The following is a 138627-nucleotide window of genomic DNA, read 5'->3' on the forward strand; positions in this document are numbered from 1 at the left end:
GCCTCCCAAGTAGCCAGGACCACAGGTGCACACCACCACACCCAGCTAATTTTTGTTGTTTTTGCAGAGACTAGGACTTGCCATGTTTCCCAAGCTGGTCTTGAACTTCTGGATTCAAGTGCTTTGCCCACCTCGGCCTCCCAAAGTGCTGGGATTACAGGTGTGAGTGACCTGGGCTGGCCACCAGTTCTGTTCTTAAGGGCTTTCAACCAATTGGATCAGTCCCACCCAGGTTGTCTAGGATATTCTGTTGGGGTCCGCGTGTTTCCTAAACAAAGGAATGAACACACAAGACAACACAGGACAAGACATACATGGCGGCCGCGCCGAACGGCACACTCTGCTTTATTTTATACAGCCGTTTGTGGAATGTTACCAAGTCATGGGGCATGTGTTGCTTCTCTGACCTTTCCTTGACTCCCAAGATCAGTAAACATTGACCAGTTCCCAGAGCCCACTGTTTACAGCTGGGTCCTTTGTCCTTTCTGTTTGCAGAAAAGGACCGTCCTGCTTTGTCTGCAAGAGCAGGGCTTATCGGGAACGTCTCGTTTGCGAGCACGCAGTCCTCTACATATTCCCTTTTACATAAAATCAACTGATATAGAATGTTAATCACATCTACAGAATACTTTCACAGACCAACCTGGGCAACATAGCAAGACCCCATCTCTACAAAATTTTAAAAAATCAGCCGGGGGTGGTAATGAGTGCCTGGCAGGTGCAGCTACTCAGGAGGCTAAGGTAGGAGGATTGCTTGAACCCAGGAGGTTGAGGCTGCAATGAGCTATGATTGTACCACTGCACTCCAGCCTGGGCAACAGAGCAAGACCCTGTCTCTTAAAAAAAAAAAAAAATGTTTCACAGCAACACTTTGACTTGTGTTTGAGAAACCGGATACTACAGCCTAACCAAGTTAACACATACAACTGACCATTACAGTGAGCTCAGGTTAATTAGCTCACCTGAGGTCCCAGTCACCAGGCCTTTGCAGCTTTTCTTCCTTTTTTTTTTTTTTGAGACAGAATCTCGCTCTGTCACCCAGGCTGGAGTGCAATGGTGCAATCTCGGCTCACTGCAACCTCTGCCTCCCGGGTTCAAGCAATTCTCTTGCCTCAGCCTCCCGAGTAGCTGGGATTACAGGTGCCCGCCACCACGCCCGGCTAATTTTTTGTATTTTTAGTAGGGATGGGGTTTCACCATCTTGGCCAGGCTGGTCTTGATCTCCTGGCTTCGTGATCCACCTGCCTCGGCCTCCCAAAGTGGTGGGATTACAGGCATGAGCTACCGTGCTCCGCCCTTTGCAGCTTTTCAAACCTTCTCTCTGACAATGAGAGCGACATGGTTGGAAAAGCATCAGCCTTGGGACTAAGCAGCACTGGGTTCGAGTCACTGCCCTGTCACTCACTTTCTCAACAACCCTGGACAGATCACTTCTGCAAGGGTCCCCAGCTCCTCTGTAGAGTCGGGTGGGGCTGTGGGGGAAGGTCAGAGGGAGCCTGCATGGACCCTGGGTGCCCGCCCACAGGGGCCTCTGACTCCTCCTTCTTCCTGTGCTGAGTATCTCTGTCCCCAGTCCCACGATGATGGCTCTCTCTTGCCTCTGCCACCAGCAACATGAAGCTGCACTGCAAGAGGGAGAAGCCACTCCAGCCCGTGGCATGGTAAGGAGACTGGCATTTCCCCTTTTGTGGCCTTGAGGGTGGTGGCTCCCCTCCACCACTGGTCCTTCTTGGTTGCAGGTCACAGTACCCCCAGCCCAAGCTGCTGGAGCCCAGGTAGGTGTCATGGAGAGGCCTGAAGGGGGTGGGGGGAGGGGCCGAAAGAGCTCTGATTTATAAGTTGGGGTAGTGGAGGTGCCAATATCAGGGTGGCCTTGGGGCCCAGAGAGTTAGGGACTATGGACAGACACAGGGCTGGGAGTCAGGGACCTGGGCTGTGTGACCTTGGGCAGGGTACCCAACTGCTCTGAGCTTTTTCTGTGCAGGTGGATAATAGTACCTAGCTCCCTGGAGGTTGGAGGAGCAGATGAGAGGTACTGTAACATCTGCGGTGTCTGCACTCGGTGCTCAGGCCATTGTTCTTAACAATGTTGCCTTGCCCTTTTTAATGACCCTCACTTATTAGGGGCCCGGCACACATGGACAATGCCAGGCTCCTCCTTGGTGTGCGTTAACTCCTGCTCCTCCTAACCCTGCTGGGAGGTGACTGTCATTATTCCCCCTTTCCATGTGAGGAAAGGGAGGCCCAGAGATGGGGACGAAGCTGCCCTGGTCACACAGTGTGAGAGCCAGGGCCGGGAGGAGACTTAGGCTTTCACAGGGGAGGGTCTCAGTGCCCACGGCCCCCCTGCTGCCAGGCCCACACAGCTGCTGACACTCACACCCTGGTTAGCGCCCATCGTCTCCGAGGGGACCTTCAACCCAGAGCTTCTGCAGCACATCTACCAGCCACTGAACCTGACCATTGGGGTCACAGTGTTTGCCGTGGGGAAGTGAGTAGTGGGCTGGGGAAGGGGAGGGAGGTCTCCCTGAGCCACAGGAGTTTATAGTCAGGAAGAGCCCAGACGTGCACACAGGACCCTGCTGGGCACCCGGGGGGCTCGGAACCAGGTGCCGAGCAGACAGAAAGTGCAGAGTAGGGTGTGATAGTGGGATGGGGGCTTCCTGGGGTAGGGGGTCTGGCTCTAGCATAGACGGGAGGCAGAGTCCAGGTGAGGGGACAGCAGGAGCCTTTGTCAGGAGGTTCCATTGCCCCTCCCTGTTTCATCTGGACCCCTCCTCTGCCCTCGTCTCTCCCTGACCCCACCTGGCCTTCCTTAGGAGCTGCTGCTTGGCAGCCTCCCTTTGGGCCCCTGGGACTCCTTCCTGGAACTTCCTGGGGCCCCAAGCCCTAAAGCATGGCCAGATGATGAATGGCCCACCTAGGGTCAGGTGGCCCCTTGTCCAATGAGTTTTGGCCTGGGGGCAGGGCTGTGTCAACCACACTCCACTCCATGCCCCCAGCATCTAGCTCAAATGCTTTCCCTTAATTCGTCCACTTAATTCGTCCACTTAGCCGCTTCTTGGCTACTTTCTTCTCTGTGGTACTCAATGTTCCTGCCTGTATAATGGGCACGCTTTAAGGCAGCTTTTTTTTTTTTTTTTTTTTTCTTTTTTTTTTTTTGAGACGGAGTCTCGCTCTGTCGCCCGGGCTGGAGTGCAGTGGCCGGATCTCAGCTCATTGCAAGCTCCGCCTCCCAGGTTCACGCCATTCTCCTGCCTCAGCCTCTCGAGTAGCTGGGACTACAGGCGCCCGCCACCTCGCCCGGCTAGTTTTTTTGTATTTTTTAGTAGAGACGGGGTTTCACCGTGTTAGCCAGGATAGTCTCGATCTCCTGACTTCGTGATCCGCCCGTCTCGGCCTCCCAAAGTGCTGGGATTACAGGCTTGAGCCACCGCGCCCGGCCTTAAGGCAGCTTATGAAGATCAAAGATCATAAGAATTCTTAGAACGTTGCTGGGCACTTAGAAATTGCTCAATAAAACTTCACCTGGTCTAGGAGGATAAGAATCTCTACCAGGGCCGGGCACGGTGGCTCACGCCTGTAATCCCAGCACTTTGGGAGGCCGAGACGGGCGGATCACGAGGTCAGGAGATCGAGACCATCCTGGCTAACACGGTGAAACTCTGTCTCTACTAAAAATACATTTAAAAAATTAGCTGGGCGCGGTGGTGGGCGCCTGTAGTCCCAGCTACACGGGAGGCTGAGGCAGGAGAATGGCATGAACCTGGGAAGCGGAGCTTGCAGTGAGTGGAGATCGTGCCACTGCACTCCAGCCTGGGCGACAGAGTGAGACTCTGTCTCAAAAAAAAAAAAAAAAAGAATCTCTACCAGGAGGCCGGGCGCAGTGGCTCATGCCTGTAATCCTAGCACTTTGGGAGGCCGAGGCAGACAGATCACGAGGTCAGGAGATCGAGACCCTCCTGGCCACAAAAAAAATTAGCCAGGCGTGGTGGCAGGTGCCTGTAGTCCCAGCTACCTGGGAGGCTGAGGCAGGAGAATGGCATGAACTTGGGATGCGGAGCTTGCAGTAAGCCGAGATCACGCCACTGCACTCCAGCCTGGGCAACAGAGCGAGACTCCACCTCAAAAAAAAAAAAAAAATCTACCAGGAACATGCTTAAAACAGCCGTTAAGAGGCTGGTACTAGCGTTTTGGGAATTGGACAAATGAGGACCCGGAGGGTTGGAGCAGAGTGACATCTTGAGATGGGGAGCAGGTAAGTGGACCCCAGCCTGGCTGACCCCAGCACACAGTGGAGACCCAGGCAGGCTGCTGGGGTAGCGGTGGGTGACCAGGTGATCATCACTAGGTACACTGACTTCATCCAGTCCTTCCTGGAGTCAGCCGAGGAGTTCTTCATGCGTGGGTACCAGGTACACTACTACATCTTCACTGACAACCCTGCAGCCGTTCCCGGGGTCCCGCTGGGTCCCCGTCGGCTCCTCAGCACCATCCCCATTCAGGGTCACTCCAACTGGGAAGAGACATCCATGCGCCGGATGGAGACCATCAGCCAGCACATTGCTAAGAGGGCTCACCGGGAGGTGGACTACCTCTTTTGCCTTGATGTGGACATGGTGTTTCGGAACCCGTGGGGCCCTGAGACCTTGGGAGACCTGGTGGCTGCCATTCACCCAAGCTACTACGCCACACCCCACCAGCAGTTTCCCTACAAGCGCAGGCGTGTTTCCACTGCCTTTGTGGCAGACAGCGAAGGGGACTTCTATTATGGTGGGAAAGTCTTTGGGGGGCAGGTGGCCAGGGTATATGAGTTTACCAGGGGCTGTCACATGGCCATCCTGGCGGACAAGGCCAACGGCATCATGGCAGCCTGGCGGGAGGAAAGCCATCTGAATCGTCGCTTCATCTCAAACAAGCCGTCCAAGGTGCTGTCCCCCGAGTACCTCTGGGATGACAGGAAGCCCCAGCCGCCCAGCCTGAAGCTGATCCGCTTTTCTACACTGGACAAGGATATCAGCTCCTGAGGCGCTGACCATGGAGCTGGGGGTGCCACTGATGGGGATCCAAAGCCCTGCAGCCACCAGTGCTTCACTAGCGTGCAGACCAGCCCTGTCCCACCTCCCTCTGTCAGTCAGGCGAATTCAACTGGAAAAGGGATGTGAAAAGGCCACTGCGAACTGCAGAGGGCTGTGCACACAGTAGCATACAAGATCTCACAGTCATGTGGCACAGGAACGGTGAGACGGGGGAGGGGAGGCGCAGTTACAAAGGCAGGGCTCAGCAGGCTTGCCGTGTTCTGCAGCCGTGCCTTTGTGGGGCAGGCTCTGAAGCCTAAGCCCGACTCAGAGTGCCTGAACCCCGCAGCGCCAGCCTCCCGTTTATTGCATATTGCCCTTAACATAGCATTTCTAATACCCTAGTGTGAAGGCACCCGAGACCCCTTTTCTCTGGTCACAGGGGTCCTGTGTCCCTTGATGTCTCCCAACCACATGTAGCTAATTCCTCACTCAGGTCCCCAGAGCGAGCCTTTGAAATGGAGCAGGTCTAGGCTCCCTCTGGTTTCCTGCACCCCAAAGTGAGCCGCACTCTCAGGGGACTAGTCACCTCCTTCTTAAGAGGGTTTGGGGCAGTTTATAATAAAGGTGGTGTGTGCTCGACCCTAGCTAGGGTGATTTTTCGTTTGTTTTGCTTTTGTTTTTTTTGAGACTGAGTTTCGCTCTTGTCACCCAGGCTGGAGTTCAGTGGCGTGATCTCAGCTCACTGCAACCTCCGCCTCCCAGGTTCAAGCGATTCTCCTGCCTCAGCCTCCCAAGTAGCTGGGATTACAGGCACCCGCCACAGCCAGCTAATTTTTAAATTTTTAGTAGAAACGGGGTTTCACCATATTGGCCAGGTTGGTCTCAAACTCCTGACCTCGAGTGATCCACCTGCCTCGACTTCCCAAAGTGCTAGGATTACAGGTGTGAGCCACCGTGCCTGGCCACTAAGGTGGTTTTTACCTGCACATCCAGCCTGCCTGTGTCTCCAGTGCCTGTTCCATCAGGCAGACTGGATTTCAAACAGAATAGAATGGGGGTGGGGAGTAGGGGATATAGTTACTCCAGAAAATCTGAGCTAAAGCTAGAGGCTGCAACAGTAAGTATTTCATTCCAGTTCTCCAGGGAGACCGGGTGAAGTGGAGCGTGCTGGCAGACCTACCACACTCCTGACTGTGTAGAGGGATATGGAGCCCAGCAGCTGGACAACCCTGGGAGCTCCTGTATCCAGGGTCACTGCAGCCCTGTGAGGCCACCAGTGGGCATGGGGCTCTGTGCCAATGGTGCAGGCCAGGATTAGAGAGCTTAGGAAGATGACCTCTCCAGTCTGGACCCAGAAGGACTTCAGAGACCTACAGTGGTTGTCTGCCTGGCCACACAGAGATGGGGTGGGGTATGGGTTCAGGGCTTGGTGGCCTGGTGCTTACTGCCCTGGAGACAGTAGCATCTTTTTCGTGGAAGGAGAAGACAGAGAGGAGGGTGGGGTAGACTCTGGTCATACCAGAATGGGCAGGTACCCACCCACTTGGTCACCCGTAGAAAAGTTGGGGCCAGCCCTGAGTTCATTCTTCCTGCACCTGTGGTTTGGCCAGCGAGCAGAGACAGATCCCAAGAGTGTGGACAGATGGAGTGACTAGTTGGAGGAGACAGACTGGGCTGGAGAGGCCTGGAGTTTAGAAGGGGCTCTGAGTGCTTCCTGGGCAGAGGGGCAGGAATGGAACCATGGTCTCTGTGTCCCTCATAGGGAGCGCCTGCTCCAGGGGAGAGGGGGCTGTGCTGACGGAATACGCCCTGCCTCTGGGGAGCTTCTGTTGAAAGCACATAGAGGGCCATGGAAGTGCTGGACTCAGCTGGGTGGATGACTGGGAGATGGGGGACCCGAGGTGACAGCAGACCCTGAGGCTTGGGCAGCTCTGCCTAGCAGGGAAGAAACCCCCCACACCCCTCTCACCCCACTTATACCCAGCTTTACCCCTGGCACACCCTCCCGGATGGGAGTCCCTGAGCCATTTTCAGTAGAGGAAACTGAGACTCTGAGAGGTCCCCAGGAGCTTGCCTGTGATGTGGTCCAGCTGCAGGTTTGAACCCAGGTCGTCTGGGTTCAAGACTGTGCACTGCCTGGGGTGGGAGGAGTGCAGCTCTGAAGGTGAGTGCGTTGTGGAGGAGGATACAGGGAGGGACGGTGCTGGCAGGGGGCTCTGAGACAGGCAGGAGCTTGATGGGGTCCCTGAGTCAGGATGGCCCCAGGAGGTTAGAGTTGGGGTATAGGGACCAGGTCACACAGGGTTCTGAATGCCAGGCAAGGAGGCAGGGGTCACTGCCGGTCTGTCCCAGCAGGGGGATCAATATAAATGGGGCCCAAGTGCTGGACTCAGGGGAAACCTGGCCAGCGAGGCCCCAACACAGGATGAGGCCTCTGATGACCAGCTTGGGGATGAGCGACGGGGAAGAGCCATGAAGTGTGGGGGTCACCACACACAGCAGGGCCTGGCCAGTCAGAGCTGAGTGGCCTGCAGTGCTGGTGCCTTGGCTCTGGTGTAAAATTGAATGAGGCCGGGCATGGTGGCTCATGCCTGTAATTCTAGCACTTTGGGAGGCCAAGGCAGGAGGATTGCTGGAACCCAGGAGTTTCAAACCAGCCCGGGCAACATAGTGAGACTTCATCTCTACATAGTTGTTTTAAAAATAAAAAGGGCTGGGCACAGTGGCTCACACCTGTAATCCCAACACTTTGGGAAGCCGAGGCAGGTAGATCACCTGAGGTCAGGAGTTCGAGAACAGCCTGGCCAACATGGTGAAACCCAGTCTCTACTAAAATACGAAATCAGCTGGGCATCGTGGCAGGTGCCTGTAATCCCAGCTACTCAGGAGGCTGAGGCAGGAGAATTGCTTGAATCCAGGAGGCGGAGGTTGCAGTGAGCCGAGATCGCACGATTGCATTCCAGCCTGGGGGACAAGAGTGAGACTTCGTCTCAAAAAACAAACAAATGAGACTACATCTGAAAAACAAAAATAAATAAATAAAAAATAAAAAGGGACGAAATCAGTGAGCCCTAATAACACTGACTACCCCCAACACTCCCTCAACCCGTGTGAGGCCTCCTTCCCCCAGGCTCCCTCGAGCCCCATCTTACACCAGCTGAAGCTGCAGCTCGACGTCGTGGTCCCGGGTGCTGTCAGGGAAGACAAGGATGGAGGTGGGGAAGGGGTGACCTGACTTTCTCCCTGCCCAGGCTGAGTCCGCTGTCACCTTGGGTCCCCCAGCTCTCAGCCGTCCGCCGAGCCGAGTCCAGCAGGTGGCATCGGGGTGCTGGGCGACAGGGTGAGCGTGTATATTTGGTGACGCCTGCGCGCCGAGTCAGCAGCCCCCGCCTGACTGGGGCGAGGTTGGCCCTAGGTCCTAGCGGGGTGGGGAGTACTGAGCAGGCGGCTGGGGCGGAGGGACACGTGAGATCGGCTGCACACAGCGCTTGGCGCGTGGCGCGTGCGCGCGGCGAGGCGGAGTGACGTGCACGCGCTGTCTGCGGTCCCGCGCAGGCCCCGTGTGCGCGCCCGGACTTGGACTCCAGGCCCCGCTGCCCCGCGCTGGGAACACCCCCGTCGGCCCGCGGGAGGGAGGCCTGAGCGTGCCTCCGAGCGCGCTCCCGAGCTCGCGCGGCGGGGCGCGCCCCTCGCACCTGCGGGCGGGCTGGGGCGGGGCCGCAGCTGTCCCCGCCCACCCAGGCCCGAGCCCCGGGAGCCGGGGCGGAACCGAGTGGCGGGGCCCGAGCGGCCGGAGCGCGGCGCGGCGCAGACAATGGGAGAGGCGCTGGCGGCGGCTGGGGCGGCCCCGGGGGCCACAGAGTCCTGGGCCCGGCGGGGACCGGAGGCCGCGCCATGAGCCCCGCAGCCGGGCGCACCCCTGCGCCGCGCGCGGGCCGAGGGGAGCGGCCTCTGCGAGCCCCGGGCCCCGCCCTGGGGCCGGCGATGAGCCACCGAGGCTGAGGATGATGGTAGATTGCCAGGTGAGTGCGCGCTGGCCCCAGCCCCGCGTCGCGGGTGGAGGGAGGACCGCACGCCCCCGCCCACACCCACCCGGGGGAGGGAGGCCGGCGCGGCGTCCACGCTGAGCGTGCGCTTACGCAGCTCCGCGTCCAACCCCGACCGGGACAGTAGGGAAACTGAGGACAGGAGAGGGGCAGGGACTGGCCCGGGGCACACGAAGTGGGCGGAGTCCAGAGGTGAAGGGAGGGTTCCGACCTCTTAGGCCAGGAAGGGCTGGACTCACCCTTCCCATGGGGTTTGCTTTGGGAATGACAGCCTCTAAGATCCTGAGGACCCCTGCCCATCTCCCATGTGGGCTCTTTTGCCTGGGCTTCTCCGCGCACGCACAGGCGCAGGCCTGCTCACACATGCTCACACACACGCAGACACACACACCACACACTTCCTGGGAACGGGACGGGACGCTGGGGAAGTGACTGGGGGAAAGAAGAAAGAGGGCAGGGGGTGCTCTGTCATGGGCAGGGGCATCCAGTACCCAACAACATGCCCGGGGCCATGGCACGGGGTGGGGGGCAAGGGGAGGACACGCCAGCTTGATGGGCGGGGGTTCTCCAGGGTTCCCAGGATCTGTCTGGGCTTGGGCAGCCTGGAGAGGACAGATTGTGGGACTCTGTGTTCACCACTGTGATCACCTAGAAGCAGGAAGAGACCCCTTCAGTGTGGACGGGACGGTAGGAAAGGGAGCCTCAAATTCCTGCTCTACAAATTGGAATGTTCGGCCTGGGTGACCCCAGGGGTCCCACAGGCTCATAGACGTGTCTGTCGGCCTTAGGTCTCCACTGGGGGATGCTCCCACTACCCACCGAGGTCTGTGGAAAATGCCTTATTCTTGAAGGTCCTTCTGAGCAAGAGAAGCCTGGGGGGCTGAAGGGCTGAGGGCCTGGGGTGGTGCAGAGTGCGCCCAAGCACTGGACCACTCTTGTGGGGCAAGACTGTCCTTGTGGAAGCCTCAGGGTTCTTATTTGGAAGTGGGGCCAGAGCCGTTGCCCTGGTTGGAGTGGGGAGGCCTCACGAGTGAACTGGACACCCCAGGGCCAGCAGAGGGAAAGAGGGGAGCAAATGAAGCTTCCGAGGCTCCTTGAATTACCTCTGGAGCCTGCAGGTTCTGCTCCTTTGACCCTCTGGGACTCAGGAGAGCTGCTACCTTGACAACACCCAAACAAAGGTGTGTGTTTTGTTTTCTGGGTTTTCTGCCCGAGGCTGCTGCTGTGCTAGTGCCGGCCACCAGGGGGAGGCAGTGCCCACTGTGCTCCATGGAGCAACTGGAGTCAGGGAGAGCCCCGCAGGCTCCCTCTGGGTGACCCCGGCCTCCACCCAATGCACACCCCCCATTACTAGCATCCCTCTCCACAACGTTAGCTGCTCAGATGCGGGAGTGGGCTCCAAGAGCCTCCTCTATCCCTTCAGCAGGTGTGCCCAAGCACTCACCCTGGATAGAGGAGCAGCATTGGGCTTGGGCGTGGCTCTGAAAATGACCCAGGTGGGCCTGCCCTCTGGAGCTGGCAGTCTGGAGGGGGCGATGGACAGGGCACAAAAGCAAACAGGCAAAGAAAGGAAAAAGGAAGTGCTGCAGCGAAAATAATGCCAGTGCTGCCAGGGAGGGCTGGGGCCTGCTGGGTGGGGGTCTGGGAGGTCTTGCTAAGGGGACATCTGTGCTGTGACCAGAAGACAAAGCATGGGCCAGCCCTGCACGAGTCTGGACAGTGTGATGGAGAAGGCTCAGCAGACAGGGCTGGGAGGCACAAATGAGTTTGGCCAGAGAGGAGTGAGAAAACAGGCCAGTGTGGCCCAAGTGAGCTGGGGGCGGGAGGGGAAGCCCAGGGGCCTGGAGACAGCTGTGTGACAACACTACCCTAATGTACAGCTTTCAGCAACAGACACTGATCATCACACAGCTTCTGTGGACCCAGATCCAGGGCAGCTCAGCTGGGTGCCTCAGCCCCCAGGTCTCAAGGGAGGCTGGGACTGGGGTCTCAGCCGTGGCTGGACTGGGCAGGACCGGCCCTCAGGCCTTTCTCATGTTATTGGCAGGATTCAGTTTTGACTGAGGGTGTCAGTTCCTCTGTGACTGTTGGTGGGGACCCTCCCTTGGTTCACTGCCATGTGGGCCTCTCTGTAGGGCAGGCAGCTCACCGCATCAGAATTCACTTCTCCAGCGTGAGGGGTGAGGGTGGGGAGGAAAACAAGAGCAAACAAGCAAGACAGAAGTCATGGTTTTTTGTAAATCTTGGAAGTGACCTCATGTCACTTGTGCTGTATTCTGTGAGAAGCCAGTCACTAAATGCAGTCACCCTTGGAGGAAGGGGATCACTCAGCAACTTATGTATCAGGAGGCAGGGATCTCTGGAGCCAGTGTGGAGGCTGCCTGGGACAGTGGCTGAGAGGAGGCAGTCAGGCCTGATTCTAAACATAATGGAGTCCAGGTGCGGTGGCTCACACCTGTAATCTCAGCACTTCGGGAGGCCGAGGCGGGTGGATCACTTAAGGTCAGGAGTTCAACACCAACCTGGCCAACATGGTGAAACCCCATCTCCACACACACACAAAAAAAATACAAAAAGTAGTCGGGCGTCTTGGCAGGTGCCTATAATCCCAGCTACTTCAGAGGCTGAGGCAGGAGAATCACTTGAACCTGGGAGGTGGAGGTTGCAGTGAGCCAAGATCATGCCACTGCACTCCAGCCTGGGCAACAGAGCCAGACCTTGTCTCAATAAACAAACAAACAAACAAACATAATGGGAACCAGTAGAAGGTGTTCCCACTGGGAGATGCTTCCATATGCCACAGGGGGCCGACATCTGATGTTTGCTTAATTTTTAACCCGTTCAGGTGCAGACAAGGAAACCAGACTAAGAAGGGAGTGACTCCCTAGATACAGCACCAGTGCCCATCCTGTCCCACTTGTATTCCGGGCTGTGTCTCACCCCTGTGAGAAGTTTCTTTCCTCACAGTTGTAAAGGCCAAAGGCCCAAAATCCGGGGGTCAGCAGGGCCCTGCTGTCTCTGAAAACCCCTTCCCTTCCTAATCCTTCCATCTCAAAGTCTGTGCAGTAGCTAACAGGTTTGGTAGTATTGTCTCACATTAGCATGGTGATGTCCCCAGGAAGTAGGTGTTAGAACCATCCCCATTGTGCAGGTCAGGAGACTGGGGAGGCCCTGAAAGGCACAATGACTAGTTTGGGGTCACAGAACTGGCAAGAGGCAGGAGCTTGGTGACCCAGATGGCTTTCCCTCTCTGAGCCTCAGGGGCTGGGAGCATGAGAACACAGTGGTTGGCTGTCCCAGCTGCCAGAGTGACTGTGAGTACCTGGAAGTGCCCCTCGTCCCCCCTCACACACCTGTCATCGCTCTCCCCATTTCCTAAACCCCCAGCACTGCTGCCACTTGATTTTTATGAACATCTGAATATGACGAAGTAGCAAAGGTGGATATTCGCTCATTCATTTTGCATCTGTCTCCTGGGTCCAGGCCATGCCAGAGGAGGGGGTAACACAGTCCGGGGAGTTGCCAGGGAAAGAGGCAGTGCTCATCTGGGGAGTGAGTGGGCACAGAGAGATTCCAGAAGGAGGTGTCCTGTGGTCGTGGTTGATTCGCAGAGGGGAGGTGTGGTGATGGCGCAGAGGGCGATGACTGGGGCCAGTGTCTATCAGGTCAGTTTCCCGGGCTGCTGTCACAAAGTACTGGGTGGCTCAACACAACAGAAATTTATTCTCTCACAGTTCTAAAGGCCAGAAGTCCAAAATTCAGGGGTCAGCCAGGCCCTGCTATCTCTCAAGGCTCTAGGAGAGGATCCTTCCTTGCATCTTCCAAACTCTGGTGGCTGCCAGTTTCTTTGGCATTCGTTCCTGGTGTTGTAGACGTGTGACTCCAAACTGTGCCTTCATCATCACATGGCCGCCTGTGCGTGACTGTCCAGTTTTCCCTGTTATCATAACGATAGCAGTCACTGGATTAAGACCCACCCTAATCCAGTATGACCTCATCCGGATTCAATCCGCACAGACCCTATTTCCAAATAAAATCTCATTCACGGGTACCAGGGATCTTTTTGGGGGACACAGTTCAACCCGTAACAGGAGTATTGGGAATGACTCCCCTCCCACAGGCCGGATACCCGCGTGCCTACGGGGACTAGGGAAGCAGCGGGGAGTCAGAGGACATCCCAGGAACCCAGCCCCCAGCTAGGGGCTGTGGGGGCGTGAGCGGAGCCCGCCTGCTCCCTAGCTTGGCGTATTTTGGCGGCAGCACCAGCAGGTGGCGCTGTGCACTCCCGTGCGGCCGCCCAGCCCGGCGCGGAGCTGCCGCAGACAAAGGTCTCGCTTTCGGGTTGCGAGGAGCTTGCGCACAGCTGTAAACAGGCCAGGGGCACGGCCACCTCATGGGTGACACACACGGGAGGAAATCAAACCAGGCGGGGCTGAGGCGGGGTGACTGGGTGGCGACTTTGCGTCGGAGGCCGTTGGGGGGCCGAGGAGGAGGTGACGGGGTGGCAAGGAGGACCATGGTTTGCAGACCGTGGTGTCAGCGGGGCGGGAAGGAAGGCAGGGACGAGGGATAGGGGACCTGGGAGGCTGCAGGGGCCGGGCCCACAGGGGCCAGGAGTTTGCCTTTCGTTTGGTTCCTCACCTGCAAGCTGAGCCAGCCTTTCTGAGGCCTCTCCAGAGGCCCTGTGGCTGGTTACACCTGCAAATAGCTCTCCTGTTACTACTGCAGGGCCGTCTGGCCCAGGTCTGCGGGTGCTCAGAAGGCAGCCCTGGGCACGGAGGGGGCTGTCTGTGCAGATCGAGACTTGAGGGGTCCTTGCCCCCAGCCCCAGACCCTGTCTCCGGGAGCTGGGATGCCTGAGGTGGTCCTGCTGCTCCTGGTGGGGGTCAGCACGGCCCCTCAGGGGCCCCTTTGATATACAAAGGGGCGAGGCAGTGTGGGTCTGAGGAGCAGGGGTCAGGTCCCTGCCATGGAGCCGCTCACATGGCATTAGTGAAAGGGAGCGGAGTGCACAGCGAGCCGCTGGCCCAGGAGTGGAATGAGTGGAAGCCATTCCTTTTTTTTTTTTTTTTTTTTTTTTTTAAGACAAGGTCTTGCTCTGTGGCCCAGGCTACAGTGCAGGGGCGGGATCACAGCTCACTGCAGCCTCGACCTCCTGGGCTCAGGCCTCCAGAGTAGCTGGGGCGGCAGGCGCACCCCGACACTCCCAGCTAATTTTTGGATATTTTGTAGAGACAGTTTCCCCATGTTGCCCAGGCTGGTCTCAAACACCTGGGCTCAAGCGATCCCCCCGCCTCGGCCTCCCAAAGTGCTAGGATTACAGGCATGAGACACTGCATCCAGCCAGAGGCCATTTCTTACTGTCACCTCCCTACCTGCACAAGGCCCTCCCACCACCTCCTTGTTCATGGAGCTACCAGGCCCACCCCTGAGGCTGCTGGTCCTTGACAGTTGGTTCAGTGATTGATTCACATAGCAGATATTGGCCTCTGTACACCTGGCTGGCACTGGGTGCCTGGCCTGTGGGGAGCACCCTGGCTCCTGTGGAAGGGTCAGGGATATGGAGCAGACAGATCTTGTGGAGAAGGCATGGGCTGGGAGCCTGGTGACCTGGATTCAGTGGCTATTCTGCCATCAGCGGCGTGGTCAGTCACCATTGCATGCTAGCCACAGGATCATACTCCACAGAGTCCTTCCCAGGCCATCCCTGCACCTCTGTCCCATGCTGCAGAGGTGCCTGGTGGTAACAGCCAGCCCATAGTCCTTGTGCTAAGGTGTCCCTTGTATCTGCTCAGCACTCTGCAAGATAAGTGCCACTGCCATCCTCCCTTCCAGGTGGGGAAACCGAGGCACTGGGAGGGGAAGGGACTCCACAGCTAGGTAGTGGCAGTTTGGCAATGGCGCCTCCCTGTGTGCACACAAGCCTGGGAAGGGCCAGGTACCAGGACCACATTCCTTCCAATTACAGCGGCCTTCCAACGGTCAGGTCTGGGCCTGGCTGCTGGGCAGGGCGGGGCTGGTAGGCCCCAGGCCCCGAGTGGTGGTTAATGGCGGCAAGGAGACGTAAACAGAGCTAATGAGCCCCTTTCATCGTCTCCCTGCTCTAATGAAGGCCTTGGACTCTGGGCTCTGCATTTTGGGGGTTCTTGATTCTGGAGCCTCAAAGAGTCTTAGGGTCAGGGATATGTAGGCCCCCCACAGGGGTGAGGTGTGAGCTTATGGACTCCCAGTGTCCCCTCCCAGGGCAGCCAAGCCAGGGTGAGGAAGTGGAGAGGAAAGGGCATGGAAAGCATCGTGGCATCCCCCTAAAAATTACAAGCCCCAAGAAAAGGGAGTGTTCCCATGGCAACCCAGAGCAGTTGCTTGGCAACTGCTGGCCCCCAAAATACTTGCCTGCAGGAAGGCTCAGGACTGGGGCTTTCCGATGGCTCACCTCCAACCCCCGCCAGTGCACACCCACCCCTGACCCGAAGAGAAGACTGAGGCTGAAAGAGAAAATGCAGAGACCAGGGTCCAGGACCTTCATTAGAGCCTGGGGAGGAGGGGGCCTGACCTGCCGAGTTTCCTCAGATACTTCTCAAGGCCCACCGCCCTCCACCTCCACCCGGAGACAGGACCCAGCAGCCTCTGCCCCTGGATCCTTCCTGAGGGACACCCCAGTCCACTCCTCTCTCCCTATCTCCCCGCTCTGCCAGCCACCCGTCATCAAGCCAGTCCCCTAGCAACAGAGGCCACTTCCTGGATACCTGAGTGAGAGTTGACAGTGGCAGAATGTCAGAAAATGCAAGGTCAGAAGGCACAGCAATGGCTTGGTGCCAGCCAGAGTGTGTGGGACCATGGGGTACCATGTGTGGTACCATGTGCTTTGCAGCCGTGGGCTCCCTGGCCTGGGGCAGGCTGGCATGCCAGGGTGTGGTTGAGCTGGGTAGAGCCCCTGGAACAGGGGACTGTGGTTCTGGGCCAACTTTGATACCGACTGACTATGTGACCTTAGCGTGTCCCTTCTCACTGGCCTCAGTTTCCCCATTGGTGACCCATCTACCCCTCTGCCTGTGTGTTCACCGTTCAATGCAAAAACATTGCCCTGTGAATTATGTCACCTAATGGGGCCTTGGGGCAGGAGAGTGAGGGGACCAGGACCAGGCCAGCCACTGCCCTTCCTCCTCATCTGCCAGCATCCACCTCAGCTATCAGGCCCCTGGTCCTCAGGTGAAGCAGGTGGCTTTGGAGCAGGACACTTGGGTCGGAATTCCAGCTCAGCGCTTATTGCCGGGCATCCTAGAAGCAGCACAGGACCCCCTCCGAGCCTCGCTGTCTGCCCTGAGGCCCCCGCAGTTGCTGTGAGGGTGTAAGGAAGCCCTGCCCTCTGGGCTCCCATAGGGACTGCCTTAGTTTGTGGGCGCTCACCCTGCACCCAGACCTGGGCACTGCGGGAGCCGAGGTGAGAACGCAGATGAGGGGTGTCCAGCCTGGAAGGAGTGAGGTGGAGCCCCAGACCCTGGGAAAGGGTGGGGCAGCAGAATGGTGGGAGAAGGCAGGTGGGGCCACACTGCCCAGTGGGTTGGACTTTGGAGATGGGAAGGATGTGAGACCTGGTCGCCTCAGATGTTCTCTCTGGGGAAGGCAGTGAGGGTAGGACTGTTGGTGACCACCCCCCCGGGGCCTCCCGGTGCTCTGATGGAGCCAGGATGCCAGTCTGACCCTGATCATTTGCTCACTATGTGACCCTGGGTCATGACCTCACCCCTCTGAGTCTTCCTTGCCCCATCTGTCAAATGGATAAGGGGCGTGCCCACCCCCAGAGTTGGGTGCTGAACTCGTATGTTCACTTGGGGGTCATCGCCTGGGCTCAGGGTGATCCCGTGGGGACTCTGCCCGGCCGCCCCCAATTGGAGTGCCACATGAGGAGGGACAGGGCAGGGGGCAGCACAGACAGTGGCGGGGAACTGCTGGCCCACAGCCCAAGGTGCATGCAGCCCTGGCCCGGACGCCACACCAAGAAGGCGGGCGGACGAGGTGAGCCCCCAGCCTAGCACTGAAGAACAGGCGGCAGGAGGCTGCTTCAGCTAGTGGGAGGGAAGATTCAGGCATGCAGCCCCACCTACCCTGCCTGGGTGCTGTACCAAGGACCCTCCCCCGCCTCCCCTACATTGGCCTCCCCTCCCTGCACTGCCTGGTGGGCACATAAAAAACTGGGAGGGTGAGACCATGAGAGGGTGGGACCATGGGGAGGGTGAGACTGTGGGGAGGGTGGTGGAAGGTATTTAAGCCCTGGGGGCTGCCACCACCTGACCTGAATCCATTCCAGAGGGATTCCAGCTCCCACCCCACACCTGCTGGGCTGTGGCTGTGGGGAGGGAGAACCCCGGCCCTGAGCAGCACTTATCTGTCCCGATGATCAAGTGATTGGCTGATTAATCACCTGATGAGTGCTGTCATCTGTCATGATGATCACCAGGAACAGAAGCCCCAGGGAAGTTCGGGCTGTCTAGAGGTCAAGGGGAGAGAAGCCTGGGAGGCGGGATGGGAGCCCTGGCTTGGCCTCAGGGGACCCAGACAAGTGGGCTCCCTAACTCCTCTGCACCCCCATTGCCTCCTCTGCAGACCTACACATGTGGGGGAGTGTGAGATGCTCCTAAGGCCCCTGGCACGACATGGGCAGGCCCTCCACAGGTGGCAGCCAATGTCCGTTCCCCTTCACAGAAGGGAGATGGCCGATGGCCCACCAGCTCTGGCTGCCCTTGGGGAGCCAGGGTGTGGGCGGAGGGCAGGGACACTTGCAGGCCCTAAGTTGAATCCACAGGTCTTTTCAGGTAGGGGAACTACGGCCCAGAGGAGGCGAGTAAGTTGCCCAGGCCAAGCATTGCTTCTTCTCTGAGGCCAAGTTCCAGGTCCTGGCTGCCCAGTTGCTCAGGACTAGAGTTCAAGGGTGAAGCGGTCCACCTGGCCCCAGGCCCTGGGTGGCTGGGGAGGTGACAGCTGGGGGTAGTGTGCAGGTGGGTAGTGCCCCGTGTGGAAGGTCCCAGCTGGCAGCGCTGCCTGCCTGGCCCCCTACCCCCTTGAAACAGATGCTTGCCATTCTTCAGGACTCCATGAGGAGTTTCCTTCCCAGCTGCTGGGGCCAGGGAGTCCCTGCATGGAGCCCTGCCTCCTCCCCTCTACGCAGCCCTGAGGGAGTGTGCTCAGGGGTCTGGGGATGCTGGGGTACCCATTGCTGTCTGGCAGATATGCAGGGAGCAGGGTGTGTATCCGGGGCCTCTGGGCCTGCAGGGGCAGGGGCTGTGTGCTGTGGGATACCGTGGGGTACATGTGCATTCCTGCACGTGTGTTGGGGGCAGGGGCATCTCTCTGCCTTTGGGTGACCCCGTATGTCTGCAGCATGCATGTGCCCAGATGTGACAAGCTGGACAGTGGCTGAGGGAGCACATACATGAAGGGGTGCATGTGGCTGCGTGTGGGGACACATGGCTGGTGCCTGGGGAGGGAGAGCACATCGCCACAGTGAGTGTGGGAGGGAGTGGGGGTTTGCATTTTGCCTTTTTAAAGTACTACACCTGGCTCGGTGCGGTGGCTCATGCCTGTACTCCCAGCACTTTGGAAGCCAAGGCGGGTGGATCACCTGAGGTCAGGAGTTTGAGACCAGCCTGACCAACATGGTAAAACCCCATCTCTACTAAAAATACAAAAATTAGCCAGGCGTGGTGGCGCACACCTGTAATTCCAGCTACTCTGGAGGCTGAGGCAAGAGAATCGCTTGAACCTGGGAGACAGAGGTTGCAGCGAGCTGAGATCACGCCCCTTTACTCCAGCCTGGGTGACAGAGCAAGACTCTGTCACAAACAAACAAACAAACAAAGCACCAGGCCCATGCTGGAGCCGTGACCATGAGCAGGGCTGTCAGTTTTTTCATCCGTTACTGGGTTGACAACCAGGCCCAGCTCACAGGGTTGTGGTGGCTGGAAACTGCTCAGCCACTGCCTGGCACACCCAGCTGCCCACCGTGGTGCTGGCATGGAGACCTGAACAGCTCTCGGAGGGTCCCTGGGCAGGGGAGGGCAGCTGGTACCTTGCTCTCCTTTGTCAGGTGTCCCAGGTGAGGCAGAGAGGAGAGGCCCTTGAGTCTCACCTTCCAGGGGAGAAGCCAAGGAAGGAGCCAAGCCCAGGGGTTAACGGGACAGTGGGTGGCAGGAGGGTGGGACACAGCAGTGTCCCTCAGACCCAGGGCCCTAGATCCCCAAGGAATTACTCTTCTCTAGCTCTGGGGAACTTCTTGCAGGCCAAGGACTGTGAGAAAGAGGGCAGTGGGCACTAGCCCTGCCACCTCCTGGCAGCCAGCCAAGGCCCTGTGCCCTCTCCAGAGGCCAGGGCAGCTCAGGAGGTCCCCTTCGGAAAGGGTAGCCCCACTTCTCAGGCCCTCAGCCCCCTCAGGCAGGCGACAGGCTGGTGGCGGCACCGGGCACGCAGTGTCCCTGGCACGGCAGGCAGCCTCCCAACCACAAGGGCCCGTTTGTCCTGGTTCCCTTGGCCCCAGTGCACTGGGTGACCAGGGCCTGCTGGACACAGGGGCCTGCTGTGGGCCCAGCCCCCATCCCCCATCCTCACCAGCCACGGCTGTGTGGTGGGGAGGGGTCTCTGCCCACCCCAGAGCAACTTCTACTTACCTGTGAACAGAGACCCATTGCCCAAGAATTGTTCCTGGGCCAGGAATTTAGGAAGGGAAAATCCCCTAGTTAAACCAGGGCCAACCTGACCACCTACCACTGCCTCCACCGTCCCAGGGCAGGCTGGCTTCTGGGAAACTCCAGGGCCCTGCTTCTAAGGAAAAGGGCTCTTGCTTCCCAGAAAGCGTGGCCGCCTTCCTCCTCGCTCTTCCCCCGCCTGGACTTGCCTCTGCCTCTCTCCTCAGCCTGGTTCCCAGGAAAGCACTTTAATGGGAGGGAGCCAGGTGAGCAGAGGCAACCCCGCCCTTCCCTGGCCCTCCACCCCCCTGCCCTCCCTCAGGCTCCTCTTCAGTCTCATCACCTCCTCCAGGGAGCTCTCCTGGTGATCTTCGCACAAGAACCTCCGAATATTTTAGAGACTGGCCCATCGAGCTCACTTGTTCATCTAGGCATTTATGGAGAGCCTGCTGTGTGCTAGATGCTGTTCCAGGCATCAGGATCCTGGGGAACAGAGTCCCTGCTCTCAAGGAGCTTAGAAACTCCCTGCCAAGGGGGGCATGAAAGGACCTCATGGTAGATGAATTGTGTTGTTTTGTTTTGTTTTGTTTTGTTTTGAGACGAGTCTTGCTCTGTCGCCCAGGCTGGAGTGCAGTGGCACGATCTCACCTCACTGCAACCTTTACCTCCCGGGTTCAAGCAGTTCTCCCGCTTCAGCCTCCTGAGTAGCTGAGATTACAGGCACACCACCACACCCAGCTATTTTTTGTATTTTTAGTAGAGATGGGGTTTTACCGTGTTGGTCAGGCTGGTCTCGAACTCCTGAGCTCAAGTGATCCGCCCACCTCGGCCTCCGAAAGTGCTGGGATTATAGGCGTGAGCCACCACGCCCAGCCTTGTTTTGTTTTTTGAGATGGAGTCTTGCTCTCTCGCCTAGGCTGGAGTATGCAGTGGTGCTATCTCAGCTCACGGCAACCTCCACTTCCTGGATTTAAGTCATTTTCCTGCCTCAGCCTCCTGAGTAGCTGGGATTATAGGCACGCACCACCATGCCCAGCTAGTTTGTTTGTTTGTTTGTTTGTTTGTTTTTGCGATGGAGTCTTGCTCTGTTGCCCAGGCTGGAGTGCAGTGGCACCATCTTGGTCACTGCAGCCTCCACCTCCCAGGTTCAAGCGATTTTCCTGCCTCAGCCTCCCGAGTAGCTGGGGTTATAGGCGCCCGTCACCACACTCAGCTAATTTTTGTATTTTTAGTAGAGACAGGGTTTCACCATGTTGGCCAGGCTGGTCTTGAACTCCTGACCTTGTGATCCACCAGCCTCGGCCTCCCAAAGTGCTGGGATTACAGGCGTGAGCCACTGTGCCTGGCCTAGTTTTTTTGTATTTTTAGTAGATGCAGGGTTTCACCACGTTGACCAGGCTGGTCTCGAACTCCTGACCTCAAGTGATTCACTTGTCTTGGTCTCCCAAAGTGCTAGGATTATAGACGTGAGCCACTGCGCCTGGCCTAGGTGAAACGTTTTAATGTCCCTCCTTCCAGCCATACCCGTGCTGCCCCCTCAGCTCTCCTGGTCTCTCTGCAGTTGTAACACCTGCTCCTGCCCCACGGGCCCCATCAACCTTCTCTGTTGTTTTTGCCTTCTGGAACATTATTTTCAAACATGCATTTTACTTATTATGACCCAGGCCAAAGGTGATTTTTATGTTTTGTGTTTTTCCCTGGTCTATCGCTGGCACTTGAATAGTGCCTGGCACCTAGTAGGTGTTCAGTTAATTCGCGTGGTCTGGCTGTGTGAATATAGTCGTGCCCCGGGCCCTCTCTGTGGTCCACAGACAGTGCAGGCCACAAACTCTGTTACTGATCCTCATCTACTTCAGTAGAGAAATGGACATTGTTTAGAAACTCTATGGCAGTTGACATTGCTGCAACATCTCAGTTGCATTTTACAGAAGTATCAGCTGGCCTTGAATTCAAAATAAGAACTCTGGTTCTTCCCTGTAGAGGATGCCAGCTTGGCGTGCCATGTTTTGACACGGAGCATGTGCCAGGCCCTATCTTGAGTGCTTCCCATCCAGTGTTTCAGCATGCAATCTTTTAGAGGCAGAGGTGATCCCTGTTTATGGGCCAGAACCAAGGCCCAGCAAGGGAAAGGGACCTGCCTGGCTCACCCAGCTCTGAGGGCTTAGCCCCAGACTCCTGACACTGTAGGCCCCAGCTCCCAGCCGCTGCTCGGATCCTTACAGTTAGATGTTGGGTTCCTCCTGGAGCTGGACCTGGGGGCAGGCAGGTTGGGGGAGGGGAGCTGTGGTGCCCTTGGCAGGGCTGGGTCCTGGTGGGCTCCAAGCCAATGGGAGCGGCTGGGGCAGGGCCTGGATTCTTGGATCCTCAGTTTCTTGGCAACCTGCAACCTGCATGACTCAGTGGGCTGGTAATAGGGGCCGGCAGGCAGTCAGCCAGTGCAGGGGAGCCCTGCGGTGGGTGAATCAGCCAGTTGCTGAATTACTGTCCTGCCTGGGGTGGTGCCAAGCCCCAGCTGCCAAAATAAACACAGCCCCTCTTTGCCTTTCTGTCCCCGCTCCAGGGTGGCCCACCTTCCACATGCCTTGGCAGGTGTGTCCTGTGGAGGGAAAGGGCCTCCCCATTGGGGTGTGTAGCCTTCCACAAGTCATTCGGAGGCTCTGCCTCCCCATCACACACGGGCCCTCCCGTGAACCAGAGGCCATTGAGATACTGGCACCCTGGACCTAGAAGGGCACCGTGAGGATAAAATCACCTTTGACTCTTTTTCCCAGCACCCTGGACCTAGAAGGGCACCATGAGGATAAAATCACCTCTGACTCTTTTCCCAGCACTTTGGGAGGCCGAGGCGGGAGGATCACGAGGTCAGGAGATCGAGACCATCCTGGCTAACACGGTGAAACCCTGTCTCTACTAAAAATAGAAAAACTTAGCCAGGCGTGGTGGTGGGCACCTGTAGTCCCAGCTACTCGGGAGGCTGAGGCAGGAGAATGGCATGAACCTGGGAGGCGGAGCTTGCAGTGAGCCGAGATCCCGCCACTGCGCTCCAGCCTAGGCAACAGAGCAGACTCTGTCTCAAAAAAAAAAAAAAGAGTCTTCCCGCTAAGAGTTTGCAGGAGGGAGCGACTGGGAGCGCAGTCTCAGAGTCAGACAGGATTGGAAGCCCTGCTCTGCTGTGTGTCTTTGGATGAGTTTTGTGCCATCTCTGAGCTTCTGTCCTCAAACTCACCTGCAAAACCTGCTTTATGTATCATGATGGTGAAATGATACCCGCATTGGCATGGCAGTGAGTAGTAGAAATTATCAGGGGGTTGTGGACTCTGGTTTAGGCACCAGGGTGGAGGCAGCAGTGATCAGGAGAAATGGAAGTCAGAGTTCCCAGCCTGGGCCTCCTACAGGGGACAGACCACCCACCCCAGGGACAGGGACCCAGCAGTGTCAAGTCTGTGTGCTGCCTGGAACAAATCTACTTGTGATCCTTACTTTGGAACAGAGTAGAGGGAAAGCAAGGGGGCCAGACTTATACCCTACCTTGGCACTAACACGCTGTGTGACCTCAGGCAAGTTGTTCGCCCTCTCTGGGCCTCAGTTTTCTCAGTTTTACAACAGAGATGATGACTGTGGCTTCATCTTTCTGGCAGAGGCTGTGTGGAAAAGTGCTTTGTCCCCACTGAGGTATGCTAAAGGCAGCGCCAGACTAGGCTTTAGGGGATGAAGACATGTCAGGAGTTGATCCTGCCTCCCAGGCTTCTGAACATGGCAAGAATTTGCCTCTGGACTGCATGGTGACAGGTGTCAGTGGTGCCCCCATCCCTGGGAGTCTCCTAGTCAGATGCCAGACATAGGTGCAGGCTCCAGGGGCAGGATCCATCTCGTGCACGGCCACAGCACCATCGCTGCCTAGCAGAGCCGGCTGGGCCTGAATGTGTGTTGAGTGACTTGACGGGCCCTCAGGTTCCCAGAAGCCAGGGGGAGGGGAGCTGGAGTGTCCCCCCAGCTGGATACCAAGTCTGGTCAGCAGGTCCCTGAGTCAAGTTAGCAGCAGGAAAGAGGAGCAAAAGCCAGGCCTCAGCCTCTGCTATCTGCTTCCTGGACAGGATGTGGTGCTGAGTAAACAGCTTCGCGAGGAGTCACCGCTCTGGCTCTGAGTCACAGCTCCTAGCGACAGCTGCACGGTGTTTGTAAACAATGGGCCTCGCACCAGCCCGGCCCTGCCCCTACCTAGAAAGGTGCTTGTGGGTTGGGTTTTGCTAGCCTGGGCTTGTGTGTGTGGCCAGGTGCATTATCCCAGGCCACCTGGCCTGCTGGGCAGAGCGTCGTGGGACCGCTGGCAGGTCATGTGTCGTGGGAGAAGCCTGAGGTCAGGGCTGTCGTGAGCTTCACACACAGTAGCTGGAAATGTTTGTGTCGTGTATGGCCCTCACTAGGCCCAGCTCCTGAAGGCAGCCAGAGTTGGGGTGGTGGGGGGGCTGCAGGTGGAGCTCCTCCAACTGGCCTCACCCCCAGGCCCCAGCGCCTGGGCTCTCCATGGCGGTCTTCGCTCCAGGCAGTGACAGTGATGTGGTGCATCACGTGGCATCCTGGCCGGCAGGGAACAAAGACCCTGCTCTCCCCCAGGCTGACGGCAGAGGCAGGGCCAGGGACCACGTGGGTGGGAGGAGGGGTGCGTGGGCCTGCTGCTCCCCTCCCGCTGGCACCACCACCTCCTCCGGACGCCTGCATTTCTGAGTGGCAGCTGGTGCTGCTCCTCCTGCAGCCTGACTGTGTCACCAGCCCCTCGACCACCTTTTCAGCAAGCTCAGTGCCCACTGCCCTGGGTAGCCCTGCTCACCCTGGCTGCAAAAGGAGGAGCCCCAGGATTGGGCCCTGAGGCCAGGCTGACCTGTGCTGGAGGTGGGGGCAGGGGAGATATGGGGGTAATAGGCTTGGGAAGCTGGGCTGGAGTGGGCTATTCAAGAATAACACAGAAAGCTTGCGTGAGAGATGCGATGGCCTGCACAGGGCCTGGTACCCAGGAGCTGCTTGTCCAAGTAAAGGCATTAGCTCACAAACACACCTAGCAGGGTAGCCTGGTTCCCTGCCACTTCCCTACTGGTCCACCACCATGAAAGCTGAGCACTTCTGGCCGGGCGCAGTGGCTCTCGCCTGTAATCCCAGCACTTTGGGAGGCCAAGGCAGGTGGATCTCGAGGTCAGGAGTTTGAAACCATCCTGGTCAACGTGTGAAACCCCGTCTCTATTAAAAATACAAAAATCAGCCGGGCGTGGTGGCATGTGCCTGTAATCCCAGCTACTCGGGAGGCTGAGGCAGGAGACAAGCTTGAACCCGGGAGTTGGAGGTTACAGTGAGCTGAATTGGTGCCACTGCATTCCAGCCTGGGTGACAGAGTGAGACTCTGTCTCAAAAAAAAAAAAAAAAAACAAGGAAAAAAGGAAAAAAGAAAGTTGAGCGCTTCCTTCCAGGGCCTCTTTAAGCCTCCCACCCACCCAAACGCGCACACACTGTAGGAAACAGCTTCTCGCCCACTGAGCCCTTCTACGGGGCTGGGCTGAGAGGTCACACTTTACAGACAAGGAAACCAAGGCTCAGGGAAAGCCCTCCCCACCCTCCCAAACCACGTGCTGAGCTCCCTGTTAAACTTGGAGTGGCAGCCGAACCACACCACACAATGCCCACGGTCACATGGCCAGGCAGTTGGTGACACCGGAGTGAGAGGCCGAAGCTGGGGATAGTCTCGGATCCCTGCTTGGATACCAACCCCTGCCGCCTGCCTCACCCAGATCCTGCCTGTCTGCACAGGGCTTCTTTCCCGTTGAGTGTGTACCTAGCCAGGCGCGGTGGCTCAAGCCTGCATGCAATCCCAGCACTTTGGGAGGCCGAGACGGGCGGATCACGAGGTCAGGAGATCGAGACCATCCTGGCTAACACGGTAAAACCCCGTCTCTACTAAAAAATACAAAAAAACTAGCCAGGCGAGGTGGCAGCACCTGTAGTCCCAGCTACTCGGGAGGCTGAGCCAGGAGAATGGCGTAAACCCGGGAGGAGGAGCTTGCAGTGAGCTGAGATCCGGCCACCGCACTCCAGCCTTGGCGACAGAGCGAGACTCCGTCCCAAAAAAAAAAAAAAAGAAGAGTGTGTACCCAGACAGCATCCTCTTCGTTGGTCTCCTCTCCCGGGACCAGGCCTGCCTCGCAGTACCCATCTGTGTGTGCTTCTACATCGGCAAACATTTCCGAGCTGTCTGCTAGGATCCAGATACAAGCCACACTCTGAGCACTGGGCAGACCCTGGACTGCCATCTGGACCTTGCTCTCAGGGATGGAGTCAGGCTATGGCACTCCTGGCACAGGGGCAGCACTCACCAACATTGATCAAATATCTGTTATGTGCCTGGCACCGGAGCAGGCATGTGACCCTGTGGCACCTGAACTCCTCAAGTCCCCGTGGGAGATGATCATTGCACATCTGCCAAGCACGACCATGAGCCAAGCCCATGCTGAGTTATTGTGGAATCCTCCAGCCGCCTTTGTGCCCATTTTACAGAGGAGCAAACTGAGGCCCAGAGATGCTAAATCACTGGCCCAGGGTCCCAGAGTCCCTGGGGATCGGAAATTTCAATCCTGGGCTGACCAGTTCACAGCCTGGTTGGCTCTACTATTTCTCGAAGCTAAAGGTTGAGTCACTGTGTGCGAGAGAGGCCAGAGGTGATGCCTGACTTTCCCAGGGGACAGGGCCTTGGAGCCTGGCCCACAGGAGGAAGTGTACCAGATGGAAAAAGGACAGGGAATGGGGTGGCTGGGGCAGGGATAATCAGGGATGGTGTTGGTGCATTAAGACAGGGGCGTTGGAGAAGGCTGCTCTGAGTGGGGACCGAGTCCTGAGACCAACGGGGAAGAACATAGTTCCCAGCAGAGGACACTGGCAGCTGGAGTTAGTAGGAGGGGGCTGTGGGCAGGTGAAGACTTGAGATTCTCTTCTGGGTGGGACAGAAATGGTGGAGGGATTTTAGCAGAGGTGATTTGTTCTGGCCGCAGGGTGAGTCCAGGGAGGCAGGAAGGTGGCTGCTCCAGGGCCCCCCTGAAATGACCCTCTAGCTCCATTTCTCTGATGCCCCGCAGCCCAGTCTGGCCCCACCCCCAGATGTCCACCCACATCCCCTGAGAGTCCCCACCCCAAGGGTGGCAGAGCTCCCAGGCCCTGAACTGCCTGCTCAGCTGGGTCCCCTGAGGCCCACAAAGCCACCGGAAGAGGATGTGAGATGCTCAGAGGAGCCCGGTTGGGAGCGAGCTGCTGCTGGGGCAGTGTCTGGGCGGGACGCTGGGCCCCGGGGCCTGATGTGCCTGTGGGGGCCCTCCACAGCCCCTGCCCACACCCCCTCCTCCCTGCCTCTGCTGTCGTGCTCCCTGCCCTGTGCCCTCCACTTACAGCCAGGGACTGGGCATCCAACCAGCCAGGGTCCCAGGAAGGTAAGGAAGTAGCTGAGACCCTTGGCCTCTGACTTCACCGTGGCATCTCTGGGCTTTGGGGTTGGGGTTCTGAGTGTTCTTACCCCCAGGTCAGGATGGAGGGAGCGTCTGCAAGCTTTGCAGAGCAGCTGGACAGACGTGAGTCTCGGGTTTTCCTGTGAGATCTTGGGCAAGTCCCTGTTCTCTCTGGGGCTCATCTTTCCATTTGTCAGGTGGGTGTGTTGGATGCGTCCGATGGCTTCCAATGTCTGGTTTGAAGCAAAATGAGAAAAACAGAGATGGGGACAAGGTAGTAAGTTTTGTGTTGTGGTCGTGGTTTACAACTCCAGTGGTCACTCTAGTAAATTATTCTAAAAGCCAAATGTACTCATTTCATGGCTGCCCTTCTTTCTGATGGCAGCCCTTTCTTGTTACCTTTGGTGGTGGTTTTCTGAATGGTGGGAGTAGTGGTGGTGATATTATTATTTTTTACCATCCTACTTAATGAAACAAACAGCTGGCAACCCCCACCCCTGTGCCCAGTTAAAATGAAATCTTGTGGCTAGGTGCGGTGGCTCATGCCTGAAATCTTACCACTTTGGAAGGCCAAGGCAGATAGATCACCTGAGGTCAAGAGTTCAAGACCAGCCTAGCCAATATGGCGAAACCCCATCTCTAATAAAAATACAAAAAAATTAGCCAAGTGGCTGAGTGCAGTGGCTCACGCCTGTAATCCCAGCACTTTGGGAGACTGAGGCAGGCAGATCACGAGGTCAGGAGCTCGAGACCAGCCTGGCCAACATAGTGAAACCCTGTCTCTACTAAAAATACAAAAATTAGGCCGGGCGCGGTGGCTCAAGCCTGTAATCCCAGCACTTTGGGAGGCCGAGACGGGCGGATCACGAGGTCAGGAGATCGAGACTATCCTGGCTAACACGGTGAAACCCCGTCTCTACTAAAAAATACAAAAAACTAGCCGGGCGAGGTGGTGGGCGCCTGTAGTCCCAGCTACTGGGGAGGCTGAGGCAGGAGAATGGCGTGAACCCGGGAGGCGGAGCTTGCAGTGAGCTGAGATCCGGCCACTGCACTCCAGCCCGGGCGGCAGAGCGAGACTCCATCTCAAAAAAAAAAAACAAAAAACAAAAATTAGCCGGGTGTGGTGGCACGTGTCTGTAGTCCCAGCTACTCGGGAGGCTGAGGCAGGAGAATTGCTTGAACCCAGGAGGCGAAGGTGCAGTGAGCTGAGACCACACCATTGCACTCCAGCCTGGGTGACACAGTGAGACGATGTCTCAAAAAAAAAAAAAAAAAATTAGCTGAGCATGGTGGCATGTGCCTGTAATCCCAGATACTCGGGAGGCTGAGGCAGGAGAATCACTTGAACTGGGAGGCAGAGGTTATAGTGAGCCGAGATCGCACCACTGCACTCCAGCCTGGGCGACAGAGAGAGATTCCATTTCAGGAGGAAAAAAAAAAAAAGAGAGAAGAAAGGAAATCTCATGCCTGGGTGCCAGGGATAGAGGAGCTCAGGTCTAGGGGGCAGGGAAGCCTTCCAGAACAAGTGAGTAGTGGTCTCCTGCCTGCCTCCCAGTGGCTCTGGCTAGACTCACATCCACCTGGTAGCTCTGCTGACTGAGCCCTGTTTTGATTTGGTTACTTGTATCTGTCACCTTTCTGACTCTGTGTGGTGGTTTCCAGTCCCCTGACACAGGAGGAATGGGAGTGGGGGCTTGGAGAATTAAGGGAGAAAGCTGGGCTAGTTTGGGGCAGCCTCTCCACTCGTCCTCGGCTGGCCCATGGCCTGGTACAAGCGGGAATTCCTGGCCCTGCCTGTCACAAGAGCAGGTATGACAGCCACGCGGGTGACACCAGGCCTAGGCACTCGGGTGCTCCACTCCACTAAGGCACGTAGGCGACAAGCACACTGGCAGAGGGCCTCCCGCAGGGCCCACTTCCCACCTGGCTCTCGCCCCACCATGGCCCGGGAAGCAGGCCAGGTTTGTGCCAGGCCTGCTGTGCCCAGAGTAGGGAAGGGCTCTGTGTTCTTTGCCTGTGTCTCTGTGGTGACTGCCAGGAGGAGGGCCATCGCCCGCCGTGCCGCTCTCCAAAGCCCGACACCTTGGCTGGCACCTCTGCCACCACCGACCACCACTGAGGTGAGTTTCCAGGGCAGCCAGTGCCTCTGCCGGGGAGGGGCTGGGTGGGTCACCGCCGGGCCCCAGGCGCGGGAGTTGCTTTCCCAGGACTCCCCTTCTTCCCCGTCAGAACTGGTTGGAGGAGTTTGGAACTCGCAGTGGAGTCTTCATCTCCCGTCTCGGGTATGAGAGAGGAGACTGGGGGTCTGCTCTGCTGCTGGTGCCTGTGTGCACCCACTTGGCCTCCCCAGCTGCCCCCTGCTCCGCGGGTCGGTCCAGGGTGGCTGTGGGCTGTCCCAGCAGCTCTGTCCGGAGAGTGCTTCTTGGATTACCAAGGACTTCTATGCACTGCTTCACTGTCTGCTCTCTTGAGAAGCCTGAGAGCCTGGTGCTATGACGGTTACTGTCCTCATTTTACTGATGGAGAAATGGAGGCCCCGAGAGGTGAAACTAAGGCTAGGAAGACACAGGGCAGGCACTGGAACCTGAATCTGTGCTCCAGATCTTAGAAGAGTTCCCCAAACCCACAGGAAAGAATGGCCCCTTGGGGTGGGCTCATCCCAAGGCCCCCTGTGCTATGACATTTCCAGCTGGCACTTTGTGGAGCATTTCCAAGGAGTCCAGGGCCAGGCTGGCGGCTGACCACCCTGCAGGAGGGGAGACCATGGATGCTGGGACCCCTCGGGGTGTGATGTGCCCCACCTATCACAGCTGTGGGACAGACGTCGCTGCCTCCTGATCAGGGCCCCCGGGCTTGGGGACAGGTACTAGGCTGAGATTATGGGACCCTCTGGGCCTTCGGTCCCTTCCTCAGCCAGGTGTGCCCAGCGCCCCCGCAACCCCTCTGCCGCTCTCTCTCCTCACCTCCGTCTGCCTGCTGTCTCCCTCTCCCGCTGTGGTCCTCCAGCTCACTTTTGGCTCTTAGACTCAGTTTCTCTCTATGTCTTCCTCTCTCCTCTGCTTCCATCCACGTTGGGCTGTCACATGTTGAATTGGCAGCCCCTTGGGGGTGGCAGTGACTCCTCATGGTGCCAGGCAGTGAGCACCGCAGGAGTGGGGGACAGCTGTCCAAGCGGTCCCCGGTTTGCAGCCCATGGATGCATTTATCACGTTTGCTCCTCTGCGTGCCTACCCCTCAATATGCTGTGGGTGTACCCATTTTCAGAGGATGACAGCAGGGCCCCACAGCGAGTCCCAGGCTGATCCGGAGCCCTCTGCATCCCCATCCAGGGCCATTTCCGCTGCTCCCGGCATCGGCACACCTTGTTCCGGTTGTGCTGAGATAGCAGCGCCCTGTGAGGTCAGAGGGTTGCTGTCACCCCGCCACGCAGTGTGGTCTCCTGGAGATTTCAGTGGTTCAGTGCTTCGCTTCTCACCTGGCTAGCTCTGAGTTCAGCCTCTCGCCTGTGGGGACCCCTGCATCCTGGGGGTAGAAGGAGGAGGAAGAAGCTACCAGAGGGAGGTGGGGCTGAGCCAGGTCCGACCGCTGTGCCGGGAGTTCCCACGCGTGGTCCAGCTGCGTCACCTCCTGCCAAGGTGTGTGCTCACCCGCCCACAGAGGGTCACCCCAGGACCTAGGCAGGCTAGGAATGGTGACGCCAGTGTTGGGAAATGACCGAGGAGCGTGTCCAGGCCTCGCCCTGTTCATGTCTTCCCCAGGCTCTAAATATAGATCACAAGAGACAGAAGGGGGTCAGTGACCTCCACCTGCCCAACAGGAGGTGACAGGTTTTCCACCAGGGCCTGACCTGAGTCTGGGTACCTGGCTGCCTTTCCTCCCGGCCTTGGCCGAGCCCAGGTTGGAAAGGGTGATAGCCAAAGGCCACAGTCACCCAGACACTGCCTTGTGCCCGGTTCCCGCTCTGAACTGCTGTGTGTCTGGCAGTCTCCAGAACTGCACCCCAGGCCCAAAACCCATTCCCTGGGATCCTGCCTAAAGGCAGGCCTGGGTCCCGACTTGAAGGTCCACAGGGACAGCTTTTATGATCCGCCTCTCAGGTACTGGCCAAGGATGTACCGGCCAAGGAACGGGTAGAAGGAGGGAAGGACCAGCCAGAGAGAAGGGGCAGCCTGAAGAAGGAGCTGCAGCAGTTCTGCCGAGAGGGAGCCTGGAGGGGGAAGCTAGGACCACACCGAGCCAGTGGTCTTCTGCCTGAGGGCAGTGGGATCAAGACCCCACTGGCCACAGTGTCTGGGTATGGGAGCAGGGAGAAGAGGAACCACAGAGATCCAGCCTGAACACATCTTTTCCTTAAATGAGACAGCTGCTCAGGGGCTGAGGAGTGACGTAAGATGCCCAGGGAGTCTCTCCTCGCCTCCGTCTGCCTGCTGCCTCCCTCTCGCACTGTCCCTCGCTGTGGTCCTCAGGCTCACTCTTGGTTCTTGGGCTCAGTTTCCATCTGTGTGTCCCCCTCTGTCTCTTCCTCCTCTGCTTCCTTCCACTTCGGGCTGTCACATGTTGAATTGGTGGCCCCTCTGGGGTGGCAGTGACTCCCCTGGGTGTCGGGCACTGGGCACTGCAGGAGTGGGGGACAGTTGTCAGAGCGATCCCCACGCATGCCCTGGCTACAGGAGGCAGCTGCAGTCAGCTTCCGGCGACACTCGGGAACACAGACCCGGTGTGGTCAGGTCAGCCAGAGTTACAAGAGAAGTGGGAAATGTGGATTTTTATATGAAATCACCTGACCTTTTACTGTTGGCTTAAAATTTTAAAAACACTTCGCAAGCCAAACAAAACACATGTGTGGGCGGGAGCTGGCTGCCATCTGTCAGTTCACAGCCTGCCTTTTTAAGTTCCCCTGCATGCAGCGTCCTGGCTTCTGAAAGGTCTGTGCAGCTGTGCTCTCCAGGGGCTTGTGGTTGTAGCCCCCAAGGAAAGGCAGGTGCATGTTCCAGGGGGAGGTTGGGAACCTGGGAAGGCTAGGTAGGGGGTGGGGGGCATGATCTGGAGCAGGAGGGAGGAAGGGACCGACGCCGATTCATAAGAACCCCCACTTCCGGGCAGTGCTTAGTGCTCTCCAGAGTCCCTAGTTCCTCCCAGCAGAGGCTCCAACAGCCAAGCACAGGGTTATCATTGGCCTTGAGCGTCAAACCCACCCAAGTTGACCCGGGCTGCCCCCAGCCGCCTCTGACAGCCCCATCTGGGCATCTGGACTTGGGTTCTAGCTGCCCACGGCCTCAGTCCCCGCAGCAGGGCCCCCAACCCCTTTTGTAGTAAAGATGCCATCAGTGACCCCTGAGCACACAGAGAGTAATACAGGAAGTGGTGAGCCTGGCCAGGTGTCACTGCCCGGGGTCAGAAGTTTGTAGTCCTCTCTGGAGGACTGCTGGGAGCCTCAGAGGTATCAGAGGGCGAGTCTCAAGCTGTGTCCTTTTTTCCTCTTTTTTTTTTGAGACGGAGTCTCGCTCTGTCGCCCAGGCTGGAGTGCGGTGGTGCAATCTCGGCTCACTGCAAGCTCCACCTCCCAGGTTCAAGCGATTCTCCTGCCTCAGCCTCCCGAGTAGCTGGGATTACAGGCACGTGTCACCATGCCAGGCTAATTTTTTTGTATTTTTAGTAGAGACGAGGTTTCACCACATTGGCCAGGCTGGTCTCGAACTCCTGACCTCAAGTGATCCACCCAACTCAACCTCCCAAAGTGCTGGGATTCCACTGTCTGGCCATTTTTCTTCTTATAACTTTTATAATGGATAATTCCAAATAGACACAAAAATAGATAAAATTACATAAAGACCCCCAGCTTTCACGACCATCGGTGCAGGGCCACTCTTGTTCACCTCTTACTGCCCCACTCCCTGCCCATCCCTGGAGATGTTTACATGAATCCCAGGCATGTGATACCATCCACAGATAGCCCAAGATGTAACTCTGCTAGTGACCACAACACCATTCTCACACCTAAAAAGATGTCTAATGTCACCCAGTATGCAGCAGTATTCAGACAATCCACGTGTCTTGTAGCTGTTTTTTTTTTTTAACAGTTGTCTTGCTGACATGATGATCCAAAATCCACACATTGCATTTGTTAGATGTCTCTTACCCTTCTTCTAATCTAGTTTCCCCTTTCTTTTTCCTCTGAAATGTATTTGTTGAAGAAACTGGGTTGTTTGTCCTGTAGAGGTTCCCACAGCCTGGATTTGTGGATTGCACCCTTGTGGTGTGTTGAACATGTTCCTCTGTCCCCTGTAATCCCAAAAATGGCAGTTATATGCAGAGGCCTGCTTTGATTTAGGTTTGGGTTTTGAGGAGAACACTGTGAGTGGTGCTATGTTCCTCCACTGGTGACATGTGCTGTCCCAGGATGGCCTCGCCCTTGGTTAGGGTGTCCCCAGAGCGCACAGGAGGCACAGGAGGCCTCAGAAGAGGGTCTTGCATGCAGCAGGTGTCCCATGAATGCCAAGCCCAGTTGCTAACAGTGTGGAGCAGTCAGGCCTGCCCGATCTGGGGGCATTGGGCAACACATCCTGTGCAGGGAACTTTACCTGTACATTCATTAGTGGGGTGTGGGTATCTGTGTCTCTGTCTCTATGTGTGTGTATCTCTGTCTATGTCTCTATATCTGTGTGTGTGTCTGTGTCTATCTCAAACTTGTTTTTTCCCTTTTTGTGGAGAATGGGGTCTTGCTGTGTTGCCCAGGCTGGTCTCCAATTTCTGGGCTCAAGAAATCCTGCCTCTGCCTCCCTAAGCTCTGGGTTATAGGCATGAGCCACCACGCCCAGTCTCTTTGTCTCCATGTCTCTGAGTATGTATGTCTCTGTCTGTGTGTCTCTATCTCTGTGTGTATGTGTGTGTCTGTCCCTATGTCTCTGTGTGTCTCTGTCTCTATATGTGTGCGCCTTTGTCTGTCTCTGTGTGTCTGTGTCTCTGTGTGTGTCTGTCTCTCTGTGTCTCTGTGTGTCCGTGTGTCTGTGTCTCTGTCTCTATGTATGTGTCTCCGCGTGTGCATCTCTGTGTATCTTTGTGTCTCTGTCTCTATGTCTGTGTGTGTGTCTCATGTACAGCCAGAGCAGTGATTAGGCTTCCCAGGAGTTGGGAGGGGAGTCCCAAAGGTAGGTGAACAAGGCAGGAAGAGGAACTTTGTAAAAACAGACACCAGCCAGAGGGACTGGCTAAGTAATGCTCTCCTCCACCCTGGCTCCTGTAGATGATATAGTCAGATGGGAAGGAGCCAGGCCAGCTGCGTTGGAGGGTTTAGTGTGATGAATTCTTTACTCTTCACCTCTCCAGCCTCCTTGGGGCCACCCCTCGCCCCAGCACCAAGGCCAGAATAGTGGTGACTCTTCTGTGTCCTCATGAGTCACTTGTCCTTCTGGGCTATAAAACGGGTAGGCGCTTGTTCCCAGGCCCATCACTCAGCGAAGGCAGCTTCTGGACTTTCAGTTTCTGGAGGCACTGGGAGCTTGGCCCCAGGAGAAAGGGATGGGAGGAGGAGCTTAGAGCCAGAGGGCAGTGTCTAGGTCACCTGTTTGTGGCCCTGTGGGGACCTCCTGCCTCTAAATGTGCCTCACCTACATTACCCTCCCTGGCCAAAGGGCTTGGAGGCTTCCTAAACAGCCTCTAGGGATCTCCATCCCAAATCAGATCTACCCATCTTGCTTCTTAAAAAAAAAACAAAAACAGGCTGGGTGTGGTGCTCATGCCTGTAATCCCAGCTCTTTGGGATGCCGAGGAGAGCGCTTCACTTGAGGCCAGAAGTTCAAGACCAGCCTGGCCAACATGGCGAAACCCTGTCTGTATGAAAAATACAAAACTAGCTGTGCATGGTGGCGGGTGCCTGTAATCCCAGGTCCTCAAGAGGCTGAAGCAGGAGAATCACTTGAACCCAAGAGGCGGAGACTGCAGTGATCCGAGATCACACCACTGCACTCCAGCCTGGGTGACAGAGCGAGACTCTGTCTAAAAAACAAAATCAAAAACAGCATTTATCACATACAGCTGATTATTAAAATACTGATTTTAGAAATTAGAAATTCAGGGAAGTAAAGTGAAGGCCAGTATAGCTTCTACCCAGCTGCAACTTACCACCATAATTTTTGTGAAGTAGGTCCTTCTAGTCATGTGCACATGGGGGTCTGGTTCTGAAAGGATGACCTGCCGCCTCCCTCCAGTCATAGTGGAAGCGTTTTCCGTGGGTGTCTGAGGATTGGCACTTGGGAAGGGGGCAAGATGTGCTCATGGAATGTGCTGTCTGGTCCCGCCCTCTCAGTTTACAGATGGAGAAACTGAGGCCCAATGGTACAGACCAATGGGGAGGTTGGCATGGCCAGGGCTGCTGGCAGCGATTGCTGGCCTCCCTGAGGACTGAGGGCTGAGGCCGGGACAGGCCCAGTGGTGGGTGAGGCACGAGGAAGGGTCCCATTGATTCATCCACTCTCGTGGCCCTGCTGTTAAGCCCCAGCTTGTCTTCCTTCCTCACTGGCTTCCAGAAAGAGTAGTTGAGGATCTCCCTGTCCCTGCTTCCCCTTCAGGCCCAGCAGCCCCACTCCACCCTGAGACCAGGGATGTCCAAGCGACTAGTAGCCCCAGCTGACAGGCCCCGCAGCCATGTGCTCTGCCCAGCATTGTCACTCTTGATGCCTTCCTCGTCAGTTGCCTCTCAGCACCAACCTTGGCGCCTCCCGCTCTCCCCCACCTCCCTGACTTCCCCTCCTCTGAGGGTGTCTGTAAGGCTGAAAGGGGATAGTGTGGGGCTTTACCCCAAAAATGGTAGGGCCCCACTCTCTGACCCTTTCCCCCACTGCACACACAGCGCCACACTCAGGATTTCCAATTGCACTGACGTGGTCACTGAACACTTGGTCAGCCTCTTCAAACTCGGCATGAACCTGTAGTCAGGTGCAGGTGCTGAGTGCTCTATGCCCCCTACGTAATGTCATCCTCCCCGCAATTGTTTGAGGAAGTCATTTTCACTACCCAGATTTTCCAGATGAAGAAACAGTGAGACTCAGAGGGGTTAAGCAACTTGTGGAAGGCCACAGAGCTGGGGAGAGACTTTGCTGGAATTCGGGGTAGCCGACACCAGGGCGGCTTCCCCACACATCATAAGCACGTACAGATTTGAGACCTACACAACACACGCACTGCAGCAGCGTGACACGCAGACGGTGCCTAAGCGGGGTACCCAAGGCCCCACGACACACGTGACAGCAGGTCCTTTAGGGAGACCCAGCCAGCGCGCGCCCCTCGACCTCCCCGGCCCCGCCCTCTTTGTTCAGACCGCGCCCTTCCAGGCTCCCGGTCCCGCCCCGGGTCTGACCTCGGCGGGGGCGGGGCCGCGGACGCGCGCGCGCACGCGTCCCTGGGCCTCTCCGCTCCCCCACTCCCTGGCCCCGCCCTCTTCACCCCTCCGGCTCCGCCCCCAGCCTGACATCATCAGGGGCCGGGCCGCGGGCTCACAGCCGAGGCAAAGCCCAGCCGCGCGGGCCGCGCCGCCGCCCCCGCCGCGCGCCGGGCCGGCCCCGCGCCCGCGCTGCCCCGGGTCCCGCGGCCCGGCCCCCGCCGCGAGCCTTCCATGGTGCAGCGCATGTGGGCCGAGGCGGCAGGGCCTGCTGGCGGCGCCGAGCCGCTGTTTCCGGGCTCCCGGCGGAGCCGCAGCGTGTGGGACGCCGTGCGCCTGGAGGTGGGCGTCCCCGACAGCTGCCCGGTGGTGCTGCACAGCTTCACGCAGCTCGACCCCGACCTGCCGCGCCCGGAGGTGGGTGAGCTGGGGCGGTCGGGTGGGGGATGCGTCGGAGCCTGCCCACCCACGGCAGAGCTGGGCAGGCCGGGGCGAGCCCTGGACGGGGCCGGGAGATCTCAGCGGGCCGCCTCCCTCCTCCCTCCTCCGTAGGTGGGGGTCGGGGCCTTCTGCAGAAATCAGCCAGTAGGGTGGGCCAGGGGGCTGCCGCCCCGCCCCGTCCAACAGTAGGGACCACGGCTGGGATTTTGCTCCCCTCAATACCGTCCCAGGGCCTGCTGTCACCGAGCCCCCGCAACCCAGGTGGACCTTTTCCTGCGGCATTGTCACTGTTTACATCGGTGGCCTGTGCCTTATTTCACCCAGTTGCCCACCCAGGGCCTGCACCACGTCGGTAGCCTTTCCGATGCAGGTGTGGAACAAGTGGTCGCGAGGGCCGACTCCTAGAATCCTCAGAGGTGATGAGACCATAGGGGCCTTCCAGACAGACCCTACTTGGGGCAGATGTGGATCTGGTGACCAGGGACATCGGGGCTGCTCAGAGCGGGGCGGGTCTGGGGGGAGGGTCGGGGGATGAGGCGAAGCAGCAGGCCTCCAACACGTGGGACCAGATGTCCTGGTGGTAAGGGGAGGAGGGTGGCCCAGGCCCAGAGCAGGCGAGACTTGTTTCTGCTTAACTGGAAAGAGTGCCAGCACCCTGGATCTGTAAGCACTGGGTAGGATTCAGAGAAGGGAGTGGTGTACCTGTGATGGATGAATGGGAGGGTGACCAGGTGAGGGCTGGGGCTTGTTTCTCGTGTGCCCTGGGTCTCTGGGTGGTGCCATCTGCCTCCCACCTGACTGCACAGCAGAGGGGCTGGAATCCAGAGACGCCCCCTTTGCCCTGCTCTGCCTGGGCACAGGGTCTGCACAGAGGCCATCCCTGGATCAGGGGCTCAGGGCCCATCAGAGCTCTGGCCGGGCTGCAGCCTTCACAGTCAATCTCCTGAATCCCCCTGCTGCATCGTGTCGCCTTGGTGCATCTCCAGTCCCTTCGTGGCTTTAGACTGGCGTGTTGTGATTGCTGGTGATTGTTAGCCTGAGTCTCATTCCTCTTGGTGTCCTGGTACCTAGACAGGGCCTGGATGAGACTTGTTTCTCCGCCTGGTGTTGGGAAGAGCTCTTGGTGGGGGAACACCCCACGCCTGAGAGACCCTTTCCTCCTGAGCTTGGCAGATGGCCGGACCAGACGTGTTCCCTCAACCCTCATCTACCCAGCGCTCTGGTCCTCATTGGCGGCTGGAGAGGGACCCCTGGGAGGGTAGGGGTGGGAGTGGGAGGCTGACAGCAGCCCAGCACTCATCTGGCTTTCATTACCTCTGGCAGCAGCTCGGCCTTTGTGTGCTGGGAGGGTCTGGCGGAGCGCTCACATGGGCCATGCAGGTTCGCTCTCTCCGTCCTTGAGGAACCAAGGGAGGGGCAGAGCTGAGCCCCACCCCTGCCTGGGGTCTTGCCTTCCCTCTCTGGCCCTGGCCCTCCTCGCCCAGCCTCAGCTCTGAGATCCAGCCTGTGGCTGCTATTTAAAAATCAAAGGGGAAACTTCTGGCTGGGTCAGGAAAACCAGGATCCTGGCAGGAGAGGAGGCCACTGCCGGAAACTGAACACAATGACCATTTACCAAGGGCCCAAGGGAGGGGGCGGGGAAGTCCCTGTCCCTCCTGCCAGCACCCCCTATCCTGGGGCTGGTTTCCTGGTGGCTATGTCGCCTGCCAGAGCTGACGCTGCGCACTTGGTCCCTGTCCTCTGGAAACCACCAGACAGTTTCTGCCTTCCCCCACACCCGTTTCCCTACCTAGCTTCCACCCGGTGCTTCCCTCTGGGCTGCCAGATGTCCTCACATCTGGGCTTCCGCTTATCTCCTCTATTCTAAGCCAAGCCACCACCGACCCAGCTTGGCCTGCACAGTTCTTGCTTTCTGGAGGTGACCTGGTTGGTGCCACCATCTCTGGACAGGCTGTTGCTTTGGCCTGGCAAAAAGTGCAGGTTGTGGGCGACCCCCTCACTTCATCTGCCTTAGACCAACCCTACAGAGTAGGTACCAACACCACCTTCTAGGAAGCTAGGGGGTCAGAGAAGGGAAGTCTCTGACCTAAACCCCCGTGCAGCCAAGGGCGGCAGCCGGGATTTGAGCATGGGCTATGTTCTCTGTGGCACCCACTGTGTGCAGGAGCTGTCAGGAATCGGAGAACGCCCAGGCAGCCCAGATGCCCCGAGCAGTAGGGAAGCTTATGGCTCAGAGGAAGGCAAAAGTGCTTTGGGCCACAGGACGCTGGGGAGAGCTACCCGGAGGAAGCAAGCCCAGAACTGGACCCTGCAGGTTTAAAATGACAGCTAATAGGAGCCAGCAGGTTTTGGGGAGGTTCTGAGCTAAGTAATTTGCATCAACTCCTTTTGGGGTCAAGACTGGTAAGAGCCCATTTGACGGATAAAGTCACTGAGGCAACAGAGGCTAATTAGATTGTGCAGAGTGACCAAGCTGGTCAGTGGCAGGGGCAGGATTCTGACCCAAGGCCTGAGGGCAGTTGTAGGTGGGCTGGAGTGGAGAGGGCCTCTCTGTATTTACAGGGAGCATCGCCCTTCAGCCTCCCACGTCTTCCCACTGTTTGATCTCTTGATCACACTGTGTGCAGGTCTTTGGTTTAATCACCAGGGCTCATGAGCACTTTGACACTGAAGACCTGAGGCAAGGAGCCTGTCCCTGTGTAGCTGTGTGTCCCTGCGTGCGTGTGTGCAGACTGTGGTCTTCCAGGAGAGCTTTCTAGGTGACTCCGAAGGGGCAGCCCCCAGGACCCTCAGGTTCCCCTCTTGCTCTGCTCCTCGGGAGGGTCCCCCAGGAGAAGAGGGCAACCAGCCTGGCTGGTCCTGGGTCTTTGTTTCTTCTCCAGGTGGGGGATGCTCAGGCATGCTGGCCTGTTTCCCAGGAAGCTCAGGAATGGCCCTGGGAGATATTCAGCTGCTTGTTGGCAGGGCTGGGGTCTGATTCTTAACCTGGAAGTTGGGCATTGGCAGGCCCTGTCTGCGTTGCCGGTGAGAAAAAGAGCGGGGAGATTTGTCACTGGCCCTCTGCAGGCAGGCTCGGAAGGAGCCAGTGGAACGGTTTCAGGAAGCTGCGCCCAGGCAGTCAAGGACTGGTTTCCAGGGGCTGCCGGTTGGCCACCCAGGTGACTCCCATGGCATGGTACCACCCTGCTGTGGCCACCCAGTTCCAGGGTTGGACTTCCAGCCTTGCAGGCCCAGAATCGCTGTGTTCACAGATATGCAGCACCAGCAGAGCAATGGTCCCCATTTGATTGTCGAGGGGCAGACACTGAAGCCTGCAGCCTCATGCAGGACAAACTGAGCTTTGAGCAGACCCAGTTCTTCCAGTTCTGCACACATTGCCTGCCCACGGGCTGGGGAGGCAGGGGGATGACAGCCCAACGGTGGCTTGGCGGGCAGGGCAGGACACCTGCGTTGGAGGGTTTTGGCGTCTTCCTCCGTGGGGAAGCTTGCGTGCTTTGGGAGCCTCCCCTGTAGTCATTTCTGGAGACTTTTATCCATCTCAACCGAGAGGCAGGGAGCCTGGGCTCTGGAGAGAAGAGAACTATGCTGGGATGCCAGCTCAGTCCCCTGGCAGCTGTAGACGTGCTCCTGAGTCTCAGTTTCCTCATCTATGAAATGGACGTGATGCCAGGCCTCCTCTTAGGGCGAGCTCCCTCGAGTGAAACAGGAGGTCTGAGGAGTAGCCAGCACAGCACTTGGCACAGTGGATAGGTGGCAGCTGCCACAATGAGGTTTTCTGATTAGGTGCCAGGGGAGTGGCCTGAGCCTTCCAAGTGCCCTGGGCTCCTGGGGTGCATCACCTGGCACCTTCAGCATGGCACTTCCCTAGCCTGGTGTCTTGCAGGCCTTTTGCCCAGGGCACGTCCACAAACCTCTTGGAGATGCAGGTGCTGGAAAGCTGGCCCTGCCACACTCCCCTGCGAACTTGCTGTGTGACCTGAGGAAATCCCTCCTGTCTCTGGCCCCTCCTCCACATCTGTGCCACAAGGAGTTGGACTCTGCTCCAAGCTTGAGACTGTGGCAGAGGCAGCGCCAGGCCTGGGTGGGTCCCAACAGGCCAGGGTTCAAATCCACGTTCTGGCTGCCACTTCCTGGCTCCCGATCTGGGCGAGTTCCTGCCGGGCTGTTTCCTTATCCATCAGGCAGGGCGTTAGGAGGGTTAAACATGATGGGTGTCCAAAGGGCCTTGCACCCAGGAAGTGCCTGCACGTGCTGGGCACTGTGACTGGTTAAAGTTGGGGCTGGACCTTCAGCTGGCCCTGCCCTGCATCCCCTTGGGACCAGCCCACCTTCCTCCTCAGCTGCCACCAGCCATGCCCCTCCTGGGCCTGGCCCTGTGTTCGCCTGACTGTCAGGGGCTGAGTGTGGACAGGGACCCTGGATGCCCGAGGCTTGTGACTGACCTGGAGGTCTGGGTCTCCCTTCTCCTGCTTGAGGCACGATTTTCCCGTCAGTGAGTAGCACGGCACAGACCGGCAGGGAGGGTTTCTGGAGAGATGGGCCGGCCTTTGTGGGGCTCAGCACAGGCTGGTTCCCAGCCTCCACTTTCCGAGGCCAGGGAGCATCCTGGTGGGCAGGCACCTCGTGTCGTCCCGGTCTGAGACCACCTCTGTGGGTTGCCATGCCCAGGATCAGGAAGGAATGTGGCCCACCAACACCCAGGGCTGGCCTCCTGTCATCCTGGGGCCTTGTCCATGCCCTGGGGATCAGGGTTGGGTCCACCCACCCGGAGCTGGAGGGCAGGCCCGAGGGCAGGAGGGTCACGGACACACTGTCCTTGCATTCCACCTCCCTTGGTGGGGCTCGTGGTCTGAGCTCATGACTTGAGAAGTCCTGGGCTCTCACCTCAGCCAGCACACGCCCCACCGGCTCCCCTCCTCGGGCCTGGGTCCCCACCTCTGTAGGACGGAGAGGGTGCACAGCAGCATGGGCCCCTCACTGTCCCGGGAGTCTGGGCTCTGTAGAGAGTGAGCAGCCTTGTCTGATGCGTTTCACGTTTGGCTTCTGTATGGGAGCGAAAAGCTCAAGTCAGAAAGCTGCTCCCACCCACTGGGTTTCAGGGTGACTCAGCCTCTCTTTACAGTGCCCCTCAGCTAGGTCCCCAAGCCTTAGGCAGGCCTCAGACAAGTTTCCCTCAGGTTTTTACCGCCCAGCGTCCATCGCCGGCCCCGTGGAGGATGTGGTATCAGGTGTCATCCGGTACCATGCCGCTGTCAGGTCCCAGTGCCAGTCACCAGAGGGCTCATGCTGGGAGGAGGTGCCATTGGCCTGGGCGGGGAGATGGCAGGACTATGGCAGGCCCCGTGGGGCTCCTCAAGACCCTCACTATTCTACCCAGAGGGAATCTGGGTTTGGCCTGTGGCTTCCTCCCTCTGTCAGCCAGGGACATGGCATCCTGCTGGCCTGTCACTCTGAGAAGGCTGATCAGGTGACACGCTCAACCAGACGCCACCAGGCCCTGTTTCCCCTCCTCATCTTCAGGGCTCTGGGCTGTGTCCCTGGGGACACTGGGGTGTGGGGGCCCCTGCTCACCAGGGACCCCATGCCACCCTCACTGCACTGACCCAAATGTTAGAAGACCGGGCAGTGTGTTTACGGGCACAGCTGCTGACTGGGTCCCAGAGCCCGGGGACATCACATCTGCTGGGGGTGGGACAGGAGTGTCCCCTGAGTACACAGCCAAGCATGTGGTGTTCTTTTCTCCTAGCAGTCAGCTCATAGCGGCTGCCTGGGCGCCTGCCCTCGGGGAGAAGCATTTTGTCTGCATCAGCTGTTCACTAGGCTGCTTCTGCTCCTCCGCCTCTGAGCTCCCAGCCCTGCCAGAGTGCCCTGGGGCCCAAGCGCTCCCCAGATGGGGTGTCCGCTAACAGAGTGACCTAAGGTGGCCTGTGGGTGTCGGAACCCTACCTTTCTTGCTCCAGAGGGTCCCGGGGCAGCCGCCAGGGCTGTTGGCTTGCTTTCTCTGTCCTGTGAGGGGGGCTTAGCCCAAGGGGTAGAGGCCCTACTCTGCCACTTTGTTCCCAGACCCCAGGGCAGCTTGCTCTGGAGCCTGCACCTCCACCATCTGAGCAGGTGGTTTAAACGGCCCCTGTGCTCCACGTAGCTCTATGGTCGGTTCCATGCCCGCTGCTGCTGTGACGGGAAGGGACCAGAGAAGACAGACCTAGCTCCGCGAGGGCTAGAACGTCTCCCCGACCATGTGAGAGGGTGGCAACTCCCTCATCCCAAGCGTGTGTGGCTCTCAGCATCGGGCCTGCATCCCTCCCCACCACCCGGCCGGCAGAAGAGGGCCCCCGGGGGGTGGGGGAAGGGTGCAGGGATCATATGACACCAGGCAGGGCTGGGCCAGCTGCTGGCCCGCCAGCTCATGGAGGAGCCACTATCTAGACCTGCTCAGGGATGGCTGAGGCCACCTGACTTCAGCCCCTCCTGGGGACTGGTCTGCCTGGGGACACCTCTGTCCGGCAGGCACTGATGGTGCTCAGCCAGGACCTGGGTGCTGTGCCGGGCTCCCCCGGGGTTAATGTTTAGTCCCCTGTGGCGGGCTTGTCCTGCACGAGACCTCAGAGCCACTGCCGGTGACTTGGGCACTCAGGATACTGTCTGCCTTCCGGCTGGTCCAGATGTGGCTAAAATCTCTGGGGGAGAGAGAGACTCCCAGCTGAGCCAACAGCCTTCACAGGAGGCAGTCTGGGACCCCTGAGGAGGCCAGGGTGGTTGGGGGCCCTGGTCACTGTAATCTCTAATGCTTTTCTTTTCAAAGGAACGATTTTCTGGGCAGGGGACAGACGTGTGAGTCAAGAAAGGGGGTGAGCGTATGTCTCTGTTTTCCTGTCAGTGGAAGGGCCGGACCTCCCCTGGCGGGACTGTTTGTGGGCCGTGGGTGTGAGTGTGCCTGTGGGTTCCCTGCTAACTTCCAAGAAATGGGGCTGGCTCTCTGTCCAGAGGCGGTGGCGGTCAGGAGCCCAGCGTGGTGCCCACAGCTTTCCTGTTGTATAAAGCCCAGAGTGGGAGGGCGACCTCGGGTCAGAGGAAGTGGACTTCCAGGATGGCTCCTGGGCCTCCCAGGGCCGGGCCTCCGAGGGTGCACAGGAGGCAGGAGGCCGGGGTCCCGTCCACAGCATGCTGGACAGTCTGCCTGACTCCTGCCGGGGTTGAGGGAAGGGCCCGAGTCAGCACTGTCCACCAGGCCTTCGCTGAGCTCCACTCCCACCTGGGTTGGGGCATTGACTGTGCGGTTAATGACCCTGGGCCAGGCCAGTACTTCCCCCTCCTTCCTAACCTCTGAGGTTGGTGTCCTTACCCCACCCCCGACCCCGGCTCCTCTACCTGCTGCAAGCTCATTCCATCCCTGGACAGAGCAAGTGGCAGAGGGGGCTGTGAGGCAGGGGGTAATGGTGGCTAAGTGACCTAGGCCAGCCTGCCAGGTGCGGGGAGTCTGTCTCCTAAGACAAGGGCCTTTCCTTACTGCCTCGAGCCAGATGCCCCCTTCCTGTTCCAGCCCAGGCCTGTGGTTTAGGGCTCTGTGGAACCCCAGCATCTGCCTGGATACTGGCACCGTCACCTCTCACGCCCGTCCCCTCACGTGATGACGGTCAGGGAACTGGGAAATCCCATTGCCCAAGCAGGCACGAGGGCATGAATGAGCAGAGGGGAAGGAAGTGGCTGGGATGTGGCCGTCGGGGGTGCCCCACACCTGCCCAGATCCGGGCTGCCGGCACCTCAGAGCTGGCCCTGGAGGAGCTGCCCACTCCTGCTGGGTCAGCCAGGGCCCGCCAGGCTGGGCAGAAGGAGGGGTGAATGTGAGGACGCCCATGGGCCTCTGGCCCTGGGGAGGTGGGGGGGACCTTCTCTTGGGGCATAGCCGCCTGGATGCAGTCAGCCGTGTCAGAGCCCTGGGATCCCTGCCTCACCGCTTACCTGAGGCAGCGTGACCTTGGACCAGTTGTTCCTCTCTCAGCCTCTATTTACCCATCTGTGAAATGGCTAAATAACAGTCCCCACTGTGGAGAGGGCTGACTTGAGGGTGGGTCCATCCTGGGCAGGAACAGGAGCCAGTTACTAGGGGATCGGAAGCCTGGTGAACCCATCATGACCATGTCCCAGGTCATGGCTAGCCAGGTTGGGGAAGTGGAATGCCAGGACAGTGGCCCTCTGTGCCGTTGTTAAACCCAGGCCCTCGAGCTGTGATCTCATTCCACCCCGGGCTATAGGTCTGTGCAGCCACCAGTCTGTGCCCTGTCTGGGGAACAGGTTGCACAGGTCCATCCCCTGCACAGTGTCCAGGCAGGCCCCTGACGTCCCCACGCCCGGCTGCTGGGCGTTCTCTTCACAGAGCTCCACGCAGGAGATCGGTGAGGAGCTGATCAACGGAGTCATCTACTCCATCTCCCTGCGCAAGGTGCAGCTGCACCACGGAGCCAACAAGGGCCAGCGCTGGCTCGGGGTGAGTGCGCTCTGGGTCTCCACTAGGAGGCGCAGCTGGGGATCCCTCCCAGGGCTTTGCTCCTTGAGGGCCCCACAGTTCTGATCCCAAAGGAAACGGCCCTCACTCCCTTCCCGACCCCCACTGTCCAGCCCAGGCTTGATCAGGTTTTCTGCAGCAAGTTTTCATGTTTGACCTCCCTTTTCCAGGTGTGCAGCCATCAGCCTCGCCATCCTCCATGCCTCCTCCCAGACGTGCACACCGTCTGGAGTAGTAGGACTGTCTTCACCCAAGAAGAACAGGGTTTCAGGCTGTTAGGTCTCTGCAAATTGCCGTCTCCCAGAACACATCCCTGGGGTTCCTCCAGGTTGAGAGCCAGTGCCTGACTCAGCTGCGTAATATTCTAGAAGGGAGGCTGGGGCCACTGCCGCCGTTCAGCTCCTCATGGCGGTGGGGCCACTTCGACAGTGCTGCAGGAGCCAGGCGCAGTGGCTCATGCCTGTAATCTCAGCATTTTGGGAGGCCGAGGCAGGAGGATCACCTAAGGTCAGGAGTTCGAGACCAGCCTGGCCCACCATGGTGAAACCCCCATCTCTACTAAAAATACAAAAATTAGCCAGGCATGGTGGTGTGCGCCTATAATCCCAGCTACTTGGGAGACTGAGACATGAGAATTGCTTGAGCCCAGGAGGCTGAGGTTGCAGTGAGCTGAGATCACGCCACTGTGCTCTAGCCTGGGTGACTGTCTCAAAGCAAAACGAATCAGTGCCACAAGGAAGATGCTGTGTGTCCTAACGGACCAGTCCTTCCCAGCTCCTGGGTAAGCCTCTGTTTCCTCATCTCTAGAATGGGGATACCTTTTGTTGTTGTTGTTGAGATAGAATCTCATTCTGTCGCCCAGGCTGGAGTGCAGTGGCGCGATCTCAGCTCACTGCAAGCTCCTCCTCCCAGGTTCACGCCATTCTCCCGCCTCAGCCTCCCAAGTAGCTGGGACTACAGGCGCCCGCCACCTCGCCCGGCTAATTTTTTGTATTTTTAGTAGAGACGGGGTTTCACCGTGTTAGCCAGGGTGGTCTTGATCTCCCGCCCTCGTGATCTGCCCGCCTCGGTCTCCCAAAGTGCTGGGATTACAGGCGTGAGCCACTGCGCCAGGCCTAGAATGGGGATGTTTTGTTAGAACTCTTAGGTGACGCTCTTCCCACAGGGCAGCTACCATTACTCAGTTAACAACTGACTGACCTGAAGGTGTTAATATTTAAATCATTCCTGCACCTCAAATTCTCCTTTAAATTTTTTTCACTCTTTTAGAGACAGGGTCTCACTCTGTCACCCAGGCAGTGGTATGATCATAGCTCACAGCAGCCTTGACCTCCTGGGCTCAAGCGATCCTCCCCCCTCAGCTCCCCAGGTAGCTGGGACTACAGGCATGCGCCACCACACCTGGCTAATTTTGTATTTTTTGTAGAGATGGAGTTTTGCCTTGTTGCCCAGGCTGGTCTCAAACTCCTGGACTCAAGTGATTTGCCCACCTCAGCCTCCCAAAATGCTGGGACGACAGGTGTAAGCCACCATGCCTGGCCCTGGCTAATTTTTAAGTTTTGTAAACAATTTTTTGTAGAGATGGGATTTCACTTTGTTGCCCAGGCTGGTCTCGAACTCCTGGCTTCAAGCGATGCTCCCACCTTGGCCTCTCAAAGTGCTGGAATTACTGGTGTGAGCCACCACACCTGGCCTGAAATTCTACTTTTAAAGCTGATAACCTTTTTCTGCTAGAGACATTCAGTCCTGCCTCTTGCCACAAGCCACTGAGGGCTCGGGGTTCCATCTGAGCTCCAGGAGATTCATGTGCTGCCACTGACTGTCCTTCCTCTGTCCCACCCCAGTATGAGAATGAGTCGGCCCTGAACCTTTATGAGACTTGCAAGGTGCGGACCGTGAAGGCTGGCACGCTGGAGAAGCTGGTGGAGCACCTGGTGCCCGCCTTCCAGGGCAGCGACCTCTCCTACGTCACCATCTTCCTGTGTACCTACAGAGCCTTCACCACCACCCAACAGGTCCTGGACCTGCTGTTTAAAAGGTGAGCACGCACCCTTCACAGCATCGGGTGCACAGGGCCCCTCACCCCCGCCTGGCTGTGGGTCTTGACAATGCTGGTTCACTTCTCTGAGCCTCGCTTTTCTCGTACGAAAGAAAAACTGGGTGCTAAGAGGACCTCATGGGGTTATTGTCAGGCCTGGGCGGGATGAGGGGTGGAAAGTGCTCCCCCACCACCTGGCCCTAGGGAATGGGCTGCGGTGCTCATATTTATGACTTTCCTGTCCCCCATGGGGAAGCTCTCTGCCCCAAGCCTCACTTCTATGTGGCCTTGGACAAAGCAGTTTTCCCACTTGTCAAGGACATTCCAGATTGTACCCGGGAGCTGGTGGAGGGGGTCCAAGGGGCGCTCAGCTGGTTGGGGCTCATTCATTGAACAAATGTATATGAAGCACCTACTGTGTGCTGGCCCTTTTCTAGGCGTTTAATATAATTTGATGAAAAAAAGCAAAAAAAAAAAAAAAAACCCTGCCCTCCTGGGCCTCCGTTCTAGTCGGAGAGTCAGTAACACAAGACGTCGTAAGCAGGTACGGTAGATGTGACGCCCTCACGGCCTCCTCTAGATACGGCTGCGTCCTTCCCTATTCCGACGAGGATGGCGGACCCCAGGACCAACTTAAAAAGTGAGTGAGCTTTGAGCCAAGAGGAAGGGACCCTGTCTCCTGCAAACAGTGGGAGAGTACATGGGGCTGGGGCTGGCGCCGGCTGCGCAGAACCGTGGCTCCCACACCTCTTGCGGTTCCTGCTGGAGGGCTGGGGTCTGGGGGCTTTGCCTGCAGGAGGAAATAAGAGCAAGAGCTGTGGAGGGGTCCTGGGGTGGCCAGGGCTCAGAGCAGCCGCCGGGGGGAACCCATCCCACCATAGCTTCATCCCAGCTGGGTGTGGCTCAGTGTGCCCTGATCTAGGGGCCCAGGGCAGGAGGTGGGATGAGCCTCTGCTCTCACATCACCTCGCCCCTCAATAATGAGTGCTTAGGGGGCAGGCTGCACCCCACTCTTTAGGAGAAGGGGATCAGTGGGGAGATGAGACCCACACAGCTCTCAGAGAGAAGGCAGCTCACCAGCACCAAGCTACAAGTTGAGGAGGCGCCAGGGACCTGCGGATGCCAGGCAGGAGGACAGATCCCTCGTGGAGTTTATGGTCCAGCGAGGAGAGGGGCCGGGAGACGTGCAGAGGCATGGGCGGGGCTTCCCTGGACGAGGGGAGAGGTGGTCCCCATGTCCAGGGGGCTCCTTGGTTCTTTGGACAGCCACGGGGGCTGAGGCTTGGGCTGGGGCGGATGGCCTCCGGATGGACAGGGGCCAGCACAGGACCCCAGCCTAGCTCAGGGGAGCTATGGGAGGGCCATGGGGAAGGGGAGCCCGGGCCTCTGACTCCGATGCCCACCCACCTGTCCCCAGTGCCATCTCCTCCATCCTGGGCACCTGGCTGGACCAGTACTCGGAGGATTTCTGTCAACCCCCGGACTTTCCCTGCCTCAAGCAGCTGGTGGCCTACGTGCAACTCAACATGCCAGGCTCAGACCTGGAGCGCCGTGCCCACCTTCTCCTGGCCCAGCTGGAGCACTCGGAACCCATTGAGGCAGAGCCTGAGGGTGAGGAGGACTGGGGTGGGTGCCAGAGGTTGAATGAGGAGGGGTCAGTGCTGGGCCACACGAGGAGGCGGCTCCAGGGTCTGGTGCTGGGCCAGGGGCATAGATGTGACTCAGACCACACAGGCAGGGACCACAGGTGGGAGGGCAGCCTGGTGTAGGTTTTGTGGGTTCGAGGGGAGCAGCTGCTCTGGAAGCCGGGGCTGTTCTTTGAAAAGGCACAGGAAGGCCGAGCGCGGTGGCTCAAGCCTGTAATCCCAGCACTTTGGGAGGCCGAGATGGGCGGATCACGAGGTCAGGAGATCGAGACCATCCTGGCTAACATGGTGAAACCTTGTCTCTACTAAAAATACAAAAACCTAGCCGGGCGAGGTGGTGGGCGCCTGTAGTCCCAGCTACTCCGGAGGCTGAGGCAGGAGAATGGCATAAACCCGGGAGGCGGAGCTTGCAGTGAGCTGAGATCCGGCCACTGCACTCCAGCCCGGGCGACAGAGCAAGACTCCGTCTCAAAAAAAAAAAAAAAAAAGAAAAGAAAAGGCACAGGAAGGGCTGGCATGTTTTTGAACTTTTTTCCTTTTACAGCTCTGTCACCAGTGCCAGCTGTAAAACCAACTCCAGAGCTAGAGCTAGCTCTAACACCAGCTCGAGCACCCAGCCCACTGCCAGTGCCAGCCCCAGCTCCAACACCAGCTTCAGGTTCAGAGCTAGAGGTTGCTCCACCGCCAGCTCCGAAGCTCCAGCAGGCTCCAGAGCCAGCTGTGGAACTAGAACCAGCTCCAGCGCCAGCTCCAGAACTAGAGCCAGCTCCAGTACCACCTCCAGAACAGGATCCAGCTCCCTCCCAAACTCTAGAGCTGGAGCCAGCTCCAGTGCCAGTGCCATCATTAGAGCCTTCCTGGCCTTCACCTGTGGTTGCAGAAAACGGGCTGAGTGAGGAGAAGCCTCACCTCTTGGTGTTCCCTCCCGACTTGGTAGCAGAGCAGTTTACACTGATGGATGCGGTGAGCGGCTCAGCTTGGCAGGGCAGGGGTGGGCCTGCCTTCTGGCATCTGCTGGTCCAGAGCTGATGTTCTGGTCAAATCCCAGCTCTACCATTACACACCAAGTAACCAGGGCCAGTTTCCCTCCAGACGGTAGAGATGGGGTCACCCCTGTCCTCCAGAGTGACTGTTCAAATTCCAGATGGAACAGACGGGAAGCTCAGCAGGCCTGGCCTGTGGGAGTGGAGGGTGCTCACCAGGGCGCACCCATGGGTCACCCCCATCTGTTTAGGAGGCGCACCAGCCTCAGCACTTATTAGGCATTTGGTGTGTCCTGGAGCCCATGGCAGAGACTGGACAAAGTCCCTCGTTGTAGCGCCCACAGCAGATGTGCGTCTGGATGGGGAGCAGACTGAGGCGTGCCAGGGGGATGGCGGGGGTTGGGGGGTGGGCAAGCAGTGCCCTTTGGTCCATGCAGGTGCGAGCCGCCTGCCGGCACTGGGGCTTGGCGAGGATGCGCGAGGCAGTGCTCCTGTTGTTCCCACCAGCATTTTGTCCTGGGTCACTTGTGTGCTAGGCACCCTGCATGGACATGGGATAAAATCCAGAGACCCCCCCCCCCCCCCAAGGCTCAAGCTACATCCTCAGCTTCCCCAGCGCCAGCCCAGACTGCTGGGGCAGGGCCAGGTGACACTTCCCCTCCTCCCCAGGAGCTGTTCAAGAAGGTGGTGCCCTACCACTGCCTGGGCTCTATCTGGTCGCAGCGGGACAAGAAGGGCAAGGAGCACCTGGCACCCACCATCCGCGCCACTGTCACCCAGTTCAACAGCGTGGCCAACTGCGTCATCACCACCTGCCTCGGGGACCGAAGCACAAAAGCCCCAGACCGGGCCAGGGTGGTGGAGCACTGGATCGAGGTGGCCAGGGTACGCCACAGGAGGGGCCTGGGCCCCCTCTTTGCCTTCATCTGTTCTCGGGTTGTGGTCTGCAGTCCAAGCCCCTGTACAGGCCCCAGTCCACTTTTCCCAGGGGCACACTTTCCTTGACACTCCCAGCCCACTGCCTGGATGCTCACGTCCTCCTGTTTCTTTAGGTTAAAATTCTCCTGTCACCCCTGGGTCGCAGGTGTGCCCTCTGGGGACTCCCTGAGCGTCTGTCTCATTAGGAGGGAAGGGGAGGCTAAGGGGGACTGAGGCCAGGCAAGCTGGGAGCCCCAGCCCCACCTCACGCCTCCCGCTCTTCCCGCCCCAGGAGTGCCGGATCCTCAAGAACTTCTCGTCACTGTATGCCATCCTCTCTGCCCTGCAGAGCAACTCCATCCACCGGCTGAAGAAGACGTGGGAAGACGTTTCCAGGTGGGCATGCCTCTGTAGGAGCTCCTGCTGCACCGGGGATCTCCCACAGGGCTGGCATTGCCCCTTTAGTGAGCCCATGGGAGGCCACAAACCCTGAGCACAGGGATCCTCCACTGACCTGAGCCGGCAGCTCTGCCTCAGAGCTTGGCTTCCTAAGCTGTCAGATGGTGGGTTGAGCCACATCAGAGATTTTCAGGTATTCGTGTTGTGGCCACAGAACCCTTATGCTATTGAAATCAAAACCTTTGTGCCAGGCGCAGTGGCTAACGCCTGTAATCCCAGCTACTCGGAAGGCTGAGGCCAGGAGAATCTCTTGAACCCAGGAAATGGAGGTTGCAATGAGTTGAGATCGGACCACTGCACTCCAGCCTGGGTGGCTGAAACTGTCTCCAAAAAAAGAAAAAAAAAACCGTTTGGCAATAGCTGCTCACTAGAAACGGGAACAGGGGGTCCTGTTGCACCAACACGAAGGCCCCCTCCCCAGACCTGCAGAGCGTTGGTGCTCTGCGGAACCCTGTGTGCTGCGTTCAGGCAGTCTGGGGTCTTTCAGCTGTAAAATAAAATGGATTTGCACTCACACCCCTCCCCGCCATTGCTTTTTCTTTCCTTTGCCCTTCTGACAGGGACAGTTTTCGGATCTTTCAGAAGCTGTCGGAGATCTTCTCAGATGAGAACAACTACTCATTGAGCCGGGAGCTGCTCATCAAGGTGGAGTAGCGGCAGGCAGGCAGGCAGAGGCAGGGAGGCAGGGACTGAGGCAGAGAGGCAGAGGCTGGGACTGGGGCAGTGGGTGGTGGCATTCGCTTCTTGCTGGCAAAGTTCCTTTCCCGTGTGCACCAAGAGGGAAGAGGGATCTGCTTGGCCCCTGGGCGTTTGAGGGACAGGGCCCCGGTTAATCGGACACAGTAAGGGTGACAGTGGAGGTTCCAGGAGTAGATGAGTGTCAGGACCAGCAGGTCTCTGGCTTCCTCGCTGGTCCCTCCTGCTGGGTGGGAAGGGGATGCAGCTCCTGCCCCCACACCGGCCCAGTCTGTCCCCAGGAGGCCAGGCTCCTCTGTCTGTTCTGCACACCCAAGGAGAGGGCAGCCTGCCTACCCCAGGGACAGGAGCTGTAGGGGATACCAAGGGCCAGGTGACTGGACCTGGCAGGTAGATTTGGAGGCCCTGTGTGGCTTCCCCACCCTACCCTGAGAAGAGACACTGACCAGAGAACCCTGTAGAATTCTTCTCATGGTACCCCGTTAGCCATGGCAGAGACCCCAGATGACTGAGGAGAACTTTCAGGGACTAATGGATTCAGGCCTCAGATGGAGTCAAGTGTCACTGCCTGGTGCCCCTGGCGTTCCTGGTCAGTGAAATGACATCTAGGGCCCCCCTCCTGCGTGGACAAACGCAGAGTTCCCTACAGGGGAGTATCACAGGGGGTTCTGGAACACCTGTCCCGCTCCCTCCGTGGCACAGCTCTGCTGGGGGCCCCAGCATGCACGAGAAGCCCAGAGGATGGTATCCTGATCAGTGGCCAAACGGGTAAAGGCAGATGGGGCAGAGCCTCTGGCTAGGACAGACAAGCCTGTTCCAAGTCCCTGGGGGGCCCTGGGCAAGTCACTGCCCACCTCAGGGCCACAGTTTCCTCATCTGGAAAACGGAGGAATGCCAGCCCTGGGGTACTGATCTCACGGAAGGTTCAAGGGAGAAAAGGAGTGTTCAGCCAAAACAGGACTGTAGCGCATAGTCTCTGAGGCCCTGCAAGGTAGGCAGAGTTTTTTTTTAAGAGGAGTTTCGCTATGTCACCCAGGCTGGAGTGCAATGGCGCGATCTCGGCTCACTGCAATCCCTGCCTCCTGGGTTCAAGGGATTCTCCTGCCTCAGCTTCCCAAGTAGCTGGGATTACAGGTGTGCACCACCATGCCCAGCTAATATTTGTATTTTTTTAGTAGAAATGGGATTTCACTGTGTTGGCCAGGCAGGTCTTGAACTCCTGACCTCAAGTGATCCACCTGCCTTGGCCTTCCAAAATGCTGGGATTACAGGCGTGAGCCACCTCATCCACACTTTCCAGAGGGGGAGGCAGGCTCGGGGAGGCCAGGCTGCCGGCCCAGGACCCCACACTAGTGAGTATTGATACCAGGGTCAGCCCTGGAACCCAAGCACACTGGTGGCACCCCAGGTCAGGGTGCTTGAGAGCTAAGGGCTGAGGGGATAGGGCCTCGCTGACCCTGTCCTCTCTACCCTGGCAGGAGGGGACCTCCAAGTTTGCCACCCTGGAGATGAACCCCAAGAGAGCCCAGAAACGGCCAAAGGAGACGGTGAGAGTGCCCAAGGCTGCGGAGGGGAAGGGGGCTGGCCTGGGAGTAGGGAGGAGGGGCCCTTTCCTCTGTAGCCATGGTGCCTATGGGCCCCATTAGAGGTGGCCTCCTCTGGACCCTGGCAGAGCCATGCCTGGATCAGCTGGTATCTGGGAGGACCAGCTGCAGCCACGAAAGGATAGGCCTGGCAGAGCCAGCTCAGGCGGGTGTGGGGCTGGGGAGGACCAGGGGCCACATGACTCAGGAACCCGGCATTTCCCAGATGCCAGCCAGGGAGGTGGCTAGAGGGAATCTGAGGTCCAGCAAGGCAGCAGGCTCCAGGAGGCCCCTGGAGGTCCCCAGGCTGTTCCAAGTGAGGCCAGTTGGGTCTGGGGGCTGAGAAAGCCTTCAGGGGAGGGGTCTTGTTCATCCTTCTACCCCAATGCCACAGGGCATCATCCAGGGCACCGTTCCCTACCTGGGCACGTTCCTCACCGACCTGGTGATGCTGGACACCGCCATGAAGGACTATCTGTATGTGAGTATGCCGGGCGAGGCGGGAGTGGGGCCCGGGAGGAGATACCTTCCCTAAGCCCTGGGGGCTGGGCCGCCACGCCTGTCCTAGCAATGAGTAAACAGCTCAATGCCCGGCTGGTGACACCCCAGGGCTGCCCGAACACAGAGCTGAAGCGGGGTTTGGCTGAGTGGGACACATCCCATCCCTCAGGCAGTGACCTTGGGCACAGGGGGAAGCCAGGCCCTCCAAGGTCAGATGGCACATGGTGGCTGAGCAGGGCCTTCTCGCCCAAGGCCTTAGTCCATTGTCCTCGGAGAGGGCTGGACAAGAAGTCCCCAAGCCTCTGCCCACACATCACTGTGCCCTAGTGCCCAGCACGGGCTCCAGTCCAGGGCTGTGTGTGCCCTGCCCCCTGGTGGGCGCTCTTGGTCGGCTCCAGTCCAGGGGGGGGTGTGCGCCCTGCCCCCTTGTGGGCGCTCTTGGTAGTGCAGCATGAGCTGGGGAGGCTGTAATGGTCAAGAGGTCGTTTTCTGATGGCCATTGGGTGTCCACCTTCCAGGGCAGACTCATCAACTTCGAGAAGAGGAGGAAGGTAAGCAGCTGCAGCCCTGACTGGGGGAGGGGTGGAAAATAGACCCACCAGGGTAGGACACTCGACTCCCACCCTCTCCCTCTTAGATTCATGGGACATTTGGATACAGAGAGAAGGGGGTCCCCTCCCACTGGAGGGTGGGGGTAGGAGGTTATAATCCAGGACCACCTCCTGGGGAATGGCTGTTTGAGACCAGCTTTGAGAACAGGAAGGCCTGGATGGGAGTAGAGGGGAGGAGGGGACCCCCAAAAGCAAAGACCTGGAGACTGGCCCCTGTCCTGCCCGGGCCTTGTCACCGCCCTGTGCTTCCCTCCACTCCCAGGAGTTCGAGGTGATCGCCCAGATCAAGCTGCTGCAGTCAGCCTGCAACAACTACAGCATCACGCCAGATGAGCAGTTTGGGGTCTGGTTCCGGGCCGTAGAGCGGCTCAGCGAGACTGAGAGGTGAGGCCGGGGCAGCAAATGGGGACAGCGTGGGCAGGCTGTCCTGGGGGGCCAGTTCCAGAGGGCCAGCAGCTCTGACCTATGGTCAGCGTCAGCCCCTGTTGCCTGCGGAAGGCTGGGGCACCCTGACTCCAGCTTCTGGACCAGGAGCATGGCCCCCGGTCATCACACCACTGCCCTCTGCTCATAGCTACAACCTGTCGTGCGAGCTGGAGCCCCCATCCGAGTCAGCCAGCAACACCCTCAGGACCAAGAAGAACACAGCCATTGTCAAGCGCTGGAGCGAGTAAGGGCCTGGCCGGGGTGGCAGGGGCAGCTGCCTCGGGGCTCAGAAGCCTCAGGGCTGAGCCTGGGCTCGGGGAGTCAGGGCAGCTGGCGCTGGAATCCTGCCCCGCTGCTGACTGGCCCTGAGACCGGGATGAGTTCCCCCCCACCTCTTTGGGCCTTAGTTTTCTCCTCTGTGAAATGGGGTGATGCTAAATGCTCTCCCAGATGGCTGTGGTGAATGGAGTACTGGCAACTGTCCCAGCACTTAGCACAGTCCTCAGGCCCAGAGTGCAGGGGCTATGGGGGTGGGGTGTGTCCTTGGGGAGCCCCCTTAACTAAGCCGACCCTTCACCCAGCCGCCAGGCCCCCAGCACTGAGCTCAGTACCAGCGGCAGCTCCCACTCCAAGTCCTGTGACCAGCTCAGGTGTGGCCCCTACCTCAGCAGCGGGGACATTGCTGACGCGCTCAGCGTGCACTCAGCCGGCTCCTCCAGCTCTGACGTGGAGGAGATCAACATCAGCTTCGTCCCGGAGTCCCCTGATGGCCAGGAAAAGAAGGTGACTGCCTGCCCTTCTCCCCAGTATCCTTCCCCATCTCCCTACTCCAAATCCGTGCACGGGACCAGGAAGCCCTGGATCCTGAACACAGCTTCTAGAAGGTTCCCCATCTGGCTGTTGGCTTGGGGTGCCCCACGGGGCAGGGGGATCTGCTGATCTTGCCGTCTCCCTCAGTTCTGGGAATCAGCCTCACAGTCGTCCCCGGAGACCTCCGGCATCAGCTCGGCCTCCAGCAGCACCTCGTCCTCCTCAGCCTCCACCACACCCGTGGCTGCCACACGCACCCACAAACGCTCCGTCTCAGGGCTCTGCAACTCCAGCTCCGCGCTGCCGCTCTACAACCAGCAGGTGGGCGACTGCTGCATCATCCGCGTCAGCCTGGACGTGGACAACGGCAACATGTACAAGAGCATCCTGGTAAGCCGGGTGGGTGGCCCGGGTCCCTCCTTCCACCGGTGGCAAACGCACCCGAACGCAGTGTACCATCCCTTCCTTCCTGGGATCCCTTTCTAGTTGGAGGGAAGGACAGATGTCAGCCAGGTACAGAAATGAAGAAGGTAGTGATCAGGGACAAGGCTGGCCTGAGGGCAGAGGGAGAGGGAAGGAGCAGCCGTGCAAAGCTCCCAGGAGGTGAAGGGGCAGTACTGTGGGGGAGATGAGGTCAGGGAAGTATCTGGGGCCTGGCCACATAGGCCCCGAGCGCTGTCAGGACCTTGACTTTCTCAGGGAGGAAGACGACTAGCTTCCTCTGTCTGGCGTGGGCTGGTACCAGAACCGCAGGGGTGTTGGTTAGGAGGCCGCTGTGGCAACCAGGCCGGGAGCCCTGGAGGGGGCCAGCAGGGTCAGAGTCTGGATAGGATTTGCAGACAGCCGATGGGAGGTGCCCACAGAATGGGTTTGTCTGGAGGCTCTTTCTTCATCCTCCGGGTGTCCTGCGACAGATGAACCATTTGTAACTCCCACCCTCTGTACCCCACACTGGGCCAGGTGCCCCCATTATTCACACACCTTCCCCGAGCCTTTCGCTGCCGGGAGCTAGCATGGTTATCATTAAGCAGTCACCGGTGGCCCTGTGTCTGAGTTCTGCCTGTGTTCTGGCCCTCAGGGTCAAGGGAGTAGGGGCCTGGCCTGTGCTGACCACACTGAGCATCCTGGCCGGCCCCTTCTTTCTTACCTCCAGGGCTTGGACTAGGGACTGTCTGTCCCCCAGGCTCAGTGATGCTGTTATCCTGGAGGGGCAAGTGTTTCCCAAGAAAGTGCGGGAGGAGGGAACAGGCTCTATCAGGAGAAGCAGGGTAGGAACTGCTGGGAAAGACCCCTCCTCATTCCACGGAGACCTCACGTGGGGAGCAGGAGAAGGTGACAAGGCCCTCTCTGGATCCAACACCTGGCCAGAGGCTGTGAGTGCCTATACCCAGAGCTGAGGGGACTGCACAGGGTCCTTAGCCACTGCACTCTGGGGGAGCTGCTCCAGGGTCTTTTCGCTGATGGTCCATCCCCCACCGCGATGCAGGTGACCAGCCAAGATAAGGCTCCGGCCGTAATCCGCAAGGCCATGGACAAACACAACCTGGAGGAAGATGAGCCGGAGGACTATGAGCTGCTGCAGATTCTCTCCGATGACCGGAGTAAGTCAGAGGACCGGAGGGCGATGGTGGAGGGGGCAGGTCCTCACCACTCCCCAGCCCCAGGTTGGAAGTCTTTGGCCCCAGAAAATTCACCAGCAGAGCGTGGGTAGACACTGGACGGGGCAGCCCTGGCTGCCCCCATTGTCGGCTTGCTGTCCCCAGTGACCACTGGACCTCTCCAGTGTGTGCTCTTCCCTAGGCGTGAAGAGGCAGTTCAAAGCTCACATCAGTGAGGAACGAAGAGAAAAGGCATTTTCATTGGGACAGGTTGGGACTGTCCCAACCTGTGGCCCACTGGAAGGGACACTTTCTGGCTAAGACAAGAAAACATGTGCTCTAGAAAGAATGGTGACCGCTGTAGACCAAAGTGTCAAGTGTTAAAATCCATGGGTGTGAGACTCTAAAAGCAGAACAGGCTACTAGGAGGCCAACTCAGTGTTCTAGAAACTGGGAAAGTGTCAAGAACCAGTGCAGGCTCAGAGTGGGATGTCCTGGGCCTGGAGACGCTGGGCAAGTTCTTTAAGCCCTCTGTGCTTTTCCCCAAATGGAAATGAAAGTAGCCAGTGGGTTGATCATACATATAAAAATCTATATGTATATACGTCTATATATATATATATTCATGTATATATAAAGCATCTATGTGCGCCATAAAAGTTAACTACAAATATTATCATCTTTTCTTCCCAGTGAGCTGAACACCTCCCCGCTCCATTAGCCCAGATAGTTAGCAATGATTCCTATGATCCCTAGAAATTATAGTCTAAATCCTCTGGCAGCTTCTTGCACCATTTTGGTTAGGTGGGCAGGGTAGGTGGGACCCCCATCTTATAGAAAAGGAAGACTGAGGCCTAGAGAGGTTCAAGATGACGACGAAAAGCCACACCATGTCGGGAGGAGCACGAATCGAGCCCAGCTCTGGTTTACAGCAGGCTGTGGGCCGGAGGAGAGGGTGGGAAATGGAGCCAAGAGGAAGTGCTTGCTGGGTGCCAGGGTTCCAGAAGTAGAGGCCTACCTGGAATGGGCGCCAGAGCCCTGGGGCAAGCCTGTCCTTTCCTGGTCCTTGGAGCCCTTGTCCTGAGTGGGGCAGGATTCCAGAAGGTGATCTGGATTCTAGAATGCCTGTTCCAGCTGGGCAGCCAACACTGCGGTATGGGCAGGACAGGGTAACCCTCTGCCAGCTCAGGCCAAGCCGGAGTGTTCTGGAGTCAGTCCCTGTTTAAACAAGAGTCATCAGGTTTTGTGAGGACCTCAGCAGAGTCTGTCCTCAGGCAGAGTCATTGAGAGGGGTCCTTGGAGTCCTGGAGCTGTATTGGAGGGGGACCTCAGGTCTGTGGTCCTTATAGGGGCTCTCAAGACGGTCCTTATAGGGGCTCTCAAGTGGTAGGGGTATCCTGCAGGGCCCCCAGGAGCACCACTGATCACCCCTCTGCCCCTCCCCCACCAGAGCTGAAGATCCCTGAAAACGCCAATGTCTTCTATGCCATGAACTCTACCGCCAACTATGACTTTGTCCTGAAGAAGCGGACCTTCACCAAGGGAGTGAAGGTCAAGCATGGAGCCAGCTCAACCCTCCCTCGCATGAAGCAGAAAGGACTCAAGATTGCCAAGGGCATCTTCTGAGGGCATCTCCCCAGGGTCTGGCTGGCTGGTAGCCAAGCACTTACGGACCAGAGTGGCCCAGGCCAGCTGGGCACCTTCTTCCCACCTGCCAGCCCAGGGTACCCCAGACTCCAGTTTCATCCTGAACCTCTCCTGCTGCTGGGATTGACGCCTGCCATTGGTCAGGCTGACCTGGCCTCCCGTGGACCACTTGCTGCCTTAGGTGCCTTCTGCTCTCTGGAACCAGAGGACTAGCTGACTTCTGCCAAGGAGCAGTGCCAACGGGCATGGTGCCCTGCCTGCCCCCGGGCACCACCTCTGTACACTTCCCTGACACCTTCCCAGGTGTGGGTCACTGCCACCTGTGCCGTGGGCACCCTGGAGCACCCACTCACCCGCCATGTCTGACCACTGCAGTTCTCTCCTCATGCCCACGGGCACTGGCCTGTGACCTTTGCAGGGGTCCCGGCCCCTCCCACCACTCTAGCCTTTCTCAGGCTGCACCAAAGATTCCATCATCAGGGCCAACTGAGAGTGAGGGATACCCCAGCCCTCCCCCGGGAGCAGAGAGAGACACCCTCCTCATGGATCAGACTCTGCACCCGGTGGATGAGGACAGTCCCAGCTGAGTTCCGTCGATACTGAATCTCATGCCACTGCAAGTGCCATTCACCACTGCGTCCTGGGCTTTATGAGACCATGCAAGACGGGGGTTAGTGAGGAAGGAGGATTTGGGGTGGGGGTGGGGCGATTGAATATTTGTATAAAAAGCAAAAAGAAAAAAAAATGTTTACTGATTGGGGAGGGGCAATATTTATTTGTTGTAAATAGCAAATGCTAGACTTGAATATTATATTAAAATCCTGTTTCTACTATAGCCTGGTCATCGCAGTTTTGTTCCGTCATTGCCTGTCTTAATTAAAATGAGATAGAGACTCTTACATTCCATGTTAAAATAAGGACTCTTGCAGGATTATCCAGTTATTTTATGCACAGGAAAAGCCAGCACCTTTCTCAGCACACTGAAACACAAAGTTTACCTTTCATACAGCAGATGTTCATTTCGGCATCATTAAATTGGGAAATGTGCTGAGACAGCCCTCAGAACTCCTGGGGCTAGAGGTTGGAGGTACTTTCACAAGGCATAGCAAGAATTTCTGGGCCGGGCGCGGTGGCTCAAGCCTGTAATCCCAGCACTTTGGGAGGCCGAGACGGGCGGATCACGAGGTCAGGAGATGGAGACCATCCTGGCTAACACTGTGAAACCCCGTCTCTACTAAAAAAAAAATACAAAAAACTAGCCGGGCGAGGTGGCGGGCACCTGTAGTCCCAGCTACTCGGGAGGCTGAGGCAGGAGAATGGCGTGAACCCGGGAGGCGGAGCTTGCAGTGAGCTGAGATCCGGCCACTGCACTCCAGCCCGGGCAACAGAGTGAGACTCCGTCTCAACAAAAAAAAAAAAAAAAGAATTTCTGAAATTTAGCTGTCTTTAAAAGTAACATTTCTGGCCAGGCACGGTGGCTCATGCCTGTAATCCCAGCACTTTGGGAGGCCAAGGCAGGTGGATCACGAGGTCAGGCATTAGAGAACAGCCTGGCCAACGTAGTGAAACCCCATCTCTACTAAAAATTAAAAAAAATTAGCCAGGTCTGGTGGCAGGCACCTGTAATCCCAGCTACACAGGAGACTGAGGCAGGAGAATCGCTTGAACCTAGGAGGCGGAGGTTGCAGTGAGCTGAGATCACGCCACTGCATTCCAGCCCGGACAACAGTGTGAGACTCCATCTCAAAAAATAATAAAGTAATATTTGTGACAAAAGATGGCAGAGTAGGAGACCCCACGGTTCAGTCTCTCCACAGGAACAATGATTAAAAAGAAAACTATCAGAATAAACTGTTTTGGGACTTGAACCTGATTGGACCTAGTCACCGGGGGAACACTTGATGAAGGGAGATGCTGCTGAACTCTAACAGTTAAGGGAATCTCCATCAAGTCAGAGGCTGACCAAGAGACAACAAAACAAACTTCGTGACTGTACACAACAAGGAATACAAATATAAGCCTGGCAAAAGTACAGATACAAGCCTGACAACTATAAGCCTGGAGAAGTTACTATGGACACAGAAGATTGCATCCTTCAGTAAGTAAAAAAGCAATTCCTGAGGAGGGAGACAATCTGATTTCCAGAGTCACTGCATTATAATAATGTTCAGTTCTCAAAAAATTACAAAGAAACGAAAATGTGGCTCATTCACAGGAGAAAAGAGGATTTGACAAAAACTATCCTTGAGGAAGCTCAGACGTTAAAATTACTAGTCAGAGACATTAAATCACCTGTCCTAAATATGCTTGGTGAGCTAAAGGAAACCATGGAAAATAATGTATGAGCAAATAGGTGATTCGCAATAAAGGGATAGAAATTATAAAAACCAACTAGAAGTTCTGCAGCTGAAAAACATAATAACTGAGAAGAAAAATATACTAGAGAGGTTCAACAGCAGATTTGAGCAAGCAGAAGAATCAGTGTACGGGAAGATAAGACAATAGAAATTACTCTGTCTAGGGAACAGAAAGAAAAAGGTATGAAGAAAAGTGAACAGAACTAGAGGTTCTTGTGGGACACCATTAAATGTACCAACATACATTTAATGAGAGTTCAGAAAAGACAGATTATTTGAATAATGGTCCAGAACTTCCCAAATTTGTTGAAAGACATAAATCTCCATATCCAAGAAGCTCATTGAACTTCAAACAGGATAAACTGAAAGAGATCCATACCCAAATTTATTAGTCAAATTGTCAAAAGACAGAAAATCTTGAAAGCAGTAAGAAGTGATTCATCACACACAAGAGATCCTCGAGATTAACAGCTGATTTATCATCAGAAACCAAGGAGTCTAGAAGGTAATAGGTTGACATATATAAAGTGCTGAAAGAAGGCTGAGTGTGGTGGCTCACACCTGTAATTCTAGCACTTTGGGAGGCCAAGGTTGGCAGATCATCTGAAGTCAGGAGTTCGAGACCAACCTGGCTAACATGGTGAAACCTCTTTTCTACTAAAAATACAAAAATTAGCCAGGCATGGTGGCACATGCCTATAGTCCTGACTATTTGGAGGTTGAGCCAGGAGAATCGCTTGAACCCAGCAGACAGAGGTTGCAGTGAGCCAAGATCGTGCCACTGCACTCCAGCCTGGGCGGCAGAGCAAGACTCTATCTCAAAAAATATTCTCAAAATAAATAAAGTGCTGAAAGAAGAAGCAAAACATCCTTTAAGGATGAAGGAGAAATTAAGACATTCTCAGATAAAAGTTAAGGGAGTTTTATTAGTAGACTTGCCCTACAATAAATGGTAAAGGGAGTCCTTCCAGTTAAAACAAACACTAGACAGTGACTTGAAGCCATATGAAAAACTAAAGAACACTGGTAGAGATAACTAACAGGTAGTTAGCAAAGCCAGTGTTATTACACTTTGGGTTTGTGTAACTCATCCTTTTTTCTTATGATTTAAAGGTAAAATTCATAAAGCTATAAATCCACATTAATGAAAACAATGCATAAAGATATAATCTGTGACTGACAGTATAAAGAGGGAAGATATATAATAGCAGTGTATATTACTTAAATTCAGTTGATATTATTGAAACTAGATTGTTACATGTTTAAGATGTTACTTGTAATCCCAAAGGTAACCAGTAAGAAAATAACTAAAAAGTATATAGGAAAGCAAAGAAAGGAATCAAAGTTGTACAAAAGTAAATCCATAAAAAGCAGTAGTGGAGGAATTGAGGAACAAAAATCACAAGACATACAGAAAACAAACAGTTCAATGGCAGAAGTAAAGGTTTTCTCATTACTATAAATATAAATGGGTTAGATTCTCCAATTAAAAAGCAGAGATTGGGCCAGATGCAGTGGCTTACACCTGTAATCCCAGCACTTTGGGAGGCTGAGATTGGAGATGGCTTGAGCCCCAGAGTTTGAGACCAGCATGGGCAACATGGTGAGATTCCGTCTCTAAAAAAATTTAAAATTAGCCAGGCATGGTGGTGTGCATCTGTGGTCCCAACTCTCAAGAGGCTGATGTGGGAAGATCACTTAAGCCCGGGAGGTCAAGCCTGTAGTGAGCTGTGATCCTGCCACTGCACTCCAGCCTGGACAACAGAGCAAGAGCAAGACCTGTCTCAGGAAGAAAAAAAAAAAAGATTGGCAGAATGGATTTGTTACAACTTGATCAATCTATATGCTGTATAGACAATTTTTTTTTTTTTTTTTTGAGACGGAGTTTCGCTCTTTCACCTAGGCTGGAGTGAAGTGGCACAATCTTGGCTCACTGCAACCTCTGCCCCCTGGGTTCAAGCAATTCTCCTGCCTCAGTCTCCCAAGTAGCTGGGATTATAGGCGCCTACCATCACACCCAGCTAATTTTTGTATTTTTAGTAGAGCTGGGGTTTTGCCATGTTGGCCAGGCTGGTCTCAAACTCCTGACCTCAGGTGATCCACCTGCCTTGGCCTCCCAAAGTGCTAGGATTACAGGCATAAGCCACTACGCCCATCCTGTAGAGACAAATTTTATTTTATTTTAAGGTGGAATCTGACTCTGTTGCTTAGGCTGGAGTATAGTGGTGCAGTCTCAGTTCACTGCAAACTCCACCTCCCAGGTTCAAGCAATTCTCCTGCCTCAGCCTCCTGAGTACCTGGGATCACAGGTATCTACCACCACACCTGGCTTTTTTTTTTTTTTTTTTGTATTTTTGGTAGAGACAGGGTTTTACCATGTTGGCCAAGCTGGTTTTGAACTCCTGACCTTAAGTGACCCACCCGCTTTGGCCTCCCAAAGTGCTAGGATTACAGGCGTGAGCCACTGCACCCGGCTGAGACAAATTTTGAATACAAAAATACAAAAAGGTTGGAAGTAAAAGGTTGGAAAAAGTTATTCCATGAAAATAGAACAATGGCTACAGTATTATCAGACAAAATAGATTTTAAGTCAAAACAGTAACAAGGCCACTATACACTGACAAAAGCTTCAACTTGTCAAGATATAACAATTGTATACACATACACACTTAAAACACCCAAAATATATGAAGCAAAAATGGACGTAATCGAATGAGAAATACACAATTGGAGATTTCAATACCTCATTTCCAATAATGGATAAGAACAACCAAACAGAAACTCTAGAAGAGGACTTGAGCAATACTATAAACTAATTAGACTGAGTAGACATATACACAACACTCAAACCAGCAGCAGCAGACTACACATTCTTCTCAAATGTACATGGAACATTTTCCAGGATAGACTATATGTTAGGCCATAAAGAAAGTCTTAATTTTTTTTTTTTTTAAGATGGAGTTTTGCTGTTGTTGCCCAGGCTGGAGTGCAGTGGTGCAGTCTTGGTTCACTGCAACGTCCGCCTCCCAGGTGCAAGTGCTTCTCCTGCCTCAGCCTCCCGAGTAGGTGGGATTTCAGCACCTGCCACCATGCCTGGCTAATTTTTGTATTTTTAGTAGAGATGGGGTGTTACCATGTTAAGCAGATTGGTCCTGAACTCCTGACCTCAGGTGATCTCCCTGCCTTGGTTTCCCAAAGTGCTGGGATTATAGGTATGAGCCACCATGCCCAGCAATAAATTGTTAAAAATTGAAATTATACAAAGTATCATTCCAACTACAATAGGATAAAATTATAAATCCATAGAAGAAAAACTGGAACACTCATGAATATGTGGAAGTTAACGCACTCTCTTTTCTTTTTCACGTCAGATGGTTAACGTGCCAACATAACAGGGTTTGAGGATGACACACCTCACACATGTGTGTGAACACCCCATCACAGTCATCAACTACAAAAGGATCTTAACACTCTTCCCCTCCCCGAATCCAGACGGAGTCTTGCTCTGTCGCCCAGGCTGGGGTGCAGTGGCATGATCTCAGCTCACCGCAACCTCTGCCTCCCAGGTTCAAGCAATTCTCCTGTCGCAGCCTCCTGAGTAGCTAGGATTACAGGCATGCACCACCACGCCTGGTTAATTTTTTTTTTTTTAGTAGAGATGGGGTTTCACCATGTTGGCCAGCCTGGTCTTGAACTCCTGACCTCATGATCCACTTGCCTCAGCCTCCCAAAGTGCTGGGATTACAGGCGTGAGCCACCGCGCCCAGCCTTAACACACTCTTAAACAACCAGTGGGTCTAAAAAGAAGTCACAAGGTAGATTAGAAGACGCCTTGAGACAATGAAAACAAAAACACAACATCCCAAAACTTACAGCATGCGGTGAATCGAAAGCAGTGCTTGGGGGAAATTTATAGCTGTAAATGACTACATTAAAAAAGCAGAAGGATCTCAAATCAACAACTTATCTGCACACATTAAGGAATTAGTAAAAGAGCAAACTAAACTCAAACTAGTAGAAAGAAGGAAATCATGAAGATTACAGCAGAGATAAACGAAATAGAAAATAGAAAAACAGAAAATCAGCAAAACCAAAAACTGGTTCTAAATAACTAAATTGACAATACTTTAACTAGATCAACAAAAAAGAGACAAGACTCAAATTACTAAAATTTGGAATGAAAGTGGGAACATTCCTACCAACTTTACAGAAATAAAAAGGATGAGAAGAGAATGCTTTATAAGAGAATGCACCATTGCATGCCAGCAACATACAATAGAATATTATTCAGTCATAAAAAGTCCAGGTGCAATGGTTCATGCCTGTAATCCCAGCACTTTGCGAGGCCAAGGTGGGTGGATCACTTCAGGTCAGGAGTTCAAGACCAGTCTGACCAACATGGTAAAACCCCATCTCTACTAAAAATACAAAATTAGCCGGGTATGGTGGTGAGCCCCTCTAATCCCAGCTACTTGGGAGGCTGAGGCAGGAGAATTGCTTAAACTTGGGAGGCAGAGGTTGCAGTGAGCCAAGATTGTGCCACTGCACTCCAGCGTGGGCAACGAGAGGGAAACGAGGGAAACTTCCAAAAAAAAAAAAAAAAAAAAAGTTTGGCGTGCTGACACGTGCTACAACATGGATGAACTTTGAAAACATTACAATCCCACTTATTAGAAACATCTCCAATAGGCAAATTCATGGAGACAGAAAGGATAGAGGTTACCAGGGGTTACAGGGAGGGGAAATGAGGAGTTAGCTAATGGATACAGAGCTTCTATTTGGGGTGATGAAAAAAATTTTGGAAATAGAGAGTGGTGATGGTTGCCCAACAGTAAATCGAACTAATGCCACTCAATTCTACTCTTAAAAACAGTTAAATTAGCTTAAGTTATGTTATATATGTTTTACCACAATTAAAAAAAAAAATTGTATCTGCAAGGACCATTTCCTAGCCCAGGTTAGTGGTTGCCTTTCTACAGCTTTAGGGGAAGAGGAGCCTTTTCTGCTTGTCTTGCTGAGGTTTCTGTTGACCAGTTAGGAACTTGTGGATTTCAAGGTCTAACTCTGAAATTTAGTCAGCACTAAGACAAATTATAAACAGAGAAAATGTACAATATGGAAAGCAGGGGAAAAGCTGAAGGAAGAGTGTTAGCCAGTGTACGGGCAAGATTTTGCCCCCTCAGTCCCATCTAGAGGCCTGTGGTCCACGCTTTTTCTTAGATGGGAATCCTTGCTCCTAACCATAGATTTCTATTGCCTGTGCGTTTTCTGTCTGGGGAAAGACTTGTGACGCTGTGTTAGGGCTACAGTCGGCCTTATTCCATAAGCATTCCTGCCCACAGTGCCCACATCACAAGGCCATGGTGAGGTCAGGCTGGTCAAGTGCTCAGTGCAGTGCCTGGGCTTGGACCCAGAAGAGATGTGGGTAGTCCCGACCCTACCCTCTGCCCCAACATTTCTGCCAGAGCCATTGGGCACCCCTTGGGGCCCCCCACCCAGCACCTGCCACCCAGCACCCTCGGCATCCTCTGCTTCTGACCTTCCAGAGTGATATGTTATTCTAGCGTCTACCTGTGAACCAGGACGCCAGCATTCCTACAACCCCTTGTGTGATTGATGTCATCCAGAAACACCTTGGAAAGCCCCAGCTCCTCTGCCCTGCACGCTGTGGCCACTCATCCTACTGGAGCCTCATGAATGCCCAGTGAGTGCTGGTTGCCAGGATAAGGGTGCTGATTCCTGCCAGCAAAAGACCTCCATTGTCTCCCCTGATGGCCAAGGTGAAGCCCAGGGCCGGGTGGTGCTGAGGTCCAGTCTCAGGTGATCACCAATTTACAGACTGAGTCATGTTGTTACTGACCCATCCTAAAAGGGTAGCTGGGCCCTGAGCCTTTAGAGCTTGTAGCCAGCCCCCTGGGGTGACTGTATTCTTTGTCCACAGCCTGGGATTTGGTTATGTCCTGGTGGGGAGTGGGGGTGTTAAACATGAGACACAGGAGTTGGGATGGGGGGAAGAAGGAGGCCACTGAGACTGAGGATCCACAAGCACAGAAGGCCACAGCCTTACAATGAAGCGCTGAAACCCTTACCCTGTGACAGTCAACAGGCGCTGGCCCAAGCTCACCCCAGTGCTCTTCCAGGCTTCCTGGGATTGGGAGTCAGCAGGACCCCAGACGGCTTCCAGCCTGCTATTGTATTTTCAACTTCATTCTCTGGAGTCTGTAACGGCAAGAGCCAGATGGATTGCGGGTGACTCTGAGTTCTCCCCTCCCTCTCAACAGCTGCAGGCATCACCCAGACACACAGCAGGGCTCACCTCTGCCATAGAGGCTTTTAAAGTCCATTTTCTGTTGCTTATAACAGAATACCTACAACTGGGTAATTTATAAAGCAAAGGAATTTCTCACAATTATGAAGGCTGAGAAGTCCAAGGTTGAGGTGTTACAGGATGGAAGGTCTTAGCTGTGAGTTGTCCAGGTTATTGGTGTGTTGAACAAAGAAGTGAACAAAACTCACAAAGTAACCAAAGAACGAAGCAATGACAGACAAAACAGGCCAGTCGCAGTGGCTCACATCTGTAATCCCAGCACTTTGGGAGGCCGAGGTACCTGAGGTCAGGAGTTCAAGACCAGCCTTGCCAACATGGTGAAACCCCGTCTCTACTAAAAATACAAAAACATTAGCTGGGTGTGGTAGCCAGCACCTGTAATCCCAGCTACTTGGGAGGCTGAGGCAGGAGAATCACTTGAACCCAGGAGGCAGAGTTTAGAGTGAGCCCAAATTGTGCCATTGCACTCTAGCCTGGGCAACGAGAGTGACACTCCGTCTAAAAAAAACCCAAAAACCATAAACGACGACAACAAAAAACAAAAGAACAGCTTACCAAAGGCACAAACTGATTGAAGAAGCGAACGTGGGAAGCAAGCCCGAGCAAATGGCTCAAGAGCCTCCTGATTGCAACGCTTCTCAGGGTTTTTATAAAGAACACCCCAGATGCCCTTTAGAGGCCTCCAATTGGTTACAGCCTATGAACGATTAGCCTGGGACCAATCAAAGGCTGAAGTGGGTTGGCCCACAGTCAATCAGAGGCTGAAGTGGAAGCTCCTGACTTGTTATCACAGGAGTGAGGATGTGGCCTGTGTGCTCCCCAATCCTGCCTAGAACTGGCTGCACCTGCTGTTCTCTGGCTTATGTGAACTGGCTGCACCTGCTGTTCTCCGGCTTATGTGAACTGGCTGCACCTGCTGTTCTCTGGCTTATGTGAACTGACTGCACCTGCTGTTCCGTTGCTTCCGCCCTAACCCTTGGCTTCCCTAATTCCCTCTCTTCCTGCCTCAGAGAGGCTGCATCCGGTGAGGGCCTTGCTGGTGAGGACTTGGTGTCCCGAGGCGGTACTGGGCATCACATGGTGAGGATGCTGAGCCTGCTCACATGCTAGCTCTAGTCTCTCTTCCTCTTACAAAGCCACCAGCTACCCTCCCATGATGACCCATTAACCATGAATCCATGAATGGATGAATCCATTTACAGGGGCAGGGCCCTCATGATCCAATCATCTCTTAAAGGCAGCACCTCTCAATACTGCCACATTGGGGATTAAATTTCAGCATGAGTTTTGGCGGGGACAAGCATTCAAACCAAAGCCGAGGCAAGGTGGGTGCAGCCCAGAGGTGGAACGCACCTGGATCCCCGCAGCCCATCCCTTCTGACGTGGCCTGGTCATCCAAGGATGTGATTTTCTGAATGACAGGCATGACTGTGCTTTCTCTCAACAAGAGACAGGTGCCAGTCCTGAGGGCTGGGAAGAGGCACTCGAGTCCCAGGGATTTCTCCCACAGTGCTGGAGGCTCCTGAGAGCTGACCCCACAGGTAAAAACACAATAATCCCTGTGGATACCAGTGCAGCCAAGGAAGGGGCACATCATTGTATCCTCGGGCTTCTGTTGCCCAAGAGAACAGGGACAGTCGCTGGGAGAGGCCCACATGGCCGGGCAGTTCCATCTCAGTCTTTGACAGGGAGTCCCCTTTTTACACCAAAGACCCCTCAACCAACCCAGGAAGACCAGGTGGCCAAAGTAGTCACAGCCAGCCAGGGTGTCCCCTGCCTCTCCGGGGTACAGGGTTCATCCCGGCTCAGCTCTGCTGCATGAGGCTGCGGGACTTGTCGGCCCTGAGACTTATTCTCCCACCTGTAGGCTGGAGGGACAGAGAGAGTGGCTAGTTGGTCCCTGGGTGCTGCTGCCCTCCACCATGGAGCCCTTCCAGGCAAAGTTGCTCAGGATTCCAGAATCTTCTCTCATCTGAGCCCCACCCTGCCCCACAGTGCCTGCTTAGAAGGTGGATGAGGACTGGGGAAGAAGACCTCCCACGTTGTTGAGAACTGGCTTTGGAGTCAGGTTTCTGGGTTCAAATCCTTGCTCTGAGTGACCTTGGGCACGTGATGCCCTCTCAGGGCCTCATTTTCCTCTGAATATCTATAAACGTCTAAAATGAGAGTGTGCACAGTACCCAGCTCAGAAGGCCATGGTGAGGTCAGGCTGGCCAGCTGCTCGGTGATGTGCCTGGGCTTGGAGCCAGCAGAGGCAGGAGTGCTTCCTGACTCTGCCTTCTCCCTCTGCCCCTTGCCCTGTCAACTCTGCCAGAGCCATTGGGCACCCCCCCACCCCAGAGGCCCACCACCCAGCGCCTACTGCCCAGCACCCTCCCCATCCTCTGCTTCCAACCTTCTGGAGTGATGTGTGATTCTTTCTTTGACTTGGATCCGGCTGGAGGAGCAGAATCCCCTTCTTTTCCCAGGTGGGTTCCCAAGACCCCAGTCAGAACACAGACTTTACTCCCTGCACCCAGAGGATGTGGGTGTGGCTGGGCTCTCCTAGTCCAGAGGAGGCCACAACCTCCCTCTCTGACTGCAGCTGCCACCAGGCCCTCCCACCATTTGGGACAGAATCTAGCCCCTGGGAGCCAGCAGCCTGGTTCCATTCAGGGAAGGGCAGGCTCTGGAGTGACCTGTGCCTGACTCCCACTCCTGGGCCTGCCAATCAACTTCCCTGGGCCCGCCTCCTCCACTAGAAAGTGAGGATGCCACCATCGACTTCTGGGAGTCTGGGGATTGTGCGAGATGATGGGGTCACAGGTTGGGCCCCCACCTGGTGCTGTAAGGGTAACTGAGGGCCACTCCTTCCTGCAGCTTAGCCCTGGGAGCAAAAAAAGACGCCAGACAGGGAAATGAGGTTTTATTCAGGAAGAGCTAAAGACGGGAGGGGAGCCCCTGGGGTCCCACCCTTGCGGCCTCTTGAGACCAAGGCTCGTGGGACGCTAGAAGCCAATGACTACAGGCATCTGAGCTCCCTTGGAGTCACCCAAGGTGGGCACAGGGGCGGCCTCAGAGTCACTTGTGAGGGGCACAGGGGCGTCCTGAGAGTCACCCATTGCGGGCACGGGGGCAGACTCAGAGTCACCTGTGGCGGGGACAGGGAAATCCAGACCAGCCTGGCCAACATGGTGAAATCCTGTCTCTATTAAAAATATAAAAATTAGGCCAGCCGCAGTGGCTCACGCCAGTAATCCCAGCACTTTGGGAGGCCGAGGCGGGCGGATCACGAGGTCAGGAGATCGAGACTATCCTGGCTAACATGGTGAAACCCCGTCTCTACTAAAAAATACAAAAAACTAGCCGGGCGAGGTGGTGGGCGCCTGTAGTCCCAGCTACTCGGGAGGCTGAGGCAGGAGGATGGCGTAAACCCGGGAGGCGGAGCTTGCAGTGAGCTGGGATCACGCCACCGCACTCCAGCCTGGGCGACAGAGTGAGACTCCGTCTCAAAAAAAAAAAAAAAAGATCCGGCCACTGGACCCCAGCCTGGGTGATAAGAGCTAACTCTGTCTCAAAAAAAGAAAGAAAAAAAAAGTCGTAGGTCAGTTTCTATATCTGCATATTAAAAAACCCCAAAGTTCTAACTGACTGTGTATCGGTAGATGACCTAACCATAGTGTTACTCAAAGGACCTGGAGGCACAATTGTTTATTCTGTGGGAGAATTTAAGGAGAATGAGCAAATCGATCTTAAATGATCCTTAGTAGTCTTAATATTTGATCATATATTACTTTATATAATTTATAACGTTATTTAAATTCATGTACTTTAAATATAACTTATAGGATTGATTGCAATATCTTATATGTAAAAACTAGCGTATGTATGTTACAGGAAAAAGAACACAATGATGCTGGTGCTGTCAGGAACCCAGACTTTCAGCATCGGCAGAAAAAGAAACAGGTGTAAACTCAGAGAAGTAAAACCTGACAATCTTACAACTGGGAAATGCCTGCATGAATTCATACTTTTATTATTATTATTATTATTTGAGATCGTGTCTTGCTCTGTCGCCCAGGCTGGAGTGCACTGGTGCGATCTCAGCTCACTGCAACCTCCGCCTCCCGAGCTCAAGCGATTCTTCTCCCTCAGCTGGGACCTCAGGTGCGCGCCACCACACCTGGCTAATTTTTTGTATTTTTAGTAGAGATGGGGTTTCACCATGTTGGCCAGGCTAGTTTCGAACTCCTGACCTCAAGTGATCCTCCTGCCTCGGCCTCCCAAAGTGCTAGGAATACAGGCATGAGCTACTGTGCCCGGCCTCATACTTTATTTTTTTTCTATTGGTTAAAAAAAATACTTATTTCCTGGCTCTGTGTCTTCCAAAACCCTAGCAGTAAAGAAATCCCAGGAACAAGCACCACCCCTGGTGACCAGATTGGGGTCTCTAAACAGCATGTTGACACTGACGAAGGAGTGCGCCCTGGGAAAATGGTTGGCCCAGGTCCCTGGCAGGAAATGCCAGGGAGGGGCTGGAGTCTGCAGCATCGTGGTGGCTGTAAGTAAAGAAGGTGCCCAAGAACCAAGGGTTGTGTCAAAGGACGACAGAGACCAACCTGAGGCCGCCTCTGGCCAAAGACAGACGAGCTGGGCATGAAAAAGCAAGCCTGCAACTGACAGACAGATCCCGCAGCTTAGCCTTGGGAGCAAAGAAAGACGCCAGACAGGGAAATGAGGTTTTATTCAGGAAGAGCTAAAGACGGGAGGGGAGCCCCTGGGGTCCCACCCTTGCGGCCTCTTAACACCAAGGCTCATGGGACACTAGAAACTAATGACTACAGGCATCTGAGCTCCCTTGGAGTCATCTGGGGGGGGCACAGGGGCGGCCTCAGAGTCACCAGTTGGGTGTACGGGGGTGGCCTCGGAGTCACCCGCTGGGGGCACGGGGACGGCCTCGGAATCCCCCGTTGGGGGCACGGGGGCGGCCTCGGAGTCCCCCGTTGGGGGCACGGGGGCGGCCACGGAGTCACCCGTTGGGGGCACTGGGGCGGCCTCGGAGTCCCCCGTTGGGGGCACTGGGGCGGCCTCGGAGTCACCCGTTGGGGGCACGGGGGCGGCCGCGGAGTCACCCGTTGGGGGCACGGGGACGGCCGCGGAGTCACCCGTTGGGGGCACGGGGGCGGCCTCGGAGTCACCCGTTGGGGGCACGGGGGCGGCCTCGGAGTCACCTGTGGGTGGCACAGGAGTGGCCTCGGAGTCACCTGTGGGGGGCACGGGGGTGGCCTCCTGGTCAGTCACCGTGGGCATCGCCACATAGGTGAGGGTCCAGTAGCGCACGAAGTTGGTTCTCAGGCCCTGCTTCATGGAGCTGCCATCCATCTTCTTAGTGATCTCCAGGTAGCTGCCATTTTCCGAGGTGTAGGGTTCCCAGTGTGTGGGCACAGCCGAGTGGCCCATGTTGGGGTCCCTGCAGAGTGAGAAGAGGCTGTGCAGGGGCTGAGGACTCCCAGGGGGCTGAAGCCCTGCTCTGCACCCGCCTGCCTGAGCCATCTCCGTTCTCTGAGCTGGCCCTGGGCACCGTGGCCTCTCACTGCATACGGGACACAGGCTGTGCACGTGCGCGGGCTTGGGACTCTGCCAGTAGCTCTTATCCTCGTAAACACACATGGATTCTGATGCAGGGGGAGGTCGAGTGACTTGCCCAAAGTCCCTCCGCTGGCAAGTGAGGGAACAGGGCCTCGTGGTGGGAGGCCCTTCTCTGCTGCGGCCCTCTGCCCTGCTCTCAACCCATGCCTTACCCCGTTTTGGCAAAGTTGGTCCAGTAGGCGATCATAGCCTTGGAGACTGTCCTGTCTTGGGCCCGGTAGCCCAGCGGGGTGGCGAAGGGCTTCCCAAAAACGTACTGGATGTCATCCGCATGGTCTGCCCCCATCCATTTGGGGTAGATGGGCATCCGAGAGGGATGGGAAAACAGGTAGCTGTAGGTCTTGGCACTCCTGGAGGGGAGAGACCACCCAAGTACGCAGGGTGCCTACCAGGGACCGCCCAGCCCACAGACTGGCCCTGGAGGGAGGTCCTGGGCAGCGGGCAGGGAAGGGTCTGGGGGATTCACATGAAGCGATGGGGCTTCTCAGACCCAGGAGAGGGAAAGCTGAGAACCAAATCCATGGATTCATGGGTTCTGCCATTTCTGTTGAGTTTATACTTCACCTCCACAAAACCTTGTTAGGGACCTTCCTTCTAGAATTCAATATCAAGAAATAGTTTGCTCGGCCGGGCGCGGTGGCTCAAGCCTGTAATCCCAGCACTTTGGGAGGCCGAGATGGGCGGATCACGAGGTCAGGAGATCGAGACCATCCTGGCTAACACGGTGAAACCCCGTCTCTACTAAAAAATACAAAAAACTAGCCGGGCGAGGTGGCGGGCGCCTGTAGTCCCAGCTACTCGGGAGGCTGAGGCAGGAGAATGGCGTAAACCCGGGAGGCGGAGCTTGCAGTAAGCTGAGATCGGGCCACTGCGCTCCAGCCTGGGCGATAGAGCGAGACTCTGTCTCAAAAAAAAAAAAAAAAGAAATATTTTGCTCTCCAAGTGAATGTGCGTTCTTCAATTAGATTGGACAAGGTATGGGCCCTCAACTGTTTCCCTTTTTGCCTTCAGTGAAAAGAGGCTCACAGCTAAGTGTATTGCTTAGTTGCTGCAAAGCTTTCATCCTAGACTTCTCGGTATCCTTTTATCTTCCTATCTTTTTCGTATTCCTAACTTATTTTTTACTTTTATTATTTATTTACTCATTTATTCGAGACATAGTCCCACTCTGTTGCCCCTGCTGGAGTGCAGTGGCGTAATCTCGGCTCACTGCAACCCCCACCTCCCTGGGTCAATCAATTCCCCTGCCTCAGCCTCCTGAGTAGCTGGGATTATAGGTGTGCACCACCACGCCTGGCTGATTTTTGTATTTTTAGTAGAGATGGGGGGGTTTTGCCATGTTGGCCGGGCTGGTCTCCAACTCCTGACCTCAAGTGATCCTCCCACCTTGACCTCCCAAAGTGCTGGGATTACAGGCGTGAGCTACTGTGTCTGGCCTTATTTTTCATTGTAATTGGCTATTATTACATGAAGATTTTTAATCTGGCTGTGGGCTGAAACTGTCTTGTAAATTGGCAAAGTTGAGGCCCATAAGAGTCAGTGGATAGAAACCATTGACCAGTGTTGTCTCAGTCCCCACAGTGTGGGGGATGGAAGGTAGCTCAAGAACTCTCCAGTGGGAAGGACCATGGGGTGCAGGGCTAAGCAGGGCAGAGGATCATAGGGTTCGTAAACCCCTATAGGCTGGGAGGTAAAAAGAGGCCCTCAAGTCTTGCCAGGCCTCAGCAAAGCAGATGAGGCAGGCACAGGTGGAGACTCAAGCACCACTTTCCCAGTCAACCCAGACACCTGAGCGCCACCCACAGCGAGGCCTCGGCTGGCAGGTGCAGCACCCCAGGAAGGCCCCCAGGAGCCATCCCCTGCCCAGATCCTCACTTGGCATTGGCTCTGTGCTGGGCCACGGCAATCTCGGTGGGCACCAGGAAGAGGATATCGGTCTCAAAGTCCACCACAGTCTTCTTCTTGTTCTCCTGGGATGGGTCCTGGGCCCAGGACTCAGTGTAGACATCAAAGGTAGTTTTGGCACCTCTGACTCCCTTGGTCATTGTGAGCCCACTGACCAGCTTGTAGAAGTCCTCCCTGCGGGGATCAAGGAGACGCTGACACTCCCCCTGTGCGTACCCACCCCGACCGGTGCTAACTTCCTCACTCCCAATCCTCCACTCAGTGCCTTCCTCCTCCAGGCTGGCCCCCTCACTAGTGCCTTCCTGGCCGCCCTCCAGCACGGGTCGCCCCTGGGTCCTGTGCCCCCTGCTTACCCCGTGACTTCCTTGTTGCCCTTGTTGATGGCAGGCATGTCGACGCCGGCGAAGAGGTGGCCGTCCATGTTATTGGTGCCTGCTATATAGTCGATGTCGGCGGCATTGGCGTACAGGTTGATGGGGTCATCGGGGATGAAGTCTCCATCAATGACAGGGATGAAGCCCAGATAGTGTAGCACGGGGTCTGGGTGGGAGAGCCAGGAGGTTCTTGTACCTTCCAGTGTCCCCTGAGCCACCCTTTGCCTCTCAGGGCTGGAGTTGGCTATTTCCTCCCTTCTCTGATCTAGGGACACTTGGGGCTGGGTTGATTCTGTACCATCGGGGCATCCTGTGCCTTGTAGGATGTTTAGAGCATCCCCGGCCTCAACCCACAAGGTGCCAGGAGCAACCCCCTCCCCAGCCGTGACAATCACAAACGTCTCCAGGCCCTGCCACACGTCCCCAGGCTGACAGCCACTGTCTAGGGCCAGATCTGTCCTCTTCAGCGGCAGCCCCTCCCTCTCCTCTCTCTCTTTGCTGGGCCTGAATCAGGAAGGAGGAAACTTAGAAGCCGCTGAGGGAACTGATGGAGAAGGAGCTCCCTCTCTCAGGGCCGGGGTCCACTCCATTAGCTAAAAATGGTGCGAGGTCTGCATTGCCCTGCAGACCCCCGGACTGGCCCCTAGAGGACCCTGTGGCTGCTGAGGCAGGCGGGGCCCGGCTGTCACTGGGCCCAGCACAGTGGGATTTGCTTCCAGCGGGGCTGTGCGGCTTGCTTTGTTTGGGCATGTCCAGCCAGTGCAGTTGAGCTCATGTCAGGTAAACATGCAGATGACTTGGCTTCATGGCACGTTGCCATAGAAGAATGTGCAAGGGAGAGCGTTAGCCTAGCAAGCTGGTGTGGCGGCCATGCACAGGTGTTTGTGGAAGGGGTCCTCAGGCCTTCCTGGGGTACAGAATAGTGGAGCTGGAGGCCCCAGTGCTACAGTTCAGTAAATGTTTGCTGAATGAATGAATGCATGAACTGTCATCTAGCACAAAGGCTCTTGGTCTGGGGTCTATGGATCTCCCTAAAATTGTATGCAAATGACTGCATATGAACGCATGAGGTTGGGGAGGGGCCCCAATGTTCATCAGCTTCTCAAAGGGGGAGTCTGTAACTCATGGGAGATAAGAAGAAAGAAGGGGCCGAGCACGGTGGCTCACACCTGTAATCTCAGCACTTTGGGAGGCTGAGGCGGGCGGATCACCTGAGGTCAGGAGTTTGAGACGAGCCTGGCCAACATGGTGAAACCCTGTCTCTGCTAAAAATACAAAAATTGCTGGGCACGGTGGCTCACACCTGTAATCCCAGCACTTTGGGAGGCCAAGGCGGGCGGATCACGAGGTCCCAAGAGCAAGACCATCCTAGCTAACACGGTGAAACTCCATCCCTACTAAACATACAACAAAAAGAGCTGGGCATGGTGGCATGTGCCTGTAGTCCCAGCTACACGGGAGGCTGAGTCAGGAGAATCACTTGAACCCAGGAGGCAGAGGTTGCAATGAGCTGAGATCCTGACACTGCACTTCAGTCTGGGCAACAGTGAGACTCCATCTCAAAAAAAAAAAAAAAAAAAAAAAAGAAATGGCTTCCCTTCTCCCTTACAGCTGGGGCCTTTGAGGGGAGTCACCAGTTTGATGGCAACAGGACCAGACCACAGCTCTGGCACCTTCTTCTCTTCTCCAGAGTACTTCCTGGCAGTACCCCCACAACCCCCACCTCGAGACCCCATGCGCCAACCCGAGCAGCTACTCACACTCTATGCCTGCCAGCGGCAACTTATAGGCCAGCGTCAGGGCTCGGGGGTCAGTAATCTTTAGACACTTGGCCATCCTGGCGGTGTCGTCCACAGGGCAACCCACCTTCTCAGCCACCTGACGGCAGGAGCAAGGCCGGCAGGTAGGTGAGGCCAGTGCTCAGGGCTCCGAAACATTTGAAGGTAAGGACAGGGTCCAGGATAAAGAATGGAAATAAGGACGGCCCCCACCCGGGTATCAATTCCACCCCCACGCTACCCAGCCCTGCCCTCCTCCGTTTACCTTTTTGGCCCAGAAGACTGGGTTTTTCTGGATGACCCAGGGGCTCACGGCCACACCGCTCTGGCTGATGGCTCGCCGGATGAGGCCCTTGTTGTAGGGGGAGAGGGTCTACAACAGCCAGAGATCCTGTCACCAAGGCCGCTCCCCACTCCACCCACCCCAGGCTGGGCCAAGGACACCCCAGCACCACAGCCCCAGCTCCATGCTCCTCCTCCCACCTCCCCTTCCCTTTTGAGCTTCCTCCCAACCTGTGGAGCAGGCCCTCCCCACGGGGATCCCCAGACCTGCAGAGAGACGCTGGCACCTCCAGCAGACTCCCCAAAGAGCGTGATGTTGCTGGGGTCCCCCCCGAAGGCCGCGATATTCCTCTTCACCCAAGCAATGGCCATGTGCTGATCCCGAAGGCCATAGTTACCTGCGGGCATGGCAGGGGAGAGGGTGCTAGAGACCAGTGGCCCAGGCCTGGCCTGCAAGGGAGACCATCGTGGGTGGGGCAGAAATGCCCTCAACAGACTTGGGGCCACGGCAGAGCCGTGGTTGGCAAATAGCGGGTACCTAAGAAGCTGGGTTGGGTGGGGCGCTGAAGGGGGTGGGTCCCCAGGAGGTGGGGTCAGTGGGGTGCTGGAGGGGGTGGTGTTTGTGGGGAGCAGGATGGTCAGGCCCGTGCACCTCTCCCGCCCCTGCCCCAGTCCCTCTTGTCTGTGTCCTGCCACTTCTGCGTCCACAGCTGCGTCCACAGCCTCAAGGTATCGTTCTGTGTCTCTCACTCGGCTCTGCTCTCCTGGTTTCTCTCTCAGCTTCAGCCTGTTTGCCTGTCTGTCCCATAGCCTCTTTTACATTTGAGATGGGGCCTCACTGCCACCCAGGCTGGAGCGCAGTGGCACGACCACGGTTCACTGCAGCCTCGAATCCCTGGGCTCAAGTGATCCTTCCGCCTCTGCCTCCCAGGTAGCTGAGACCAGAGGGATGAGCGACCATGTCCGGCTAATTTTTTTTTTTTTTTTGAGATGGGATTTTGCTCTTGTTGCCCAGGCTGGAGTGCAGTGGCGCGATGTCAGATCACCGCAACCTCCACCTCCTGAGTTCAAGCGATTCTCCTGTCTCAGCCTCCTGAGTAGCTGGGATTACAGGCAAGCGCCACCACACCCGGCTCATTTTGTATTTTTAGTAGAGAAGAGGTTCCTCCATGTTGGTCAGGCTGGTCTCGAACTCCTGACCTCAGGTGATTCACCTGCCTTGGGCTCCCAACGTGCTGGGATTACAGGGGTGAGCCACCGCGCCTGGTCCCCAGCTAATTTTTTATTTTTTTGTAGAGATGGGGGTCTCCCTGTGATTCCCAGGCTGGTCTTGAACGTCTGCGCTCAAGTGATCCACCTGTGTCAGCCTCCTAAAGCGTTGGGATTACAGGCACGAGCCACCTCACCTGGCCTCCGCAGCATCTTTAATTTTGCTATGGCTGCTAAGGGCCTCCTGCTTCTTGTGATCCTACTCCAGCTTCTGGGTCTTTCTGTGGACGTCTACTGGTTGTTTGGGGTGAGGGGCGCTGAGAAGCATCCCCCTACTGGGCTCAGCACGCTGGCCGCCCCACCTCAGGCCTGAAGGAGCCCACGCACCTGGCAGGTTGGCATCCCCAGTGCTGAGGAACCCAAGGGGGCCGACGCGGTAGTTGAAGGTGACCACGATGACGTTTCCGCGTGTGGCAATCTCCTCGCCGTCATACAAGTAGTTGCTGAGGAAGTTGGCCCCGTGGCCGGACCCCATGAGGAAGGCGCCTCCATAGATCCAGATCATAACGGGCAGGTCCCGGGAGACTGAGATGGGGGAGCAGCCGGTGACCCCAGACGCCCTGCCTGGCCCTCTCCCCAGCTTGTCCCCTGTCCGTGTGCAGCAGGTGCCTGGGGCCGAGACAGGGAGGCGCTCCAAGGCGTGGCCCTGCCCCAGGCTGGGGGACTGGCACGGGCGCTCCCCTCTCCGCCTCTACGGGATTGCATGGAAGTTCAGCTTTGCAGCCCCCACACTCAAGCCAGGAGCAGATCCGGGGATCTGGCTGCGTGGGAACTTCCCTTGGGGAGCAGGGGGCAGGCAGACCTTGCTTCCTGTCCTGGGGCACCCAGATGTTGAGGTACAGGCAGTCTTCATCCCCGTAGGTGCTGTCCTGGGTGATGGTGGCCTGCAGGCATCTCTTCTTGAAGGACTTGGCCTTCAGGGTCCCTGCAGGTGGCAGGAGGAATTGGCATGAGGAAGGCAGTCGCCCTCACCAGCCCCACCACAGGGCCAGTCTGGCACTATCCACTCCTACCTTGCCAGCCGGGGTGTGGCTGGGGGTTCTCCAGGGCCTTGGTGGGAGCCGCGAAGGGGATGCCCTTGAAGATGTCCACAGAGTCACCCAAGAGGCCGACCTTCTTATTGACGCCTTCCACGAACCCACCTTCTGTGTACACGGCGCCCAGCTGGGAGGGAGACATGGGCAGGGTCAGGCAGGCTCAGGCCCCATCGGCCTGAATCCAGAGCGGGCAAGGCAAGCCGATACTGGGTGCCCAGAGATAAAGACAGCTTCAAAGCAGGACAGCTCTGCCCAGGAGACCCAGACAGCACCCTCTGCCCCGCACTGCTCAGAGCTTGAGGATTCCTCTTCCCCTCCTTATCCCTGGGGGCGTGAAGCCTGCCAAGAGGTGGGATGGAGGTTTGGGTTCAGGCTGTGGCCGCCCAGTTTTGACTCCAATCCTGTTTCCCCATGCCCATGTGGAGGATGAGCGACAGGCAGGAGCTCAGGCAGGAGTGCACCCAATGCTCAGTGTACCTGGGATGTTTCACATCAACCTTCCTCCTTCCTGAGGGGTGGGGTCTGCATTTCCCTCCTCCTGTCTCCCTGCACAGGGCCTAACTGGCTGGGCACAAAGTCGATGTCCCCATACCCAAGTCCCCACAGCTCCTGTGCCCCCTGATGGTAAAGAACCCCCCCAGGGACCCCCCCAACCTCCACCACGCTTCCCTGTGCCATGAGAACTGCCTCTGTGCACCAAGCTGTCCATCCCCACAAGGGGCCTGGAGGTTGGTGCTCGTCCACCCTCTGTCCCTGAGGGAACTGAGACTGGGTAGCTTTTGGGCTTGAAGTCACCCTGTTGAGAGGCAACTGTCTGCCCAGTGCCACCTCCTTTCCATCTTGGGCAGCAGCTCCTCCCGCACGTGGTGCGTGGTGGGAGCAGGTGGTTGCTTGCTGGCTCTCACCTGTGCCAGGTTTCAGGTGGAGAAGGGCAGGGTGGCCCTACACCCTCAGGTCCAGCCAGGGTCCCAGCAGCCCTCTGAATTCTAGGCTGATGGGCCCCTGTCACACCGGGGTGGTAGAATGGGGTGGTTGGAACTGGAGGGAAGGAGCCAGAGGCAACACCTGCAGACATCGTGGGTAACCCCTGCCAGGCATCCGTGTCTCCTCGTGCCAGCTCCCCCCAGCCCCGCCCCACCTCTGGGAGGCGGTGTAGAGAAGTCACCTGGCAGAAGTGTTCCTGTGCAATTGAGACAGGCCTGAGGGCCTCAGGGTGGGGGAATGGGGAGGGGTCTTGCTGACCTGCCGAAGGCCTCTCAGCACCCCAAGAAGAGCTCGCCCAAGAAGAGGATGACCTCTCCTTTGAGTCAGGAGCCCAGGACCATTGCCCAAACCTCCAGGTCCCAGGGCCAGAGAGTGTGGAGAGCAGGCAGTGGGGTGGAGAGAGGAGTTCCCAGGGCCTGAGAGAGCAGGCACAAGAACAGTGTGGTCAGCATTTGCGGTCCCCTGTGTGAGTCCTGCTGGGGGCAGGGACTGGGCCAGGCACTGACACTGGCTTCCTGCAGGGCTTGGGGTTTCTGTGGCTTCCCCCTCACAGGCAGAGAGGGCGGATTTTATGGATGCTTGAGAGAGCTCCTGCCTACCGGCTCTTCCTCTGAAGGGACCCGGACCCGGTGTGGAATAGCCCAGCTCTCAGGTTCCTGCTCAGGAGTAGGAGGTAGCAGCTGTGCGATGCTGGGCAAATGGCCTGCCTGCCTCTCTCCTCCCCGTGTGCCTGCTCTCCACACTCCCTGCCCCTGGCCTGCTTCCCCTTCTGTAAAACGGGGACAGTGTCGCCATCAGAGCTTGGTAGGTGGGATCACCAAGCTGAGCAAATGCAAATTCAAGAGGCCCAATTACATTTGCATTTCAGGTAAACAGCGAATTGTTTTTTTAGTATGTTTCATTTTTTTTTCTTTTATACTTTCGAGACAGAGTCTCGCTCTGTCACCCAGGCTGGAGTGCAGTGGCGTGATCTCAGCTCACTGCAACCTCCACCTCCCAGCTTGAAGCAATTCTCCTGCCTCAGACTCCCAAGTAGCCGGCATTACAGGCACCCACCACCATGCGCAACTAACATTTGTATTTTTAGTAGAGATGGGATTTCACCATGTTGGGCAGGCTGGTCTCCAACTCCTGACCTCAAGTGATCCACCCACCTGGGCCTCCCAAAGTGCTGGGATTACAAGCGTGAGCCACCGCGCCCGGCCCATGTAAGTGAGTTTTAAATATTGCATGGGACATACTTACACAGCAGTTCTTGGCAGTTTATCAGAAATTCAAATGGAATTGGGCATCCTGCGTTTTACCAGGCCCCTGTCCCCATAGAAATGAGCATGAGCGCCCGGGAACCGCGCTGGGCTCTCTTTCTCAGCCTGGTCCGAAGTTTCCAGATGTGAGTGAGGGGAGGAGAGCAGGACCTGCCCCTCTGCTGAGCTCTTACCTTCGTGGCACTGGCCACTGCCCAGCAGCAGGCGAGGCCCAAGACAACCAGTTGCAGGCGCCCCATGGTGTGCGTTAGCCTCTGGGTGGCCCTCCCGCTGGGCCTCGGGTATTTATGGAGCCAGAGCCAAGGTCATATGCTTGTTCATGAGGTCGCAGACACCCCCTCCCCTCCACCCCCTCTGGTGCAGGGAGATCCAATTTTCCCAAAACCCACGGTGCACCTGTGCAGGTTACTGCTTATCTGGGAGCAGAGGCAGGTGGCAAAGGGGGTGGTGGGGCCGGGCAGGGTGCACAGTGCTCTGCCTTCTGGTTTGTTCACAGGGCTTGGTGTCACTGTCAGAGAAAAGGGCATACTTTGTCTCCATGCACTGCCTGTTCCCTAGGTCCCCAAAGGAGCTTCACAGGGGACCGAGCCCATGAATTCTGGGACAGAGAGGGCGGCATACTGTGGGCCCCCAACTCATGTGATTGACCTTATCTGTACAAGCTTTTCCTGGGGCCTGTGGTGCGGGCAGTCCAAGCTGGGTGTGGGTCCCAGAGCAGCACAAGGCAGTCCCACTCAAGGGTGGGGAGATGTTACCATCCAGCCTGATGTGTCCTGGGAGGGAGGACTAGAGGCTCAGGGGGACCATGGTGTGGGTGGGAGGGTTGGGGGGGCATCTAGCCCAACCTTGAGGGGTTCCCTGAGGAAAGAAAGGGCCCAGTCAAGGCCCCCAGGCACACCCAGGCAGTGACAGAAGGGGAGGGAAAGAGGCCAGCGGGAGGGAAGGGATAAGGTGTGAGGTCGTGGAGGAGGAGGAGGCCACTCGCATTTTCTGTGAACACCTGTTACTCCCGGAGCCAGGAAAGGCTATGAGAAGTGAAAGAATACCACAAACAAAGTCTTCTGATGGGGCCTTTAAGCTCAGCCAGTGTGAGGTCACCCTCACCGAGACACTCAGTGGCAGCTCCAGTCACCGCACAGCACTCTGCTGTGATAGGGACAGGGTGGGGGCAGCCAGAGCCTGCCCAGCCAACAGCGCCCCAGGAGACTTGGTGCCTGTGCTTCCCACACCAACCGCACCCCTGCTCTGCCACCCCTGTGGCCGGTGCCAGGGACTGAGTGGACCTGCAGAGCCATGTCTGTCCCTCTGTCTGTCGACTACGGCAGGTGCCCAGCAATTCAGGAGGCCTAGTGGGTGAGGGAGGCTGGGGAAAGGCCGGGAGGGTGGGAGGAAGAGTCGGCCACAGAGAATACGGGGCCTGCAGGCGGCTGGGGTGCCCCAGAACAGATGCATTTGCCTCAGGCCTTTGCCCTGTTACTCTAGTTCTGAGAACCTGCTCTAAATAAAGGAGGTAATTCTGAACTGGGAGACAGGCCCTTTGTGCTCCAGGATATTCACTGCAGTGTTACTTACAGAGCCTAAGGAGGAAAGGGGAGGGCAGAGGGCAGGCAGCAGGGAGAGGAAGGAGGTGGGGGAGAGGGCGGGGGCAGGGGAGAGGGAAAGGCAGGCCCCACTTTTTATATATATACATTTTTAGAGCAGCTTTAGGTTCACAGCAAAATTAGAGGAAGGTTACAGAGACTTCCCGTATGTCCTCGCCCCACCCCAGTCTCCCCCATTATCAACATCCCCCACCAGGGGGTACAGCTGTTCCGCTTGATGAACCCACACTGACATGTCATTATCACCCGAGTCCACATATTTTGGTTTTTTTTTCTTTTTGAGACAGGGCCTCACTCTGTCACCAGGCAGTGCAGTGGCACAATCACAGCTCACTGCAGTCTTGAACTCCTGGGCTCAAGGGATCCTCCTGCTTTAGACTGTCAAGTAGCTGGGATTACAGGCGTGTACCATCACACCCGGCCAATTTTTGTATTTTTAGTAGAGACGGGGTTTCTCCATGTTGTCCAGGCTGGTCTCGAACTCCCGAGCTCAAGTGATCTGCCTGCCTCAGCCTCCCAAAGTGCTGGGATTACAGTCATGAGCCACCGTGCCTAGTCTCATACTTTTTTTTTTTAATTGGCAAAAAAAAAAAAAAAAAAAAAAAAAAAAAAAAAAAAAAAAAAATTTCCTGGCTCTCTCTTCCAAAGTCCTAGCAGTAAAGAAATTCCAGGAGCAAGCACCACCCCTGGTGACCACATTGGGGTCTCTAAACATCATAGTCACACTGAGGAAGGAGTGCGCCCCGGGGGGATGGTTGGGCCGGGTCCGCAGCAGGAAATGCCAGGGAGGGGTTGGAGTCTGCAACATTATGGTGGCTACAAGTAAGGAAGGTGCCCAAGACCCAAGGGTTGTGTCAAAAGACTACAGAAGGCCGGGCGCGGTGGCTCAAGCCTGTAATCCCAGCACTTTGGGAGGCTGAGACGGGCGGATCACGAGGTCAGGAGATCGAGACCATCCTGGCTAACACGGTGAAACCCCGTCTCTACTAAAAAAATACAAAAAACTAGCTGGGCGAGGTGGCGGGCGCCTGCAGTCCCAGCTACTCCGGAGGCTGAGGCAGGAGAATGGTGTAAACCCGGGAGGCAGAGCTTGCAGTGAGCTGAGATCTCGCCACTGCACTCCAGCCTGGACGGCAGAGTGAGACTCAGTCTCAAAAAAAAAAAAAAAAAAAAAAAAAGACGCACAAATAAAAAAAACACAGAAACCCAAAAACCATTAAGTAAAAGACCAACGCATCAGGCTGACAACACCTAAACCTGCTGGTCAATCCTGGTGTCAACAAAGGGACCCAGCACACATCCTGTGCTTGCAGACCGACGCAGCCGAGGAAGAGACCTTGAACCTGAATCGGGCTGAGCCTCCACCAGTCCCCAGGAAATACAGGGGAGAGAAGCAGGTTCAGCACTACACAGAAGCAACCAGCCGATCCAGAACGGGGCCGTTCTCTAGGACAAATGACTTTGTTTCCTCAACAAATACTCGGCATGCACACAGGTTGGGAGGGAGTGCTGCTGCTGCCCTCGGGGAGACACAAGAAGTGCCTCAGCCAAGGGCAACACGGGGAGTAGGGCCAGGCAGGCAGGCTCGGTGGGCTCAGGACCCACTAGTTTCACACTGGGAAGCCATGGGACAGCAGGGCCCATTTCCCATGACTTTGTCAAGAAGGTGTTCATTTAGAGAAGAACTGAGCCCAGGCCTGGAGTCCTCCCAGCTGCCCTCACCCAACCCGACCACATGTGAGGGGCACAGGCCAGCACTGCCAGCATGAGGTCACTGAATGAAGGAATAAAGGAAGGGACAAAGGGAGCCCAAGCCCCAAGGCAGCAAGAGACTCCCCTGCAGCCCCAACATTCACACTGAGAAACCCAGACTTCTCGGGAAACTGGTTTAATAAGGACAATTCCAGAGGGGCCTGGCTGTGGGCAAAGCTGCGCCAAACGGTTGGGATCCAGAGCCAAGGGATCTCTTGCCACCTGAGACCATGGGCCAGGCTCCCCACACTATCTCCACCGCCACAGTCATGAGAGCCAAGTGAGACTGGCCTGTGGCCTGGGGCCCCGCAGCTGCCCAGCTCCACCTCCGGCATTTACTGGTCTCATCCTGAAAGGCATTGGGCACTCACTGGCTGGATGCTGGGCTGGTTCATGGGTGGCGGAGCCAGGGCATACCCTTTGGGGATGTTCCTAACCCCTTACGACCAGAGGCAGCACCCAGCACACGTCACAGCCAGTGCTAGGGTCAGCTGCACCCTCTGCTGGGACTCCAGCTCTCCTCAGAGGGCCTCCTAGGGCCAGTCCGGGCACTGGGGGGTGGCAATGGGGAGCCCTGGCTCCCTCATTAGGCCAGACACCAGTCTGGCCGGGTCAGGAAGGCCCAGCCTTGGGCCCTGTCACACGTAGTCCAGAATCTCTGTCTCCATCTCGTTCTCACTGCCGTCGGATGGCTTGAAGTCCTCCTCCTCCTCTTCCTCCTCCTCATCCTCCTCCTCGTCTTCCCCAGACTCATACGTCAGCTGCTCTTTCCCGCCATCAGTCTTGGCTGAGCTGGAAAAGAGAGCTGGGGCCGGAGGAGACAAGGCCATGGGTGTCCCATGAAGGCTGCTGGGTGGCCCCAGAAAGGCCAGCAGGCTCTGGGGAGCCTGGTTACTACTACAAGGGTCCGAGCTCGAGCTCTGAAGAAGCTGGTGGGTAAGTATGGGGTGGAGGCCCCCCGGGAAGGTGTAGTTTAACAGGCACCCAGGGGAATACTGCAGCAGGGGAGCCATGAGCAGCTTCAAGGGCCCAGGGACCCTCAAGAGTGAACACGCCATTGTCTCTGGGAAAGGGTCCACACTCTTGATTCGATTCCCAAAGGGGGCTGAATCTGGATTCCAAGCAAGACCAAGAACCCCTGCTTCGGTCAGATCTGTGTGGCGTGGCTGGGGAGGAGTCCCCTGAGAGGGGGCTCTTATGACTCTCCCCAGCCTTGTCAGATCCACTGCCTGGCAGGTGCTGCCCCCTTCACTTCCCCTGCAGCTGGCCCTCGCTCCTGTCAGGGTTGCCTGGTTCCAGGAAGGGGTTGGGCCCCGCAGAACAGGAAGCAGACAGAGGCAGAGCCTGCACACGCAGGGCTGAAAGACGTGGGCTGGTGTGAGGGCGTCAGGTGGAGGCCCCAATGGCAGCGCCGGGCTGCTGCACCCGTCCCCTCTGGGCTTGTCTCCTGCCCCAGACCCCAGCGCTGAGGGCCTTGGCTGAGGCAGCCTCTGTGGGCGGCTGGGGTGATGCCGGCTCCTGGGCTGGGCTCTGGCTCACAATGCCCACCTCCCACCAGGGCCAGGAGCAAGATGATGCCACCTAGGTACCATTTCCCAGGAATGGGTCCCCTTAGGGAGACCTCTGTCTCCAAGGGGATCCCCAGGCATCCTGGGCCCCCTTTACCCCAAGCGGCTCTCACCAGGCCTCTTGGAGCGAATGGTCTGCCGGATCATGAGGGACATGGTGTCCCTGAGCTCGTCGCTGGTCTTGGGGAGGCACCACCCGTCCCGTTCCGTGCAGGAATTCTCGGCCCCGTCATTGCGGTGAATGATCTTCTGCAACCTGGGGGTGGGGAGAGGGTTGGGACATCAGGTCCCAGGGTGGGTCTCTGCTAAGAGATGCCAGTGTTGGCTTTTGCCGCAGGCAGAGCTGTACCGAGAAAGGCAGCCCCGTGAGTGAAGTCTACAGAGAGGAATTGGAAACACGAGCTGTGTGCTCCCAGCTGGGGCCCTAAACCTGTGTGCTCCCTGGATCCCTCACACATGTGAAGCTGGCCGTGTACCCCTGCACATGCTTCTGGTGAACCATGGCTTTCAACAGATTTCAAGATGTATTTGACGTGTTCCCGTCTCCATCTCCTCCCATCCCAGTGCCCTTTCCCTGCAATTCTTTTTTTTTTTCCCAAGACGGAGTCTCGCTCTGTCGCCCAGGCTGGAGTACAGCCGCGCCATCTTGGCTCACTGCAAGCTCCGCCTCCCGGGTTCACGCCATTCTCCTGCCTCAGCCTCCCGAGTAGCTGGGACTACAGGTGCCCACCACCACATCTGGCTAATTTTTTGTATTTTTAGTAGAGACGGGGTTTCACCGTGTTAGCCAGGATGGTCTCGATCTCCTGACCTCATGATCTGCCCACCTCGGCCTCCCAAAGTGCTGGGATTCCAGGTGTGAGTCACCGCGCCCGGCCCCCTGCAATTCTTTAAACATCACTGAGAACAAGTCGATAAAAGGTTTCTGGGGTCTGATGGGTCCTGGGATTGAGAACCACTCATGGGGCCTTCATGTGGACAGTGGAAGAGGGGCAAGGACACAGCAGCAAGAACTGTGTCTGCGCAGTTTGGAGCCGCGGCTTTCTACAGGGCACTGCCTCTGCGAGGACCGCCAGCACACCAGGGCTCTCGGCAGCACCAAACTCCCAGACAGGCGAGTGTTCTTGCGGGAGATGATGGCCGACGTGAAGTGGAAGAGCTGCAGAGAGCACTTTGGTCCCTGGGTCCCATGGGTCCCCCTCAGTGTCTCAAGGCCCCTCCTATACGTACTCTTCCACATTCAAGTCGCATAACTGGTAGAACATCTGCCGATAGGGCGGCAGGGCCCCTTCCCGGAAGATGTAGACGGAGTCCTGGTGAAAAAGGGGGAGAGAGACAGGGAAGGTTAGCCAGAGCCCTGGGGGGCTGCCAGTGTTAGAGACTCCGTGTAGGCTCCCATGGAGTCTCTCCAGGGAGCTGACTGGTCACCAGGACCAGGTTGGGCAGACAGGCTGGAAGGCCAGGGAGCAGTTGGGGAAAAAACAAGGTTTAACTCCCTGGGACACTCTAGGAGAGGCAGAGGAGCACCAGGCCCTCCCGGGGCCACTGGAAACGGTGAGCCCGCATGTGCAGCAGGCCATGGCACCCATGGCATGGGGCCAGCACTAGCCTTGTGCCGGGCTCTGCTCTCTGTGCCTTCCTGCACTCTGACCTTATCCCTCACCCACTGCTGCTCATTTGTCACCCTATGTCCCCCTATGGGCTGCCCTGACATCTCTTCTGGGGAAAGCAGGGCTTAGTGAGTGTTTACTCTCTCCTTTCCGTACCCAGCCATATAGTTCTAGAGGTAAGGATAATGGCCTCCCAGGAGAGGCCTCGGGAGGAGGCAGGCCACACAGGCTGTGGCATGATTGCCCCTCACTGGGAAGACAGCAAAGATCTCAAAAACCTGGGGAGCAGGCAGGGGCCTCCGGACATGGGGAAAGCGAGTCCCTCACATCGCCCGTCTCTGCTGCACTCATCACTGCTGCCTGCTCCCTCGGCAGGTGATTCCACCATGCGGGACGACCCCTTCTCAGCCTCCCCCAGGACTGTGGAGCGGCTTGCGGGAGCCTGAATGTGGGAATAGCTCTGAAAACTGCCAACCCGTGCCAGGCAATCACACTGACAGAAACGTGAGCCAGTGAGGCTCCTGCCACAGCTGCGGCCCACATGGCTGGCTCTGGCTCTGTCCTTCTGCGTGTGCCCAATTCCGATCATTCCAGGAGTGGTCATGTGGCTCAGTGGGGGCCCAGGCTCCCAAAGGGCTCGAGAAGGACAGCCACATGCAGCTGCTGGCACCAGGCTTCCCTGTCTGAGACCTGTCACCACCTCTTTGCCAGATGTCCCCAACACATACAGCCCCGAGGCTTTGCACCGAGTTCTTGCCCTCAGTGTCTGAAGGCTGTCCTAAAAGCGGGCAAGGTGCTGAGGCCCCAGTGGGCAGAGCTGCCCTAATCACACCCCTCCAGCCCACCTACAGGGTGCCCAGCCCCGAGAGGGAGGTCCTCCCCTCTATTCCCGGCCTCCCCTGGGAGCCACTCCCTCCTGGGGCTCAAGGGCGCCCACCTTGAGCTTGTACTTGCTGGAGGCTGGTTTCCGAGCACCGCTCGTCCCCGATGGGCCCAGGCCCTGCTTCAGGTCATGCATGGTGACAAGCTGGCTGGCTGCGTGGGGACAACAGCAGTGCTTGGCATGTGCAGGGTGGGGAGGAGGTATCTCTCCCAACCACGCCCTGCCCTCCTGCCTGCCCACCCCCTCCTAGGGGAGGAATGACCGGTAGAGCCCTGGAGTGACCCCCAGGAACCACCTCCCCATCTGGGTCCAGGTGCCCCGCCTTCCTTGGCAAATCACTCATGACCCACAAAAGGCGCTTGGCACACTTACGTGTCTTCTTGACCGTGATGGGGAGGCTATAGTTGTAGGTGCTGCGCTTTGCTTTGACTGGCAAGTCGCTGGGGGCGTAACCTGCAGGTTACGTAACAAGCATGTCAGGAGGGTGGGCACAGGGCCCGTCGGCACACAGCACTGAACTGGAGATGGGAGTTGGGTCCATGGGGCCAGCTCCTGAGAGGGCAACTCCAGGCTGCCAAGCATGCCACTGCAGTCACCAATGCATCCCAGCACTTCCCAGGCGGGGTGGACACAGATGCTCTCACAAGTGCCTGGCCTGCGTCACAGGACCATAGGGCACGTGGGGTCACTCAATGAGGGACTGTGGTTCAGAAACGGGGCGGTCAGCGGTGGGGCCAGCACAGAACTGAGACTTTCGTTTCCATACCATTCTGCATCCAAGAGTCTCAGCAAAGGGAGCAAAAGGTTTTTTTATTCTCTCCAAATGAAAATATTCTTACTACCAAAGAGAATGCTAGAAACTGAAAGATAGAGAGAAAGGCAGGAAGCAAAGCTTTCAGGAGTTTTTACCGTGTTTCATTCCACAGCGGATTCGGAAATCGAGGACTTGGTAAATCTTGGCATCAGGGTTTTTTCGGGGGTCATACCCAAATCGAATCCACAGGCTGCGCCAGGGGCCTGTTATCTGGAGACAGAAAAGGTGGGAATCATGTGAGGTGAGGTGAAGGCCCAGGTCCCTGGGTGGGGCAGAGCCTACACCGAGGAAGAAGAGCTCAGGAGCTGGGGACAAGGCTCTGGATGCCCAGGCCTGCTCTGCCATGTGCAGGCCCTGTCACCTTGGTGAGGGCACGTGGCCTTTCCAAACCTTGGTCATCCTGTCAGATGGAGGGAACAGGAGCACCCTTTCCTGTGAGTTCTTTTATTTGTTTTTCTGAGAGAGGGTCTCACTCTGTTGCCCAGGCTAAGTGCAGTGGCACAATCACGGCTCACTGCAGCCTCAATCTCCTGGGCTCAAGCGATCCGCCTACCGTAGCCTCCCAAGTAGCTGGGACTACAGGCATGAGACACCACACCCAGCTAATTTTTAATTTTTTTGTAGAGATGGGGTCTCACCATGTTGCCCAGGCTGGTCTTGAACTCCTGGATGCAAGCAATTCTCCCGCTTCAGCCTCCCAAAGTACCAGGATTCTAGGCACGAGCCATCATGCCTGCCCTCCCACGGTTTTGGAGAGGATTAAATGAGATAGCACCACGGAGCCTTTATCACGGTTCCTGGCACATATTAAGTGCCCAGTGTTACTATTGGTGTAATTGATGAGATGTCTTCTGTCCCCAAAGGGAGCTTTTGAATGGCTTATGTCTAAAAAGCCAATGCCAGCCAGGCGTGGTGGCTCCCGCCTATACTCCCAGCACTTTGGGAAGCCGAGGCAGGCGGATCACTTGAGGTTAGGAGTTCGAGACCAGCCTGACCAACATGGCGAAAACCCGTCTCTACTAAAAATGTAAAAAAAGAAAATCAGCTGGGCATGGTGGCGTGCTCCTGTACTCCTGGCTACTTAGGAGGCTGAGGCAGGAAAATCACTTGAATCCCAGCAGCGGAGGTTGCAATGCGCAGAGATCATACCACTGCACTCCAGCCTGGGAGACAGAGTGAGACTCCATCTCAAAATAAATAAATAAATAAATAAATAAATAAATAAATAAATAAATAAATAAAACAGAATAAAATAAAATAAAATAAAAATAAGATAAAATAAAATGCCAACACCAAGCAGCAAAGGTGGTGCTCCTGAGCCGAGAGTCCAACACGGCAGGAGGAATGAGTCTTTCCTGTGCCCCACTGCCTGTTGCAGGCCCTCACGGTCATGTCTTACGCTGGCCTCCCCTAATGCTCTGTGAGGCCTCACGGCGGCGAGGATCCCTTTCCCACCAGCATCTTTGGGAACCTCAGTAATGACATCCATCTTTACATGCTTGGAGATCAAAGAGGGATCTGCCTCCCACTGAACCCCACTCAACACAGGTGGAGGACGACACGGGCCACTGTGGTCAGGGGCTGGGTTCTGCAGCCCAACAGGCTGTGGAGAGCGTCCTGGACTCAGAGAGCTGAAACTTTTCCAGTTGGCTTTAATAAGCTGTCTTAGGGATGCTAGGATTGGGGGACCAGGACAGAGGGGAAGGAAGGCTGGAGGTGCCAGGACTGGCGAGGTGCCAGGTTGGGGGTAGGGTAGGAAGGATGAGGACCAGGCCAGGGTGGGTAGGAAGGATGGGCCAGGATGGGGGTGGGGCAGGAAGGACGGGGAGCCAGGATAGGGGGTTGGCTGCTCTTACTGTGGCTCTAAGACATCACAGCAGGGACCAGGGACCACATGCGTGGGAACCAAGGCAGGTGGGCGGGCAGCTGACACTCACCATGTAATAGGCTATGAAGGGAAGCAAGACCTTGAGCTTGTCTGGGTGGACGCTGATGTTGGCCTTGACAGCATTCCGAGACCAGATGGGACGGATGTCAAACAGCTGGGGAGGCCAAGGGCAGAGGCTGAGAGGAGCACCAGCAGCTTCCACCCTTCTGCCCTGAACTCCCCAACATGGGCTGGGCCCCAGGGGCCCCTCCAGAGAGGAGCTGGTAGAGGATAGGGGCTGGACACACAGGGCATGGCCCTAGGACCCGCTGCACTCACTCTCTCACCCCGTCCCTCAGAAGCCTGGGCGGCACGCCACCCTGTGCCAAGTGCAGTTGTGGGGCTGGGGCCCTGAAATGACCACAAGAGACATAGTCGTTGTCCTCTTACAGCCCACAGCACAGCAGGGAGCAAGGCTTGGGCGGGGGACGTGCTAGAGTCCCAGGGTCCCCATGCTGCCCCAATCTACAGAACAGGTGCCTGAGGTGGGACATCGTCAGAGGTAAAGGGGACAGCCTGGCTTGGGGAGGACTGCAAAGGTCAGGGTGGCCGGAGTGTAGTGGGCCAGGGGGCCGGGGCAGCGGGCCTCACAAGCCAGTTCAGGTCAGGAATGTGGGCTGTGCCTGGAGGGCAATAAGGAGCCACTGACAGTGTGCCCCAGTGACGGCTGGAAATCAACAAGATATCCACGTGGTCTCCCACAGGCACACTGTGTAAGGAAAGAGCCGGGCTCCAGGTGGCCGTGGCCTCACTGTGAACCTGATACTCATGCCAGTGGGGATGCAGGCCTCCATGGCACCTGCAAGCCCGGGGAAGGTGGGCTGCCTGGCAGCACGGCTCCAGATCTAACGGTAAGAAAGTGCTGGGCCTGGCACACTAGGTGCCCCACTGGGTTTGCTGCAATGAGTGAATGGAGGAATAAGAGCTCAGTGGATCCCAGAGCTCCACGTGTAGGTCACAACTGAACAATGCACGCGTATTTTTCTTAAGAACTCTAAGAAGCATTTTCACCCTTGGGAATGTAAAACTTATACCGACACGGCCTTTAGACATGACATCTGAAAGTGAGAAGTTCCCATGCACTAAGGAACGGGGAAAGGTCGGTGCAGCCAACCCCACAGCCAGGAACAGGGAGCAGCTGGGTAAACACGGGAGGCCAACACGGAGACTGGAGCCCCCGGGGCCGGGCGCAGTGCAGGACTTGCCTTCCTCAGCTCCTCCTCTACCTTCCGGTCCACGGGGTTAGTGCAGACTCTCCTCCACGTCTGGGCTGCAGCCTCCAGCGGCTGCTTAGGCACCTCCTCATCCTCAAAGTTGACAAAGATGGCATTGTGGGGGCGCCGGGCTCTGCTCAGGCCAATCAGGTTCTCGCCGGAGATTGGGGGGTTGTTGTAGCCTTCCCTGGGGGCAGACAGTACAGGTGAGAACAAGAGCACCAAGGCCATCCCAGGTACCCACCGGACCAGACCAGGCAGGGAGCCCAGAAGCCTGGCAAGGCCCGCAGCCACCGTGTGCCTCTCCCTGGACATCTGTGCTGGGAAAGGACCCCAGAGCTGGCTGCTAAAGGAACCTGTATTCACAGAGGAAGAGATGTGGCCACAACTGCCTATGACAACTCGGAGAAGCTCCGGGTCCTGCAGCTCTCAAGCTGGGGAAAGCCCAAAAGGTCCTAGAGGCTGGAGTGCAGGAAAGGGCACGTGTCATGGGGCTGGTAGCCCCACAAGTGCACTGAGTCAGGTGCAGCACTGTCCAACCAGTGAAAAACTGGACAGAGTCTAATGTCCAGCAGCTGGCAATGGTGAAATCACTCAAAGCACAGCTGCATGAAAGAACACGATCTACTGTCAAAACAGGGACAAGAGCTGCACTCACTGACATCTGCTTACGTGCGGTTCACTTATTTAATGCTCAAAACTAATTATACAGAGAAAGGACCATTTTCTAATAAAGCAGCTGAAACCACAGGGACTGGGAAACTTGCCCAGAGACAGAGCTCCTGGGAAGGAGCTGGGACTCCCATCCAGGAGCCTGGTTGCAAAGGTCCCATCACACACCTGTCCTGCCACCCAACAGAGCATGACTCTTCGGCTCACAAGCATCTCGACCACATGTAGGTGAATGAACAAAGGACCTCGTCACATGGCATTGTCATAAAACACAGGGGTTAAAGCCAAGGGTTCCATTTGTCCCAACACATAGAATGTCCAACACCAAGAGGGAACCCCAATGTCAACTACGGACACTGGGTGACGATGTGTCAGCGTAGGTGGATCCACTGTTAACAAGTGCCCTACTCTACTGAGACGTTGATGATGGGGCAGGCTGTGTGTGGGGGCAGCTAGGTGGCATATGAGAAATTGCTGTGCCTTCTTATTTTGCTGTGAGTCTAAAATTGCTCTAAAAAAATAAAGTCTTAAAACACACACACACGTACAAAGCAGAGATTCTAGAACTATCTCTGTGTGCTGGCACAGAACACCCTTAGGTAGACGTTTCTCAAAATATTTGTAGTGGTTACCTCTTTAAGGTTGGACACCTAACTTACACAAAAGCAGGCAGAGGCCGGTGTCAAGAACCCCCATGTGCCTGTTACCAGTTTCAACAATATCACCACATGGTTAACTGCATGTCATCTGAACCTCCACCCAACCCACGATTTTGAAGTACATTTCAAAGTAGGTCCTGGACATCATAGAATCCATTTGGGTGATTACCACCTTTTAAATTTGTTTCCATTTTACCTTAGTTTTCTACATGAGTACATATCATCTGCACACTTACAAAGAGTAATAGTAACTTTCACATTGCGAAACAAAACTAGAAAGACGGGATCAAGTCTGGGCCTTCTTTTTAAAGTGACTGCGTTAGAAACCGCACGGGACAGGTCGGCACTATCCCGTTGTCAAAGATGCCCCCAAGGAAAACCGGGTGGCCATCTGCAAGAGCAGCCCTTCTATGCCCAACCCTGTAGGGAGAGGCTGTGCAACCGAGGCTGCACCCCCAGCCCGCTCCCCGGGGCGGCCTCAGGCTGTGGTCTGTGTCACCATGATTCTAAGCAGGTGGGGAACTGCTGGCAGGGGTCGAAGGGTGCTGATGGCAAAGTCAACAAGACCATCTTGGAGAGTCCCTGAGGAGCAGGAGGGACCCACCATCCTCCAGTTAGAAGGACCCCGTCAGGCCAGCCCAGCAGCCTGCAGCCTGTGCTTGCCCACCTGGTTTGTGGGAAGCTCAATCTCCCCAGGAAGGGGCCAAGGAGGCAGTGGCTAGGCCTCTTCCCTGCCAGTCCTCACGCACCCAGCAACGTCAGCAGGGCAGGAGAATTGACAGCAGCCCTGGGAGAAAAGGCAGGTTCTTTCCAGGTGCTGGAAACCGATAAACCACATGGGGAGGAAGGGGGGCCTCAGGGCCCGAAGGCAGCTGGCCCTCCTCCCCCATTTTACCCCAGGGGCTTGAAACAGCTTCCCACTGGCCCGCAGGGCAGAGCAGACGCTCAGATGCTGCTGCCACCTAGTGCCAGGGGCGGCAGTGCAGACAAGTGCTGTTTTCATTTTTTTGAGATGGAGTTTTGCTCTTGTTGCCCAGGCTGGAGAGCAATGACACGATCTCAGTCCACTGTTTTAACTTCCACCTCCCGGGTTCAAGCGATTCTCCTGCCTCAGCCTCCCAAGTAGCTCGGATTACAGGTATGCGCCACCATGCCTGGCTAATTTTTTACATTTTTGTTTGTTTGTTTTTTGAGATGGAGTCTCACGCTGTCACCCAGGCTGGAGTGCAGTGGCGCGATCTTGGCTCACTGCAAGCTCCACCTCCTGGGTTCACACCATTCTCCTCTATCAGCCTCCCAAGTAGCTGGGACTACAGGTGCCCGCCACCACACCCGGCTAATTTTTTTATATTTTTGGTAAAGACAGGGTTTTACCATGTTAGCCCGGATGGTCTCAATCTCCTGACCTCGTGATCCACCTGCCTCTGCCTCCCAAAGTGCTGGGATTACAGGCGTGAGCCACCATGCCCGCACTGTTTTCTTTTATATATTTTTGTTTCTGACAAGAGTGAGCTGCTTGTGGTGAAGAAAAAATAAACAAAAAAACACTTTTTTTTTTTTTTTTAAAAAGAGGGTCCCACTCTGTCACCCAGGCTGGAGTGCAGTGGCACAATTACAGCTCACTGCAGCACTGACCTCCCAGGCTCAGGCCATCCTCCCATCTCAGCCTCTCAAGTAGCTGGGACCACAGGAACACGTGCCACCACACTCGGGTAATTTTTAAAAATTTTTTGTAGACACAGGGTCTCACTATGTTGCCCAGGCTGTTCTCAAACTTCTGGCCTCAAGAAATCTTCCCACCTCAGCCTCTCAAAGTGCTGGAATTACAGGCATGAGCCACTATGCCTGGCCAATAAGTAACTTTAAAAAAATAGGCTGGGTGCGGTGGCTCACGCCTGTAATCCCACCACTTTGGGAGGCTGAGGCAGACGGATCACCTAAGGTCAGGAGTTTGAGACCAGCCTGGTGAACATGGTGAAACCCTGTCTCTACTAAAAATACAAAAATTAGCTGGGCATGGTGGGGCACACCTGTAGTCCCAGCTACTCGGGAGGCTGAGGCAGGAGAATCGTTTGAACCCAGGATGCAGAGCTTGCAGTGAGCCGAGATCGCACCACTGCACTCCAGTCTGGGCAACAAGAGGGAAATTCCATCTCAAAAATAAATAAATAAATAAAAAAAACACATGTCACCCCGCTTCAAATTCTTACAGTGAGTACAATATACTTACAGAAAATTGTATCATTCTACATGTAAGAGATTTCTGCAGGGAGGCAAAGTGACTTGATTCTTTTTAGTTAATACATTTCCACAATGTTTTGTTTTTTTCTAACCGGTACAATTTATTCTTTTTTTTTTTTTTTTTTTTTTTTTTTTTGAGACGGAGTCCCGCTCTGTCGCCCAGGCTGGAGTGCAGTGGCCGGATCTCAGCTCACTGCAAGCTCTGCCTCCCGGGTTCACGCCATTCTCCTGCCTCAGCCTCCCGAGTAGCTGGGACTACAGGCGCCCGCCAGGTCGCCCGGCTAGTTTTTTGTATTTTTAGTAGAGACGGGGTTTCACCGTGTTAGCCAGGATGGTCTCGATCTCCTGACCTCGTGATCCACCCACCTTGGCCTCCCAAAGTGCTGGGATTACAGGCTTGAGCCACCGCGCCCGGCAAATTTATTCTTACAATCAGAAAAAAGCAGAGGGTGGTGGCGGTAGGGGATGTTACAGACTAGGGGACAGCAACCAAAAGAAACGTGTGTGGCCCTTGTTTGGCTCCTGAGTGGCTTTTGAGACAATCAGGATAAAGTGAACAAGGACTGGGTGTGGGTGATGTTGGGGAGTGCTGTTAGCTTTGTTGGGTAGGAGATTGGTATGGCAGGTCTGTGTGAAACACGAGTCTTCCCTGGTGGAGATCCGTGCTGCTTGTTTCTGAAGGCAGCACTGTGCCAATGGGAGTGGAAAGGGGCAGAATGTTGCTCACTGGACGCTTGTGATGGGCATGTGAGGGCTACTAGACAATTCAATTCTCTCTACTTTGAGGTATATTGGAACCTTTCTTTCTGCAATGCTTTTCTGGAGGCAGAGAATAACACACTCTCTCCTAAGGATGAAGCCTAGGCACTGGTCTTCGCTCCCCACCCCCGTTCCCTGGCTCACCTGCTCTGGGGCACAGCAGCCTGCCCAGCCTTCCTTTGCATGCGCCAATCCCCTGGTCTGGAAAGTTCTCCCTGGATCTTCACCTGGCTGGCTCTGTCTCAGCTCCAGATGTCAGTTCCTCTGAGGGCCCTTGCTGCTACCTGTAGCCCCGGCCCACTCTCCATGACCTCCTTTAAGGCTCCCCGCCATGTAATCATGCTCTGTCTAGCTCCCCACCCCTGCACTGCACCCCAGCTGCCGTGTCGTCCATGGACACCAGGCTCCAGGGAGTGCCCTGGGCCACCACAGGTGCTCAGTCAGGACATGTTAAAGGAAATATGTAATGAGGAATGAGAAGGCCCTCCCACCCCTTCAGAGAAAACTGCTGAGCCCCAAATCTTCCAGACTTTTCTAGACTTCTGTTATCACACCACCATTTACTTTTATCCCACAGAATCTGGTCTTGCACCTGCCTCTGTCATAGAGCAAGGGAGGCACCTGGGCATGGGTCCCATCAATCCACAGAGTCCACTTTTTTTTTTGTTTGTTTCTTGTTTTGTTTTTTGAGACAGGGTTTTGCTCTGTCACCCAGGCTGGAGTGCAGTGCTGTGCTCATATTCACTGCAGCCTCAAAATCCTAGGATCAACCAATTTTTCCACCTCAGCCTCCCCAGTACCTAGGGCTATACAGGTGCATGGCCCAGCTAACTTTTTTTTGTGTGTTTTTTTTTTTGTAGAGACAGAGTCTTGCTCTATTGCCCAGGCTGGTCTCAAACTTTTGGCCTCAAGTGATCCTCCCGCTCTGGCCTCTCAAATCACTGGAATTACAGGTGTGAGCCACTACACTAGGCCCAAGCCCATTCTCTTGAGGGCTGCATTTTTGGAAGCTTAAAACATGCTATGGAACAATTCTTCCACTGTGTTTGTTCCCAGAACAAGCACCACTACCTCTGGGCCAGTTTTCAAAGTCCTTTTCAGACTGGGCGCGGTGGCTCACGCCTGTAATCCCAGCACTTTGGGAGGCTGAGGTGGGCGGATCACTGGAGGCCAGGAGTTCGAGACAAGCCTGGCCAACATGGTGAAACCTCATCTCTACTAAAAATACAAAAATAAGCTGGGCGTAGTGGTGAGCGCCTGTAGTCCCAGCCACTCAGGAGGCTGAGGCTGGAGAATCGCTTTAACCCAGGAAGCAGAGGTCGCAGTGAGCCGAGATCACGCCACTGCACTCCAGCCTGGGTGGACAGAGCAAGACTCCACCTTTCAAAAAAAAAAAAAAGGCCCTTTCATTTTGCTCGTCTGTTTGCAGTAATCTTGCTCCCCTAAATCTGCGTGGGGCCCATGGATACTTGCTGAGTCCCTCTCACTGGCCAGGCTCTGTTCTGGGCACCAGGGCTATGACAGAGACCAAAGCAGGCCAAGTCGCTGCCTCTGGGGAGCATACATTATGATGCAGTTTTTTTTTTTCATGTTGTCTTTTTGTGTGTAATTTGAGAAAGTCGAGCATACAAAAGTCAGGACACCATGGCACTGGGCCACAAGCAAAGCCTGCAGAGCGGGAGAGACGGGGTGGTGCTGCCCGCAGGACCTGGCGCTGACCCCACGTCTCAGCTTCCTCATGCGTACGATGCGGGTGTCAGGAACCCTGGGGAATTGCTCCCAAGCTGGGGTGAGATGCACTCACAGCGCTGTTGCACAGGGATGTGGAATAACTGGCAGTGAGGCTGGTCAATGTTATTTATCCCCAGTTGGGTATTTTTTTTTTTTGAGACGGAGTCTCGCTCTGTTGCCCAGGCTGGAGTGCAGTGGCCCGATCTCAGCTCACTGCAAGCTCCGCCTCCTGGGTTCACGCCATTCTCCTGCCTCAGCCTCCCGAGTAGCTGGGACCACAGACGCCCGCCACCACGCCCGGCTAATTTTTTGTATTTTTAGTAGAGACGGGGTTTCACCGTGTTAGCCAGGATGGTCTTGATCTCCTGACCTTGTGATCTGCCCGCCTCAGCTTCCCAAAGTGCTGGGATTACAGGCGTGAGCCACCGCACCCAGTTGGGTATTTTCAAACTTGTTTTCCTCATTTTGTTTTCATAGTAGTCAATCTTGGATTTTATATAAAGGAAATCCTATTCTTCCATGTCAATGTGTGGCATTTGACAATTTGAACATTTGACAATGGCCAGGCCTGCCTTTCCAACAGCCCCAGGGGTCTCTAATTATGTCAAGAACTTCTGAGTTACAAAACTCATTTCATCTGAATTGCATGTGGGCTTGGGCAGGCTGTGCACATGGGAGGTGTGGTGGGTGGCGGTGGCTGCACTATGAGTCACGGCCATTGGCTTTTCATAGCTCTTGGTGTAGGAGAAACCCACTACTGATGAGAGAGAGAGTGAGCGCCTGTCCTCAGGAGAGGCACCATGTTCGGGAGGGGACACAGACCATAACCAAGTACAGAGCAGGCGAGAGCTGTGTAGAGTCACAGATGCCTTGAGAAGGATGACACTGGGCGATGGGCAGGGTCAGGGGTTCCCTGAAGCGACCTCCAGCTGCACAGGGCAGACCAGGAAAGGGTAAACAGCTGGGGTGAAGTGGGACCAAGGCTTGGCAGGTGAGTGTGGCAAAGAGAGGAGGGCAGGGGAGGGACAGATGATCAAGAGGCTGTGAAATTTCTGCCAGGGACAGGGACGGTGAGGCTACGGGGAACAAAGGAGGTAGGAAAGAGCTGGGGTCAGAGAGTGGGACGTTCCCAGGCGGCTTGCTTAGGTAGGTGTCATTACTAGTGACAGCAAGGTCCAGAGACTGGCTGGTCAGCCATGACCGGGGATTAAGCCAAAGGACATTTCTCAGCAGGAACCCACATGTCCCACAGTCACATTTTTTTGCACTGTCCTCAGGGGTGAGGCCAACCTGGTGATCACACAGGCCACTGCTTACTAAGGCCCCGTTCTGTACTCAGCCCTGTGCCGAGAACTGCACGCACTTTTTAAATTCAATCCCAGTACCTCTGTTGGGTAGGTACTACTATCATCCCATTTTCTTTTTTTTTTTTTTTAGAGACAGAGTTTCACTCTGTCACCTGGGCTGGAGTGCAGTGGCGCAATCTTGGCTCACTGCAACCTCTGCCTCCCGGGTTCAAGCGATTCTCCAGCCTCAGCCTCCCGAGTAGCTGGAATTACAGGTGTGCACCACCACACACAGTGCGTGAGCCTCTGCACCCAGCCCATCCCATTTTCAGGATGGAGAACCGAGGCCACATGGAGAGGGGCCTTACCGGTGCTGGGTCTCTGGTCGGTAGAAGTAGTCCACCGGAGCGTCCAGCCGGGAGAAGATAGGCGGCGGGATGTAAAGCGGCAGCTCCTGGTGGAAAAAGGCCTCCTTCTCAGGCCGGAGCATGAGCACCTTGTCATACATTGACGTATGCTTGCCGCCTGCTTCCGTATGCACGGCCAAGTACTGGAAGTCAGACATCCCTAGAAAGAAAGGTGGGCAGATGGCAGACAATGAGTCCAGGGATACCTGTCTGGGAATGGGCAGCTGCCACACACCGACACCCACGTCTGCTTAGGGAGGTGCTGAGTGGGCCACATGGTGGAGGCTGCAGGGTGAGGGTGGCAGGAAAACACACCCTTCCCAAACGCTTCTGCAAAGTTGGCTTGATGCAGTCCAAGTCACTTACATAAAAATTATTTTGGGGAGGTGGGTAGCTACATGACAGGTGAGGATGGAGTCCAGGTCAGTGCTTCTGAGACGTATGTTACTTTTACCTGTAAAAACTGCAATTACCTTTGCACCAACCTAATAACATGCATATGAATCACCCGGGATCTTGCTAAATGCAGGTTCTGACATGGCACATTTCTACCAAGCTCCCAGGTGAGGCTGATGCTGCCAGTTCAGAGACACACACTGAGCAGCAAGGTGTTGGTTCAATTTGATTAAAAAAATACGAGGTGTAATGTTTTATGAATCACTTGGGAAACCTTGTCCCAGAAAGAACAGCCCTCTTTGGTGAATGCCATGACCCACCAGAATGACTGCCACTGAAAATACCCAACCCATGGGACCCCAGGTCCTGCTTCTCCTTCATTTCACTTTCTTCTTCCCCTCTTTTCTCTTTCTAGTCCTCTTTTCCCTTCTCAATCTTTAAACTCTTCAGATTCTGCCTAGACCTGCAGCTGTAACTCAGCCATCTCTAAGGCTTGTTAGTAACATGCCAGGCACCTCCTGTGGTCCACAGCCTGGCCCATTCACGGGCACTGCCTCCCGGAATCTTCACCAGGGCCTAAGGAGCAGGCTCTGCAGCCCGCACTGCACAGACAAGGAAACTGAGGCTCAGGGAAGCCAAGTCACCTCCCAAAGAAACTGGCAGGGCTCAGGCAGGCACAATGCCAGAGTCTGTGTGTTTCTCACTCCCGTCTCCCTCCCTTGCCTCATTGCTTCCTCCCTGGGGTTCCTTGTAGGTGGCAAACCTGATGGAGGGCTCCACGAGGGACGTTCAACCTGCTGAGAATTCAGAGGAGCAGGAGGTCTCAAGGGGCTTCGGCAGCTAGGTGGGCAAGACCAACAGCAGCCGAGACCAAGAGAAGGTTCAAGACACTGTGGTGGGGGAAAGACTGGAGGAGGTCTACTGACCAGTTTTACTTGGTCCCATACAATGGTTTCATTAAAAGGTAGGAGATTTCTGGCCGGGCGCGTTGGCTCAAGCCTGTAATCCCAGCACTTTGGGAGGCCGAGACGGGCGGATCACGAGGTCAGGAGATCGAGACCATCCTGGCTAACACGGTGAAACCCCGTCTCTACTAAAAAATACAAAAAAACTAGCCGGGCGAGGTGGTGGGCGCCTGTAGTCCCAGCTACTCGGGAGGCTGAGGCAGGAGAATGGCGGGAACCCGGGAGGCGGAGCTTGCAGTGAGCTGAGATCCAGCCAGTGCACTCCAGCCTGGGAGACAGCGAGACTCCGCCTCAAAAAAAAAAAAAAAGTTAGGAGATTTCTAGCTTAACAACGCTGATGATTGGCAGCAATCAGCCCGCAGTCTCTGGGGAACTGCTGGCTGGCGGGAAGAAAGGCTGCCTCCTGGATGGGGCCTGTGCCCCGCTGTGTCCCCATAGCCCCTGCCCTCCTGCCTGGGCACATCCTGGGCCCCTTCACTGATGCAGATGACCCACACAGCTCCTGCAGGCAGCTGGGATGGCCGGCCCTGAAATAACCAGACACTGCAAGCACAGATTTCAGTTACCCTGAAATTTGTAAATGGTGGAGATGATGCCAAGGATCTCCATGTCAAATGTGACCTCGGAGTGGGCCTCAGTGCCCAGCGCCCCTTTCTGCCGCCTTGTTCTCTTCCTGATGCGGAGCAGCAGGCTGCTGGTACTGAAGCGGTTGGCGCACACTGGGTGGCAGTACGGGTCCTTGGGCCGGAAGTACAGCTCTAGCCTTTTGGTGGGGTCCGCGTAGATCTGTGGCAAGGCCAAAGGAGACAGAGTGAGGCAGTGACAAGCCAAGCAGCCAGTGAGAAGCTGCTCCTCTCTCAAAAAAAGTCTGACAGTGATCCAGGAAGGGCCAGGAGGCTCACGTTTCATTCTGGACTCTTAATTCCAAAAGGCTCATTTTTTAAACCCATGTATCTTAGTTTTTATCTAGTGGAGAAAATGAGAATCATCTCCTTCCTTCTAAGAAGTTGTGAAGTTGGAGATGACAAGTGCCAGCTAAGTAAATGCCATCATCCATCAAATGCCTGCTCAGTGTGGGGCGTCAGGTTGTCCTTCTGGCAACACTTGAGGGGAGGTACTATCACCCTTATCTTGGAGGGAACTCGGGCTTGGTGCAGGGTGGAGTGGCTTGTCTAGGGCTACCTACTCTAACAACTACCCACCATAAAGGGTCTTGGTATTCAGTCTCATATGCAAATGTTTCGAGGTCCAAATGAGATTAAATCAATCAGTAACAACCATCTGGGCTCTGGCTTGCTGTTACCTCTAGCTTTCCAAGCATATGAGACTGAATACCAACACACTTTTGGGTTCCTCTCCTTAAAAACCCCAAGAATAGCATCTATGTCATAGGACTGTTATGGTTCAATATGAATAAAGCACAGTGCCTGGTGCCTAACTCATGGTAGACATTCAACATGTGCCACTTCCATCTGAATGAATACTTGCCCGATGCTGGGTCACAATGAGCATCGGATGTGTGCATATGAAAGCACCAACAATGTGAATACGGATGAGGTCACCTACGTGCTGGTGAGCTGGCTCCCAACACCCAGCACAGGGTCTGGCCCTTAGGATGTGATCAGGAACTACCTAGAGAGAGAATGAAGATGACTTTGTCCTCAGGAATCTCCTCCTCATGAAACACACACCTCTGAGTCCTGATGGGGTGGGAATGAACCCAAGCGTAGGCCTGGCACAGGGAGGTGCTCAAGAAACATGAGGAGACTGAATGGGTAATGAAGGTCCCTTCCCAAAGTGCTCACGCTGTCACTGGGTACACATGATCCCTGAGGTTAGCGAGAGGAAGGATTCTGTCAAAGCCATAAATCAAGTGAATAATATAAAAGAAGAAGCCAGGGGCAGTAGCTCATGCCTGTAATCCCAGTACTTTGGGAGGCCAAGGCGGGTGGATCACGAGGTCAGGAGATCAAGACCATCCTGGCTAACATGGTGAAACTCCGTCTCCACTAAAAATACAAAAAAATTAGCTGGGCGTGGTGGCGGGCGCTTGTAGTCCCAGCTACTCAGGAGGCTGAGCCAGGAGAATGGCGTGAACCTGGGAGGCAGAATTTACAGTGAGCCGAGATTGCACCACTGCACTCCAGCCTGGGCGACTGTCTCAAAAAAAAAAAAAAAAAAAAAAAAAAAAAAAAAAAAAAAAAAGAATAAGCCTAAAACCTATCATTAAAAGTCTCATTAGGGACAGGCTCCTTGAACCTCGTAATGTCCCCTTATCCCAACACTGCCTGTAAGAAAGTCAGATGGGTCATACCAACTAACGAAAAACCTCTGGGCCATCAACCAGATATTCCAGAATATTCACCCTGTTGTCCCTAATCCTTACACCCTCCTCAGCAAAATTCCATGTGACCATCAGTGGTTTATGGTCACATATTTAAAGGATGCTTTTTCGGCATGCCCCTTGGCTAAGGACAGCCGAGACATTTTTGCTTTCGAATGGGAAGATCTCCATTCTGGATGGAAGCAACAGTATTGATGGACAGTTCTCCCCCAAGGCTTCACAGATTTCCCTAACCTCTTTGGTCAGATTCTAGAACAAGTTCTAAAACAAATTTCTACCCCAAAACGCATATGCCTGCTCCAATACGTGGATGACCTGCTGGTATCTGGTGAAACTATAAAACAGAGAGCTGCCCTGTCCATCCACCTCCTTAACCATTTGCAAGGAAAAGGGTTAACGGTTTCAAAGGGAAAGCTTCAATTCATAGAGCCAGAAAGTAAATACCTAGGACACTCGATAAGTAAGGGCGAACGAAGGACAGGGCCTGAACGACTTGAAGGGATTGTGTCCTTACTTTTGCCTAAAACTAAGCAGGAACTCAGAATAATTCCTAGGATTGGCTGGATATTGCCGCTTACGGATTGACTCAAACGCCCTAAAAACAAAACCTTTATACCTAAAGTTTGCCTAAGAAAAGCCTGACCTCTTCTGTGGACCTCTGAAGAAATCCACTGGGTTGAAGAACTAAAAACATCTGCTCGTAACTGCCCTGTCCTAGCCCTGCCTTCCCTAGAAAAGCCATCTCACCTTTTCATTAAACAAGGGGGTAGCTTTAGGAGTACTTACTCAAGAACATGGGGGTCACTGGCAACCTGTGGCCTTGCTGTTGAAAGTTTTAGATCCAGTAACCTGTGGATGGCTTGAATGTATCCATCGCGGATACCACTTTGTTAACAGAAGAAAGCAGAAAGCTGATCTTTGGGGGAAATTCAGTTGTGAGCACACCTCATCAAGTTAGAACTATCTTAAACCAGAAGGCAGGGAGATGGCTCACTGACTCAAAAACTTTAAAGTATGAAGCCATCCTGTGAGTGAGATGATTTAACACCAACCTCTGTAATTCACTTGACCCACAAGGTTTCCTAACAGGGAATCCAAATCTAAAAGGACCTGAGCATGAGTGTTTAGATTCAGGCCCGATGTAAGGGAGACCCCTTTCAAAACAGGGCAGCACTTATTTATAGATGGCTCTTCCGGGGTAACTGAAGGAAAAAGACATAATGGATATTCAGCAGTCTGTGGGGAAGACCTTGCAGAAGGAGAGTCAGAAAGGCCGCCCAATCATTGGTAAGCTCAAACATGTGAATTATTTGCAATGAATCAAGCCTTAAAGCACTTGCAAAACCAAGAAGGAACTACTTATTCTGATTCCAAGTACACCTTTAGGGTAGCTCATACATTTGGAAAAATTTGGACCGAACGAGGTCTCATTAATAGCAAAGGCCAAGACCTTGTCCACAAGGAATTAATCACCCAAGTATTAGGTAACCTCCAGTTGCCAGAAGAAATAGCTACTGTCCATGTCCCAGGACACCAGAAAAGTCCTTCTTGTGAAAGTTGAGGGAATAACCTGGCAGATCAAATAGCCAAACAAGCCACCATTTCCTCTGAAATGCTCACTTTTCACCTAACCCCTTGTCTTCCTCCCCTGACTGCAGTTCCCATCTTCTCTTCAACTGAAAAAGAGAAATTAATAAAAACAGGGGCCAAAGAGAATCCTGAAGGAAAATGGGTATTATCAGACCAAAGAGAACTGTTATCCAAACCCTCATAAGAGAAGTCTTATCTCAGCTGTATCAAAGAACTCACTGGGGACCCAAGCCGTGTGTGACGCAGTTCTCAGGGTTTAGGGATGTGTAGGAATTTATACTCTGGCAAGACAAGTTACAGATAGTTGTCTAACATGCAAAAAGACTAATAAGCAGACCCTAAGAAAACCACCCCTTGGGGAAGGGAGTCCAGGGTTAACCATTCCAAAGTGTCCAAATTGAGTACACCGACATGCCCCCAATCGGTTGCCTGAAGTACTTATTAGTGATAGCAGATCATTTTACGCACTGGATGGAACCTATTCCCTTTGCAAGTGCAACTGCTAATAATGCAGTTAAAGCACTGACTGAGAATATTATACCCAGGTTTAATAGATTAATAGAAAATACTGATTCAGATCATGGGACTCATTTCACTGCACATGTCATCAAGAAACTAGCCCAAGTACTAGACATAGCATTGGAATACCATACTTCCTGGCACCCACCTTCATCAGGAAGAGTGGAGAATGAACCAAACTCTGAAGAGCCACTTAACCAAATTAGTCTTAGAGACTCGGTTGCCATGGACTAAATGCTTTCCCATTGCCTTGTTAAGAATCCGAACTGCCCCTTGGAAAGATGTTGGCTTATCACCTTATGAAATGCTATATGGGTTGCCTTATCTACACTCCAGTGCTGATATTGCTACGTTTGAAACAAAAGATCAGTTTCTCAAAAACTATAAACTTGGTCTATCCTCCAGCAGGACTAAAGGCCTCTTAGCACAGATGCCACCCCTAGAGTTTTCCAGCACACCAGCATCAGCCTAGGGATGACATTCTCATCAAAAGCTGGAAGGAGGGAAAACTCGAACCAGCTTGGGAAGGGCTTTATCTGGTACTCTTAACTACTGAAACAGTGATCTGAATGGCTGAAAAGGGATGGGCACTACACGGGGGTGAAAGAAGTAACTTCCACAGACAGGGAAAAATGGGCTGTCACCCCAGGACCCACCCCCACCACACTAACTAACCCTAAAAAGGGCTTAATAATCACTTGTTTATTTTTCCTTTTCTTTCCAACAGAAGGTCATCTTGTCATCACTGTGACTCAGGCTAATTATCCCTTGACCCTTCAGTTGGATGCCTGTTCAGTTATCCTGTGCGGCTACGAACAAGCTCAAAGGCAGCTATCCAACGTAGGTAAGTATCTATGTCCATATCGCAGAGTCAAACAAGTATAAGTATGGAGCCTTAAAGGGCCCCTGTGGTGACTGGGCAAATGTTTGGTGGACCACTTAATATGGCGGGTGGACGGCCAACCCCCTCCTTTAAATAAGCTGCGGAAACTTTTTTTTTTTTTTTGAGACGGAGTCTAGCTCTGTTGCCCAGGCTGGGGTGCAGTGGCGCGATCTCGGCTCACTGCAAGCTCCGCCTCCCGGGTTCACGCCATTCTCCTGCCTCAGCCTCCCGAGTAGCTGGGACTACAGGCGCCCGCCATCTCGCCCGGCTAGTTTTTTGTATTTTTTTTTTAGTAGAGACGGGGTTTCACCGTGTAGACCAGGATGGTCTCGATCTCCTGACCTCGTGATCCACCCGTCTCGGCCTCCCAAAGTGCTGGGATTACAGGCTTGAGCCATCGCGCCCGGCCGCTGCGGAAACTCTTAACAAAAACTCCAACTTATCCGTGGTTCCACTCCACCAAATTGTAAGCCACTGAAGTGTAACCCCTTATTGCTAATTACAGATAATCCCCAAACAATGGCCCAAGAACCCTCTGTATTTGGAGGGTATGGGTTAGAAGCACACGTTACAGGGCGGGATCCCATAGGAACCCTCTCTCTAAGGTTGGCTGGACCATCGGCAGCTAAAAACAATGAAGAAATCCAGACCCAGGGTCCAAGGAACGTATGGGACCCAACGCTCTCCCCAAACATATCAGGTCCAGCGTTCCCCTCCCATCTCCAGGACGACCCTGACAAAGTAGCAGTTGTAGAAGTAACAGACCTAAAGCAAACTCTAGCAACTGAAACAGGGTACGGAGATGCAAATGCCTGGATAGAATGGATTAAATATTCCGTCCGCACTTTAAACAAAAGCAATTGTTATGCTTGTGCACACGGTAGACCAGAGGCCCACATTGTCCCCTTTCCTCTTGGATGGTCCTCCAGCCGAGCGGACATGGGCTTAGGTAGCTCTTTTACAGAACCCCACAGCCTGGGGTGACAAATGGTGCCGACCTCTCTCTCTGCCGTTCCCTGAAGTTCAACACCCTGCGGGTCAGCCCCCAAGGGCTATCCAGCTTCCGTCTCTCAAGGCCAATTTTCCTTTGCGTCTCTTGTGATGGAAAATTTGGCATTCCTTGGAGATCTAACAGGATGCAGTGAGCTTAAGCCCTTCCAAGAGCTTACCCATGAGTCTGCCCTTAGTCATCCTGAGCGGAGGTATGGTGGCATTGTGGTGGACCATTACTGGATACTCTGCCAAGTAACTGGAGTGGTACTTGTGCTCTGATCCAACGGGACATCCCTTTCACTCTGGCATTTCATCAACCAGAAGTAAAAACAAAGCACTATAGAGTAAGAGATGCCCCCCATGGTTCCTTTGACCCTCATGTTTATATAGATGCCATTGGAGTTCCCCGAGGGGTACCTGATGAATTTAAGGCTCGTAATTGAATAGCTGCAGGATCTGAGTCTATGTTTTTCTGGTGGCTAACTATAAATAAAAATGTGGACTGGATAAATTACATCTATTACAACCAGTAACAATTTGTTAATTATACGAGGGATGCTATCAAAGGAATAGCTGAACAACTAGGGCACACCAGTCAAATGGCTTGGGAAAATAGAATAGCATTAGAAATGATACTAGCAGAGAGGGGTGTGGTTTGTGTCACGGCTGGAACCCAAGTTGTATTTTTATCCCTAATAATACTGCTCCTGACGGAATCCTAACAAAGGCACTGCAAGGTCTTACTGCTTTACCCAATGAGCTAGCTTAAAATTCTGGGATAAACAATCCCTTCACTGATCTCATGGGAAGATGGTTCGGCAGGTGGAAAGGACTTATGTCCTCGATCCTTATCTCCCTTGCCATTGTAATAAGCATGTTTATTCTCGTAGGATGCTGTATCATACCCTGTGCCCGAGGGTTAATACAAAGACTTATTGAGACAGCTCTCACTAAAACCTCCAATTTTCCCCCGCCTTATTCAGACAAACTTCTACTTTTAGAAAACCAAGGAGAACAGTAAAGTCAAGACATGCTGAAAAGGTTTGAAGAGGAAGAATTATGAAAATCAAGAGGGGGAAACTGTTGGATACACTGAATGCTTCTTCAAAGATTCAGCTTGTTCAACTCCTTTGTTCCTTGTTCTCCATCTTCAAAGCCTAACTTCCTTGTTCTTTGTGCCGCCTTGCCCTTAGTTCCCCGCTGTGTTTAACTGCCCTTCCCGCCCAAACTATTCTTCCCACTGAAATCGCTCATCCTGCCACTGTAACCCACACCATGGTTCTATCTGAAATAGCCAATTGAGATCAGCTTAGATTGTGTGGTCCAACTCCAACCAGTAGGGACAGGTCACAAAAACAGGGACTGACTGCGTTAGGGATAAAAACCCCTTCCAGGCCGGGCGCAGTGGTTCATGCCTATAATCCCAGCACTTTGGGAGGCGGAGACCGGTGGATCACCTGCATTCAGGAGTTCGAGACCAGCCTGTAGCATACAGTAAATTCCTCTCCAAAGATTTCAGCCTGTTACCTTCCTTTAAATTCAAGAGGGGGAAAATTAACAAATACAATGAGTTATGAGTTCCATTTCAAGGAACCAGTATGTTAGTATGTTCAGCTTCCCTGTTCTTTGTTCTCCATTTTAAAGTTTAACTCCCGCCGGGCACAGTGGATCACGCCTGCAATCCTAGCACTTTGGGAGGCCGAGGCAGGCAGATCACGAGGTCAGGAGATCGAAACCCCCTGGCTAACACAGTGAAACGCCGTCTCTGCTAAAAATACAAAAAATTAGCCAGGCGTGGTGGCGGGTGCCTGTAGTCCCAGCTACTTGGGAAGCTGAGGCAGGAAAATGGCATGAATGCACTCAAGCCTGGGTGACAGAGCAAGACTCTGTTTCAAAAAAAAAAAAAATATAGATAGATAGATATAGAAAGATATTTATATATTTAATAAATATATAAATATTATAAATATATATATTAAAGTTTAACTCCTCGTTCTTTACACCTCCTTGCCCCTAGTTTCAGTAAACAGCCCCTTCCTAGCTTCTATCACCTGCTCTGTCCTTAGTCATCCTTAGTTACCTGCTCTGTAACCATCCTTCCCACCGAAACTACTCACCCTGCCACTCAGGCCTGTGTCCCTGCCTTCTTTGAAATAGCCAACGGGAATTAGCTTAGACTGTGTGGTCCAACCCTAGCCAATATGGGAAAGAAACAGCAGTAGAGACTAGCTGCATAAGGGATAACCCCTTCCCCTCCCTTGTCGGTGTGCTCTCGCCATTGCTTCATCAGCAAGACGCACCCTTCTATAGAAGTAAATTTGCCTTGCTGAGAAAACTTTTTGCCGGAGTGCTGATTCTTCTTCGCGGCACCCAAAATTTATTTCCAACAAGCCTGACCAACATGGTTGTGGGGAAAAGAAAAAGAGATCAGACTGTTACTGTGTCTATATAGAAAGAAGTAGACATAAGGGACTCCATTTTGTTCTGTATTTGAGATGCTGTTAATCTGTGACCCTATCCTAAACCCTGTCCTTGCAAGAGACATGTGCTGTGGTGACTCAAGGTTTTACGGATTTTGGGCTGTGCAGGACTGCTTTATTAAACCAGTGCCTGAAGGCAGCTTGCTGGTTAAAAGTCATCATCATTCTCTTAATCTCAAGTACCCAGGGACACATACACTGCAGAAAGTCACAGGGACCTCTGCCTAGGAAAGTTAGGTATCCTCCAAGGTTTCTCCCCATGTGATAGTCTGAAATATGGCCTCGTGGGAAGGGAAAGACCTGATCGTCCCCTAGCCTGACACCTGTGAGGGGTCTGTGCTGAGGACTAGTATAAGAGGAAAGAAGGCCTCTTTGCAGTTGAGATAGAGAAAAGTATCTGTCTCCTGCCCGTCCCTGGGCAATGGAACATCTAGGTGTAAAACCCGATTGTATGTTCTGTTTACTGAGAAAGGAGAAAACCGCCCGTCAGGGCTGAAGGTGGGACATGCTAGGGGCAGTGCTGCTCTTTATGCACTAAAAAGGTTTATGGAGATGTTTGCAAACGCGTATCAAGGCACAGCACTTTTCCTTAAACTTATTCAGGTCACAGAGATCTTTATTCGTATGTCTTTACTGCTGACCTTCTCCCTACAAGGATCCTATTATCCTGCCACCTCCCTTTTTCTAAGATGGTAAAGATAATGATCAATAAATACTGAGGGAACTCAGAGTTCGGTGCCAGCGTGGGTCATCTGTATGCTGAGCGCGGTCCCCTGGGCCCACTTGTTCTTTCTCTATACTTTGTGTTTCATTTCTTTTCTCAAGTCTCTCCTTCCACCTAACAAGAAACGCCCACAGGTGTGGAGGGGAAGGCCACCCCTTCACATGGTGAAACCCCATCTCTACTAAAAACACACAATTAGCAGGGTGCAGTGGCGGGCGCCTGTAATCCCAGCTACTCCCAGCTACTCGGGAGGCTGAGGCAGGAGAATCGCTCGAACCGGGAGGCAGAGCTTGCAGTGAGCCGAGATCGCGCCACTGCACTCCAGCCTGGGCAACAAGAGCGAAACTCTTGTCTGAAAAACAAAAAAACCAAAAACCTTTCCCTCCTTTGTTCAGTTAGCTCTGGCTGCCGCCATAAGAGCGAGCAGCACCCTTCTGCATAAATTTGCTAAATTTCCCTTGCTGAGAAATCCTTTGAGTGCTCGTTTTCTGTGAGACTCGGAGCTCTTATTCCAACACGGACATTCCCAGCCCCTTACCCGGGAGACGCCTTCCTCGCCGCCCAGAGTCGGCAGCATCTTAGCCACATCACGCACCACGCCCGGGTACTCCACGCACACCATGCGTCGCTCCCGCCGCAGCTCCACGGGGACAGCAGCCCCCAGCCCCAGATCGGCCGCCTCCGCCGCCATCCCTGCGCGTCTGGCAGGGCCCGCCATGGTCCGTCCCACAAAGTGCTCCCAGAGGCCTCGCCTCAATGGTTCCGCGAAGGAATCGTTCCGGGCTCCCTCACCGCTCGCGACGCCCTAACTCCCCGGGCTCAGCAAGACTCCAGGGCCTCCGGGGAGCACATGGCCCATGGGCGGCCCCATGGCTTCGGGGAAACGACCGCCGTGTCTTCCACTTTTTGTTTAAAATGAAGCGGGTTAGCCGACGGGGCGTGGCAAGCACCACTCTCTCCTACTAGCCGGCTTGGGACCCAGAGGATAATAAGACACCACCCTCCCTCGACTTCAGCCAATGAGAGTCCGAGGGCCGAGCGAGTTTTTTTTCTTAGCCAATGAGAAGTCCAGAGGTAGCTAGGTGCCACCTTCTCCTCCAGTTCCATACGTTTTAACCAATAAAGAACTAGAGTTTGACCACGTCCCTGCCCTCTTCTGGTTATTCCACCCAATGACAGCTCGGGGGCGGGCCAGAGGCAGACTTCCGACCCGCCTGCTTGGGTGGGAAAAGGTCCCGGCTGAGAATTGATTTCCGGGTCAGGGTTCTCCTGGGTTCTGTAGTTGTTGGCGCTTCTTTTCCCAAGCTCTTGCAACCCTCTCGGGATTAGGTTTCTAATGGCGCCTGCGGGGGGCCTCGCGGAACTGGATGTGGAAAAGGCGAGCGCGGGGGAACTGTGCTGTAACCACTTGCCCCGCTTCCACAGAAAGCCCCGAAGCGTCGGCTCGGGACCGAAGGCGGCGTTCGTCTGTTAGGCAGACACTAAGCGTCTACTGTGTGCTGGGTCCTATTCGAGAACCAGCGGGAAGAACAGCGTCTGTCTGGGAGGCGCACGGGGCTGCTGCGAAGCCCCGGAGCTGGGAGTGTGGCCCCTCAAACAGCGAGGAGATGAGGTCCGAGGCCGACCGAGGTCAGAGACCTTCACCCACGAAAAGGGTCCGCCCGTCGGGCTGGCTGCTTCCCAGTGCCGTGGAGAGCCCCTGATGGTTTCTTTTTTTGAGAAGAAGTCTCGCTGTGTCTCCCAGGTTAGAGTGCAGTGGCGCTTTCTCGGCTCACTGCAACCTCCGCCTCCCGGGTTCAAGTTACTCTCGTGCCTCAGCCTCCCGAGTACCTGGGATTACAGGGGCCCACCACCATGCCCGGTTAATTTTTGTATTTGTAGTAGAGACGAGGTTTCACCATGTTGGCCAGGCTGGTCTCAAACTCCTGACCTCAAGTCATTCGCCTGCCTTGGCCTCCCCAAGTGCTGGGGTTACAAGCGTGAGCCACCGCGCCCGGCCCCTTGAAGGGTTTTATGCGGAGCAGTGATCCCATTCATGCATTTGAAAGAACTCTCTGGCTGTTGTGTGGAGAATAGAGCAAAGGGGGCGAAAGTGAATTCAGAAAAACCAGGCAAGAGATGAAGGGACTGGGTTTGAGGATATTGGGAGACGAGAATCATGGCCGAGCACAGTGGCTCATGCCCATAATCCCAGCACTTCGGGAGGCTGAGGCAGGAGGATCACTTGAGTCCAGGAGTTGGAGGCTGCAGTGAGCTATGATCACGCCACTTGCATTACAGCCAGAAATTAGTAAGAGCAAGTGACCCCTTGCTCTTGGCTATGGGTACCCCAAGTTTCTGAAGTTTTTTTTTTTTTTTTTTTTTTTTTTTTTTTTTTTTTTTTAAGACAGGATCTCCCTGTCACCCAGGCTGGAGTGTAGTGGTGCGATCCTGGCTCACTGCACTCCCGAACTCCCGGGCTCAAGCGGTGCTCCTGCTTCAGCCTCCCGAATAGTTGGGACTGCAGGCATGCACCACCATGCCCGACTAATTTTGCAGTTATGTATGTGTGTGTGTGTGTGGCAACGGGGTCTGACTATGTTGCCTAAAGTCATTTCTTTTCTTTCTTTTTCTTTTTTTTTTTGAGACAGAGCCTCACTCTGTCACCAGGCTGGAATGCAATAGCGCAATCTTGGCTCACTGCAACCTCCAACTCCCTGATTCAAGCGTTTCTCCTGCCTCAGCCTCCCAAGTAGCTGGGATTATAGGCATGCGCCACCATGCCCAGCTAATTTTTGTATTTTTAGTAGGGATGGGGTTTCACCACATTGGCCAGGGATGGTCTCGATCTCCTGACATCATGATCCACCTGCCTCGGCCTCCCAGAATGCTGGGATTACAGGCGTGAGCCACCGTGCCCAGCCTGTGATTTCTTAATCAGAAGAGTACCTGATTGCTCTCGATGCTTAAGAAGGCAGAATAAATGGCTGCATGAATTTAGCCCACTGAATACAGTCTGAAGTGTAACCTCAATGTGAAATGTATTGTAATTGGAAGGCTGGGTCAGGAGCCCCAAAGCTTTGAAGGAACGCTTCCTTCTGAGAGTCCGGTGGGAAATCAACCACCAGCAGATGATGGATGAGCTGGAAGAACCACGTGTTTCCACAGGGAGCTGCACATGAGGACCTGGTGGCCCCTGACCTGCCCTCTGCAATGGGGACCTGCACTTTCTGCCACCAAAGAAGATTCTCTGTAGGGAGGCCAGGATGATTCTCCAGAATTTACCATGCCTTGAGATGAAATTTCCTTTCAAACTTCTTGTGTCCTTTTGTCTTCATTCCATGTTCACCAGTCAATCTTCTGATCCTTTCATTTTCCAGAAAGGAGAATCTGAATAACGTATATTTTAACCTTGCCTGCAATTGTAAAACAATAAATTGGTGTATTTACATCAGATCCCTGTTAGTTTGGTGCACATAAGACAGTCCTGAAGACTTGGTCACTGTTGGTAGAGTTGGCCAATAAAATATTGAACACACAGTTAAATTTGAATTTATGTAATATTTGGGGCATATTTATACTAAATATGTGTTATCTGAGATTCATATTTAGCTAGGTGATTTTTAAATTTTCTAAATATGGCACTCCCACCTCTGGGTATTGAAGAGATTGAGTTTCTGAACTTGCAAAGCTGACTCCAAACCACCTGGAGCCTTAGTGAGCCCACCCTGTAATCCAGTGACCCTCTAGTTTGCTCTATTTTTCCTTCTTACTGAAGCAAGAGTGATCTTTCTAGAATGAGATCATAGTCCGTCCCTGCCTCCAGTGACTCCCCATCATCTCTGTCCCACCACCCAGCTAACTGTCCCCTCCCTTTAGATTGTTGTCTTAGACGTCACTTTGCCTGGTAAATCCTCCCTGACCCCAAAACACTAGTTTGGTGCCATCCTCTCTGCCTGGGGCTCCAAACTCACTGTATCATGGAGCCAGAAGCACTATTATTTTTTTCTATTTTTTTCTTTTTTACTTTTCCACTTGAGTGGCAACTTCCTGAGAACAGGGATCATGTCTGTCTCATTCACCACTGTCTTCCCACTGTCACCACTGCCTTGCGTGGGGCTGAGCACAGAGCAGGGGCTCAGGAAGTATTTATTGAACAACTGAATGAGGTCACTTGACTTATTTGAGCCTTCAGTCGAGCCCCAGGTCAGGGCATAGTCATGGGGACACTACATCAAGGCTTGTCAGACGAGGAGTGTCCTTTAGTGCACAGGAAGTGAGGAGCGGGGCTGGATGTGAGGGGAAGACAAGGGACCAATTCCAGGGCATCAGACTAAACTTTTTGAGATCAGACTTGGTCCTGCCTGAGATTCAAAGCAGAAGGTAAGAGGCAGGAGCAGTAAGACCAGGCTGGGAGCAGAGACAGGCCAAGAAAGATCAGGAACCCAGTTAAAAAGTAGCTTTGGCCGGGAGTGGTGGCTCATGCCTGTAATCCCAGTACTTTGGGAGGCTGAGGCAGGTGGATCACTTGAGGTCAGGAGTTCAAGACCAGCCTAGCTAACATGGTGAAAACCCGCCTCTACCAAAAATATAAAAATTAGCCACGTGTGGTAGCACATGCCTGTAATCCCAGCTACTCAGGAGGCTGAGGCAGGAGACTCGCTTGACCCCAGCAGGTGGAGGTTGCCATGAGCGGAGATCATGCCACTGCACTCCAGCCTGAGTGATAGAGTGAGACTCCATCTCAGCAACAACAACAACGAAGTAGCTTTAACATTCTCCAAAACCTTGCAGCATTTAGAGCAGGCAGCTGTGACAGTACCTGTGCACTGAGGGAACACTTTCTCTGCCTGGATTCAGGGCATATGCTATGATTTGAAAATGTCCCCCAAATTTCATATGTTGGAAACTTAATCTGTCCACCTTCATGAATAAATTAATGTTGGCTCTGCCCTCATGCACGGATTAATGTCGCTGTTGTGGGAGTGAGTTGCTTATCTCTTTGTCATAGAGACAAGCTCTGTCCAGCTCTCTCTCTCTCCTGCCCTCTTGCATGTGTGCCCTCCGCCATGTCATGGCACAGCAAAAATGCAAAGACCTTTAGCAGATGCTGGCACTGTGTCCTTGAACTTCTCAGCTTCCAGAACTACAAGAAATAAATGTCTTTCCTATAGGGATTACCCAGTCTGGGATAGTCTGTTATAACAGCAGAAAACAGACTAATGTGGCATCCTTCTTGCATCTTGCCCCGCTGTGGGGTGGCAGATCTCATCCCACTGGACAAAAGGGCTCTGCAGCTCTAGCCGCCTCCTGTGGGCTGGATTGGGCACACTGGGGGTTGGGGGGCAGCCTCTATGTGCCACTTCCACACAGGAGAGATTTGGAGCTCCCGAAGAACGCTTGGGTGCTGACAACCAGCGTTTGTTACTCAGGGAAAGGGTGGGTGTAGGGGCCAGCCCTACAGGGTCTGTGGGTTTTTCTCCCCGTGTGCAGAGATGAGAGATCGTAGAAATAAAGACACAAGACAAACAGATAAAAGAAAAGACAGCTGGGCCTGGGGGACCACTACCACCAAGACATGGAGACCGGTAGTGGCCCCGAATGCCTGGCTGTGCTGATATTTATTGGATATAAGACAAGGGGGCAGGGTAAGGAGTGTGAGCCATCTCCAGTGATAGGTAAGGTCACGGGGGTCACATGTCCACTGGACAGGGGGCCCTTCCCTGTTTGGCAGCCAAGGCGGAGAGAGAGAGAGAGAGAGAGACAGCTTACGCCATTATTTCTGCATATCAGAGATTTTAGTACTTTCACTAACTTTGCTACTGCTCTCTAGGAGGCAGAGCCAGGTGTACAGGATGAAACATGAAAGTGGACCAGGAGTGTGACCGCTGAAGCACAGCATCACAGGAAGACGGTTAGGCCTTCGGATAACTGCTGGTGAGCCTGACTGATGTCAGGCCTTCCACAAGAGGTGGAGGAGTAGAGTCTTCTCTACTTTTCCCCCTGGGGAAAGGGAGACTCCCTTTCCTGGTCTGCTAAGTAGCGGGTGCTTTTCCTCGGCACTGACGCTACCACTAGACAACGAGCGTCTTCCCAGACACTGGCATTACCGCTAGACTAAGGAGCCCTCTGGTGGCCCTGCCCGGGCATAACAGAAGGCTCACACTTGTCTTCTGGTCACTTCTCACTGTGTTCCTTCAGCTCCTATCTCTGTATGGCCTGGTTTTTCCTAGGTTATGATTGTAGAGCGAGGATTATTATAATATTGGAATAAAGAGTAATTACTACAAACTAATGATTAGTGATACTTACTAATCATGTCTATGATCTATAGCTAGTATAACTCTTGTTATTTTATATATTTTATTACACTGGAACAGCCCGTGCCCTCGGTCTCTTGCCTCGGCACCTGCGTGGCTTGCCGCCCACAGGTGGGGACCCCTGGCACGAGACACAGAAGGGTGCATCTTCCACCACCACCCCTTGGAGCTGAGCTCCTCTTTCCAGACTCAGGGACCCTCCTGCTGAAGGGACTAAGGAGCTGGCCCTCTCGGGGATGGTTTGGGTTTTAGGCTGAATCTTGGCCTTAGCCAGGACCTGGCAGAAGCTTTACCATTGAGAAGCTTTGAGCTGCTGTTGGCATGAGGAGGAGGATGAGTCTGCTTCTGTTGAGCCTCACTTCTGTACGTGGGCACTGCCCTGCTTGATTTGAACATTTTTTTGGCTTAAATGTTTAATTTCCCATGGTGTGACTGCGAGGGGGGAATGGAATCCTACTGTCACCTTGCTACCGGACTGCTGGCCTCCAGAACTCTGAAAATCACATTTGTGTTGTTTTCAGCCACCCAGTGTGTGGCAATTTCTTACGGCCACCTCAGGAGATGAATACAGATCAGGGAGTCCTTGAATTCTCAGAGCATTTCCGGGATTCATTTTGGGGTCATAACATTTTCTTCTTTTTTTTTCCTTTTTGAGATGGAGTCTCCCTCTGTTGCCCAGGCTGGAGGACAGTGGCATGATCTCGGCTCACTGCAACCTCCACTTCCCGGGTTCAAGCAATTCTCCCGCCTCAGCCTCCCGAGTAGCTGGGACTACAGGGCCATGCCATCTCACTCGGCTAATTTTTGTATTTTTAGTAGACACAGGTTTTCACCATGTTGGCCAGACTGGTCTCAAACTCCTGACCCCATAATCCACCCGCCTCAGCCTCCTAAAATGCTGAGATTACAGCCATGAGCCACTGTGCCCGGCTGGGTCATAACCTTTTCTGGCATAAGCAGGTCAGATTTTCTTCTCTTCAGTTACTGGAGCTCACTCACTATAAGTCAGGCCTTCCCCCTTCATTCCTTATGCCTGCTGTGGGGCCAGAGACCACCCATTTCCAGACTGGGGTCCTCTTTGAGGTACTGACCATCACTGGGGGCAGATGGTGTAAATGTTGCAGCCCAGCCTGGGTGGCTGAGTTGCAGCAAGTGTGGTCCCCACCCACTCTCCAGACTCTATGTTAAAACCCTAACTCCCTGAGCTGGTATTAGCAGTTGCTGCCTTGGGAGGTGATTAGGTCAAGAGTGTGGAGCCCTCATGGCGGGATTAGTGCCCTCATAGAGGAGACAAGGTGCGTGCTCACTCCACTCTGCTGTGTGAGGTCACAGCAAGAAGGTGGTCGCCTGCCAGCCAGGAAGAGGGCCCTCGCCAGACCCTGTATCTGCCCGCACCTTGACCTGGGACTTCCCAACCTCCAGAACTGCGAGAAATAAATTTCTGTTGTTTAAGCCTCCTAGTCTATGACGTTTTTGTTCTAGTAGCCTGAACTAAGACCAGTCACTTCACAGCAGTCACTCAGACATCCATTTACCAAATGCTTCCCGCGATGTGCCGGATCCTGTGCTGGGCTCAGACGATGCAGTCAAGAGAACCGCCAGCCTCCGCCCTCACAGAGCTCACATTTGATTCGCAGAGATAGACAGCAGGCGAATAAAGGAAATCCACGTTGAATGTAATACTAGGTAATGAGGGCTTCCAGGAAAAACGAAGCCCGGCGCATTTTTAATTTTTTTATTTGTTTGATTTTGTTTTTTTGAGATGGAGTTTTGCTCTTGTTGTCCAGGCTGGAGTGCAGTGGCATGACCTCGGCTCACCACAACCTCCGCCTCCCGGGTTCAAGCGATTCTCCTGCCTCAGCCTCCTGAGTAGCTGGGATTACAGGCGTGCACCACCACTCCTGGCTAGTTTTGTATTTTTAGTGGAGACGGGGTTTCTCCATGTTGGTTAGGCTGGTCTCGAACTCCCAACCTCAGGTGATCCGCCCGCCTCGGCCTCCCAAAGTGCTGGGATTACAGGCATGAGCCACCGCGCCCAGCCTAACCCAGCGCATTTTAACCATTTCCCTGCAGTCGGCCCTGCCGGCCCCGGCCCCAGCCACCGCCTCCAGACCCCGGGAAGTCACAGAGTGAGTTCTCAACTAGAGCCACACAGGCTCACATCCTCCCTGGGCAGCAGGGACATGTGGTGTGAAAGTTAAGGGGTGGCCGGCACCCCCATGCCCGGCCACCTACGTTCGCAGCTCAAGCACTAAGGACATGCCAGGCCCAGCCCTCAGTTGCCCCAGCATCCAGCTGAAGCCCAGCTCCTGCTCCCTGATTGTAGACCTGGGGAACATCGCACAGCTGTACTGTCTGCTGAGGTGTCCCAAGGCAAAAAAGGGGCTACTGACTAATTGACAGGACCAAATCCCATGGGGTGGGGGGGCTGACACTCTAGCCACCCCACAACCCTCACACCTGACTTCTGTCTGGGGCCTTGAGTACTTAATACTGCCTGGGGAGGCCCTTCTGTGATGGGGCCTGGGTGGAAGAATATTGATCCTCTACTAACTGAAGACCAGGAGGGCTTTGAAAAATGTTTTCTTTGCAGCCGGGCAAAATGGCTCACGCCTGTAATCCCAGCACTTTGGGAGGCTCAGAAAGGCGGATCACTGGAGGCCAGCAGTTCAAGACCAGCCTGGCCAGCATAATGAAACCCCATCTCTACTAAAAATAAAAAATTTAAAAAAATAGCCAGGCGAGGTGGCGGGCGCCTATAGTCCCAGCTACTCGGGAGGCTGAGGCAGGAGAATCGCTTGAACTCAGGAGGCAGAGGCTGCAGTGAACTGAGATTGTGCCACTGCATTCCAGCCTGGGCGACAGAGCAAGTCTCCACCTCAAAAAAAAAAAGTTTTCTTCGGGTCCCAGAATCTGAATATTCCTTCCTGGGATGCTACGTCAGTCTGTGAAGCACACGGTGGGTATTTATTTAGTATTCTCTGGTCTGGAATTGATTCCTGCACCGAACAGGTGGAAGGGTGTAGTGTTGAATTTTGGCCACGAGATGGCAACAGAGCGTCCTCCTGGGCAACATCGCCACCTGGTGACCATCAGTGCCCATGACAACTTGGAAGAAAGGGCGAAGTAACCAGGGAGGGTGAACCCAGCCTGAGGAGCTTAGAGCATCATGTGATCCTTAGAAGCCATGTGCTGGGCCAGGGGGCACCAGCCTGCTCCCGATCAGGTCCGACCATATACACACCCACATCCAGGTCCAAGAATACTCCCACACAGTTCCAATACTGGGTGGCAAATGACGGGGACCTGGGGATGGGGTTTATGCAGAGTTTTCACAATTTTCTTTTGATTTCCATGGGGGACAAACTATTCCAAAGGATATGCTCCCTTTTAACCAACTTGTCATTCTGAAGCAAAATTAAGTTACATATGTATAGTACTGAATTTCAAAGTCTGTTCATAAATTGAATTGTGTTCCTAAAATAAATGTTTTTTAGAATGTACCAGGCAGAGGGAAATTTACATTAAAGCTAATACAAATTAAGCATCCGATTCCCTCCATTGCATGTACTTTTTGAAGGCCCTGGTAGGTCCCTTATCATTGTATTCACATAGGCATGTTTTTATAAAAACCGAAAACATAAGATTTTAACTGCAATTTAAACTGCTGTCTCTTTCTTTCGTGTTTGTTTGTTTTGAGACAGAGTCTTGCTCTGTTGCCCAGGCTGGAGTACAATGATGCCATCTCACCTCACTGCAAACTCTACCTCCCGAGTTCAAGTGATTCTCCTGACTCAGCCTCCCTAGTAGCTGGGACTACAGGCGTACCACCACACACACCCGGATAATTTTTGCATTTTCAGTAGAGACAGGGTTTCACCATGTTGGCCAGGCTCATCTCGAACTCCTGACCTCATGTGATCTGCCCGCCTCCGTCTCCCAAAGTTCTGGGATTACAGGCATAAGCCACCATGCCTGGCTTGCTGTCTCTTTCCATGGGACCTGCCCTCTATCAATGTCCCCTTGTGTTGGGAGACACTGGAGCAGTCACAAGCATTTGGGGAATTTGACTAAGGGGGAAGTTGAATTGGGAATGCATTTAGTTTGGATTGAATGGCTATATGTGTGGTTTGCAGTCATTTCAATTTAATAGTTATCACTGGTCATCCCATGTAGAAATAGCTTCCAGGAAAACACATTATTACTACCTTCTGTGACAGTTTACTGATGTTTTGACATGAAGTCCAGGATCAAAGGAAGTTTAGTGCTCAGAGTTAAAAGCTACACTGTAGAAAATTTCACCAATCAGCAGATGTGTAAAACATAAAAAGAGGAATGTAAATGGTTCGGCCACTGTGGAAACAGTATGGCAGTTTCTCAAAGTATTATTTATTTATTTATTTATTTATTTATTTATTTATTTATTTATTTCCGAGACAGTCTCCCTCTGTCATTCAGGCTAGGGTGCATCGGTGTGAGTTCCGCTCATTGCAGCCTCTGCCTCCCAAGTTCAAGTGATTCTCCTGCCTCAGCCTCCCAAGTAGCTGGGACTACAGGCTACAAGGCTGGCTAATTTTTGTATTTTTAGTAGAGATGGGGTGTCACCATGTTGTCCAGGCTGGTTTCGAACTGCTGATCTCAGGTGATCCAGCTACCTCAGCCTCCCAAAGTGCTGGGATTATAGGCGTGAGCCACCGTGCCCAGCGTCAAAATATTAAAAATAGAATTACCTGGTCAGGCACTGTGGCTCAAGCCTGTAATCCCAGCACTTTGGGAGGCTGAGACAGGAGGATTCCTTGAGCCCAGGAGTTCAAAACCAGCCTGGGCAACATAGAGAGATCTTGTCTCTATTTTTAAAATAGGGCCATACCACATGCAGTGGCTCACACCTGCAATCCCAGCACTCTGGGAGGCCGAGGCAGGTGGATCACTTGAGGTCAGGAATTTGAGACCAGCGTGGCCAGGATGGTGAAACCCCATCTCTACTAAAAATACAAAAATTAGCCAGGCATGGTGGCAAGTGCCTGTAATCCCAGTTACTCAGGAGACTGAGTGAGATAATTGCTTGAACCCAGGAGGTGGAGCTTGCAGTGAGCTGAGATCGTGCCACTGTACTCCAGCCTGGGCAACAGAGCGAGACTCCGTCTGAAAAAAAAAAAAAAAAAAAAAGTCATGTGGTGATGGTTGTGCAACAATGTGAATGTATTCAGTGTCATTGAACTGTACTATAATATTTTGAAAAAAAATCTTTTTTTTTTTTTCTTTTTCTGAGCAGCAGTTCTCAACAGAGAGCTTAAAATATTCAGTAAACCATGCTATAAACAGACACGCTGTCATCCAGGATTTGTTCTTCCATTTCTAGAGCACGGGCAGAGTAGGTTTAGCATCATTCTTTTCTTTTCTTTTTTCACAGGGTCTTGCTCTGTGGCCCAGGCTGGGGTTCAGTGGCACAGACTGCATCCCCCACCTCCCGGGCTCAGGTGATCCTCGCGCCTCATTCTCCTGAGTAGCTGGGACTTTCACAGGCGTGCGCCACCATGCCTGGCTAATTGTTGTGAGTTTTGTAGAGACGGGTTTCGCCATGTTGCCCAGGCTGGTCTTGAACTCCTAGGCTCAAGCAGTCTGCCCAACTCAGCCTCCCGAAGTGCTGGGATTACAGGCCTGAGTCACTGCACCTGGCTGATTTAGCATAATTCTTAAGGGCCCTAGGATTTTGGGAATGGTAAATGAGCACTGCCTTCAACCAAATGTCAGCAGCTGCATTAACCCCTAACAAAAGTCAGCCTGTCGTTTGAAGCTTTGAAGCCAGGCATTGACTTTTCTCTCTAGGACTTTCTCTAGGAAAGTCTTAGATGGCATCTTGTTCCAACAGAAAAACTGTTCAATCTACATTGAAAAATCTGTTGTTTAATGTAGCCACTTTCACCGGTGATCTTAGCTAGATCTTCTGGATAACTTGCTGCAGCTTCTCCATCAGCACTTGCAGCTTCACTTTGTATTATTATTACTATTTTTTTTTTTTTTTTTTTGAGACAGAGTCTCACTCTTGTTGCCCAGGCTGGAATACAATGGTGCGATCTCAGCTCACTGCAACCTCCACCTCCCGGGTTCAAGCGATTCTCCTGCCACAGCCTCCCAGGTAGCTGGGATTACAGGCATGCGCCACCACGCCAGGCTAATTTTGTATTTTTAGTAGAGATGGGGTTTCACCGTGTTGGTCAGGCTGGTCTCAAACTCCCAACCTCAGGTGATCCACCCGCCTCGGCCTCCCAAAGTGCTGGGATTACAGGCATGAGCCACTGCGCCCAGCTCACCTTGTACTTTTGTGTTATGGAGATGGCTTCTTTCCTTAAACCTCATGAACCAATCTCTGCTAGCTTCCAACTTTCCTTCTGCAGCTTCCTCACCTTTCTCATCCTTCACAGAATTAAAGAGAGTTAGGGTCTTGCTCTGGATTAGATTTTGGCTTAAGGGAATGTTGTGGCTGGTTTGATCTTCTATCTGAACCTTAGCCATATCAGCAATAAGACTTTTTTGCTTTCTTACCATTTGCGTGTTCACTGGAGTAGCACTTTTAATTTCTTTCAAGAACTTTTCCTTTGCATTCACACCTTGACTGTCTGGCACAAGAGGTCTAGCTATGGGTCTGCCTTGGCTTTCAACCTGCCTTCTTCATGCCAACATTCCTCACTAATCATTCCTGGTTTTTGATTTAAAGGGAGAGACCTGGGACCCTTCCTTTCACTTGGACTCTTAGAGGCCATTGTAGGGTCACTGATCAGTCTAATTTCAGTATTTTGTGTCTCAGATGGGAGGGAAACCTGTGGAGGGGGAGAGAAATGGGGAAATGGCCAGTCAGTGCAGCAGTCAGAGCACACACAACATTTATTGATTAAGTTTGCTGTTATATGGGCGCAGTTTGAGGCACCCCAAAGCAATTACCATGGTAACATCCAAGATGACTGATCACAGATGACCATAAGACATAGAATAATTAAAATGTTTGAAATATTGTGAGCATTACCAAAATGTGACACAGAGACATGAAGTGAGCATACACTGTTAGGAAAATGAAGACAATAGTCTTGCTGGGCCCAGGGTTGCCACAAACCTTCAATTTGTTAAAAAAAAAAAAAAAAAAAAAAAATCAGGTTGGGTGCGGTGGCTCACGCCTTTAATCCCAGCACTTTGGGAGGATGAGACAGGCAGATCACCTGAGGTCAGGAGTTCGAGACCAGCCTGGCCAACAAAAATTAGCCAGGCATGGTGGTGCACACCTGTAATCCCAGCTACTCAGGTGGCTGAGGCAGGAGAATCACTTGAACCCAGGAGGCGGAAGTTGCAGTGAGCCGAGATCACACCACTGCACTCCAGCCTGGGCGAGACAGCGAGACTCCATCTCAAAAAAAAAAAAAAAAAAAAAAAGAGAAAAAAGAAATATCTGAAAATTGCAATAACATAGAGCCTCGTAAAACCAGGTGTGCCTGTATAGTATATTCACCTTTAGAGGTCTTCCAAAGATACTAGCCTGTAACTTTTCTTTCTCGTAAAGTCCTTGCCAGTTTTGTATCGCAAGGTTTATGTTAGCTTTATACAATAAATTGAAAAGTGTTCTCTCTTTTTCCATTCTCTTGGTGTAAATTTGCACATGACTTATTATCTTTCTTTTCTTTTTTTATTTTGTATTTTTTTATTTTTGTTTTTGTACATGATTTCTTTTATACATGTTGGGAATGGGAGGGAGATTTGTGAGAGGGTCTTAAATTACAGATTCAGGTCAAGGACTACTCAGATTTTCCAATTCTTATTGTGTCAGCTTTGGTAAATCATGTTTTATTAGGGATTATTCAATTTCATCTAAATTTGCAAATCTATTGAGATAAAGTTATTCATAATATTATCTTATGATCTTTTTATAGTATTCCATTGAGGTATAATTTATTTGCAGTAAAATGCACAAATCTTAAGTGCACACCTTTGTGAATTTTTTTTTTTTTTAAACGGAGTTTTGCTCTATTGCCCAGGCTGGAGTGCAATGGAGTGATCTTGGCTCACAGTAATCTCTGCCTCCCAGGTTCAAGTAATTCTGCTGCCTCAGCCTCCCGAGTAGCTGGGACTACAGGCGCCCGCCACCACACCCGGCTAATTTTTGTATTTTTAGTAGAGACAGTGTTTCGCCATGTTGGCCAGGCTGGTCTCAAACTCCTGACCTCAGGTGATCTGCCCGCCTTGGCCTCCTAAAGTGCGGGGATTACAGGCATAAGCCCAGCCCTTCATGAATTTTTACCTTTGTATTAATACATATACATGGGGCCATTTCCCAGATGAAGAAGAAAAACACTGCCATCATTCCAGAACATCTCATGCCTCTTTCCAGTCAATATCTCCCTTGCTCTCAAACCCAACCACTGTTTGATTTCTATCACCATCTATAACAGTTTGGCTGGAATTATACTCCATATCTGTTCTGTGTGGCTTCTTTTGTTCAACATAATGATTTTGAGATTCATTTATATGGTGTGTATCAAGAGTTGTTCTTTCATATTATCAGCCAGTATCCTGTTGGATAAATGTGTTATGCCAACATTTAGTTCTTCATTGTCTTAGTTCAGGTTGCTATAATAAAACACCACAGACTGGGCAGCTTCAATCACATTTACTTTTCTTTTCTTTTTTTTTTTTTTTGTTGTTGTTGTTGAGACGGAGTCTCGCTCTGTCGCCCAGGCTGCAGTGCAGTCACCAGATCTCAGCTCACTGCAAGCTCCGCCTCCCGGGTTTACGCCATTTTCCTGCCTCAGCCTCCCGAGTAGCTGGAACTACAGGCGCCCGCCACCTCGCCCGGCTAGTTTTTTTTTGTATTTTTAGTAGAGACGGGGTTTCACCGTGTTAGCCAGGATGGTCTCGATCTCCTGACCTCGTGATCCGCCCGTCTCAGCCTCCCAAAGTGCTGGGATTACAGGCTTGAGCCACCGCGCCCGGCCACATTTACTTTTCATAGTTCTGGAGACTGGGAAGTGTAAGATCAGTGTGCTGGCATATCCAGTGTCCACTGAGGGCGCTTTTCCTGCTTTTCAAACAGCCATCTTCTCATTGTATCCTCACATGGCAGAAAGCAGAGAGAGGAGGCCAGCTCTCTCTGACATCTTCTTGTTTTTATTTGTTTGTTTGTTTGTTTTGAGACAGGGTCTCCCTCTGTTGCCCAGGCCAGAGTGCAGTGGTCTGATATCAGCTCACTGCCACTCTGCCTCTCCGGTGTCTTCTTACAACTATACTCATCTCATTATGAGGGTCCCAGCCTCATGACCTAATAGCCTTCCAAGCCCCACCTTCTACTATCATCCTATTGGGAGTTAGGGTTTTAACGTATGAATTTTGGAGGGATGTAAACACGCGGTCCATAACATCCATTCTCCTACTGATGGCCATTTGGTGGTGTGGTGGTTTGCATTTCCCAGCAGTGGCTCCACCATGAATATCCCATCCTACATGGTGTTCTTACAATGTGATGTCCAACAATCCTCCATGTCGAGGTGGTGGTCTATATTCCCTCCCCTGGAACCTGGCTGAACCTTTGCAACTGTCTCAGCCAATAGAATGTGGCAGAAAGGATGCTATACAACTTTCAAGGCTGGATCACAAAAGGCAACACGGCCTCTCTTGGGATGTTTGCCCTTGGAACCCAGCCACCATTTTGTGAGAAAACCTAGGCCACACGGAGAGACCAAGTGTTCCAGACGACAGCCACAGCCAGTCTCCCAAGCCAAGAGCCAACGTCCAAGGCCACATGTGAACGAACGGACATTCAGATGCTTCCAACTGCCCGCCTTTGAGTCTTGTAGCTGAGGTCTCAGACATTACGGAGGAGAAAGAAGCTATTGCCTCTGTCTGATTATCTGATCCATAGAAACTATGAGAGAGAATAAATACTCGCTATTGCTTCAAGCCACTCTATTTTGGAGATAAGTTGTAACGCAGCCTATGTAACCAGATTACGTGGTTTCCAGTTTTCCACCGTTACAAATACAGCTGTGATGAACATTCCTGTACAAGTCATTTCTATGGATGTGAATGTTCATCTTGGCTAGACACCTGGGCATGGAACAGCTAAGTCACATGGAGAGTGTGTGTTGAACTGTGTAAGAAACAGACGACCTGTTTTCTATAGCAGTTGTACCATTTTACATTCATCCCAGGAGTGTTTGAGACTCCCAGTTGCTCCACATCTTCAACAACACTTAGTATTATGTTAGCTGTACTCATAGGTTGCAGTCATGGCTCATTGTGTCTTAAATTTACATTTTTCCCTGACTAATGATGTTGATGAGCATCTTTTAATATGCTTTTTGGCCATTTAAATAACTTGTTTTGTGAAATGCCTGTTCAAGCCTTTTTGCCTTTCTAAATTTAAGACAGGGTGTCACTCCGCTGCTCAGGCTGGAGTGCAGTGGGCAATCATGACTCCCTGCAGTCTCCACCTCCTGGGCTCAAGCGATCCTCCAGCTTCAGCCTCTCAAGTAGTTGGGACCACAGGCATGCACTCCCACACTCAGCTAATTAAACTTTTTTTTTTTTCTGGAGATAGGGTCTTGCCATGTTACCCAAGCTGGTTTCAAACTCTGGCTTCAAGGTATTCTCCTGCCTCAGACTTCCAAAGTGGGGTTTGCTTTTTTTTTTTTTTGAGATGGAGTCTCACTCTGTCGCCCAGGCTAGAGTGCAATGGCTTCATCTCTGCTCACTGCAACCTCTTCCTCCTAAGTTCGAGCAATTCTCCTGCCTCAGCCTCCCGAGTAGCTGGGATTACAGGCACCCACCACCATGCTCAACTAATTTTTGTATTTTTAGTAGAGATGGGATTTCACCATGTTGGCCAGGCTAGTCTCAAACTCCTGACCTCAAGTGATCCACCCGCCTTAGCCTCCCAAAGTGCTGGGATTACAGGCGGAGCCACTGGGTCTGGCCAGTTTTTGCCTTTTTTTTTTTTTTTTTTTGAGACGGAGTCTCCCTCTGTCGCCCAGGCTGGAGTGCAGTGGCTGGATCTCAGCTCACTGCAAGCTCCGCCTCCCGGGTTCCCACCATTCTCCTGCCTCAGCCTCCCGAGTAGCTGGGACTATAGGCGCCCGCCACCTCGCCCGGCTAGATTTTTGTATTTTTTAGTAGAGATGGGGTTTCACCATGTTAGCCAGGATGGTCTCGATCTCCTGACCTCGTGATCTGCCCGTCTCGGCCTCCCAAAGTGCTGGGATTACAGGCTTGAGCCACCGTGCCCGGCCGAGTTAGTGTTTTAGTAAAATAAAGTTTATTGTATTTTAATTTAGGATTTCTTTATATATTCTAGATTTAAGACCTTTGTCAGTGACATGTAGTGGGAAAGTTTTCTCAGAACATGGCTTGGCTGTTCACATTCTCAATGCTGCCTACTGATGAGTAGAAGTCGTTAGCTTTGACATGGCTAAAACATATTTAAGGATATGTTTAGCTTAAACATATATTTTTTCTTTCTTTCTTTTTTTTTTTTCTTGAGACGGAGTCTCGCTCTGTCACCCAGGCTGGAGTGCAGTGGCCAGATCTCAGCTCACTGCAAGCTCCACCTCCCGGGTTCACGCCATTCTCCTGCCTCAGCCTCCCGAGTAGCTGGAACTACAGGCGCCCGCCACCTCGCCCGGCTAGTTTTTTGTATTTTTTTTTAGTGGAGACGAGGTTTCACCGTGTTAGCCAGGATGGTCTCAATCTCCTGACCTCGTGATCCGCCCGTCTTGGCCTCCCAAAGTGCTGGGATTACAGGCTTGAACCACTGCGTCTGGCCTATTTTTTCTTTTATGGTTTATGGTTCCTTTTATGTTGTACTAAAAATATTTTCCTATCTCTAAATTCATAAAGATAGTCAACGTTTTCTTCTAGAAGCTTTATAGTTTTAGTTCATTCTTAGTTTTTTCATCATTATGGTGGGAGAATTTGTCTTTCACAATTTTCAATATCCTCATTCTCTCTCTTTCTCTTCTCTTCAGTTGAAAATAAAGAGATATCCATTGTGATTTTTTATTATTATTACTATTTTTTAATTTTTTTTTTTTTTTTTTTTGAGAGGGAGTCTCACTCTGTCGCCAGGGCTGGAGTGCAGTGGCCAGATCTCAGCTCACTGCAAGCTCCGCCTCCCGGGTTCACGCCATTCTCCTGCCTCAGCCTCCCGAGTAGCTGGGACTACAGGCGCCCGCCACCTCGCCCAGCTAGTTTTTTGTATTTTTTAGTAGAGACGGGGTTTCACAGTGTTAACCAGGATGGTCTCGATCTCCTGACCTCGTGATCCGCCCGTCTCGGCCTCCCAAAGTGCTGGGATTACAGGCTTGAGCCACCGCGCCCGGCCCATTTTTAAATTTTTTTTTAATTTTTTGAGACAGTCTCTCGCTCTGTTGCCCAGGCTGGAGTGCCGTAGTGTGATCCCAGCTCACTGAAACCTCTATCTCCCAGGTTCAAGTGATTCTCGTGCCTCAGCCTCCCGAGTAGCTGGGACTACAGGCATGTGTCACCACCCTCAGCTAATTTTTGTGTGTGTGTATTTTTAGTATAGACGGGGTTTCACCATGTCGGTTAGGCTGATCTCAAACTCCTGACTTCGTGATCTGCCTACCTCGGCCTCCCAAAGTGCTGGGATTATAGGCATGAGCCACTGGACCCATGGGTTATTTAAAGTCTGTTGCTTAGTGTCCAAAAATTGGGGATTTTAAAATAATCTTTTTGTTGTTGACTTCTAGCTTAGTTCCACCATGATCAGAGAACTTATTCTGCATGATTTCATTATTTGAAATTTACTGGGGCATGCTTTGTGGTGCAGCAGATGGTCAATCTGGATAAATGTTCTGTCTACATTTGAAAGCATCAGGTACAATGTTCTGTATTCTTCTTAAATTGTTTTATTTCTTTGCTTTTGTTTTTCGGTCTGCTTGTTCTATGAGAGATGTGTTAAAATTTCCCACTGTGATTGTGAATTTCCTATTTCTCCTTTTAGTTCTGTCAGTTTTGTTTTATATATATTTGAGGTCATGTTACTATGCACATACAAATTTAGAAGTATTATATATTCCTGGTAAGTGGCCTTTTAATCATTATGAAATGTTCTTCTTTATCTCTGGTAAAGTCTAAATTGTGTGGTGTTAATATAGCTGTAGGAGATTTATTTTGGTTAGTGTTTTCATGGCATATATCTTTTTCCATCTTCCATCTTTTCATTCTTTCTTTATCTTTTTTTAAATTTATTTTTTATTTTGTATTTTTTTGAGACCAAGTGTCACTCTGTTGCCCAGGCTGAAGGGTAGTGGCATGATCTCAGCTCACTGCAACCTCCACCTCCCAGATTCAAGTGATTCTCATGCTCAGCCTCCTAAGTAGCTGGGACTACAGGCACCCACCACCATGCCTGGCTAATTGTTGTATTTTTAGTAGAGATGAGGTTTCACCATATTGGCTGGGCTGGTGTTGAACTCCTGACCTCAGGTGATTCACCTGCCTTGGCCTCCCAAAGTGCTGGGATTACAGGTGTGAGGCACCACACCAGGCCACTGTATTCTTATATTTTAAGTCTATCTCTTAGAGACAGCATGTAGTTGTTTCTCCTTTCTAAGATCCTCTGTCTTTTAGCTGGAATATTTAATCTTTTTATATTTAATATAATACTAATATATTTGTGTTTAAAGCTTTTACATTACTATTTTCTATTTGTTCTATCTGTTCTATATGGTTTTCCTTCCTTTTCCTTCTTTAATATTAATCATATTTTGTTATTTTATTTTTGCTCTGATAAATAGTTGTATATACTTTTGCTGGTTACCCTAGGGATGACAATATGAATCCTTGATCTAGTAAAGTCAAATACAGATTAGTACTTCTACTACTTTCATAACAATGTAAAGACACATTTGAATGCTTCTTTGCCTCTTGCCTTTTGTTCTGTTGTTATCACATCATACACGTATGTGTGTGTTTATGTATACTTTTTCCTTTTTTTCTTTTTTCTTTTTTTTTTTTTTGAGACAAGGTCTTGCTCTGTCACCTGGGCTGGAGTGCAGTAGCACTCACTGCAGCCTCGACCTCCCACCTCAGCTTCCCAAGTAGCTGAGACTACAGATGCATGTCACCACACTTGGCTATTTTATTTTTTATTTTTATTTTGTTTAGAGATGGGGTCTCACTATGTTGCCCAGGCTGGTCTTGAACTTCTGGCCTCCAGTGATCCTACAACCTTGGCTTCCCAAAGTGCTGAGATTACAAGTGTGAGCTACCACACCCAGCCTGTGTTATACTTTTAAATCAGCTTTATTGAGGTATAATTTATATGCAATAAAATACACCCAGTTTAAGTGTACAGTTTGATGACTTTACAACTATATAAATGTAGTCATCATGTCAATCATGACACAGAATATTTCAATCACCGCAAAGAATTCCCAGGTTCCTTTTTAGTGAGTCATCCCCCCAATGGGGCAGACAGGGGACCTGGGGGCTCTGAAGGGTGAGTGGGTTCTTTGCATCACTTATTGAACATCGAAACTCCTAGAATGGACAAGAATGGGTAGGACGTAGGTTATGGGACTACCTGCTAGAGAGTGACCAAGGAAGCATCTAAGCCCAGGACTTGCTCCAACAGGCAGGGGCCACACCAGGGACTGTCCGTTCTCTAAGACCACACCCACAGGGGAAAATTTATTCACAGGGGAGATGGGAGAATCCTGGACAGTCAAAGGGGAGAAAAAAAACAAATGATGCTCAAACTGAACTCATCCTGTGTCTTCCCAGATCTCTTCCCATGACTCCTTCCTGCAGGATTCTCTTTCTCAGGAATGGCAGCGCCAGAAACATGGGTGTCCTCCCGGATTCCCCACTTGCCCCTCATCTATCTGCTGCCACATCAGTTCACTCTATCTCTTAAATTCATCAGAAATCCATCTTCTCCACCCATCCATCCGTCACCCTAGTTCAACTCACACCACTGGGAACAGCCTCCACTTCACCACTGGGAACAGCCTTCTAAGGCATCTCCCACATCCACTTACCCTTCTCTATTAAGGGAATGGGTAACTACATGCACGTGGTTCAAAATTCAAAGGACACAAAAAGGCACTCAGTGAAAAGCCTCCCTGCCACTCTTTTCCCCAGTGTCTGATCTCAGACACCGAGATCACCTTTTCTCTGGAGGTGATCAATGTCATCGGTTTCTTGTTTATCTCTCTGGAGACAATCTACAGGGTTATAAACAAAATTATATATATAGATTCTCCATCCCCTTTTCAAAAAGCAAACAACTGGCCGGGTGCGGTGGCTCAAGCCTGTAATCCCAGCACTTTGGGAGGCTGAGACGGGCGGATCACGAGGTCAGGAGATCGAGACCATCCTGGCTAACACTGTGAAACCCTGTCTCTACTAAAAATATAAAAAACTAGCCGGGCGAGGTGGCGGGCGCCTGTAGTCCCAGCTACTCCGGAGGCTGAGGCAGGAGAATGGTGTAAACCCGGGAAGCGGAGCTTGCAGTGAGCTGAGATCCGGCCACTGCATTCCAGCCCCGGCGACAGAGCGAGACCCCGTCTCAAAAAAAAAAAAAAAAAGCAAACAATGAACTCACAGATGGGTTTTACTATTCAACTTCCCCTGTAATAAATAGTTACACATGCTTTTACTGGCTTCCCTAGAGAGTATAATATGACTCCTTCATCTATTACAGCCAGCTATCAATTCGTTGACCACCAATGGTGCCTCGCTATACATTCCCTTCCTACCTTCCTTTTTTCACTTGGCAATATATCACGGAATTTCTCTCCATCAATTCAGAGAGTACTTCCTCATTTCTTTGAACAGACGGACAGCATTCCCCTGTGTGGCTGGACCATGGTTTATTTACGCAACCCTCTTTAATGGGTGCTTAGGTTATTTCCAACCTTTCCCAAAAACAAATGCTTGCAGTGAATCACTGTAGTGTGTACACATGGGCTGGGCATCTGTAAGGTACTGTTGGGTCAAAGGGTGTGCGCCTCTGTGATTTAGTTAGACATTACTACGTTGTTGTAGACTGAGACTACAGATGCATGTCACCACACTTGGCTATTTTATTTTTTATTTTTATTTTGTTTAGAGATGGGGTCTCACTATGTTGCCCAGGCTGGTCTTGAACTTCTGGCCTCCAGTGATCCTACAACCTTGGCTTCCCAAAGTGCTGAGATTACAGGTGTGAGCTACCACACCCAGCCTGTGTTACACTTTTAAATCAGCTTTATTGAGGTATAATTTATATGCAATAAAATACACCCAGTTTAAGTGTACAGTTTGATGACTTTACAACTATATAAATGTAGTCATCGTGTCAATCATGACACAGAATATTTCAATCACCGCAAAGAATTCCCAGGTTCCTTTTTAGTGAGTCATCCCCCCAATGGGGCAGACAGGGGACCTGGGAGCTCTGAAGGGTGAGTGGGTTCTTTGCATCACTTATTGAACATCGAAACTCCTAGAATGGACAAGAACGGGTAGGGCGTAGGTTATGCCCATTGGAGCGGCAACAATTTCTGTCTCTCCCACAAGAAGACCTGCCTCTGTTGGGACCACAGGGTCCTCGGAGGACTCAGGCCATCCTCCAGCGGTGGCCCACCTTGGTTCCCTAGACCCATGAGCTGGTCGATCTTGAGGGGGCTGCCTAGCTCACCTTTGCAACCCCTGTGCCCTGAGTTTCAGGGCTCCAGTCACCTTGCAGGGCTCCTGACTTCCCTGGCCACCAGGATACCAGGGATGCTTCTCCTCCAAAAATGCAAATCGGATCCCATTGCTCTGGGGCAGAAACCCAAAGCTTTAACAGAGACTGTGGGGGTGGGTCCTACCGCCCCCACCCCTGTCTTCTCCCAACCATCCCCACTTTGCCCCTTCCCCCAAATTCCTGGCCCTGCGATGCCAGGGCTTCCCCAGGACCTCCATGCCTTTCCTTCCTGCTTCCCCTTTGGCTCTGGGTGACCTCTGGGAAGGGGTTTCTGCCCCCCCTTAAAGAGGCCCCTCCGTGCAGCACACCTGCTGCCCCCGTCGCTGAGGCAGGGTCGGGGGTGTCTCTTTGGACCCCGCTTCCCCAGTGCCTGGCACCAAATCAGTGCTGCTGAATGAGCGAACCCATAAATGGAGGACAGAACTGAGGACCGAGCTAGGGAGTCACGCGCGTGCCCCGCATTCCCCTCCCCAGCAGGGCACAGACACCAGGGGCATCATCCCTCCCCTCGCCAGCAGCAGTGTCCCCCACCCTTAGGTCCAGGGAGAACTCAAGATGCTGGGAGGAAAGAGTCACTAAATCATTCAGGAGTTTCAGCCAGGGCCACAACCCCACCTGCGGCTAGGAAGAGTAGGGAAAGGGGAGAGGGAGGAGGAGAAGGAAAGGGAGGTGGGGAGAAGAGGAGGGAGAGAGAGGAGGGAAGGGAAGATGTGGGGAGGGAGAGGGAGGGAAGAGGAGGAAAGGAGCAGGAGGAGGGAGGTGGAGAGGGAGGGAAGGGCCCCGGGGCTGGCATTTCCAAACTGCCCCCCTGCTCCAGGCTCATCCCTTCCTGACCCCTCCACGCTGGCCCAGAGCACCACACTGGGAACTTGCTATCTGTTTTAGGGGGCCTATAGAGGAGAGTGGGCCACAGGTCCAGCACTGACTCCTTGATTCCTGGGGAAGGGTTTACCCTGGGATTAAAAAGCCTTGGGGAAGAGGCCCTTCAAAGTTCTGTTAAGCCTTGGACAAGTGCGTGCCTCAGTTTCCATGTCTGTAAAACAGGGAAAAGTAGCCCCTGCTATTCTATGGGAAGGGCTCAGCTAGTGCCAGGCTAGGCCACAGCAAGTGCTAGGCACAGATGGATGGTGCCATCTGGGATGGGTCCTCCAAGCCAATCAGATCAGATCAGATTGAGAGCTCATCCTCCCAGGGGATGGTGAGTGTTGTCCTTCAGCCATACCGCTAGATCCAGGAAGCAGTTCTCACACAGCTCCACAGTCCACACAGTGTCAGGTAGGACTGACAGTGGTCCTAAACTGTAATTCATGGTTCTAGGCAAAAGACTCAAAAGCACCCATTCACACCTACACTTGCACCCTGTTATCCAGTCCTAGGCGCTCCATGTATTGGAGTGGGTAGACCCCTCAGTTTGCTTGCGTATCCATCCACTCATTGTCCATCCCTCCACCCATCCACCATCCATCCACCCACCCACCGTCCATCCATCTATCCACCCAGCATCCACCCATCCACCATCCATCCACCCACCCACCGTCCATCCGTCTATCCACCCAGCATCCATCCATCCATCCATCCATCCATCCATCCATCCATCCATCTGTCCATCCATCTGTCCATTCAACCATCTATCCATCCATTCATCCATCCATCGATCCATCTATCCACCCAGCATCCATCCATCCATCCATCCATCCATCCATCCATCCATCCATCTGTCCATCCATCTGTCCATTCAACCATCTATCCATCCATTCATGCATCCATCGATCCATCTATCCATCCATCCATCCATCCATCCATCCACCCACTATTCTGTTCATCCATCCATCCATCTACACATCCACCATCCATCCATCCACCCATCCACCCCACCCAACCATCCATCCATCCATCCATCCATCCATCCATCCATCCATCCATCATCCATCCATCCACTCACCCAACCATCCATCTATCCATCTGATGAAAAACATTTCCTTAATGAGTACTGGGGAAGCAGAGGAGAATTTCACAGAACGTGCCACACAATGACACAAATAGCTATCTCATGACAATTATGATCAACATTAGAGGGCAGAATTTCTGGGGGATTTGAGAGTCTATAACTGGCAAAGGGAGGCTTTCTTGTGGGGTGCATGTGGGTTGGGACTGGGATGACGCAGATAAAAAATTGGTAAAGTGAGGAAACTGCCTTCCAAGTGGAGGGAACAGCATTCCCAGAGCCTCAGAAGCAGGCAAAGCCAGTGTGGCAGGAGGAAGGGGAGAGGGTCACTGGGATTCTGGTGTTGTTGCTCAGACACCCACCCCTAGGGAGAAGTGGCTCTCCCTGCAGATCTCGCACAACCATGAAGGTGCCTCCCTGCTCCAGCCCAGAGCAGGGCTCCCTGGCCTGTCTGCCATCAGTTGAGGGGGCATTACCTTCTCTGTTTCTCTGCCTGGACTATGCATGAGTTGTTTAGGGCTGGGCTCTGGTTTTCAAGTCTTCATTCGGCAGAGACCACTGTGCACAGTGGTTTTTTTTTTTTTTTTTTTTTTTTGGCTCGGGGTGGGGGGTGGTTGCTAAAATACATTTAATAAATTTTACCTTCTTAACTATTTCTAAGTGTACATTTTAGTGGCACTGGGTACATTCACATTCTTGTGCAATCATCACCACCAGCCATCGCCAGAACTTTTCCCAAACTGAAGCTCTGTACCCATTAGACACTAACTCTCCATTCCCCTCCCCCAGATCCTGCCAGCCACCATTCTACTTTCAATGAATTTGACTACTCTAGGGACCTCATATAAGTGGAATCATCCTGTGCTTGTCCTTTTGTGACTGGTCTGTTTCACACAGCATGATGTCCTCAAGGTCCATGTGTGGCATGTGTCAGAGCTCCATCCCCTTTGATGGCCAAGTCAT

The 138627-nt window shown here is 54.0% G+C and overlaps 5 protein-coding genes, 3 long non-coding RNA genes and 1 pseudogene across 19 annotated transcripts in view; 3 read left to right on the forward strand and 6 right to left on the reverse strand.

Annotated features, from left to right (window-relative positions):
• GBGT1 (globoside alpha-1,3-N-acetylgalactosaminyltransferase 1 (FORS blood group)) overlaps positions 1-5665 on the forward strand; it is a 13074-nt gene extending 7409 nt beyond the window's left edge. The window contains exons 4-7 of one of the 4 annotated variants that reach the window (XM_010372808.2): positions 1574-1661; positions 1740-1775; positions 2357-2491; positions 4352-5665. In XM_010372808.2, the coding sequence (XP_010371110.2) occupies positions 1615-1661; positions 1740-1775; positions 2357-2491; positions 4352-5027 (894 nt within the window). In that variant the 5' untranslated portion in view covers positions 1574-1614 and the 3' untranslated portion in view covers positions 5028-5665. The remainder of the gene's footprint in view (positions 1-1573; positions 1662-1739; positions 1776-2356; positions 2492-4351) is intronic. The other 3 variants (XM_010372806.2, XM_010372804.2, XM_010372805.2) reach the window with 3 other exon arrangements.
• Positions 5666-8790: 3125 nt separating this feature from the next.
• Positions 8791-60295, forward strand: RALGDS (ral guanine nucleotide dissociation stimulator). Of its 7 annotated transcripts, none has more exons than XM_010372813.2 (18): positions 8791-9043; positions 45416-45526; positions 47389-47582; positions 48127-48222; positions 49000-49193; positions 49773-50191; positions 50881-51096; positions 51422-51525; positions 52149-52233; positions 53763-53831; positions 54262-54348; positions 54887-54919; positions 55242-55363; positions 55554-55649; positions 55987-56188; positions 56363-56605; positions 57702-57816; positions 59264-60295. In XM_010372813.2, exons 1-18 carry the CDS (start codon positions 9026-9028, stop codon positions 59437-59439), a joined length of 2580 nt encoding a protein of 859 aa, XP_010371115.1. In that variant the 5' UTR covers positions 8791-9025; the 3' UTR covers positions 59440-60295. The 7 variants fall into 7 exon arrangements, with proteins under 7 accessions (XP_010371115.1, XP_030775127.1, XP_030775126.1 ...); XM_030919267.1 differs by having other exon boundaries at positions 48163-48222; XM_030919266.1 differs by lacking the exon at positions 8791-9043 and adding an exon at positions 26909-27209.
• LOC115893908 lies at positions 12542-30287 on the reverse strand. The gene is made up of 3 exons (XR_004053923.1): positions 30188-30287; positions 27293-27457; positions 12542-13004 (listed from the first exon to the last, which is right to left on the reverse strand). It is a non-coding gene; the product is annotated as an uncharacterized LOC115893908 (long non-coding RNA).
• Positions 48284-50265, reverse strand: LOC104669736. Its single transcript, XR_749029.2, has 3 exons — positions 50138-50265; positions 48660-48791; positions 48284-48372 (listed from the first exon to the last, which is right to left on the reverse strand). It is a non-coding gene; the product is annotated as an uncharacterized LOC104669736 (long non-coding RNA).
• Positions 58431-68762, reverse strand: LOC104669733. The gene is made up of 3 exons (XR_004053922.1): positions 68701-68762; positions 67907-68036; positions 58431-59031 (listed from the first exon to the last, which is right to left on the reverse strand). It is a non-coding gene; the product is annotated as an uncharacterized LOC104669733 (long non-coding RNA).
• LOC115894108 lies at positions 65183-65280 on the reverse strand (annotated as a pseudogene).
• Positions 68763-72849: 4087 nt separating the features above from the next.
• CEL (carboxyl ester lipase) lies at positions 72850-82931 on the reverse strand. The gene is made up of 11 exons (XM_010372814.2): positions 82841-82931; positions 80395-80545; positions 80184-80306; positions 79709-79906; positions 78380-78510; positions 78096-78203; positions 77813-77930; positions 76032-76218; positions 75649-75852; positions 73926-74123; positions 72850-73594 (listed from the first exon to the last, which is right to left on the reverse strand). Exons 1-11 carry the CDS (start codon positions 82904-82906, stop codon positions 72949-72951), a joined length of 2130 nt encoding a protein of 709 aa, XP_010371116.2. The 5' UTR covers positions 82907-82931; the 3' UTR covers positions 72850-72948.
• Positions 82932-83258: 327 nt separating this feature from the next.
• Positions 83259-84149, forward strand: LOC104669789. The gene is given in 5 exon segments (XM_010372877.1): positions 83259-83369; positions 83536-83872; positions 83875-83996; positions 83998-84058; positions 84061-84149. Coding segments are annotated over 5 exon segments (720 nt in total).
• Positions 84150-86140: 1991 nt separating this feature from the next.
• On the reverse strand, positions 86141-113711 carry GTF3C5 (general transcription factor IIIC subunit 5). 3 transcript variants are annotated; one of them, XM_010372816.2, is made up of 11 exons: positions 113224-113711; positions 103719-103938; positions 101753-101951; positions 94049-94223; positions 92833-92937; positions 90991-91105; positions 90454-90534; positions 90136-90233; positions 88819-88901; positions 87702-87844; positions 86141-86825 (listed from the first exon to the last, which is right to left on the reverse strand). In XM_010372816.2, the coding sequence occupies exons 1-11, from the start codon at positions 113401-113403 to the stop codon at positions 86659-86661; spliced, it is 1566 nt and encodes a 521-aa protein (XP_010371118.1). In that variant the 5' UTR covers positions 113404-113711; the 3' UTR covers positions 86141-86658. The 3 variants fall into 3 exon arrangements, with proteins under 3 accessions (XP_010371118.1, XP_010371117.1, XP_030775515.1); XM_010372815.2 differs by having other exon boundaries at positions 94028-94223; XM_030919655.1 differs by lacking the exons at positions 86141-86825; positions 87702-87844; positions 88819-88901; positions 103719-103938 and adding an exon at positions 89160-89976 and having other exon boundaries at positions 94028-94223; positions 113224-113388.
• Positions 113712-138627: the final 24916 nt, after the last annotated feature.

The sequence above is a fragment of the Rhinopithecus roxellana genome, chromosome 16 (genome assembly GCF_007565055.1).
Source record: "Rhinopithecus roxellana isolate Shanxi Qingling chromosome 16, ASM756505v1, whole genome shotgun sequence".
NCBI classification, from domain to species: Eukaryota; Metazoa; Chordata; class Mammalia; order Primates; family Cercopithecidae; genus Rhinopithecus; species Rhinopithecus roxellana.

Excerpts from the sequence above, each read along its gene's own strand:
- GTF3C5 (XM_010372815.2), bottom strand. The coding sequence starts at position 113,403 with ATGGCGGGCCCTGCCAGACGCGCAGGGATGGCGGCGGAGGCGGCCGAT. Across the intron at positions 94,224-101,752 it reads CGACCAGAGACCCAGCACCG|GGAAGGCTACAACAACCCCC; the intron begins GTAAGGCCCCTC and ends GTCTGCCCCCAG. Across the intron at positions 92,938-94,027 it reads TAGAGGAGGAGCTGAGGAAG|CTGTTTGACATCCGTCCCAT; the intron begins GCAAGTCCTGCA and ends TGGCCTCCCCAG.
- RALGDS (XM_010372810.2), top strand. The coding sequence starts at position 28,985 with ATGGCCTGGTACAAGCGGGAATTCCTGGCCCTGCCTGTCACAAGAGCA. Across the intron at positions 51,526-52,148 it reads ACGTGGGAAGACGTTTCCAG|GGACAGTTTTCGGATCTTTC; the intron begins GTGGGCATGCCT and ends CCCTTCTGACAG. Across the intron at positions 55,364-55,553 it reads CGGCTCAGCGAGACTGAGAG|CTACAACCTGTCGTGCGAGC; the intron begins GTGAGGCCGGGG and ends CTCTGCTCATAG.
- CEL (XM_010372814.2), bottom strand. The coding sequence starts at position 82,906 with ATGGGGCGCCTGCAACTGGTTGTCTTGGGCCTCGCCTGCTGCTGGGCA. Across the intron at positions 78,204-78,379 it reads GTGCCAGCGTCTCTCTGCAG|ACCCTCTCCCCCTACAACAA; the intron begins GTCTGGGGATCC and ends TGGCTGTTGTAG. Across the intron at positions 76,219-77,812 it reads GCCGCTGGCAGGCATAGAGT|ACCCCGTGCTACACTATCTG; the intron begins GTGAGTAGCTGC and ends TCTCCCACCCAG.